Genomic DNA, 121,896 nt, shown 5'->3' with positions numbered 1-121,896 from the left:
CTTGGAGAGACCCAGATTTAACATCAAGTCATTAACTGGGGCCTGACCTTTTCCCTGGCACACTGCAAAGGTTAAGAAATGCCTGTCAAGGAATTTTTCTCCTTTTAATTTAAATTTGCCATATTGGCTGGGTTACATCCATCAAGTCACACCCCTTCATCCTGCATCCCGTGGGGAACATGGATTTGAGGGTAATCTGATTTTTGCAGCCAACAATGCCTTTGTTTTGCTAACAGAGATGCAGGAGTTCCTTGCAGCAGCTTCCCCTCAGCTCCAGCACCCCCAGGGTCCTGTGTGGCTGGAGCTGCCTGGGATGGGCAAAGCTGTCTCCTGGGAAAGCCAGGAGTTCAATCCCAGGCAGGGATCCCAGATGGGATTGAACTCTTAGGGCAGTCCTGCCCTCAGGAATTAGAGAGGCCAAAGAGGAGGGGCCACCCAAGCCAGAAGGACACAGCCAAGGTTGGGGGGCTCCTCCTCAGCTGCTGGGGCTGCAGAGCCCCCCTGCTTCACCATGGTCACCCATTCCCATTCCTGGGCACAGCCTGCCAGGAGGGGGAGGGTGAGAAATGGGAATCACAGAAGAGCCCAGGCTGGAAGGGATCCTGATCATCTGCTCCAACCTCTCATGGAAAGGGAGCCTGGGTGAGGGTTTCCATCATTGTCCTGTCCCACCTGGAAACCCTCCAGCCTTGGGGACTCCACCACATCCCTGGGGAAGTTGTTTCCATCATTCATGAAAATAATTTTTGTGTTTTTCCAGGACTGTAAAGATTTCTTGTGTCAAGAGAAAAACTTTTTCTGGGCAACTTGTAGCCATTCCTTGTTGTCTTCTCCATGGCTCTGTGGGAGGAAACAGGAGGAGAGAGGCTCCATCCTCTTTGTGGCACCTTTCAGCCCTGGGCTGCTGTGATGAGGGGTCCCCTGAGCCTTCTCATCCCCAGGCAGCAGGGACCCAACTCCTCTGGTTTTCCCTCACAGGGCAGGTGCTTCCAGGTGGGAAGGAGTCTGCAGGAGAGCAGAAAGCCAAGGAGATGTGCTGAAAGGGGTGGCTAATGGCTTGGAAAACCCACCCTTCTCCCAAAAAAACCCAAAAGGCAGATGCTGCAGTGACTAACAAGGATTCCATTTCCATTTTCTGGAAAGGTCCCACCCTTTTGGGGCAGCCTGTCCCCCTGTCCCTGTGCCCCTGGCTGCCCTGTCCCCTCGCCCCCGCTCGCTGGGCACGGGCAGGGAGCGGAACTGGCACAGGGAATGTGCCTTGTCACACACCTGCCAGCTTGGCACCACTTCTGTTCCTTCCTTTTTTTCCTCCCCCTCCTGGAGAGTCAACATTTGTCCACAGTTCTCCTGGTGAACTTCAGCCAAAGCTCAATTTAAAATGATGTTGCTCGAAAAAAAACAAAAGGTGAGCAGCGAAGCTTTTGGAGGAAAAAATGGTTTAGCACACTAGGGGAGGAGTAAGGACATAATTTAGAACTCAGCTGTTTGAGAAACACTGATTTCCCTCTTTTATTTTCTTGCTCTGATCACATATTTCTGCATTTTCATGGAAGGAAAAATAATCAGTGACTAGAATTATCCTCAGTGACTAGAATTATCATGAATACTTATCCTGTGGTAGGTGTGGAGCCACCAATTCCTTTGTCAAAGGAAACTCAAGAATAACTGGGCAATGAAGAAATCGCTTGTGAAGTACCAAAAGAGATTTGTTTTACCTGAAGAAGGCGTTATCCACGGACCTGTGGAGCACAATCAGGCATCCAAAGCTGTGGCGATGCTCCATGAGATAATAATGTCATTTCAATTTCCCCTAGGGCGCCTTTAAAGGGCAGCGCTGCCCGGCTGCACCATCTCGTGGTGTGACCGAGCCCTGCACGGCCAGAGCCTTTCAAACCCTGCTTTCCTCCAAGACTTCCATCACTGACACATCAGAGCCAAAAAGTGCCACTGCCAGACCATGGCACAGCTTGGAGCACCACAATCCCGAGCCACAAAAGCCCTCCAGACCTCCCTCCCTCATGCTCCTCTTTGGGATGCAACAATCCAATTGTTTTCCAAGCATCATCATCCCTGAGTATTTGCCTGATCCTTCTGGTTGTTATTCCAAGATCCAGCAGGTCAGGGCTCAGACCTGTGGGTGGTTACTCATCTGAACCTGCTCAGGGTGACCAAGATCTGGCACAGAGGATTCCAGTGAGACCAAGGCTCCAGTATTGAGAGGAAAAATCAGAAGGAAAGTTGAGTCACAGAGCTCCAGCCCTGTGATGCAGAGCCAAGGGCAGGACCTGTACGTGCTCAGCCTCAGCCCTACTCCCACACAGCACCTGGTCCCTCTCAGCTGTGACTCTTTCCCAACCAAAATGATTCTGTAATTCTGTCATTACATGGGTTCTTTAGGTTCTTCTGACAAAAATCTTCCCCTCTTCCTCTAGATGCATTTGCTTGTGAAGGAAAAAGATGCACTAAAACCCCCACAGATAAATTTTACACAGATCTCTGGTTCCCAGTCCCTGAGGATACACCAGGTATTAACCAGGGCATCAGGCAGAGATTAGAAAGAAACCTAACAGCATTTATAAAATAATTTTCCTATTAAAACCACACATGAAAATGCCAGACTTTCACCTTTCTGTGGGTTTGTCTTGTAGCAAATGCTTCACTTGCAAACACCTTCTTCAGCCTGATCCTTCCATGCAGACCTAACTTGAGACATGTCAGAACCCAGGACATTCCTCTGGCTGCCCTGGAGGACTCCAGACCCTGGCAGGGGGCTCAGAGACCTTGGCACAGAGTCAAAGACCCCTGAGCCTTGGATTTTAGCCCATGGAAATAATTCCCAACTTTGTAGGAGGAGTTACAAGCCTCGAGGGTTTGAGTAGAATGACAGTGAATTTGTCACAGGGTGAAAAAGTAGAATTTTGGGGATTTAGAATGGGGGTTCAAGAGGCAAGATGGAGGAATCTGGGCATGTACTGTCCTTTTTCTTCTTCTTCTGCTTCTTGTCCTCCATCTTCTGCTGAAATGGTGGCACTTCTGGATTGGTTTAGAGCAGAGACAGACTGTCTAACATAGGTGATAGGGATTGGGAAATTATTGTAAATAAAGCACAGGTAGTTCTTAGTATAAAAAGCCAACACCACCCCAAGGACAGGGACTGAGCCACAACCCGACCTGCTGGACAGAGCTCAGCAGGGCAGAGAAGGAATGGAATGGATAAGAGAAAATAAACAGCCTTGAAAAGCAGAACTGAGGAATCTCCACTTCTTCTTTGGTCGTGGGGCTGGGAAAAAAGACTCTTTAATACCTGGGGAGCCATTTCAGCAGCACAAAACCCGAGAGAGGCATGTGCCAGCTGAGACACACGTGGTGCTCACCTGGGCACCTTGACCCCATCCAGCTCCAGCAGCTCCCCCAGCTTCTCCTTTCCCTCAGGGAATGAATGTTTGCTGCAGACTGGGTGACCCAAGACCTGTGCCAGGTCAGCTGCCCAACATCAGCACCACAGCAGGTACTGTCACAGAGAAGTGACACCATAGCCTGGGAGAAAGGCAATGATCCTGATCTACTCTCAGCCCCATTTATCCCCAAAAACCCAGGACAGGCAGGTGAGGAACCAGACTGCTTCAGAGATGCTGAGATTGTCATGACACAAGGGGTGCTGCCAGCAGGGAATGGAAGGGGTTTGTACAGAACCCCCAGCAGCCACCAGCAGGTTTCCTCCTGCCCCCTCACCCTCTCCCACAATCCAGGATCTTGCTCCTCTTCTCAGCTCCATCTTACAGGCTCCAGTGCCTTTGGAAAGCAGCCAGATGGATTTATCCAAACCTCAGCAGGTTAACCAAAAGGAACAGGAGCTGAAGCTTTCTGCCAAATCTGCTGGCAGAGGAAGAAGGCCTTGGTGCTCAGCAGTCAAGGCTTTCATCTTTTCTAAAGCCCAGCAGCTCCCAAGAGTTGAGAAGAATGGAATGAGAACTTTCTGGCCTGATTCTCTGAAGTCTTTGCTTCCCCCTCCCAATGCTTTCCCCACAGAGAATGGCATGTGGACAGAGAAAGGGGAATTTCTGGGAACAGACCTAAGCTATTTGCATTATCAGACATGAAGAGAATGAAAAAATAACACAGATAGTTTATTGTCAAACCGAATCAAAGCATGAAAAAAAAAATATTACAAGGTTACACTGTAAAGAAATTTGGTTTTCATCACAAAAGCTCATTAAAATCAAGGAAAACAACCCATTGTCAAGCCAGCAACTCCCCAACAACCCCCCCGAGCTTCTGAGTGCAACATTTATTGCAAGGCTGCGAATTCAGAGGCGGTGACATCACACTTTAGGGACAAAAGGATCACCCCTCATTATCTGGAGGGACAGAGGTTCTCCAAGGGGATGACACGTGTCTGGCTGAGCAGTGACTCCTCTGTTCCCTCTGAGCAGCAGCAGCCTTGTCCTTGCTGGGGTGCAGCCCGAGGTGAGGAGGGTGATGGGTGCCAGCTGTGCTTGTGTCCAGCTTTTCCTGCCTTTTCCATCCCCACCAGGTGTGTCCATGTCATGAAATCAAAATGCGGGTGCAAAACTGAGCGATGCTGGTTTGGGGAGAGAGGTGGGAGGCACCACAGGGGGGACACAGCCACAGCCACCACCTCCCAAACTCACTGTGAGCCCCTTTCAGCCATGGCCAAAGCTCCCCTCTTGCCATTGGGGTGCACTGCAGAGGGAGCCCTGCCCTGGGGAGCCCCACTGAGCCCTGAGTGTCCCATCCTCAGAAACGCCCTGAACAGGGCTTCAACCACAGACAGCCCCTCCCAGCACAGCTCCTGCCCCACTGAACTCCTGCAGCTTCCCAAGGCTGCCAAGCTGTCCAAACCAGTGGGTTACCCACTGCTCACTGCTCCTCCAGCAGAACCAGAGCAGTCCAGAATGTTCCTGGGCTCCTGCCAGCGTGGCTGGGCTGCTGGGAAGTCTGGATGGCAAATGTTGCTTGCTAGGAAAACTGCTGGAGGCGGCATCCCACCTGGAGCAGCCCTATCCCATCCTGCAGGGAATTGCAGAGCAGTTGGATTTCCTTCTGAGTCAAAAGACAACAAAAAGGGGGAAAACCCCACTGGAAAGCCTATAGGTGTACAGACTGTTGTGTAGTCAGTGGTGCAGACACTTGGTTTCTGCCAGCACAGAACAACAGGAGCTTTCTCAGCACTATAAATGAGCTGTTTTATGAATTTTGAAACACTTGTTTTACCAAGTGAAACAAAAAAAAAAAAAAAAAAAAAAAAGGCATCTTTATCCTAAGTAGCAGCTAAGGAGATTGGTAAAATTAAAAACAAAACCAAACCAAAACCAAACCAAACCTAAATAATCAAAAACCTGACTTACCAGTACAAAGCAAAGGCAGGTCAGGTCATTCCAACCAATCACAGGACTAACTAAAAAATATTTTTAATTGCAACTAACGTGCTATCTTGAGCCAGCTGCTAATTCCAACAGGCCTGAGGTTTTCTGCTCATAAAGCATCAATAATATGTGCCTTTCCTAGAAAGGAAGGCTCTGCCTAAGTCTTACTGTGTCAGATAAAAAGTCCCCAAATAGATTTTTCCAACCAAATAAAGTGTTTTATTCAGATATTCATGTGGATATGGCAGTGATGTTAAGAACAGCTATTCAAGTAGCTGAAGTAAGCCCTTCAAAAGAAGTCACACAGCTTTGAGACTTGAACAAATTATTGTATGATCTCATCCAAGAGATCTAAATAGCTGGAACATCTGCAAGAGTCGCCATCAATTTATTTAGCAGAGTTCATCAGTAGTTCATCAGTTCTGTTTGCACAAGCAGGTGCCAGGGCAGCCACTGAGGAGTCCTGCACGTGACTGAGAGAGGAGAGGAGGAGGAGGGTGGGACAGGGATGGGTGATTTTACCCTCTAACAGGGATGTGCATTAGCAGGAGTGAAATCCCTGCTGAATCAGTGCCTGTTACTGAAGGAGAAGTGCAGAAATGCTTTTTCCCAGAGAAGTATTACATGCACAAGTAACTATATTGTTAAAATTTTTTATTTGTGACAGTAAAGAAACCATTCAATACCTGATTGACAACACTTCTCTCTCCTGCAAACACTCATATGGTATCTGTAGTGTTTCTCAAGTATTGCTGGATTGTTCATTGCATCAAAGTGTAAACAGCTCCATCATAAGGAAAAAAAAAGGAAAAAAGAAAGAAAGAAAGAAAGAAACATTTCCATTGCTTACTCCTCTGTTGAGGAGCTCCCAATAGATCTTTAACAAGAAATAAAGAGAGAGTCAGCTGGGATTTTACAACATCATGTGAAACAGAAAACTGACAGCTGGTTTTGCATAGTTAGCCCAGAGATTTTGAAGCAATTGCCCCACGCCAGTCTCACCTGCCCCTCCTCGCCCCACAAAGGCAAAAAACATCACAGCACCTTGGAATCAGAGGCACAAACTTGTTTTTGTTTTACAAATAGGGCTGTGCTGAACTGTGGTTTATTAGGTTAAAAACAATCTGTCCAACAGAGGGTCACGCCTTCGGAAGTCACACAGCTACAGATTCTTTTTCTTGGTTTTTTCTTTTTTTAACATTGAAATTTCAAAAGCTGCAACATCAGCACACACCAGTGTCATTTAGATACTTTATTGTCCCCAACCAGTCTAATCAAAATCATGCTGTAAGAAAAGTGATTGCATACACTGACAACCAAAAACGCCTCCAGGTGTTGAGTTTCTTCCACGTGTAACTTTTGCTGTTTTAATAAAGACCAAAAGGGCGAAACAAAGAGACAAAATTATTCTTCCAAAGCTACCTAAATGAACACAGCAATATTGTACATTTGCCACCATCTCCCCATGCCCAGCCTGCCACGCCTCATGGTGTGACCAAGGATTCTGTGCACAGCCCTAAGGTTACAAATGGAAATTCCTTTAACACTTCTGTTGGGTTTCATGGGTCTAAGGCATTCTGCCTTACAGCTTCATTTAAAAATACCCATACAGGCAAAAAACCGTTTTTTAACCCAACATAAAAAGGACAACAGAACTTCAGGCCAGGCAGCATGTCTTTAAATGACCAACTGGGAAAAGACTTTTTTAATATTTCTATAATATTCAGAACTAGAACTGAAACCCAGGGTTTAGAACAGCCCTGGTGACCTGCATGCAGTAACTGCACTTCAAAATATGCAAGAGATTTAGGAAACAAGGGTTGTTTGTTTTTTCTTTTTCCTATTTGATTTTTTTTTAAATCTTGTATTTAAAATACAATCAAATACCCGTATTGCAAATTTTACAAACATTCCACTCGTTCTCTGACTTTATGGACAGAACTCTATTGCTTTTTTTAGAATCTAGAAACTCTAAATATATAGCGTATGTATATCCACGCAAACGCAACACTTGAAATTTCAAGTATGATGATAGTGTCAAAATAAACAACTGTGACAGTTGTTGGCCAAATTTGAATACCCAGGGGAGTCCAAACCTGATTGCAGAGCACTCTAAGTTTTATTCCCATACGAGTTGGGTGGGTTAAAAAAAAATAGAACTGATCAGAACTTCTAGAAAATACTCTCAACACTAACAGAGATCAAAGCTGTGCTACGTTTTTTTGTCTTTGTATTGTCACCAAGTGTCATTTTAATGCTGTAGTAAGTTACAGTAAGTTGGGTTTTCTAAAATTTGGGGGGTTTTAAGAGCCAAAAGGATACAGTACAAGTATGGTTGTACAGAACATCATCAGAACCCTTCCTCCAGAGGCTGGTGCAGAAGTTCAGTTGCCCGTTCTATGTGGATTTGAAAACAATACAAGACACTTTAATAATATAATCAACATTCATTCACAGACTTAAGGCAACTGGTTCATGAAATCGCTGCTTGCAGAGATGCAAACGGGTGACATGGTTTGTCTCACGTCCAACAGGTCACAACTGTCACACGGCCCTGTCTCGTGGGTTATTTACTCTTTGTCTGATTGTTTGGTCTAATGCTAACAAGAAAAAGTCTTTGAATTTCTTCAGCCATTCCTCTCATACCTGCACGACTAACTACAACCTGAATACTTCCCTGCAAACTGCACTGGGGCCCAGGAGCCACAGGCACAGTTGAAAATACTGCTCAGAGAACAACTTTTTTTTTTGGCAGCTTACAGTTTCATTACTCTGGAGGTCAAATACAAAATTAAACCATCTTAAACTGAAAGTAAACGTTAATGGACTAACCAGAATCCATACGTCCTTTTTCTTGTTTCATTTTTTTGTGTTATATTTAAAACAAAGTAGGCTTTTTTTTTTTTTTTTTAAAGATTTTTCATTTTTAAACTCGACACTTTGTCTCTTTGTTGTGGCACAGATTTATACAGTACTAAGGTGATGCCAGCTGGTTAAGAAACAAAAGGGTGATGCCCTAGAGACTCATGGGTGTGACGGGACTGCCTCCAGCACCCCTGGGCCCAGCCACAGCTGGAGCACAGCTGGAGCACAGCTGCACTGCAAGGGGGGCTCAGTTTGATACTGCACCCACCAGCACCCACTCACTGCCTGTGCAGACTGGCCTGCCCCTCTCAGATGGATTTGTTAAGCTGCTTCACCAATGTTTTTGAGACAAGGATCACAAGCCCCAGGTCCATCACAAAGGAATTAGTTTTTTTCTCAAGTCATCGGGACTTTTAGAGGAAAAGAGAAAAGGCAAAGGGGGTCTACAATTCAGAATTTAGCACGAGGCTAATTAGAAGCACCAAATAATCCATTTAGTCTTCTCTGATGACAGCCAAACACAGCTGCACTTTTTATGTTTGCAGATTTCTGCTGTGGACAATAACTGAAAGGTGACACTGGAAAGGGGGAGGGAAGAAAAAGGTGTGCCTTGTTCTTCAAAGGCATAAATATTTAAAAATCATTCATCTGAAATACCTATGGCACTGCAGAAGATGTTAAGCAGGCTCTCAGATTCAGAGATGAATCTAACTCAACTCCAAAGCCAGAGGACCAATTTTAGTCTAGGCTAGTAACTTCTACCCTTCCAGCAAGACTTGATACAGCTCATAATCTGCACCTTACACCTTGGGGAAAAAGAAATACAAATCAAAGGTGTGGGCAGCAAACTTCCTGGATTTTCATGTATCAAAGAAAGGAGAGGGCTTCATCTTAATTGAAAAAATTGAAAAAAAAAAGATCCTTTACAGGTCACCTTTAACTGGTATATCAGATACCAATGGATTCATCCATGGGGGTGGGTTATGAAGCCTGCATTTTATTTATTGCCCAAGTTTGCAGCTTACAGAAAATGTCTCATAGCACAGGCACAGTGGCAAAAACAGTATAACAGCCGATGGTCAACTCCATTTGGTGAGTATACAGTAGCAGCAATGAAAAGAAAAAAGTACTCCAAAACAGCTCAATGTAGATCCAGCTTCCCCAGATGGGTTGTTTTGAGAAAAGAATCTTAAGCTAATAAATAGATCTCCTTGCTGTTCTCCCAAGATAATGGTTTTCCAAAAAAGAAGAGGCATGGCAGTTGTGCGTGAGCAGAGACAGCAGAACTTCATCTGTCTGGAATTAAAGGTGCTTTAGGTCTATCAGCCACCTCATTTCCTCAACTCCATCACTCCCTAAATACTCAAACAACTGCAGATATGTTTTAAAACTGTGCCCAAAGTCCTCATCAGTGAAATAACCGTGGTAATGACCCCAGTTCACCCCTCCCACGACCGCCTGAACCTTCTGAGCATGACAAAGTGTAACACAACTCACTGTCATCGTGGAGACAGGAACCCAGCATCTTGGTTTCAACTTTTTCCTTTGTTATATATTACAGTGCTCTATAAATTTTTTTTTTCCTTTTTCCTTTTAAAGCATTTAGACAATACAAGACTAAAAGATGTCTGGAAATACGTCTTATACAAAAATGAATTTTTATCTTAAAATAACATTCAAAAAGGCACTTCATTCTGTAAGAAAAAATTCAGAGTCAGGTCAACTGCTCTAAGCAGGGGGGTAAAATTGTCTGCATAGTGGGAGGGGAAGAAAGGGAGAGAAATTCAACTGCTGAAATACAAGCTTCTTTTTTTTGGCATGTTTTAAGAAAAGCTGATCCAGTAAAAGATGTCCATTTATGAAATTAATTAAAAGAGTCCCATTTAAAATAGCTTTTTTTTTTTTCCTTTAAAAAAGTAGTCTGAACACATGACCTTAGGAGTCAGGCTTCTGAAGGCTTAATAGCATCACTCATGATTGTCCTTCGTGTCCAATGTAACAGGAAGATCAAGAGTAGCACTTCTGACTGGGGTGACCTCCCCAAGCTTACATTTGAAAGAGCTGAAAGAGATGGAGACAGCCTCTAGCAACTGCAATCTAGGAGCAGGAGTCAGTCAGAGTTAAGGGCTACCTGTTGCAGAGTTTATGAAGCATACTGTAAACTTCTTCCTCTTTGCTTAGTCCTTCAAAGAAAGGAATAAGATCTAGCAGCTCTGTGTCTGTCATGTCATCAAACCAGGACTGCACAGGCACCTGAAACAAAGCAACCAACAAACACTGAGAGGGTTTCATGATGTAAAAGACACGTGAGTTTTGTCTGTGTAGGTGTTCTGTAACCATCATCACCATGCTATAATAATCATGGCAATTAGCTACTCATTAGCATGCAGGTGGAGCAGCAGGGTCAACCCCAAGCCCAACCAGGACAGCTGAGCTTCACCTGCATGTCCAGGTGACCCACATGACCCCACACTGGGCAGCTCTCCTTGCTTTGCCTCCTTGGTATCCAGAACAGACTGGAAGGCAGACACAGGTTATGAAGCTGCACTGACACTTTATTTACAGGCAATTTTTTTTTTCTCCCTCTAAGAATTATCAGAGTGAGTCACCAGGCACAGGCAGGCAGCAACAACCTCTTCCAGCATGGGGTTTGGAGGAAATGTTTAACTGCAAGGGCAGAACATTGTTCAGGTAAAAATGTTAAATCTCGTGAGTGGGTTCAGAGAACAACAGAGATAATAACCCTTCTTAAATATGCAGGCTGGATTTGGGGAAGGTGTTCTGTGTATCTTCAGCACACTGAGGTCTTTCCAAGACTATCTTGGATCTTGTTACAAGCTCTGGTTTCTGCAGAGACTCCAGTATCAGTCAGCCACAGCAGCACTTTTGTATACATGATTAAACCACTCTGACAAGGCCCTCAATTTCATCTCCCAAATTTCTACAGCTCATTATGTCCTTGGCACTGCTTTCCGAGATACCAAATGATGATCTTGGATCAGGTTTTTAATTTTAACCACGAAGATAAATTAGAGCTACAGGTCCTGGTTATTATAAATGGCAGCTTTAAACCATGTGTGGCACCAACCAGAAAAATATTTTCACCCCATCACTTAGGGCATCACAATATTAGGATCTGAACTTGAAAGCTGACTGCTGGAAGATAAATAGTTCATGCTACTAAAAGAAAGAAAGAAAAAAAAAAGCTATTCTGGAGAGGCAGGACTGTGCAAAGCAGTGTTCTTAATAAAAGATTTCCTACACTGATTTTTAACAGTTCACAAAGAAGGCAGCCTAAAAACATCAAAGCAAACAGTGCACAGCCTGGTTGTCTAAAAGTCAGCAGATCTAAGAGTTCCAGCTTCTCCCCTGGCAGCTAAAGCAGACGTGAGCAGCTGTACTGGCTGCAGCCTTGGATGGAGCACCCCAGACCTCTCCATCAGAGCTCCAGGAGCCAATGCAAACACACAGTGAAAATGCACACTGCTCCTCATTGTTCTGCCCTACAGAACTGCTGCCTGCCCTTTATCCTTATTCCTAAACCTTGATTAACTTGTTGACTAACAGTTCTAATTATGGAGTTATGACAAAAACAACTGAGAGAGGAGCGTAGCAACACAACAGGATCTTGCTTGGTTTTTTTTTTCCTTTCCCTTACCCACAAATGCAGATCTCAGTAGTAACCAGTAAATCATTAATTATCTTGCCTAATAAAATATTATTCACACAACAAAAAAAGATGGGAGTACTTAAAAAGAAATTCCAGCATGTGGCATTCACATTCTCTGAAAAAAATCCCTTCGCCCAGGATTTTTCTCCTAGGAAGCTGAGAAGCCTCAGAGAAAAGGAAAACAATTCTTATCTCATTTGCTTCTCCTGTGCTGTGCTCATGTGGAATGTGTTTGGAGATTGTTCACCCACAGGTGATTGTTCCATTGCATTCTGCTGGGAGTTGTTTTCACTCTTTGGCCAATCAGGGCCAAGCTGTGTGGGGACTCTTTCCAGAGTCAAAAGTTTTTATTATTATCTTTTTACCATTCTGTAAGTATCCTTTCTGTATAGTAGAGTATAGTATAGTATAGTATAGTATAGTATAGTATAGTATAGTATAGTATAGTATAGTATAGTATAGTATAGTATAGTATAGTATAGTATAGTATAGTATACTTTAATATAATATAGAAGAATAATAAAGTAATAAATTAGCCTTCTGATAAGATGGAGTCAGATTCATCATTCCTACCTCCGTCAGGGGTGCCTGAAAATATAAGCAAACCATTCTTTCTGCAATCACTACTCCAAAGAACAAAATCTGTGCTGCAGGGCAGCTTTGTTTCTTAGAGCTAGGTTGGTTTTTCAGGTTCCACACCACTTGGTATTTCTCAAATACCTGGACCTCAAGGCAGCAGCCCCAGCTCAGAGCACAGGAGCAGTCATGGCTGTGACACTCTGTCAAGATCACTTTGCCCATGTCCTTCACCACTTGGCAGTGAACCCCAGAACCCACTGCAGCCTAAGAAAACACAAAATCTGACACAAGCCAGTGCTCTGGAAAGTCTATTTTCTGAATCACAAAACCTGGGCAAGGGCCAGAGAGATGAAATTAGGCTGGAGTACTCTGAATACTTACTGCATTTTCAGGATGGAAGATGTAAGATGCAGGAGAATTATCTACTATAATAACTTTACTCAGCTCACGGCCCAGTCGACTCAGATCCTTCACATAATTGCCTCGGTGGAAAACACAGGATTCTCTAAAGAGCCTTGCCCTGAACACACCCCAGCGATCCAGTAAGTCAGCTACTGGGTCTGCATACTTAAAAATACAAGTCAGAAACATCAAGTTAGCAACAGGCTTAAAAAAGGCAGATTCACAGAGAAGGGACACAAAATAATTTCAGATAAAATGCCCTTTTTTTTTCCATTTTCTTCCCTGCTCCTTGTTAATTAACTCAATTGCCTGCAAACCTGAAGTGATTAATAAAGAGATAAAGCAAAAGTAGGACAATTATCTTTCTAGAGAAGGCTAAATTGCACTCTAAATGGTTTCTGTGATTTATTAATTAGGTTTTATTCTCAGGGCCAACTTAAGAGTTAACTTCAGAGTTTTCTAGAGGTTGATGAACTCAGAGATCTCGCCTGCCATTACCATAAAACCAGCCAATGCTAATAGAAAATCAAAATTAAGCTTTTCCCCAGCTGATCTGTTTCCATGTGCCCCTGAAGATAAACTGCAGTCAACAAATCTGAGCCTGATGTGGCTCTGCCAAATGATGACCTTGGAGCAACTGGGTCAGCAAGACTCTTAAGATTACCAAATTGCATAATTAGGCCAAAAAAGATCAGCCAAAGATGTTATTAATAAAAATACTCATGCACAATACCAGGAAAATTCACATTTTATACATAAGATGATATTTTAAGTGAGGCACAGCTTAGAATCCAACAACTTATATAAAGTGATCAAGAACAAGTATCCAAATAAACTCAAACATGAATAACCACACAGTTGGAAATGGCAGTTACATCTTATTATTGCACAACAGGAGTTACCATTTTCCTATATTTTAAACCAAGGAAAAAACCTGATGTTGAAATCAATCATCTTTTGATTATGAAATAAGGCACATAATTTCAGTATGAAATTGGGGCAGTATTTAGGATTTTTTCAACATGACTGAACAGCATGTGGTAAAGGGAATGCAGGGAAAAAGGCTTTATAGAAGATCAGGGTCCTGTCCCCTGCCACCATCTCTACACTAGGCTGGAGCAAAAGCTTGCCATGCTAGAGCACTACTTAGAAATAACCAATATCATTTTACAAACAAGACACCACAAATACAATACACTGAAGGAAGTGAAGAACTCCAGATCACTCTACTACTGTAACATCTACCACAAAATCTACCTACGAGCCACTACTGCTACTGCAGGACCAGAGGGCACAAAATATTCCTGGGGATGTCTCAAGCTTTGCGAAAAAGACCTCATTTTCTAACTCCAGGATGAAATTGCACCTCAAGAGAGCAAGAAGCTTGGTTCCCAATTTCCAGTGAGTTTCTGACTCACTGGTTGATGGTGTAGACAGGGTTTAATTTGGTGTTTTATTTCATGCCCAGCTTTCATGTGCTGCTTCACTGGCACTCTATTTGTTCTAATTTCTCACTATAACCATGGTAACTTGGGAGCCTTTCATATTGGCATCATGAGCAATGCATGGAGGCTACATTATGAGACAAGCCCATATGTGATGGTGTTACCATGGAAACACTTACCCACACACTAGCAGACAAAGTACACACTGTCAGACAAAGAAGCAGAAAAGAAGGGGAAAAATTAAGATAGTACCAACTGTGGAAATAATTATCCATAGAAAACCCAACCAAAAGTCCACTGACCAGCACCATAAGGGTTAAAGAGATGAAAGGAGGAACAAACCTTGGCTAGACTGGCTGTGAAGAGTACACATTCAAAGAGCTCTCCCATCCTCTGAAGAAACTCATCCACATGTGGTCGTTTCAATACATAAACCTGGAATGATAACAGCATTTAGGTCAGATGGTGCTCAAGGAAAGGAAAAAAAAAAAACTGAAAAACAAAACCACTCCTGCAATGCCAGCACTTGAAACAAAAGTTAACAGGGAAGCAGTTCAAATGAAATGCTGGGGAAAAAGAAAAGTATGCAAGATAAAAGTAGAGCTCCAATAATGAGAGATTGGCACACACAGGCTGCCAAGCCCCTGCTGGTTATGGAGCTGCAAACACTGAGCATCATCAGGAGGGTGCTCCTCAAAAAATCTCATTAAAGGCAAAGGGAGACAGGAGGGCTTCTCAAGAAGTGAGGATCTGGATCTCTCCACCAAACCCTTTCTCGTGCTGGAAAGCTGAGGAGCTCCACAAAAGGAATAAATCTGATTAAACCTCTCTGACAGCAGGAATTGCTCAATGGGGACCTGTTTTCCTTCTGTGGCTGATTCTCTCATTTCTGAAATTCCAGGTGCTAAGTACCATAGCTCACTATGGAGAGTGATCAAGCCCTCCAGCTCTACAGGGGACTTTTTTCACCAAAAATCTTCACTAGCACCATGCAGAAAGCCTGAAAGTGCTGGGTTTGAAATGTGACAAACTCTACAGCATCTTCTAAAGAGGACCTTGCCAAAAGATGGCAAATTCCCAGGATTTCTGTCCTCTTCAGCATCCTGCCTTCAGCAGTGCTCTGCTGCGTTTTAGCACTGCCTTGGCTGCCTGCTGTCAACAACCTGATTAGCAGATTACTAAAACCTCCCTGCTTCTCCTTGCAGAGCACACAAGCTGATTTTGTGCTCACAGAAGATACCAAAACAAGGAAAGTGCTGCTCAGAAAGCTTGGAAACAGCTCACAATATACAGGGAAGCTGAAGAGGGGAGTCTGCTTGAAAAATATTTATCTGTCTTGTTTGCAGTTAGATTAAAAGTTTGAGAGAAAATATTGACAACATTTTATCTTCTTTTGTTTGGCAAATAATCCCTAATGCTGGAAATTTCAAGTGGAGAAGTCTGGCATAGAGCTGAATTCAGGAAGAATTGCAAGACTGATGCTATTTCAGGAATTTCATTCTTTGAAATGTAAAACTAGATTAATTGTATGTATTTTACTACATTCCTATTAATAAGAGGTAAAAAAAAATAAAATCAAGGTACTCAGAGAAAAAGCCTGAAGGAGAAAAATATGGAAACAGCAGCTTGAACTCAAGTGTAACAATTAAAGCCTTCAGCAAAAGAAGAAAAAAAGAAACTGTGTAATTGAAATTGAAAACCTAAAATTGAAAGTAAAGTTTTTTTAAAAACATGCATGATGGATCTGTACCTTAATGTCTAAAGCAGAAATGTTAATTTTCCCCTTTATGCAGCATGCAGATCATACCATGAAGTCTTTATCTCTTGTAAGTTATTTCTATGAAATTTATCTAAACTATTTCTGACCCCATAAACATTACATTCAAACTTTGATCCAGATAACAATTTATAACCCAGATTTTTTTTAAACAACCACAGCAGCACCTAACACATCAAATAATGGTGACATTTTATGGATTAAAGACAGTTAACAGATGTATTTCACCACCACTCTCTTTCCAGATAATTACAGCAATGTTTCCTGTATTTCACCAGGCATAAACCAAGTAATTTCCTCTCCTATAACAAGCAATTAATTTTTCATTTAATTCTTTCCCCACAAAGTTGTGCTGTAGTATTTCCTCTCCAGATTCTACCTTTCAATTTTTTTTTTTTTAAAGACAGAAAGACAGCTGCAGTCCCTCTGCTTTTGGGTACGCAGAGAGCTTCCAACTTCCCAGATGTGAGAGGAAAGACAGCAGGATCCAAGTTCATAATTAAGTTCTTGATTCTTTAGCCTTAATTTCATTCCTACACTTATTTTTGAGGGGCACCCCAGAGTCTTAATATCATTCTTGCAGAGTAAGTGCTGGAATTTAATATTAATTTCCCTTTTAAAGCCCAGTGCTTCCAGCCTCAGTAGAAGTCTCCTCTTTGCTCTCCATCCCTATCTCTGCCCCTGTCAGTGAAGTATTTCCACTTGGAATGTAATTACAAACTCCCTGCCAAGGATCTGAACTTTGCTGCTTGCAACACAAGCCACCTCCTCCATCAGGAGCACTCAGTAAATCAACCCCAGAGCCCTGAGCTGCACTGGCCAGCCCTGGCAATAAACACTCCTCTGGCTGTTTTTAGGGTTCCTAATTCTGCCCCTAATTCAGGATTAGCTGTGAATACACAGCATTTTTAGCTGGATGGTCTCCCTTCTGCAGTTTAGGGCTCCTGATCCACCACAGAGCACTCACAGCCTCCTCTACTTGAGTTTCTCCTGCTGCTTTGCCTTAAATCTTTCCCTTCTGGGATCTGGCCAACAGATTTGCTTCTCATGTTAAATGCCTAATTAATAATAAATGTCATCTCTTAAGATGAAGTCTCACCAAATTTTTCCCTTAATTATTTCCCTCTGTACAAAGCCCTGATTCCTTCATTTTTTTAGTTTTTTTTTTTTTTTTTCTTTTTTGGCAGAACAACCTATCTTAATACTCTGGATAGTTAGTTATTCTCCAGAGTTGAAGTTTTCTTTGAGAAGTCCTACTTAGAGCCTGGAAGCAACTCCAAAATGTACTGGTATCCTGGGCTACAAAATCTCTTTGGTTTACTCCACACAGAAAGCTTTCTTCAGCTGACACTGCAGCTCTTTTCTCCTCTTCCTTCTCATTTGGAGTTTTTTCCCCTTTACTTTGTTAGTGGCTGGACTTCAATCTCAATGCTGCATGGTTATTTGTGGCTTGGCTTTTTCCTCCATTGCCTGATGTCTTCAGTTGAAATCTCTAGACTAACTGGCTCCTGGCATTTTTTCTGAGATTTATATACTGTCTTCAAGACATTAAAAAAAAAATAATCCTTTTTTTTTTTTTTTTTGCATGCTCACTAATTTTTTCCTTATCACAGCAAGATTTCAGAGGAATATAGTATATTTTTTTAATGATTTAAAATGAACCCTACTCAACATTTTAAGCACAAATCAGGCACTAGGCATGTTTCCACAGGATTCTTATAGCTGCTAATGGCAGAACACAAGCAATTATCTTGAATTGTTTTCAAGCATTTCATACTGCCACATGAATTTTCTATACCTCAAAGCAGCTTCAGCCTACAGAGACTCAGTGAAACCCAAAGACAAACCCAGCTCATTTTCAACCAATTTAACAGGACACACAGAACTGCCCTTCAAAACCAGCTTTACAATGAGGAAATCTGCAAGTAATGACCAAAAAATCTGCCCATGACAACTCCAACTCCTGTAATCTCCTGTTTCATGCCTCTTCTGAGCAGTGAGCAGAAAATCCCATGTGTCCCTCGTGGTCCTGGGTCACACAGCTGTGGCTGTGTCCCAGTGCAAGTAACCAAGAATAGGCCAGTTAGAATGGATACAGCCTATCCTGGATTACTTGAACCAGGCCACAGCCTCCTGCAAGAAAATCCATGAATTCTCTGCTTTACAGGAAGGAAATTTATTATTCAGACAGCTTTTCCCCCACATAGTTAAAAAAAAAAAAGTTGCATATTATGTTCAAAGTATACCTACCAAATTCCCTCAGCTTTCAACAATAAAAATAAGCAATTAATTGAATTAACTCTCCCCTCACTCCAAACAAATACTTAAAAGTTAGTTTTACTCAATAAACAAATTGTATTTAAAAATAAAATTCAAAAATTCAAAATAACACCGAATCAAACTCTTCCTGGCTGCCCTCTTTACTCTTGGACACCAAAAACAAGGCACAAAGGCACTGGAGTTCAATTTGGATGAAAGATGAAGGACAAGCATTCCCTAAAAACCTTCATCATTTGGGGATTAAAGCTGTATTGGATGCAGTTCTGGTCTGGGGGCTGTGGTCACTCTGCTCTTGGTCAGTGGGTCCAAAGGAGAGGAGGTGTTCCTGCAGAGTTAAATCAAGGGAACCAAACAGGTGGAACATCTCCAGCCACCACTTCCACCCCCAACGAGCCCCCTCTCAGCTCCTACACATTCCACTGGTCTTCTCATTTGGGAGAAGGTCCAGCTCTGATCTCCAGAGTGGAATGAGAGGAGTGGCCAGAAGGGTCAGCTGGCACCAGAACCCCCCTGGTACCTGGGCCACCACTCCCAGCACAAAGCAGAGTGCCCTGGTGGCCATGAAGGCCAATGGCTCCTGGCCTGGCTCAGCAATGGAGTGGCCAGCAGGAGCAGGGAGGTCACTCTGCCCTGCCCTGGGCACTGCTGGGGTCACACCTGGAGTGCTGTGCCCAGCTCTGGGCCCTCAGCTTGGGAAGGACCTTGGGACACTGAGCACATCCAGAGGGGACAGCGAGGCTGGAGAGGGGCTGGGAACACAAACCCTGAGAGGAGCCCTGAGGGAGCTGGGGGTGCTCAGCCTGGAGAAAAGGAGACTCAGGGGTGCCCCCATCCCTCTGACAGCTCCTGAAAGGTGCCTGTGCTCAGCTGGGGCTGGGCTCTGTCTGCAGCAGCACTGACACACCCAGAGCTCACAGCCTCCAGCTGTGCCAAGGGAAATACAGGGTTGGTCTGGAAACCCAGGGCACTGGGAATATTTCTCTGTCTGCTCTGGGGTGCTCTGACCCCCAGGGCAGCACTGACTTTGACCCTCATTCATGGAGAAAGTTTCCCAGACTTCAAGATAGACTGGAATCCACAAAAGTGTGAAATAGATTATAGAGAGTAGTGTAGGTATATTTAGATTTTGGGATTTGGTGAGAAATTGAGGTTTTGAGATATTTAGGTTGTTGTGGATGGAAGCAAGATGGAGGGCACAGGGTGTCATCCTGGGCTTCTTCTTCCTCCTTCTCCAGGGGTTTGGGTGGCATTTTGTAATTGGGCAGACAAGTCTGCACTGGGGGCTCTGTGGGATCAGTTATTGGGTTAAAAGGGAAATAGTCCAGGTGTCAGCTCTGAATTGGATAGTTCAGTCTTAAAAGCCCTTGGAACAAGAGATTGTGGTCATTTTGTGCCTTCTAATGAAAAGCTGCTGAACTCCCAGCAGTGAGACTGTTTTAGTGATAAGGAATAATAAACACCTGAGTGTGAACATGAACTACTGTCTCAAGTGTCTTCAATCCAGACCCAGAGAAACCCAAAACTGGAACCACCACAGGTTGGATACCAGGAAAAAGTGTTTCCCAGAAAGAGTGATAAAGTTCTGGAATGGCTGCCCGGGGAGGTGGTGGAGTCCCCATCCCTGGGTGTGTTTGACAAAGCCTGGATGTGGCACTGGGTGCCAGGGGTGAGTTGAGCTGGGGCTGGGCTGGACTGGATGATCTTAAAGGCATCTGCCAACCTGGTCATTCTGTGAAAATGTGGAATTCTCCCCTGGAACTTCAGCTGCCCCAGGATGGGCAGCTCAAAGTTCCTTCATACTTGATTTATTTCCTTCTAAAATAAAATGACAAATCCTTTCAAAAGATGAGGTAATTTAGGCTGGAGAAAGAAAGATGGGAAAGGGAGAAGGGATGTTAAGAAAAGCTGGTTTTTAATCCAGGGAAGCTCATTTACCCAAGCACCCTTTAAGATGATGAATTGTCCTCCCTATAAAAAAAACCCCAAGAGTATTTCTGACCTTTGGATTATAAATTATATAAGGGAAAGCAAATTCCCCAAACTAAAGACATTATTTTTTTTTTAAGACCTCTGTTGGACTGCAAAAAAAAAAAAAAAAAAAACAAAAAAAAACAAAAAAACAAACCAAAAAAAACCCAAAAGCCAAACCCAACCAGCATTTACCATGAAAAAACTATCTAGATAAGTCAATCTCAAAACTCTTTCATGAGTACAGCAATTCCATTTGCCACGACTTGTGTTTTTTGGTATATGAGAGCTGAACAATCTCATATAATTCCAAGTTTCTATATGAATGGGCATCTCTGAAATGGTGTTTCTCAGCAAGGAAACTTTCACTGGGGTTCTGCCTAAAGCAGAGGTCAAGGACAATAAAAACCTGTCAACCTCCTCCCTGACAAGGTACCAAGCTCACTGGTAAAACAGGGATATGCACTATGGACACTGTGGTTCCACAATATTTCCCATCTCCTGGGATATTTTGCACAGGTGGAAATATTTCTCCATGGCAGTGATTAATCCTGGAGTTTATAAACTGCTTAAGAAAATGGACACGCATTACACAGATGACAAATCCTGATAAATGACAGAAATTGCTCAGATCAGTTCATTTATCCTCTAAGTGACTACAGAATTACAGGTTTGAAGTGGGAACAGGTTGTCAGAGCTCTACAGGCTGTGTTAATGCACATCATACTCAGCCAGAATATCCATTTTTGCCCTTTATCACAGTGCAAAACAGAAAAGATTCCTGAATGTCAGCAATATCACAAGAGGTATTACACACCCAGGCTTTGCCCATCCTGTGTGCCACACAAATTACCTTTTTTTCAAGAATCACAAATTCCTTACAATTACCTTCATTTTTACCATCCAAATGTGCCTGACGTATTTACGTCTTTTAGAGGTTAAGAACTTGAAATTCCAAGAGTGAAGCAATTTCCTTGAAAATCATGCAGGGACTTTCCAGCAAAGCACAGAGACCAATTTCACCTGACCACCTCTGTCAGAGGAGAAGGAGATGCACAAATCCACTCCCTTTGGACCCAGCTGGGGGGCTTTGTTTGTTTGGAGGTTTTTTTATTGCTATTTTCTCTTTTCTCCACATGGAGCCATCTTCAAGTACCAAACTGCATCATTTTTGGTGAAGAATTTCAGAGTTTGCAGCAGGGAATAGAAGAGCATCAGGCTTTTGAAATGTTTGACTGTAAAGCCCAAGACTTTTATTGGGATTTTTTTCCAAATGTAAATATGTCATCCTGACAAGCTAAGTGATCACAACTCTAAGCCACTCAAACACTCACTTTCAAAAGCATTCTGTAAAGTTTTAGGAGACAGAATTTGTCTGTTCCACAGCACCAAACACAGCTAAAGCCCACATCAAATCAGGATTAAAAATCACCAATCTCCAAAACATCACTTAAATGTTGTAAGCATCAGCTCTGGTGAACATTACAGGTGGAAGTACCCCAGATATTGATTTTTTTCCTACATAAAACAGGCACAGTATAAAAACTGTCAAAACAACTATTACTTGAAAGCACATTTCAGTCCACTGACTGATATTCAGTAATCATTTGAAGAGTGACAAATACATGGAGAGCTTCCATGGAAAATCCTGGAAATCAGACAAAATTATGAACTATCTTTATGACCCACCAATTAGTACAAGAAATATTATACAAATAAAATATAAAACCTCTGAAAATACACAAACCTCTTTGTCCAAGTAGAAATAATCCATGAGGATAATATGTTAACAACATTTCAGAATTTAAAGTACTTAACATTTCTGGTAAATCATATGGAGGGAAGGTTTGCTAACTGTAACACCCAAGAAAAGATGTTTCAAACAAGTTACAGAGTTCATGTATCAGAAAGGCTCAACTTGACATTAAACTGTTTAATTCATCTCCAGCAAGAACTTCAGTGTCTGCCTGAAGAGGGAAAGTAACAGCACTGTGATTTATTTGATTCAACCCTTCAGAAATGATCACTGATTAAAGACACCAATCCAAGATACATGGAGGGGACAGATTTTCAAATAATGGGTGTTTTGCATGTACTCAAAACCATTTCTTAGAGCCCTAAGTGAAGTTCTTAAAGAGTAAGACACAGAAATCAGTCTCCTCATGGCTTTGTCCAGACCTTTCAAATATGCTGAAGTATATAATAACTCCTATCAGTGGAACTTGAATTACTTACAGGAATAAAAGGGGACAGAAATTGAATATAGATTGCCACAAAAACTGAATAAATGTCTATTCTTCCTTTATACTTTATAAAATACATATGACCTTTAGCATATGAGCTACCAACATATATTAAAGCCAACCTATGTCCTATTTATGTTGGAAGGAATGAAAAATGCAGTGTTCAAACAGCTTTTTCTGGGCCCAGCAATGTTTGAAACCCCATCCTTACATAATTTCCTGTTGGAAAATGTTTTAAAATTGACAAAGAGTTGAGTATTGAAGTCCTGAGAGAGAGACTCCACCTGAGCACACAGGGATGCCTGTCTGCATTCCAGAATACACAGCTTCCATGCTTTGCAAGAGAAATTATTGGATATAAAGCAGCAAATGGAGGAAGAGAACATTCTGGGACTCAGGACACAATGCTGAAGGAGAAACCAGCACTTACCTGATGTATGGTTCCATCAATTTCAACAGGAACGATGAAATCAGCATTGCTAATTGGCTAGAAAGAATGACAAGGAAATAATCAGCATTAAAAATAAAATGGTTTGAGGGATAATTTCAGGGGATAAAAGGGAAGAGTGACAACTTCTGAGGAACAAGTTAATAATCATTATTGACCACACATATCCACTCTGTCTGTGCTCTTACACAAGTCAAAAGCTCACAGTTGCAATTTCAGATGCTGCATTTATTTCCCTTTTCTCTCCTATTTTTAAGCTTCATAAAATCTAGCATGCTTCACTGCTTGAATAACCCCCACTACCACTGAGTGTGCTCATTAGGAAAACATCTCTTTGGATAAACTCTTCCACCCAGTCTTTATGGATAAATGACCATCAAGAAAATCAACTGTGTACTGCACACATTCTACTTGAGGGTATCAACTGGCACTAAATTTAAAATTTAGTGGTGAAAGTAATACCTACTGGTCATATTTGAATCAGCAGCTGCAGCAAGACTTAAGTTGTACAGCTAAAGGATTCTAAACAGGCCAATTCAATCAACCTAATCATGTAAAATTGCATTTTAATTCCAAAAGGAAGAGCAAGCACACTCTACCCAAGTCCCTGGATCTGTTTTTCCAGCCTGTTGAACACAACTTAATTCTCAAGTTACTGTGAGAAACTGCTGGTCAAGTAAAACTGCCTTGGAGAGCAGCAAAGTGGCCTTGTAGACAGCTCAGGAGTTCCTAATCTAATCTTGGCTAGAGAGCAGGGGCAGTTGGGCACAGGCTGCTGCCAATGTTTACAGGCTCAAATGGACACCACACTTAGGTACAGCTCATGCACTGTGCCCATGCTAAAAACCAGGCATGTAAACATGCCTGGAGCTCATTCCATCCCCTGCAGCCTGGAAATGAGCTGCCAAAGAGAGTTTTAACATGACTGATTAACAGCCAGCATCTTGCAGGGACACTGCCCAGGCTGGAACTGGCATGAGCAAGCCAAGGCTGGAGAACATCTTCACTCAGCTCTGGGAGAGTTGTACAGATGGTCCCACCTGCTCTTCTGGATCAGACAGCAGGCTGATCTCAGGAACCACCATAAAGATACCCCTGGAGTATCTGTGGGACTGGAAACAGACTTTAAACTCTTTCAGGGGGGGCAACGGTGTGCCAAGAAAGCAGAGAAGCAGCTGAGGTAAAGTGACTTAAGAAGCAGATCACAAACTGGGGAGTCTAAACAGGTGCTCTGTGAAAAAATGGTGGGAAAAGAGGATCCTGAAGTATTAACCTGCCAGCAGCACTTTGATCCCACTCCCTGGATAAACCAGATTCTAATTCCCCTGTCAGACAGCCTCCCTGCCAGGAGAGCAAAGTGACCACAAAGAATTTCTGTGGAGGGAAACACCCTTTCTCAGGAGAAAAGAAATAGAGAAGATGGTTTGATCTGACACCTGCAAGAGCTGGGTCTGTGGGCACAGGAGAGGCTACATGGAATCCTTTCATCCTGACCAGCCAGGATTGGCAACAGACCTCATGCTGACCCCTGTGCTGATGTGATCTGAATAATTCCTCCAATACACACAGATCAATCTCTATTTTTCTTATCTAACACTGAGCAACTTCCCCTTTCTGCTGTGGAAAAAGACAGAGGGGAGGCTCCCATCTGTTCCCTGCATGAAGTCCCTCAGATAGAGAAGATACTGTGCAGCTCTAACAGCCACAGAACAGCTACACAAAGGTTCTGATGCTTCACCTTAAAAAAAATCCAAAAAAAAAACCCCTCAAATGGATTGTCAAGAAGCCTCAGCCACCAGTTTTCCAGTGGGTGCCAGCTCCCTGCAGACTTTGAAGAGGCTTGCACACACTTGAAGGATTTATATATGCATGACTCCCTTCAGCAAGAGAAACTCTGCAGCAGCAGCAGCAGAAAAAGAATAGGGCACTGCAAGCTGCTGAGGTTTTGAAATCCACTGATAAAATTACAGCTTTTACAGAATTGAATCCTAACAAGAGCAACATCAACCAAATGCCAGAGAAAACCACATTCAGTGGGAGCAACTTTGGTTTTTTCTAACAAATAAAACTCAGCCTCTGTCACCAAAGTACTCCCAGTTTGCTTCTCCCACTTATACTTCAGGTACTGTGTTGCTTTCTGTTGGCACTGGTGATAAGAAAAGGAGCACAGCCTGGAGTTCTGGGCTCCTCAGGGAGGGAAAAGAGGAGAAAAGGCTGCAGCAATTTGCTGGGCAAAGGTTTTTGGGCACGTGAAGCACATCCCTGCCTCCAGTGGGAAGCACAGAGCCTGGAAGAAGGCAATGCATTTCCACTGAAAATCTTCAGCTCAGTTAGAAGTTTTATATTAAAAAAACCCCAAACTTTCAGCATTTTAAATGTTTAAAGGTGTTTCACTGCCAGTTTTGAATAGTACTACATTCTAGGCTTGCATGTGGTTTCATACATTTTACACAAAACCGTGTTTACATCTCCTTGATTTAATAATTTATTATTTTTTGCTTCTATTATTGTTTTCTGATGGGAATGATAACTACCCTGTCTATCTATTCCTTTTTTACTCTTGCCAAAGAACCCCAAACTTTATTCCTTTCATATGCACCTAACATGAAAGACCAGTACCTCCTTAAAGCTTCACAAATATGCAGGGGCATAAAAAGATGAGAATTACCCTCCCTCAGATGTTGCTGCTTTCATAAAAAGCACTTTAAATATTCTGCCTCTCTGCTTGTGTCAAAAAAACATGTAATCTGCATTTGAAATATGAAGCCTATTTCATAACAGAATTACAAATTCTAAAGTATCAGGTGCTTTAAATAAAGCCTTTTGTACTAAAACTCCTAAATTTATGTATGCTTTCCCACCTTTTAAGTGGGGACCTACCTGGTTAGAGCAGATATGTTTTAATGGAAGAAAAACCCCCAAAATACCCCCAAACTCCTACAAAAGTAACTTGCCTATCCAGGCAGAGCAGGGTGCACCCAGGTGTTCAGACCCCTGCTCTGCTGGAATGTATCATTGTTTTTGATGATAATTAATGGTCTTAATTCAGGTGAAGAACTTCCCTTCATGAAACCAAACCCAGACAACACCACTGGACAGTGACAGCCACTGAACAACTAAATGAATTTCCTCCAGCACTTGGTTTTCTCTTACACACCCCCAATCACAGGGTTGCATACTGAAATAACACCATTTTCACCCTAACACTCCAATTCTGCAAAACTCCAACATCTGCCCAACTCTACTGACCTCACACAAAAAAGGACCAGTTTTCTTTCCCTCACACAAAACATTATTCAGTGCTCATCATCAAGCAGAAAAATCTTTTGGTTTTTTCTTAAATATCTACTCAACATCATTTAAATATCCATTAAATATCATTTGAATGTGGGAGGATTAAAAGGAGCCCTCTAAGAAACACTCTGCAAATCTCAGTCCTACAAGAGAGATTTGCAACTGTGTCAACCATTAAACATGCATTTCTTTAAAATGGTTTAAAAAATAACTAATAACCAGCTAAACTGAATCTCATTTTGTTTCAAAGCCAGAAAAAAATAAAATCACAGTACAAAATTACCCACAGCACTCAGAAAGCAAAATTGTATTTTTACCTTTCAGGTAACAATAAGCCTCACACTTCAATTTTATTATACACAATTAGACTTTTAAATTCAGCTTTCTCTTCTTGTTTTTGACTCTTGTTTAAGTAAGAAGGCATGGCTGCTCCCTGCCCAATCCAGCTGTGGATTTTATCTCCCTGAAAAGTTCTCCAGAGCAAGCTCAGTCTGGCTACAGAAGACAAATATGGCACTGAGGCTTGGAGGTTCCTGTACCCTACCAGAAATTATTCTGTACCGTCAGGCACAAAAAAGACAGAGAACAAAATTCTTTATTTCAGTCTGAGGCACAGGAATATTTGTTCTAATATTTCCATATAAGGTTTTCTTTAAGTCAATAAAAAGAGGCTGCTGCCAAATTCTAACCACAAGATGAATTACAAGTTTAAATTTTAAATACTGGCAATGAACAAGAGAAGGATTAAAAAGTGGAGCTGATGCTTCCAGTGAAAAATGGAGTGCAAGCAGCTAGAAGACTGTAAGGGTGGTTAATCTGGTTTGGGAGTAGTAAAATACCATTATTAATTTTTATAAATTCTCCAACCAATGTATAAAACCAGCAGATGCTTTATCAGTATTAGCTGTACTAATCAGAAATGCTATCAGTACCCTAAGCCAAATTAGACTCTGTATTTCTGAAATCTCCTAATTTCAGCACTACTTAACAGAAAAAACACCAGGACCTTCAGCAGGACCTTCAGCACATGCTGAACTCTGAAGGGTCACAGAAGCTGCTCCTTGAAGATGACTGACACACCACCACCAACTAAATGGTATTTGCGTCCTGCTCTGAAAACTAAACACCTAAAAACAACTGCTGTGATCAGAAAAACAACATCCCCCAGCAAGAGAGAAGAGCCCAAAATGTTTGGTGCCCAAAATCTCCTGGTTAAAGGTACAGCTAACCCAGCACACAGCTGTGCTGATTCTCCATTCTCCTGCACTATGGCATCATCTAAACTGCAAAAACAAACCCCTATTTTCAAAGGAACAAATTTTGCACCTGTCCAAAGCACAGGTCTTTGGTGGAATACTTAAAGCCATGAAGTCAATACCTGTTCCAGGCTTTGTTGCAGTCAGTGTGATTTTTTTAAAAAAATAAAATAAAATTTAAAAAGCAATCTCTGCTGTTACTCCCCTGAGAGCTAAATTAGGATGAATAATCACAGGAGAGGCAATGAGGACTCCCAGGCAGAGGATGTAAGAGGAGTTCAAGTGTTAAGAGGCTTAACAGTTCCTGCAGCATTCACTGACAGATTCAAGCTGCAAGAGATCCCTTTTGAATTTACTTACCTTAAATGAACTGTGCACTAAAGTTTCATCTAAATCAATGACCACACACTTCTTCCCATAGTCTGATGCTGTCAGTTCTGGCAGGAGGTATTTAGCTGGTGGCTATAAATAAAAATAAAAGAGGAAGACAACAAAAAAAAAGTAAAACCTCTATGGAAGGGGCACCCTTCTGTCAACATTACTATTCTAGTAATTACTGGCAGCTGGAATACATGACTTGAAATCAAATGATTTTCTGGGCTCATCCCAAGTTTATGTATGGATATTAATGGCTCATGCAATTGCAATACCCATACAGACTTTTCTTTTTTAAATTAGAGACTTGTTTGGAATGACCTCCAAAGCACTGGAAATGAAAATGGTAAAACACCACCAATATCTTAAAAAAAATCATCATAAACCCAGGATATTTGATACAACATCTTTTTCCATTGGCTCTTTTCCAATGCCTGGTTTGGTTGCTGTTGTTATCCTATTTCCAGTCAGTGCCATTTGCAGCCATATCAGGCTGATGGACATTTACACAAATCATTCTTTCTGTTTGCCATGAAAAATACTGAAACTGAGGAATCCACCCTGATGGAAGATAGCATTACTAATTTTATCTTCCAGGACATGTCTTCACTCTTGTTTTTACCACTTAGGAGGGTGGTGATCAACTTCCATGTGAATTATGCTCCCAGTCAAGATATTCAAACTGCAGTGAAGAACCTGAACTGGGCTCCTCTGCAGCACATTGTCCTTACTAAAAATGGCACCAATCCCATGAATTGACAATTTTCCTGAAAGCAATGCAGAGTCTCATATTCTTTGGATCATTTCCCACTTCAACACCCCAGTTTGCAATAGAAATATGTTGCTTTAGATTGTGGTACTGGATACTTTCTGAAATCACAGAAATGGGAGAGAAAGCTTCCATTTGGAGCTGAAACACTGCTGCCACTCGGGGTTTTTTTTTTGATGAAAGAAAAGGATTAGCATTATAGAAAAGCATCAGTAGGGAGAAGCTTAAGACAGAGAGGAAATTAAATTAATTTAGGCTTGGATACACAACTCTAACTCCATTCTTTTCCTATTTTTTTATCTGTTCACTGTTGCTCTGGTAAGGATATATCATTTATCATTTATATTTATTTATGGGTTTGCTCTTTGCAGTGGCCCTTTGCAGAGGTGCTGGCAGAGATCTGAGGCCACCCCTGTGCAGGCAGGGGTGACAAAGGGAGGCAGGGACACCCTCCAGCAGCCAGGACAGATCATCAAAGTGTCACCTTGATAGATACTGGCTAAGGATGCCTAATAAACTCTTAAATGAAGCACCTAACAAATCAGATTCTGGACTTAAATTAAGTGTTAGTAGCTAAAGCAGGAGTTTCTTGGGGGATTTTTAGGAGCATTCACTGAAATTAATTATGTTCCTTACAATTAACATTGTAAGGACAACAGCTCCCTCAGCCACCAAACTGGAAGCTGTCCTGCCTAAAACCACTTGTCTCAGTGTATTTCCTCTCAGCACATACCTGACAAGGACATTGCAATTAAAACAGCTTCTGCCTAATTCCTGCAAAAGCTCCACAGCCACCCAACCAGGCTGAATTTATACAACACCCTGGCTAGGTTATGGCCAGCCCCACAGCTGCTTCACTCCCACCTCTGCTTGTTGGCAGCTAGGACCAGACCTAAAGAACTTTGGTTTTTTCCTGCTATTCAAAGCCTAAAAGGTATTTAGCACCCCGCCTCAGTTTTTCATATGAAGAAGGATCCAAACTTGCAACTTAAATAAAGTAAAAGCTTATTGAAATAAAAATCCAACCCATTTAAAAACAGTAATCTACAGAACCCATGTTCCAATACTTTCTTGTCTTTAAGGATGAAAAAAAGGTATGAAAATCCCAAGAAACCTAAAACATACTTCTTAAAAAAAAATAATAGCTCTGTTTATGTTGTACTCAAAACTCTTATCTCCTTTGAATTTTTGACTACATTAATCTGCACAGGCAGTTCAAAGCCAGAAATTCCTTCTGCTATGTGAATTCCTTATCAAACTGAAAATATCTGTATCTATGGAAAATCTATGGAACTGTATATTCTTCCATAGAAAAATGCATGGATGAAAAATACGAGCACTTTCTTATCACAGATATCTTTATTTTTTTAGCTGCAAACTGTTGCATTTGTCATCAAGAAAAGGATGGACACACACCAAGAACTACAAAATGCAAGAACTTTCATCTCTGAGAGCCCAAATTCTCTGAATGCACAGCGAGGTGACCTGCACCTGTTTTTTTCACCCACCTGCACCTCTGCTTTCCCAAAAGCAGTGGCTGGGAGAGGCACAATTCACCTGTGGTACCCACACAGAGATTCTGGTTATTCTGGAGCACCTCTCCCTCTTCAGCACTGCCTTAGGAGATCATGTGCAGTTACTGACCTAACTTCATCTAACCAGGGCACAACCAACTCTCCCACAAGCTTTGGCATCTTGAGTTCAATCCGATCTCGTTTCCTTAAATTCACACTTGAAAATCAGAATAAATGAATTTTCCATTTCACAAATTGCAATTCTGTTGCCCTCAACTGTGAAAACATTCACCCTCTGCTAATAGGGAGAAGGAAATTATTCTGAAGCTGAAACCACTACAAGTTGTGAGGCTGCTAAATAGCTGGTGAAGGACTAGGGAGCAAGGGTGGCATTTTTGAGGCTTTTAGGAACTTGAAAGGATTTGTATGCAAAGTATCAGCCCATTTGTTTTGCTGTTCAAGCTTTCTGATCTAAAGCAATTTCCACCTGTCAAGGGCAGCAAAGCTTTTAGTCAGAAACAAGCATTACTCAACCCTGTGTTTTAATTTTCTCACTAATGGAGACATACCCAAGAAGAGTTCTAAATACCAGATTTCCATCACAGTTAACAGTGAATAGTTATGGAAGTTTGACAATGTCTTTTATTTTTTTACACACATCACTTAAAGACATCTGAGATGATTAAGAATTTTTCACTGTGGCTAACAGCAACTCATATTTACTGTGCAACACTCCCCCAAAGGCTGCAGCCTTCCACAGAGCTCAGCAGAAAAATGACACGTGGTTATCTCACTGCTTTGCTCTTCAATTCCAACAAGACACAAACTGTACACAAGTTAAACTAGTCACTGTTTGGGATTTATGCATTCCAGCCAGGTCTCAGGGCTGATCAGCTCAACAGACCTTGTAGTGGAACGACTGCTGCACTGCTTCAGTCCCGTGGAAATAGTAAATTCCCTAAGAAAAAAACAAAAAAAAAAAGGGGATGGTGGTGGCAAGAGAACAGGACTTTTGCTTGAAGCATCAACAGCTGGTCAACACAAATCTTGCAGAAATTCACTGTACAGAACAACCATCAGCTTTCCTCCCTGCAGGCCTGTATTTCCCACAGGTATCAGAATTAATAAGCCCTTATTTTTTCTCTCTCTGTCCTGGCAGTGTTGTTAAGCTCAAGTGCAGCATATTAATTTACTGTTTGTGTCCTCCTCTGCTCACACTTTGGGCTGCACTTGCAGGGCTAACAGCTTCTCCCAGCAGCTATGTGCAGAAATACTCTTAACAGAAGATAAATTATTCCTAATTAAAACACAGCTGCCAGAAGATGCCAACTCCTCTTGTGGAGCAGGCAGCTCCCAAAATTTCTTCTAGAAAAAGTTATAAGGATTTAGCTAATGTAGGTGAGGACAAGTGGAAAAAACCCAAATATCCCTGTGCTAAGATTTAACTCCTGCAGGGATTCTGAGGATAATTTTGATAGCACTCCTTAAGAGTGGAATTTTAAGCTGGACAGAAGTGGACACTCCAACTCATTTAAGAGCTGAAGTTTGACAACATCTCATATAAGATGTTGCAGAAGCATGACTCTGTATTTCCATCTACATTCAAAAGAACATAAAATAGTGAAGCTGTTATGGGTCTGCTTTGATTTGGGGGTTGGAAGGAGATAATCTATTAAAGTTCCTTCCACCCAAACCATTGTATGATTTTATGATTTCTCTACCATATCCTTTCCAAACAAAGCTGAATAAAAGCCATGAAAACACAGGCATCCTGAGCTATATTTGCATTTTTATTCAGGTCTATCAAAATGTGTCAATTGGGGATGTTTTGGGTTTGCCTTCTTAAAAATGTTGTGGTTATTTCAGTCCTAAAAGTAGTTAATTTTGCAGTATTAGGAAAATGATCAATTATGCTGCTGTTTAACCTATGCCTTATCTGGGAAAAGTTTCAAAATATAAGTTACAAACACAATAAAGTCTGTATTTTAAAAAACCTCCAAAGTAATGCTGTTTCTATTTTCTGAAGCATCTAACTTGAAACTGGAATATTTTTGTTTAGCAGTAATCTTCATCAATAACCAAGCAAAAATTCACATTAAGTCAAACTTTTCAATTCAGATCAATTAATACAGGACAAATCTGATTGAGCAGAAGATCCATTTCACTGAACTGCACACAGAAATACAAATAAAAGCAATGCAAAATGCACATAAAGCAATGGAAGCTTTCAAACAGGTGACCTCAGCACACTGCCAGTTTAATACACAATAAAAAGCACAATAAAGCTCCAGAAATCCTCATATTTTGACTGGAGGCTTCAATTTGAAAGTGGGGAGTGGGCAGAGCTCTTTTTAGAGCCACTCAGGAAATGTCTGAACACTTGAACTGATGACATTTGCAACCAGCCCTGGAAAATGTAAATGTCCACTGAATTGTGACCAAGCTCTGGGTCTGGATAGAAGATTTTTCTCCTGGTTTGTACAAGACACTGCAGCTCACACAGCCCCACTTCTCATCCCTAGGTAGCAGAAAAATCAAGAATTTCTGCCTTAATGGGTCTGAAACACAAAACTAGAGCTGTCTTGGATCAACAGCCCTCCTAAGACCAGCAGAGCAACACTTGAATTTTAGGTGTTTTTCCTAACACAACCCTGCATTTTCCTTGCTTGCACTCCCTGCATGTGCAGCTCCCTTGTGCCTTTATTTAGCTGATGACACAGTGCTGCTGGCTGGTTCCTGAGAGCCAGCAGCTCCTTGATCCTGGGAGTAAATGTCACACCAGTGCCCAAGGGCCATGGTTGCCTGACAACCCTCCCCTGTCCTGCTGCAAGAAGAAGCATCAGATGGCACTGGAGAAGGGGAAGGAGTGTTTAAAGTCACCTGCTTGCTCAGAACTCTACATCATGACTGCAGGGATAAGTTAATTTTACTGCCTTGCTAGTGCTGGGAATATGTCTGCAAAATTACAGCTGAGCTTAAAAAAAACCAAAAAAAAGGAGGAAAAAAAAAAAAAGTCCCTTCTTGAATCATTCATTTTCCTACCACTGCCCAAATCTAACAGAGCACTGCTTCAACATTGCAAAGACAGTGTTCAAACAAAGCACCTGACTTAATTTCTGTACCTGTCAAAGCTCTACTCATTTATCCTTCCAAAATTTGGTTCTGTTTGAATTCTTATTCTGTTAGTACCTAGAGTCACTCCTGGGAAAGGTTTTATTCCAGGTCAGAGCACAGCCAGAACATGTTTCATGTTCCAATAATTCCTAGTGGAGCAACTACAGACACCTAACAGAATTTGGCAGGTATGTAAAAAAGAAAAGTAGTTTGGAAATCAGTATTTTCTGATTTACATTTGAGGTTTTTCTATTCCTAGACTTGCAGAAATACAAATCACATGCATGTCCATGCCTGCCTGCATACACACCATGCATGAGCCACAGCAGAAATAACAGGTAAGCAATAAAGAGGAATTTCCAACAGTTCTCAAAGCCAAGAAAAGCTGTTGGAAGAGGGAAGATGTGCCCAGTCCCAGGGATCTCCTGGCACTGTTGCACTGCAGCACAGACAGGGAGATTGTGACAGGAGGATTTGGAATGCTGGGCTACGTGAGAAGGAAGGGAAAGAAGAAAAAGAATGGCATCTTGGGGAGTATCCAGGTCTTTAAAAGCTACCAAATATCTCAAACAAGAGGGCTGGGTCATTATCTCCACACATCAGCACTGCTGTTTGCTGGGAAACTCTGCAATGATGAAGTATTGTAAACAGCAAAGGAGCTCAAAAAAACAACCAAAAAAAAAGCCATTTTCAGCTTTACAAAGCCTAAGCCTTCATCCTTGTAAAAAAAAAAAAAAAAAAAAAAAAAGAGCAGCTTTTTGACCAAAAAAGGTTAAAACTAATTAAATTAAAAGCTTCAGTTTGAATGACTTGGTTTTTTTCTTCCTTTTATTTAGCTTTGAAAAATAATTCAGATGCCAAGCAGCATTCCAAGTTTAATCCAGGGAAGATAAACAGAAATACTGAGGCTCATAAAGCAGCAGCTGATACCAAGAGCATCATCTCAAACAAGTGCAGGGATGAGCAACAGTCAGTGTGCTCTGTTTTCTTAATGTGACTTATTTCAAATAAATTATGCTGTTTCCAACTCTTCTTTTCAACTGGAATATAGAGGAAAATGAGAGGAAAAGGTTTTTGTAATTGTGTCTCACATAATGATGATGAATCACCTTTTGCCTCTATTAAAAGAACTAATTTTCAGACTACCTCATATGTTTTCAAAATGCTAAAAATTCAGAAGAAACCCAGATAAAACCCAAACTTTTCTTTCAGTCCCTGTAGAAGACATGCAGTTCAATTCACCTCTGGGGATACAACATTACAGACAGAACATAAAATCCTTTTGTTAACATGCAACACAAAACAGACCTGTTAGACTGCAACATAAAATGAATCAAAGCAAAAGTCATGAAAATTATTAAAAGAAAAAGGGATAAAAATACATACACTTGGTATAGGCATGACCTGCATCTGGTCACCCTGGGGAAAAAGAAAAAAAAAATCACTGTAAGGGTAATGGCTTTTAAAGGGTAGAACAAAGGTCTGGAGCAGTAAATGTAGCACTCAAACATTTTAAACCAAAAGTTCCAAGTATTCGAGAAACCAGGGTAAAAAAAAAAAAAAATAAAAACAGGATTTTGCATTTTAGTTGCTGAAATGATCTGTTAGTATACTGGCATTTGTGATTTTTAGGAGACTGGACTGATAAAACCCATGCTATGATTAATAAGAGATGACAATCAGAAAGTACCTGTATTTACTGGAACTTTTTCAGCTTTAAGATCTGCTAATGGGTATATTTGTCAATTTGCACTGCAGCAGCAAGAGGCTGAGCCAGAACCCCACTCCTTGAACCCAACTCCATTTGAGACAGCTGACTTGAAAAAACAGCATTTTCTCTCAGGCAACAGCAGAATGTCTGAGAAGGCCATGAAGATGTTAAAGCAATCCAAGGAATTCCACTTGCTCCATCCAGCAGGGCCAGTGCTGCTCCCATGGTCTCACTTTTGCACTACACCTGGGAGAAGGCAGGAAATTCTTGGCCAGCCTGGTCCTTCCTTCTCATCCTTGGACATCCAGAAACAAGGACAGCTCCAAAATGGCCAAAGCCTGGCTACACTGGGCAACTCTCACTCAAACTCTCACTCAAATTTGTAAGAGATTTTTGAAGCTAGAATTCTATTTTCTGATCTAATCTTTCAAAGCCAACTTCATTTTCTGGTGAGCACATCACATTAAAAAAAAAGAAGCTGATCCTTCTAGCATAGATGTTGCTTGGGTAAATGATTTTATTCTTTAATATTTGGGCAACAAAGGCTCTGATCTCCAGCAGAGAAACTATTGAAAGGGTTGTATTCAACTCTAGAACAGCCTCTTCCAGCTGAAGAAGCCTCCTGCTTATTTGTTTTCAAGTCTACCAGTGTTGACACATCACTGACAAACAGAAAAAATTCTGTGTTATTTTTAAAGTGCTCTTTTTAGTGCTGCTCAGCAGAAATTTTTACTGAAGTTTGCCCAAAATCCTGAGAAGCTGAAGCAGCAACTACAGAGCAGCAACTACCCATGAACTATCAAAAACTCGGCACTAGTAAAAAGTACCTGATTTCTAGAAAAACACACACACAAATGTTGGTAAGAATACAAGTTTTCCTCAGGGTAACAGCAATAAGAATAAAAAAAAAAATATATATAATTCAGTACATTAATGTCCTGTTAGTGGAACTGACTTTCATGGGAACCCAAAACCAAAGTTGCTGAAGGACTTGCATTTCTGTTTGCCTAATTTCTATCAAAGAATTTCTTAAATAAATTTAAAAAAAAAGGGGAAACAAGCAAATTTCTTAAGAGGAACCCTGGAAATATCTATGCAAAAATCAAAACAGTAGTAAGAGAGATGAGAACAGGAAAAACAAGCAGAAAGGAGTGCAAGAGTCTGCTGGGAAAGCAAAAGTGTTCATAAACAGGCAAATGCTTCTTAAAAACAAGCCTGCTCTGGGAAACTTCTTACAAGGTCCTGCCTCATTTCCTAATGCCTTGGAACAGGAAGGGAAATGGGTCACAACAGCAGAGCTTGAAAGAGATGACAGATGACTGCATTACTTGAAGGCTTTCCACGAGCTCCTGATGTTGGTAACAGAACAAAGCTGTTCCTAGAATGCCAAAATTTCCCTATTGTATCCCTAAGACAACCCAGGAACTGATTTGTCCCCAGCCATTGAAAGCAGGGCTTTTTTTAATGAGTTTTATTTTTTCCATGCTATATACAGATGGAATGATAAATCCTATCTTTTCCTTTAGCTGCATAATTTTTAGTTTGAAACAACAATTTCCAGCACTGTGTTCCTCACTAACACTGCCTGTGGTCATGTGTGGCCTCAATGAGCACCAAGTGACAGGCCACAATATTTTGCTTTTTTCCAGAGCAGTCTGTATTGAAATATAAGGAGCTATTTCACTTTAGAGAAGAAGCTGACCAAAATAACAGATTTATCCTATGAGTTTCTTTAGCACAAGGCTTGCTCTAGACCATGACAGGTTCTTCAAAAACAGTACAGTAATTATTTGACACTTACATGATTTGACAAACTCTCAAGCTGTCTGTTAATAAAGAAGACTTTTGGGGAGCAAAGAAGGTCAGAATGAGTGAGCAAAGAGAGGAACTTCATCACTCTGACAGCTCCTGAAAGGTGCCTGTGCTCAGCTGGGGCTGGGCTCTGTCTGCAGCAGCACTGACACACCCAGAGCTCACAGCCTCCAGCTGCACCCAGGGAAATACAGGCTGGAGAGCAGGGAAAAGTTTTTCCCAGAAAGAGTGATAAAGTTCTGGAATGGCTGCCCAGGGAGGTGGTGGAGTCCCCATCCCTGGGTGTGTTTGACAAAGCCTGGATGTGGCACTGGGTGCCAGGGGTGAGTTGAGGTATCAGGGCATGGGTTGATCTTGAAGGTCTCTTCCAACCTGGTCATTCTGTGACTCTGTGAATAGGTATGGAGAGGAGATCTTGTTTTCTAAACACACCTTCCACACCACATCTCCATGGTGACCAAGAGAACCAAACACATGGAATTTTCCTGCTCTGATCAGTCAAGGTGAAGCAGGAGACAAAGCACAATGATTTACATCAATCTCAACTATGGAGAGGGATTTCCACCTCTGCTCTGCAAGCCTGTCATTAATGATGTCTTCATCACAGAGCCCACGCTCCTGCTGCTCCTCGTGGTCTCCAGCACGAAGCAGATGCTACTTTGACCTCAAGAACGTGCTCCCTCCAAGCTGTTTTCTCATTTTGCTGGGCCACATTCATGTGGGACAGAGAGAAGATCCTTCTCCCTGTGCTGTGCTATAAATAGAGATTCCTGAAGCAGAGGAGAGTGTTGGAGACAAGACCACAGGGCATCTACACAGCTTCCCAAGATCACCTGGGAGAGGCTGGCATCATGCAGTGAGGAAAAGGAGCCACAGCTTTTGGAGTGAGGTGGAAATTCAGTGACAGGAAAAGCAGAGGGAGCAGCTGCAGCCCCCAGTAAAATCCTCCTCCTAATTCTGTCTTCGTCCCTGTTGCGTGTGGATCAAGAGCTTCTCCTCTAACCCAGCAAGTATAAAAATCCCTCTCCTCATTCAGGCTTCACCTCTTTAACTGGAGCCATCTGCCTGATCTGGACCTTGCTGTGAGACAAAAGCAAGGATGACTCCAGTGGAAGTGGGCTGGGAGTGAAATGGCGAAGTGCCCACAGACTTGTCAGGGCTCCCTCACCCACCACGACTGAAAGCAAAGAGAAAAAAGAGTTTGTAGATTGCTTTTTCCACCTTTCTCTATCTGGACTCCCTTTTCAAGTCTGAATGAATGAAATCTGTATCGACAAACACCTCAAAAGTCAGGTAACAAACTAATCCAGAAGAAAAAATTCACATGCAGAAAACACAAAAATTGAGTCACGCTGCTAACAGAAGAATGGAAATTGAGATTTGAATTTATCCCAAAGAAAACAAAACACAATTCTCTCTCCCAACACTCTAAAGGAAAAAAAAAAAGTGTCTGGAAGGTGTTGGGGAGCTGCTTGCTGCAGAGGAGGCAGGAAAAAATTATAAAGGAGTTCATGAGGCTGAATATTTTGTGCTCCCAGTGACACATCTGGCTCAGCATCTGAGCTGCAGGCAGGCTGATATACCCACAAAGATCACATCTTACAGTGCATCTTCTGCTGGGCTCAATAGCTGCTGCATTTGAAGGAAAACAAATATGCCACAGTTTCAGTAAATACAAGTTATTATTGAAAAAAAAGATGTTGTATTGAAACTTTAGAGACAGAATGGACCATTCATTACCAGTATTAGAGTCACACTTGGACAAGCAGCTGCTCTGTGAGTAGAAGGTTTAAAAGAGAACTCAATACTTTAAAGAAGTTTTTGGGCTTTTTTTTCCCCCCACTTACAGAACAGAATTCAGCACTGAAAGTAACTGTTTAATCAAAACCATGCTCAGTTTGGTGTTTCTTCCAACCCCATGAAGAAGTGACAGAACACCTGACATGTCAAGCACCATCAAGTCACATCATGAAGCACTGATTAATCTGAAGCACTGATTTCATTTTTTCTACTAGAACCAAATAATAACAACAACAAGAATTGTCTCACACATCACAATTATTCTGAACAAAATTTCAGTGCTGTGTTTTCAACTGCTTCATAAAAATACCCTTCCCCCACTTTCCCTCCTTTTGAACAGGGCAGCATTTACAAAAAATCAAGATTCCTAATTAGAAGGAAGTTGGCTTATCACATCAGCTTCAGAATGTGCCAGAAGCAACACAGAACACTGAATTCCAGTGAAACCAGCAGAAGCTTCCCCCATTCCTTCCCTTCCTCTGAAGGCTTTATCATCAGTTTTCATGTACCAACTCCACTGAACAGCAAAGACACAAGGGAAGCACCTCCAAGCCATTTTACACTCATTTCTAGTGGTAACTGCTTGACATTATTGTACAATTTTCCTTGTCCATTTTTTAAGGAAAGGGTCACAACACATGAACTCACTGGGCCCAGCCAGAAGTGAACTGTGATGTGATAAATAATTAATAAAACACAGAAGAGAGAGCAGATTTAACCAAGTGACCATCTGAGCAGCAGCTTAACAGAATTTAAACAATTCCTACCTGTCTGTGAAACTAATGCAAAAAAAGAGCTCTAATGAAGCAGCAGAGGAATTTAAGCAGTGGGTTGTCAGGTTTCATTTTCTTTCCTGAGAGGCAATTTTGTCATTCCTGGACATTTCATTTCACCAATTTAGAATCCAAGGCCCACTGGTGCTTCCCCCACCTTACTTATCTCTGAATCTAGACAAGATTCTCAGTGTAACTCCACCAAATTCAAGCAGCCTGCACAGCTCTGACACAGCTCTCCTGGTAAAAATCACCAGTCCAACAGTGTAACAATATTCCAACATATTCAAAAGTCTTCAATGCTCTTTTGAGGTCCTTAGAAGACTTTCCTTCTTACACTCTGTTAGCACTCAAAATAAAATAGAAACAGTATAAACACATATAGAGCTTATGAATCTTTAACACAGCATTTAAAATAGCAATGTCACAGACTTATTTTACTCAAGAACCACCTGAAAGTTCAGCTATATTGATTTCTTCTAAGAAGATATTAATATCTGAGTGCCTTTCATTCAGCTGAAGAAAACACTCTTTTAATTAAATTATCTTTAATATATTCTTTGATTTTTTTTTAATCTTGTACATTTTGATCTGGTCATTTAAGGAATGCTGTGATTTGTGTCCTGGTCTTGTGTACAAGTATTGCACAGCTCCAGAACTGCTCAGTGAGGCAGCACAGAGTGAGGATGAAAACTTGTGTGGACACCCATGCAACCTCTCAAGGCACAAGACATATTTTGAAAATAATTGCAAAATGCAATCTGGACACTACTGACTCCAGACCACTTAGACTCATGTTTTTCTACAGAAAAAACAAACTTGGTTTTATGTTTAGTTTCTACTGAAGTCCCCTTTTCTCTCACCTGTAGCCTCACTTCTTTTTGCTTTCCATTCCCCAGCTTAGTGGAAAGGAAATTTTAGTAGCTTCCCATCCCTTTTTTTCCTCAGATGAATGTGTGCACACATGTTACACACTACTCAGCTTTCCCTTCAGCACATCCAGGCTAGATTTCCCTCCTTTCACTCAAAATGTACCTTGGCTAGCAGAAGAAGTCTAAAAATACATGTACAAGTCCTCCTCTTGGCAGGATTTTCAGGGCATTTTACCTCTGTGAGAGCAGTTTCAGCAGGAACTATTACATTTCAGACTTCACCTCCACACCGAAATCTCCATCACTTTCATCTGCTCTCCATCCCTCTCTCCCCCCAAACAGCTCCTTGCTCTTTCTCCTGAGCTTTTCAGAATTCAAAACACAACCAGCAGAATTCAAACCAGAATAAAATGGACTGGACAAGGGAAGGAAGGAATCAGCTGCATCAGACATGAAAAATTGTGTGAAAAAACTCAGAGACATCTCCATTTCTGCCATTATTCTCCACCATGGAATCACGTGGATTTGCAATCTCAGAGTCCTGGAAACTGTATGGAAAACTTGGCATGATTTGCCATAGTGAACTGAAATTCTTCAGATCATAACACAAATGCTTTCAGTGTTATGAGATTTATAAAGAAGAAATTTGTGTTGCACTGTTTGTATTCTATCTGTATTTGCATCTAAAATCTCCATCCATTCACTTGACTCATTAAACACAACTTAATAACTTGGAAAAATAATGGCCAAAAGCTGCCATACCTGCACTCAGCATGTATTGAATGCAAGTGGACTGCTTAGGAAAAAAAGGTCTAAATAATAATGGTTCTTTTGTTTTGTTTCTATGTCACTGAAAACCCTTGAAAATGATGTTCAGAAGGTTCCACTATGCTCCAGTGGAGCACATTTTAACCTTGCTGTAATCAGGAAAAGGAACCAAAGCTGGGGACAACTCAGCAGCTGAAATTTCATGTGAAGTCCCCATTTATTTTAATGTCTTAGGTTTTAAATGTTGGTTACTTATAGAATGGAAAGTGCCAACACCCACAAGAGAAATATTAAGTTTATAGTACAGATGTATAGACAGTATTAGCAATCCACCATCAAACCAGCAATTTTCTTCTTGTACCTCACAGCTGTTCCCCACTAGGGAAACCTGTTAGGACAAACCTTTGGAAGCAGAATTAATCCTTGCTTAGAAAACACCCACATGACAGCAAAATAAGACAAAATCCTGACCTTCTGAAGTCCTCCATTCTCCTCCACCAAAGGAGGCAGAGCACTGGTGCTGTTGGTGGATGGTGGCTCGACATTGTAGTCACGAAAGCAGCAGAATAAGGTGCTAAAGATACTTCGACTCCTCTGCTTCTTCAAGCTGATATTACATTGGGACACTGGGGGGAAAAAAACACACAGCAGAAAAATAAATTCATGTGGTACAGACCTGGTTTTCCAGATTACAACAACTGAATTGAAGATGTAGGGTTTCTACACCTAGAAATTTTTATCAAGTCTTAAGATTACTGAGATTTTCCAGCAGATTGAGACTGCTCTTCTTCTTTTTTAACACATTTTTTCCCCTTGCCAGACTCGCACAGTGACATCCTGGAACTCTGCATAATCACACTGAGACAACACAGAGAGTTTTCCCAGTTACATCCAAGGTGGATACTGTAATTACACAAAATAACTCACAGCTAAAATTCATCTCTGGACCGAGGAAGCAGAGAGATCTAAAAACCAGAGATGCACTAAATGCCTTCTGTAGTGTTTCTACACAACTACACAACCATGTGTGGAACATTTACAAGTCCTGCAAGGGTCAGGAAAATCTCTGAGATGTTTCTGAGTTTCCTCTGTTACTGTTTGGCAGCATTGCTGGAGGACAGAAGACACAACACAGAGGCCACAACAACAAGGGTGGTACTGAAGAAACAGGAGCCCTGGCCTTGACTTTCAACTTGTTTACTGGTCTACCAGGATAAAAATAACCTTAAAGTGGTAAAAAATTACATACAGCTGAATGAAAGCAAGTGTAGCATTTTTAAAGAATAAAAACTGTAGTTGAAAGCAATAGCTGAAAGAAAAGAAATGCACCTAAGACATCTAGGGATTCCCCTAAGGAAAAAACTCCTGAACACACATTAAAATAATAAAAAAAATAAATAGAAGACTTGGAGAAAAGTTTTAGAATGTTTTAAGTAATACTTGATTTGTTCACCAAATATTTTAATGATCTATTATCATGCCTGTAGATAATGTTTATTTAGAAGTATTTCTTTCCTGCTTTGGGTAGGAAATCAAACCACCCCCCATCCCAAAGTTACAGGTTAAGTAAAATTCTTAGTAAGTCCCATCATTTCCATATTTGCCAAAGTACTTTTCCACTTTAAGGCAGTGAGCACTGCCAGGTTCAGTTATTAATTGCTATTAAGAGCAAAGTGTACAATTAACAAAAACTAAATGGGTTTTATAGACTTTCACCATTTTAGAAAGTGCTCTGATAACAGGATGAAGTCAGAACTGTGCAGAGGTTTGTGTGCTTAAGGAAGTGTTTCATTACTTTAAAAAACATCTGAAAACTGAAAGCAACCCAGCATCACTTATCAATATTCCAACTAAACAGAAAACACATGAAGAACTCTGGCCAACAGTGCTACAAGTTACACTCAAAGACTAATTCTCAAAATCTCATATTCTGTTTGCAACAACAACACAGTTTTAGAAATCCCCAAGGGATACCTGGGCAGTTGGGAAGGACATTTTCAAAGCACTCAGAAAAAAATGGGATTGCAGCACAAGCAAGGTAGTTGCAATATAATCCTGGCAAGGAGAACTCCTTTCCGACATTAAAAATTGAAATATGCTGAAATTAGAACAGGAGGAACAATGCTGTGTGTCCTGCTGCCTGCAACTACTGCCACAGAAACCTTGCTAATAATTTCTGGTTTGTTTTCAGCCTCTGCTTAAAAATATGAGGGCAAATTATCTCCTTTGAGTGCAGGTATCAGAGCAGGGTGCCTAAATTCCTAACTCACAGCATCAGCTGCACAACACATCAATGGGAACACCAAAACCACTCCTGAACTAATACTTGTATCATCCCTACTTACTACAGAAAGAGACAATAAATTGTCTAAATAGACATTCAAAAATCTCTAGACAAAAAATAATGATTGGTCCAAACCTTCTAAGAATACTTGGATAGAACCATGCATTTGAAGTCTGACCACTCCCTTCACTTACTGAAACATTTTACCAGGAAAAAAATCCTTCATGTTGGTTTTTGGTCTTGACAATTCTTCCATTCATAACACAGTGCTGTTTCAAACAGGTCTTTGCACTAATTTAAATGTTATTTTAACAGGATTTTCTTTAATAAGCTATTATAGAGGTTTTACAGTGACTTAATAAATGATAATTTTGGATGCAGTAAGGAACAGAAGTTTTCAGTGGCTTTTATGTGCTGTGTTACATTAAAATACAAGTACTGCACACAGAGAAAATGTTTGCACCCATATCTCATTTTTAGTAACTCTGACAGTGCTGTGCATCATGGAAAATAGTTCCTCCCTCCTTAGTTACCCTGAGCCACCTGCAATCTGTGTGCTGCTTACTGGGTTTCTTCTCCTTGAAGCAGTGACAGCACAAATATAACAACTACAAAGGTGCAAAGAAGCATTGATGTTGAACTACCAACATAAATTTAAGCATTCTGGGTGGCAGCAAATTTTAAGGAGAAAAAAATGCTGAGGACAAAACCTTAAAAAGGTTTGGCTTTCCTTAAAACTTCATAGGTGAGAGCAGGTACTAACAACAATGGAAGGGTAAACTGAGTTATCCAAACTGCAGGGCTGAGCAGCATCCAGCATAAGGAGTTGAAAAAAACATCATGAATATTTTCTTTTCTGCTCCCTCCATCTGTTAGAAGTTACAAGCTCAGTTTCTGGAGCTGGTTTCCTCCCCAGACTCTGTGAACCATCATTACCCCAGCACACTGAACACCGAGGACACTTCAGTGACGTTCTCCATCTCCAACCCTGCACATGGAACACGTCAACAACACAGCCCAAAAAAGCCCAGGCACAGCAACCCCACAGCATGAAAATATGTTATCTGTGAAAGCAGAGAAGACTGAGAGCAGCAGGTGCCTGCAGGAGGTTTGAAGAAAGGATCAGGGTGAGGTTGGAAGCTGCTCTCTCCTCCCACCACCCCAGGTTCACTCCAAGTGCAGTTTAAGGACCTCCTCACCTGAACATTCCAAAAGTGTCTGTGCAATAATCCTCAACAAGTTCCTCTTTCATGGCCTTGCCCCATCACTTCTGGAACCTACATCAGCTTTTAGAGCCCCAAGTACCACATGGCAGGGAAGTCTACAGCTCAGCCAAGAGTTCAGCTGCTTCAGAACTCCGAGCATCTTTGTTTCTTACCTTCCTGCAAGCCCCAATTGGTATTTTTGAAGCAGGAATAGAGGGACTGGAAGCACACACAATATCCAGGATGAAAGGAAGAAATTCCACCTTGAATTTATACACCCACACAATGCTTTGTTCTCTTGCTTTTCTAATAATTCCTAATATCTTACTTGAGGTTTACAACAAGTGAGCATTGGGCTAAATGTGATTTTTCAGATCTGATTATAACACCAAGATCTCTTCAAAAAAAGGGATTTCAGGCATCACTGCAAATATAAATCAAGAATTCTTATATCTTTCCATGCAGAAAATGTCACATGTATCTACATTTAATTCCATCTGCTATTTTAAAGGCCAGTCATTCAAAGTCATGCTGCCTTCCTACAACATTTCATTTTCAATAGTTAAATTTTAAATCTATATACAGATGCCCATATAAACTCACACATCTATTTACATGCACCAACAAACACATAACCTTTTCCCTCACTGACTCTGAGCACTTTATTTCCTTTTCCATGTGGCTTAAGGTCACACTGAAGAGCAGAGTGCACAGATCCACCACTCCTTCACTCCTTCACTCTGCACAAGCCTTCAGTGAAGCACTTGGCCAAATTACCTGAATTTGTAAAATATTCTTTGCAGCCAGGGTCAGAAATACACTAGAAGGGAAGTAACTCTGGTGCAAACTGCCCCCAATTTAGGGTCTCATCTGTAATTTCCTGATGCCATTTCTAAGGACAAGCCCCACTGCCCAGGACCCCTGTGCCACCCATGGTTTGAGGGCACGTTAATCCCTGAATTGTCTGCACTCCAAAGACAGTCCCAGAACTGTGCTTCTGGAAGTCTTCTGGCAAGTCTTAACAAATCCACAGCACTGCTAAGGCTGGGGAAGAGCCCAAGGAAAGATAAAGGCAATTTTTAAAATAAATTACTGCAATCACATAAGCTTAAATGGGAGGTATGGAGCCATACTGGGTGGTTTCCAAGAGAACAGGGAGAAAAAGGCCATAACAAACCCCAGGTATTAACACACACAGGTATAATAACTCAAATGTTAAAACAGAAATTAACACAAGAGGTGCTAACAGAAGTAATCTACAGCATCTTCTCCAAGCTCCTTTCACACACAGGAAAGAAGAGACAGAAAGGTTGTGCTGCTCTCCCACCAGGACACTTCCAGCAGCAGCACAGGTTACACAGCCAAGAAAAAGATTTTCCTCTCATGCACTGTACTCTAAGAAAGTTTAGTTGAGGGCTTCCCCCATCAGATTTTGCTGTAGTGCTGTGAAATTACAAAAGCAGATTTTTGTGCAGCCACAACACCACAAAGCTCTTGCTGCTCAGGAAGCCACCTTGGGATGACTGGAAGGCTCTGAGCCCACCCCTCTGCAGCCAGGAGTCAGCTAATTACTGCTGAATTTGTCCTAATTAAATGAATGCAATATCTAGTTCTTCCAAATAATATCAAGTGGGTAATGAGGAGACTTCCCTGCCTACAGATGAACTCGCTAAATGCAATCAAATGAACAGCTGGGTAGGGTGAGCTCTCAGTTTGTTTATAACAGGATGGAGAGGCAAGTCAGAATTAAGTGATATTAAACAAAGCCTTTCTTGAAAGGAAGCAGTTTTAAAATCTGTACATGATTAGAAATGCCTAATTTCTCCAGCTTCTCAAGAAGCTGTATCTGATCTTCTCAGAAAAAAGAAATTTTATATCCCACATGCTTCAAGACAGAAACAGTTAAGTAGAAAATCATGAACTTGCTGACACAGCTCCTCTTTTTGTGATGTGACCAGGACAGAAATTGTTTTACAACACCTGGTGCCAAATCTGCATGTGATGCTCTCATAACTTTGGTTTTAAAATGCCATTTGCAGTTTATCATTGAAAGGTTTCATCTCCTGTGTAAACTTTGCAGCAAAAACAGCAATAAAAGCACTGATACAAACCTGAAACAACCACCCACAACTGGTTTAACCTTCAAGTATGTAAAGCCCAAGCAAATTGCTCTGCTGAAATTCAGCATGTGATACCCCAGAATTAATTTCAACTGAAACTGGCAATCTTTCTCCTCCCAGCAGCACAATTAATTAAAAGTAAGGTTTTGGGTTTTCCACTGAAATTATTACTATGAAGGGAGAGATCCCAGACCAGTTTAGTGAAACAAAAAATCTTTCCAAAACATTTGAGACTCTCTCTCCACCAACCTGTTTCCCAGGCATTCCATTAGTAGTTTGCTCTGGATGGAGTTGATGGGCAAGGAAAAAAGCTTGAATACATAAGGCAGGTGGGGACATGAGGGAAAAAGAACCAAGTAACTTATTTTTATTTTTGAGAGAATTTCTTTAGGTCAGTGCCCTTGGATCTGAACAAAAAACAAGTCAACATAATTTAGGAGCTTTTAGGGAATTTTAGGAAAAACTGAACATTTCTCTTAGTCAATGATTCCATGATGCCTTGGAAAACAAGCTTACAAGTTGCACCTGTATGCCAGGATGAAACAGCTACACAAGAACTGCTTTTCCTGTAACTTATCCTTCTATCTACTTACTCTAACAGAAGCTATCCAGTGGATATCAGAAAACTATAGTTTCGCTTCCATACCTCCCAAAGTCCTCTAAAATACAATTTCACATAATACCTAGGACACAAATCATCAGGATGGATGTTGATTCATCCATCAATTCAGCTAAAGCTGTATGAAGAAAAAAGAACTCTACCTAACCAAACAAAGCTTTGGAAATGTTTCTGTTGTAGCAGCTTAGAGCTAAAAAACCCCCCTTATCTCACCCTACATAAATTATTTATTACAGCCCTCAAATCTGGGTAGATTAAATATCTGCTGTTGGTCACTGGATGCTCATATTTTAAGGATCAAAGGTAGTGAAATTCTAAAGTCCCTTTTAGAAGACACGACTGAGAACTCAGCACTGCTGTCTCTGTAAGGGCTGTGATGCTTCAGGAATTGTAGCCAGCAAATGTTAAAAACACCAACTGCACACAGAAGCCTCTTAAATGACAAGGAGGGATAAGACACCATGAAAAGGCTCAAAACAGCACAAGAACCTGATGGATCTCAAGGCAAATCCCAAAACCTTTTAAAGCTGTTGCTGTACTTCAGCCTTCACGTTGTGGTTTGGCTGGACACACATATATGATGGTATAACCTTCATATATGTGTCAGCTTCTCATATAAGCCATGATTTAAACATCTTTTGCAGTATTCCACAAGTGAGGAGAGCTGCTACAAGGCAAGATCATGTAAAAATAAATTCATCTGTCAGAGCCCAACTCTGGCATTTGTTCAGCCCTAAGACTGAAGGCAGATCCACAGCTTCAGGGCTATCCACACTTCAGAGCGAAGCTCAAAAGTTAAATACTGCTTTAAGAACCCAATTAACCTGCTGAACCATGTCCTGAGCAAAATACCTTCAAATTCAAATCAAACTGGGCAGATTTTGGCCGCCTCCTCCCCTGCTCCAGTGCCTGACAAGCTGACAGGGCTACACTGAGACCACTTCCAATTCTGAGAAGCAGCACATGTAGATCTGTATCTCCAAAGGACTGAAAAGTAGGGCTCCTGTAATCCAGGAAGGAACTAATTAACGAGCAGCACTTTCATTCTTCTGCCTGTATTGCTTGCCACTGAAACAGCCACTGGGATCAGAAGATGGATGAGGATACAAAGGAGAAGTTAGGAGATGCTCAGCTCCAGTAACTCCCCCAACAAGAGGAGCCAGGGAGCTGCTGTACCTTTGCCTTTGGCATAAACACCTGGACAGCTCTTAAAGAGGAGCTGAATGTGCCCACCCAGCCTTGCCTGTGCTCTCCTTGGAGCAGCCAGGAGGGATGTGCCCCATCCTTCAAGGATTAACTGTGCACACTTCCTTTTCACACAGGGCTGAAAAACTACTGAACACACTAAGAAAGGTGCTACAAGGATATACAACAATTTTTAATGCACACATACACAGTTCACAGTAAAATATTTTCCTAGTATTTGCTTTTTTTTGAGAAGAGTGATATCACTTCATAGCTTCCAGAGCAGCCTGTGAACACACACGCTCAAAATACACATATGCTTAAAGAAAATCAGAAAATTATTAAATAAAATAAGTAAATAAGTAGCCACACCTCACAATCACCCTTCCATCAGCTGACAGTCTGAAACATGCACAAAAGACCAGAACCACTTAAGCAAAAAAAAAAAAAAAAAAAAAAAGGATGAAAATTAAAAGAAATAATTCACTCATCTGACACTACACTCATTTCACACTACACTCAAGGCCAGGTCTGCAGCACTGGAGTTCAGTGCTAGCTGGCAGAAGTGATTCAACTCCAAGCTTTTTGCCTTGAAATCTTTCACTCCTGGAACAAAATTCACATAGTATAAAAGTGATGCCTTAAACCACTTTAAGGGCCAAGTAAAACACAGCAAATAATGAGAAAGTAGCTGCAGTGCCACAAGATTGCCATGGTTTGTAACTGGGTGGTAAACCAAGCTATGCTATGTATGCAAGCAATGCTATGGAGATGTATTATGATACAAAATAAACAGAACTTTCTGCAGTGGCATTATGGAGCCATTTCCCTGTCCCTGCACCACTTCAAGTGTTTTGTCTCAGCCCAATAATTTATAAATATTACAGAGCAACAGCCACACACTGATAGACTTACAGCACTGGCACACCATGACTGTTCCCTTTAAAAATGGTATTTTTTCTGAAAAACAAAGCATTTGGGCCTCTGTGGTGCTCCTCTGCAGTTTGAGCAAGGTTGGAGCTGCTGGATCTGGATATTTTCCCAGCGCTGAGCTCTGGAGCGGCAGTTGAACAGGAAATACTGCGCAGTCTGTGCATGCATTGCATTCCTGTCCCGCCCCGAGCAGCCGCCAACAAACAAACCTTTCTTCTAGTAAAAGAGAGAGAGAGAGAAAAATACACTGCACAAAGTTCACCAGCAGATGTGGCCTGTGAATCCAACCCAGCCTTTTCTGCTGATAAAAAGAATTCGATGTATTTGCAATGTTGCTGTAACATCACGGTTTGGTGGAGCTGGATCAGCAAAGACCTGGCAGTTTAAAGCTGCAAAATCTGCACTGCTGAGGTTCCCTGAGCTGTTGCACCCACGGCAGAGGCTCTCTCTTGAGGAGGGTTTGCCAAATATTAGTAGCAGCTTACAATAAAAAGGATTGTTTTATTTCCATTTTGCTCTGCACTTAAGTTTGTTTTCCACCGTCAACCACACACAGCAACCAGATCAGATGTTTGCGTATCTCAACTCGATTCCTAATCGCTCCAAGGTTGGGCTGTTTGAAAAAAAATTCTGGAAAATATTTCATACTGATTTGTTAAATACTTGGGAAGGAAGACAAAGGAGAAACAAACAAATGGGAACAGGAGCAGCACATGGGGTCAAAATAGCCGGATCTCGGCGTTTGTCAGTCAGGGCTGAGCCCCTCTGGCATGGGGAGAGGATCCAAGTGGGAACGCAGGGAAGTGAATGTAAACAAGAACGTGTTTATAGAGCAGAAATATGTCCAGCATCCACTCTGCTCCAGCCTCTGCTGACGTGGGACACGCTGGGAAAGGCAGGGAAGAACAATCTGCTCCAAAGCCAGCAGCTCAAACCCAGGGGAAAAGCAGGAACAGGCGAGAAACAGGCAGCACCTGGAGCCGTCACACAGCCCAGGCAGTAACTGCTACCCCACACATTAATTTAACTCACAGCTGGCATCATCACAATATTAAAAAAAGTCTTGGAACCAATGCTGATTGAACAAGAAAGAGGGATAAATAAGTTTTTCTTTAGCTTGTTTGGGAGAGTATTTTCTTATTGCACTGGGTTTGAACAGACAGAAGGATGGACACACACGGCCTCTGCAGCCCCAGGCCACATTTTCCTGAAGAAGTTATGCCATGAAATTAGTGTGAAGTTACTGAAGGGCTGCAAAAACCTCTTCTTGTGTGCTCCCCACCTAGCCACAGAGCTTTTACATAATCATTGATTTTTCAAGACAGGGAGATCCAAACCTGAAGAATATTGCTGGACACGGGACCTATAATCGGCTCATTTCCTGATCAGATCAGTTCAGTTTAATAAACTGGTCTTTATAAGGGTTTTAATGGGGTTTTCTTTCCCCCCAGTGACCAAAATGCAGAGCCTGGGGTTGTGAAATTAAGCAGAGCTTCTTCCTGCCTCCTGCCACACGCAGGTTGACTCAAATTAAAGTGACAGTTTTAGTTCTTTTATTTGACTTGAAAAGTGTAAGACAAGTGGTTCACCAAACCCAAAGGTCAAAGAAATTCCTCTACTCTCTCCCCCCAAAAAATACCATTACACCTCCAACCAAAGCCTTATCGAAACCTTGCTCATCTGAGGAGAATAAGCTTAATTTAATTTTCCTAAATATAGCCCAAAGATGTTCCCATAGAGACAGCAACATTCTATATGGTACTTTTTGCAGCAAATACTTCAGCAAGACATCAAATCCAGAGCATTAGTCTATTTTTGCAAGCTTTCTCCTCTCTTTCCTAGGAACAGCTCTTCTCTAACAAATTCATCTTGCAAAAGTATGTTAAAGGGTCTCGGCAAAGAAAAGTTTTGTTTCTCCATTTTGCCTTATGAATTTTTCATTCTCTCCTGGGGATATTTTTGGGCCAGGCTACAAGTCTAATTCCTGCCAGGGTAATTCACTCATCCAAAGTTTGCTCCCCAAAAGACACATCCCTAATAGCAAAAAATCAAACTGGGACATCTTTTCTGCAGTTCCTTTGACTTCTCTTTCTAAGCCCCATTTATTTCTCCCAACCCACTGGTATTTTGTGGATATTGAGTGCAGGTCTCATAAAACATTCACTCTGTGAGAAAATATACATCTAAAATGATGCTGCTGCCTCTGGTGACATGTTCTACAGAACCAAAGCCATTTACATCATGTAAGTTCTGGAAAGGATTCTTAATGGAGCAGGGAACGATGTGTGACCATGTATGAAATATTTACCTTGCTTCTTTGGAAGAAAAACAGAGGTGGCTTAGCTTCAAAAAGACACTGACTCAAACAGAGATGTAGATTTATTTGGTGTCATTACTGTTTTTCCCCATTCCTCCAGGCCCCTCCTCAAATTTTTCTGTATTATGAAACCCAGATACAAAGAAATAAAGAGGAATCCCACTCACTTGGAAGAGGAAACTTTCTCTGAATCACTGTATTATCTGTGCTTCAGTCATTAATAGAATCTGAAAGTAACAGCTGCTTCTAACAACTAAAAATGCTCTTAAAATCAATTTACAGGCATCATCCAGCAAGTATAACTTAGCAGGTTACTTGAATCCAGCCCTTCTGGGAGCAAAATAAAAACATCAGGTTTTGATTATAAACATATTTGTTGCAGGGATTTCTCAATAAGAGGTCTGGGTTACACTGGAGTGTATCTGCTGGAACAGAATCTCACTTGGAGAAATTGTTGCCAAGGAAATTTCTTCTCCAGCCTTAGGTTTCATGAAGCAGATTTTACCCTATCTTGGATTACTCTCCATAAATTCTTTTTTCAAGATAATTACAATATTTATAGACATGTAATACAAATGCCTATTACAGAGAGAAAAATATAACTTTATTTGCTGCCTTCTTCTTCAAGCTGTTGAATCCACCCTCACCAGTTAAGCTGGAAAGGATTTTGATCAATTTACGTTTTCAGTAAAACCTACACATCTTCTGTAACTATTTTAGATCTAAAGTAATTACAATATCAAGCACTGTGGGTTTTCAGTTCAATTCAAGTGTCACCTGCAGAACAGCAGCTCTGCCAGGTATCTCTGACAAAAAAATGAAGCTGTAACAGAGCATCTATTGTTACACACTAAGTAAAGAAGTAAGGAAAAATCCCCCACAGAAGCACATTCCAAAGTCTCATTAATAATTTGCTAAAATATCTCACATTGCCCTGGTGCTGCATCTCTCCTTCACTCTTCAAGCTCCTTTTTTTAAATTTATTTTATATTAACTGTGCTTTCAACTGATTCCAAGAAATAGGCTGGAAAATATTCAACCCTAGCTCTTCTGACCTTGTACTTTGGAGTCATGAGTATTTTATCCATTCAGCATTCCCAGACCATTAAAAGCAGCACATTCCCACCTGGAAATATGATATTTAGAAAGCTAAAACTAGATTAAGAATGAAACAAAAGATACAGGAAACTGCAAGCTTTGTATGATAAAGTGACTACAGTTTTGACAAAAAATAAAAGCAGTGAAACTTGATGAACTTCCAGCAATTCCTTTCTAGAACAAAGTCACAGTTTACTGCCTGTTGAGAAATTCAGCTGATAAGAAAAATTATTTTTTAAAAAAAGCTTTAAGAGGAGGGGATTTTTTAAAAAGCATTTTGGTGTCTTAAACAAGCACTCAGATGCCTCCCCCACGCTGACAATTCAGCTGCAGGTTGGAACAGCTGCAGACACGTTTAACTGCCTCTCCTCTGACCTATTTGAAATATCCTAAACTTTGTACTAAAGGAATGCACAAGATTTAATGCCCATGCTTGAACTCCTGACAATCCTGTAGCACTGAGAGCAGCCCACTTGCTGTTTCACAGAGGAGGCATGAGAAATTATGAATAACTGAGTGCTATGGAACTGAGGATATTAAATAACCAGTGTCTTCAGGATTACAAGTTTAGAAACTTTAAAAATAAACTGTTTCTTTAATTATATTAGAGGGAAAAAAACCCAACAAAACCAGTACAGTGATTTTTTGCTGCTTACTGGACCAAAAATGATGATAATTTTAACTATGTTGATTCATTCTACAAAGCCCACTCCTGTTATCCCCAAACAAAGGCCACATATTGACCTTACCTAAAGTAGATTAAAATGAGGTAAAAAACTGCACCTGACCCCATTAACAAGGCTGAAACTCTTCTCTTGCTTACTTCTTCAGCATGTGCCTTTGTGCTAATTTTAAGAGAGAATCCAGGCATGAGGCAAGAGAAATTATTCTAATTCTGCATCTTGTCCAAGCAGCCTCTCAGCCTACATTCCTGCCCAAGCTGTTTATGCAGAACACTACAGATCAGCTGGTCTCTGCCCAAGCTGGCAAAAAAACCCTGCTGCTTTCCTCCAGCACTGATGCAGAGGCAAGGGTGAGCTGTGTGTTTAGTACATAATGATGCAATACTATCCCCACTGCTTTGCATCCTTCTTTCTTGGCATGGAACAGCCAGACTTTCACCGTTTACATCAAACATGTCATAGCAGCATAGAATGGTTTGGGTTGGAAGGGGCTTTAAAGATCCCTTGGGGGCTGGTTCCACCCCCTGCCATGGGCAGGGACACCTTCCACTATCCCAGGCTGCTCCAAGCGCTGTCCAAACTGGCCTTGGACACTTCCAGGGATGGGGTGAGAGATCTTCCAGCCCTGTTGTTCTCAGAGGTGAAGGAAACCCATTTCATCTCCTAGGGAGGCAGGAGCCTTGCTTTACCACCAGCACTTTCAGTAGCAGAGGTCCCACTTTGGCTCAGGACAGAGAAGCAGATGAGGGCTTCTCGATGAGCTCAGGCAGGAGCCCCAAGCAGATGACAGATCCAGCACATTTCCTGCACTTAGCTCAGATGGGAAACCCCAGGCATGAGGATCCATAAATGCTGGATCCCATGAAGTCTATACTTACAGAAATACCCCAGCACTCAGAGAGCCACGGGAGTTCTTGCTGCTCCTCCTGTCCCAGCAGGTTACAAGCTCCAAGCCAAGGGAGCCCAGCCAGCTCTGCCACCAGCATTACTCCTCTTCAGCTACTTCCAGCTCCCTGTGCTGCTCTCAGCACCCCAGCCTGTGCCCCTCTGCAGGTCAGGTGGCTGCACTGACCCCACACACACAGGTGTTCACACAACAACCCCCTGCCACGTGGGCTGTAACTCAGACAGAGGGAAACAGGGGTACAAACCCAACAATTTCTAACTGAAAACCCTCCGGGTGCCTCCAGGACCCCTCCCCAGCTGTGTGCAGCAAAGCTGCACTGAGAAAAGCAGTGCCTGAGACAGTCACACCTGCACAGCTGGGTGTGTTGTTTATCCTGATAGCTTTAAAAATCCCTTTTGGCACCAACAGTAAGTATTATGTTCTGTACCATACCACGGCACAAGCAATTTGAAAGGCTTTTTTCTGGCTACTGGCTGAGCTCTATCAGTTAGGGCAGAGCCCACTTGGCTCCTTCTGCCCAGCCCCAGCACATTCAATGAACTACTCAAATCTAAACAGATTCTGCATTTCAATTGCTCTCCTAAAGCTCTACAGAACTGCAGCAGGAAAGCTCTGTATGCTCTGGCATGCCTGCTGCAAAGCAAAATAAATATCTGGCACCTCTCCCGCTCCTACATAACCAGAACGAGGACAAATAACTGCATTATTGGCTTCATTAGGGCCTGTCTTAGATCTTATTTCTCCTGGTGACACAGAAAAACATGACAAGGGAGGCACTGGAAAAGGTTGCCCAAGGAAGCAGTGAATGCCCCATCCCTGGAAGTGCCCAAGACCCTGGAAGTGTTGGATGGGGCCTGGAGCAACCTGGTCTAGGGGAAGGTGTCCCTGCACGGCATGGGAGGTGGAACTGGATGATCTTTAATGTCCCTTCCAACCCAAACCATTCTGGGATTCTGTGAAATCTATGAGCCAACAGGATTTTCCCAGATCAAAAATCCAACAACCATCCAGATTTGTACTCTTGATATAACTCTTGCAGTGCTGAAGGGACATTCTCCTTTTTGCTGAAGGAACAGGCAGGACACAGGAACAGAATTCAAGGCCTGAGTCCCCTCCCACACTCCCCCCACACACAAGAAATTCCAGCCCTACAAAAAAAACCAAAGCAAGGTCCAGTGTGTTTGAGACACTCACTGCCAAAAACTTCCTGCCAAGACCCAGCCAGCTGGTGGGGGAAGTCTCTGGGTAGTAATGGGTCTTGACACTGAAGAAAAATTGGTTTATTTTCTTGTTTTAACTACATCCTTAGAGCTCCCAAGTAGTTTCTGTGAATTTTCTCTTCACCCTCCAGGCAGCTCAGTCACCAGCCCAGCTGACCACAGCAGAGCTCACAAAGCCAAGCTGATAAGCACTTGTAAGGCACAATGCATCTCATTTATCTACACCAGAACCCACCCTAAAAATGCCAATATTGTTTTTCTTCTCTCTCCTGAGAACCCCTGATGAACAGCTCAGCTGTTTATATTGCAAACATTTACAGTTAAGGGAAAGATCACCATCCCCCACATCACTGCTTCAGTCCTTCCTGTAAGTCACTGGAGTTGGCCAAAACCAGGAACAGTCCAGCCAAACTTGCTTATCCTAAAAATGCTGCAAAACAACCCCTTCATTTAATCCTCCTGCTTCTGTGCCCAGTGCTACTATTTCCTGACCACCCCACACTACTGATCTGCACATCCAAAATTGAAAATGCTGTTCATAAGGAAAACAAAACACAGGACTAGGGATTAACATGAGATTCCTCAGTAAGGCTGACCTGGGAGCTCTGGACTCTCACAACATTTTCCTGCACCTCTCAGGTGCTGCTTCCAGGATTCCTGAGGAACCCTGGGAGTTCTCCATGAAGTGCTGCGAAACAAAAATGCCACCATACAGAAAATTCTGATGGCAGAACATTTAGTGGAAGATTGTTTGCTCCAAGTTATTTTTTGTACCAGCTGAAAGACCACAACACAATTCCCAAGGGACAGAGCTTACACAAACAGGGCAAAGCTTCTGGATGGGCTTTCACAAAGCAGATTTTTTTTAAACTCTCTTCCTTCCTCCTTTCGCCCAGAGGTGAAAGTGGAAAGTTTTCTCAGGCAGAGGATGCCTTGGCCATGGAGCACTTGGGCAAACACATTATCCACAAACTTAGGGGTTTTTTTCCTCTCTCATTTTAGGAAATTCAATTGTTCCAAGGCCTTATTTAATCAGCTGGTGCACACCTACAGCTGAGCCCAAGCACTAAGGAAGCTGTTTCAGCCCAGCCTTTAATGAAGGATGAGCACAATTTCCAAACACCTGTGACAAGCCACATGTCAAAACATGCTTCCAGCACTACTTGATAACACTATCAGGTGATTACAACACTCCTGGGATGTTTGTACCTGGTGTCTGGGCACAAGTTTAAAGTTTCCCATCACCACCTTGCATCTCCTCTTCAATCTCCAAGATTATTGTATTCAGGGTTAACATTAAAAAATGGCAATTTCTATAAATCTAATAAGACATTCCTCCTGTTCTTTTGCTTATGGTACTCCTGTATCAGTTTGTAATTTACATCACTGAAACTTTAACAGCAAATATTGAAGGAATGTGGCTTCAAGTGTGTATCAAACAGGTACTTTCTCTTGCAACCCCAAGTTTTGGACATTCCCATCAAAAGGAAAGACAATTCAAAAGTTCCAAGTAATGCCAGAAGGTATTAACTGTACCAAATGATAGCTGGGCACGTGGAATTGAGGCTTCCTAAACTCTGGATCAAGTGGCAAAAAAGACAACACTGCACTGTACTTCTTAATAGGATGTATGCCCTGCAAAGCACAGGGAATAAGGTCAACCCCACCCAAGAAAACCAGTTCAAGTCCAAAGAGAACCTTGATCCACTTTTCTGCTCCACTACAAATTCCCATTTTTTGGACAAGCTTCCAAGTCTTTGTGCAGCAGTTCCTTGTGCATAATTTTTCAAACCCAGTGTAAAAACCAACTGCAGAACATTTTCTGCTTCAGTTTTATTCTTAGGTAAGACACACACAGAGTGTTTGAGTAGGACCTTGGGGCAGAATATATATTAAAAATTGAGAGGTGCTCATAAAATTTAATAGTAGGTTCTAGAGGAGCATTTAGCTTGTAACATCCTAACTTTATTCCCTTATCACACAGAGCAAATATTCCTGCTTTATCCAGTGTCTAGAAATGACATTAACCACATCTAGGAAATCCTGCTAGATGAGTCTTAGCATTTAAGTAACATTTCAAGTTAGGCCTTCAATAAGATACAATTGTGGTGTTTGGATATTACTAATTACTGATATTTTGTTTATTCATAAACTAATTGTTGTGTAAGATTCTAGCAAGGCAATTGAAAAAAATATCTCTAGAGCTGCTTAAACATGCAACTTTTGTTGTTGTTTTTTTTTTTTTTTTTTTCCCTGGAGTCATCTCAGGCAACTAAACTAAGCATGATCTAGGAATGAGAAAGCACAAAGGAAAAAAAAAACACCCAAAATTATGTCACTTGGCTTATACTTCTTGTTCATAGTTATACCACAGCAGGAAATGTAATTACAAACATCAGTCTGCACCGGGTATAAAATATTCCATATTGAAAAGATGCAATGTATTACACAATACTGTATAGTTTCTCCAAATTCCAAAGCTCACACATATTCTTCCTGCCTTAACAACCCAAAAGTACACAGAGATCTGCAGGAATACATGGTGTGCACATACACATATGTGCAAAAGCCAGCTTGAAAGTGGCACAAGTAACAGCCCTGTACCCAAACCAGAGGCAGTAATTCTTAGACATGGAGTTTAAAGCAACTTCAATAAACAATCACTCAGTCATTCTGAAAAGCACATTCTAACTGGAATTACCCTGACTTATTTTAGGAATTGAATTCCAGTAACGTTGAATGAATTATTCAATGATTGTATCAGCTTATTTTCAACCAAATTCTGTTTCCCTGAGGAAATTCCAGCATTGGAAATTGCATGCACCACACCAATACTAGCAAGAGCTAGAATCCTTTACATTTTTTCTTTTTTCTATATAGATAATGTATTCTTCAAGCTCATTTTCACTGAGGGGAAGAAAAAAAGCTTTCAGCTTGGCTCTCCTCATGAATAATACATTAAAAATTTAATATTAGAGCACAAATCTTTTTAAGCCTCCAGAAACAGTCCTATATTTGCCCTATTACTTTGAAAAGATTCATGTACATATTTAAATAAGGGTAAACCATAAGCTCCTGTTCTCCATAATTAAGCTGCAACAAAATATTTCACCATTTATCAGCCCAATTCTGAAACAATTCTGGAAAGCTTTGTAACTGTCATTAAAAAAGAGAATTCCTTACCATATCCACAATAAGGAGTGTAAGACATTTTGTTCCATAACTCAGTGTTACAATCTGAAGTGGAACAGATTTTTTCCAGCCATTCACAAAACCTGTTTTTTTTTTTTTTACACGGAGGAGAATCCTGATTTCAAGGAGGCATCTACAGTCCATGAGTGTAAATAAAGCCCAAACCCACAAGAAAAAACAGCTGCAAAAATGATGTAAGGGAGGAGAGGGAGGGAAACAAGTGCCTGGTGAAAGGATGAAAACTTCTAGGAAAAGGAGAGTCCTTCTAAGAACAGCAACCACATCGATCCCGTGCCACTTGTTCGAGCCCTGACTCCGCAGCAGGCTGAGGGCTCTGCCACAGCCTCAGGCTCCCAGCCCTTCTCAGGCTCGTACAAAAATAAACAAAAATAAACAGACTGTGGAGCACGAACCCAGATGTTACAGGGATCAGCAAGCAGGAGTCCAATCGTGCTGCTACAGGAGAAGTATTTTTAAGCGTTCGCGTCTGGCGCGTCGGGAGGAGGCACCGCCGGGGCTCAGCTCCCTGGAGGCTTCAAGCATCTTCTCCAGGAAGCCAGCAGCAAGTTCATGACATTCTGAGGAACTGGACAAGGTGTCCTCTGAGAAAGAGCACACACTCTGCAATCTGCAGCACAAAGGACAAATTTAACCAGCAGAAACTTTGCTTTCACTGTTTAGGGCTGGGCCGCCAGGGCAGCCTCAGCACAGAGCAGGACTAATGGCTGGATTCAATGGTTTTAAAGGTTTGTTCCAGAATAAATGATTCTAGGATTTCCAAGCATTGCCTGGTGGAAGGATGAGTCAAATGAGAGAGAAGAAATGGCAAAAGAGTTATTTTTATTAAGGTGACTGGAAGAAATATTACAAACTTGAGTGTGTGGCTGCAACTACAGATTTCAGCCAACCAACATCACCTCTCAACACAGTTTCAAAATAACTTCTAATTTCTCTTTAAGGCCTTGTGTTCTACATGAGTTGGGATACTCTGCTCATTACTACAGCAAAACAGTAGGAAAGAAAAGTTTTCTTCTTCACCTAACTGATCACAATTTTTAAAATTATCATTAGTGATCAAAGATTTCACTCTGGGTTGGACTTCTCTTCACATTCCCCCATAAAAGCAGATTTAAGGTGCAAGACATGGGAATCAGAGACTCTCTCATGCTTCTTCTGCAGAGAATTATCTACCAGCACAGTTTGTTGATCTGTTCCCAGATCACAGATTGTGGAAGTGAGCTGTAAACCCTGTCACAAACACATTTCTAACCCAGCTTTCAAAGGGAAGTGAATTCCAAGCAAGGTTTTGAATCTGCACTGTGAAGTTGCTTGGTTTTGCAGCGTCAACGAAAAAGCTCCTACAAACCTGTGTCTCTTCCACTAAAGACATGTGAATTTCCTCTGTTACTTTTTTCCCCACAAACTTCTGTTTCCCTTCTTCTCTGCCATAATCTTAAATCCATAAGGAGCTCTTGTACCTCTCAGAAATTAACTCCTATTGCCTTCTGAGCTGTTAAACCCATGAGGAGCTCCCTCAGCCAGCTCCTGTGCTCAGCTTTGCAGTGACAGTGACTGTCCCCAGGGTCCCTGGTGTCCCAGAGCAGGAAGTCCCCCCAGGAGCAGCTGGCAATCAGTACCCTGATGCACACAGCCCATGTTTGTCCATTACCCTTTTCCTTTTGGCTGCTCTCTCAGCTTCGTGAGCTCCTCTCCCCTTACACAGGAAGCTGGGGCCTCAAACTTAATCCTGCACATTCAGTTCTCTGCTCTTCCAGCTACCACTACAAATGTACTCTCCCAGAAAAAAAAAAACAAAAAAAAAAAAAAAAAAAAAAAAAAGGCACAGAAAGCTCTCGCAATCCAATATTTGCTAAAATTCTCCATGGTGAGATTATTTCTCTTTTTTTCTTTTTTTTTTTTTTTCTGGGAGAAAACTGAAGGAAAGATTAACAAATTCCTGCAGCTGAACAAACACACTCAACATTATTCATCAAGACAGAAAGCAGATAATCCAAATCAAAAAGGTACAAACAAACTTTGCAACACCACTATGGCCAGAAAATCTGGAACATCCCAAGGTCTTTATTCACAGGTTTCAGTGTTACTCAGCAGGCACTTTCACTCCTGTGGGGTTGGGGAAGCAGCAGCACTTGTGGGAGATGGGGAAGAAGATGGAGAAGATGTGGTGTGAAAGAAGATTGAGCTTGGCCACAGCAGTCTGGAAACCCAAAACATCAGATCAAGGAAGTAAAATGAGGAAGGAGTCATCTCCAGCTCTAATTCATCTCCTTTTTCTCTGAAAGCTGCTGAGTTTCTCTGCCTGCTTGCTCCATGCCAGCCTCTGGACTGCACTATCAGCCCCCCAGAAGAGTTTCCTTCTCAGCCTAAAAGGTGAACCTTCTTCTGCTGTCTCTTGGCCATTACAACATTGCCAGGCTCACCCCAGTATGTTCCAGGGGGAAAACACCAACCAAGCATCATATATTGAAACAGTGTTTTGTACTGCTATTTGTGTGTGTGTGTCCCCTCCCAGCAGCTTCCTCAATTCCTTCTTCCTGAACCTCATAGCCTAAAATAGAGTAAAAAAGCCTTCCTGTCATCCTTTCCAATTATTCTGGTGCTTCCTCAATTACTGCCTGTGGGTAAAACTCCTACACCACACATAAAGACATCTGCAATTTGCTTAAATGCATCCATGGCACTTTGGAAGGGCAGGATTGCCTGGATCCCAGACTCACCCTTCCTTGAACTGGGATCAGCACAACCCCACAACTTTTACAGGCTTTACATTAAATAATTTTACACCATTTAAGATGTACAAATTGCTGTTTACTGTTGTAGCAAGAGCCTCAGCCAAAAGAGCTGATGCCTCTTCGATGGCTGTGGTTGGCTGAGGAACAGCAGCTACTCATGGAAACACCAGGGGATGTGCAGAGGGCACCACAAATCAAGGGTGCTTTAAAGCACCCTCCTTAAAATGGAGGTATTCTGCAAAAAGCATTTAACATGATGAGTAAGAGAAAAGGCACTTTCTGAAAAGGGAGGGAGGAACAGGCAGTGCTTAAAGCACCAGCTGAAGTGATTTATTCCAGGTTGTCTGAAGTGCTGATTCAAGATGCCTCCCATGGTATGAATGAACTTGATGCTTTTAAACCCTCACTCTTTATTTTGTGTTCAACTACACAGGTAATAGTTAATAATGGAATAGCAACAAGAAGTGGGAAGAAAGCAAAAGTGACTAGACCCGGATTAACTATCTGCAGAGTTAATCACACCAACACACCTTCTCTGCATGAAAACCTGTGTGCCAGCATCACCCTACTGTGATTTCTACTGCCAAACTCACTGTGGTCACATCAATCACAGAAACCATGGGCAGATATGTAAATAAATAAATAAAAATCAGGACACCTCTTCACAAGACAAAAAGAAGAAATTCTCAGTTTGTTCAGCCTTTTATTGCAGGTCAGATTTTCTATTCTGCTTTCTCCCAGCTCCTTGGAAAGCTCTCAGCTCTAAATCCAGAGGACAAAGCTTTACACAGCAGCTCAGAGAAGTCCTTCCAAAACAGGGTACAGCAGGACAACTTCACCATTCCTACAAATCAGCTGTCACACTGGAATGTGTAAACAGACATATATCTCTTTTTTTTTCTTATTGCTACATGTCAGCTCTGACTACTACAAATACCTCAGGATTGTCTAAGGTCTACCAATGCTACCAGTTGTCTTCTTGTTCTCAGTGTTTGCAGTGATTTCTTCCACAAAAACTTGAAATAACCTGATTGAGTAACATGAAAAACACATGATTTATGTTTTGCTCATCCAGTCCCTTTCTATTTTTAGTGGAAACACCCAGTATGGCTCAGATTTCAGTACCTGCAGATCCAGAGTCTGCTCCACTGCACCAGCCAGGACATCAATGAGTGACCAGACCTGGACACTCCCACCTGCCACATCCCTCTAAAGGCTGTGGGCTGTTGATACATCAGCAAACATTTCTGCACCCATTTTAGAGCAGCTTATATGCAGACCAACATTTTTCTAGTTTATTCTTAAAAAGCTTCTTTTCAGCTCGTGGCAATCTACTCCTTTTTGCTCCCCATGTTACCACGTTACAGAATTAAGTTCAGTCTCTGCAGCATGGTTTATTTTTGGAAAGAAAAATCTGCTGGGTATTATTGGCTTCCTTGGTTTCTTGCAATATTTCTCAAGTTTCTGTGTTCATTTGTGAAAAGTGAAATTGGAAATTATGAATAAGGCAGCCTAAGCACTATTTTAGTTCTTACAGGGTTTTTTTAGAAGCTTATTTACTCTTCCCAAGGTGTCAAAGGTAACAGCTCACAGTTCTGAAGTTGTACAGTTTCACACCAGCCACTAGGCACCCAGTGATTTAATTTACCATCTGCTCCCAATTAAAGTCATAGCCAAAGACTGATACAAGCTTCCCTCCCCCAATTTAATACAATATTTTAGTGTCAGAAGTTGGTGACTTCCCTTTCCTGCTGAGCACCAAACCAAATCCTTTGTCTTCCTTTCATTACTACAATACTTTGCCAATCCTTTGCCTTCTCACAGCCACTGCCAGGTGCATGCTCTGGCAAACACAAGACAGAGAACATTAAAAAGTTATTAAGGAAAAATTAAAAACAACATCCAAAAATATCAGGGAAGCAAAAATATTCTTGCTCGAACCATCCCTATTGGAAAGTAGGGCAGACTTTTTGCAGGCTTCCTTCCTTCCTCTTGCACTGGAAAAACTTATCAAGTCAGTGAACTACAATATTTCCTATGCTTCATTTGAACTGGCACAGCCTGTGCCCGTCTCCACAAGAAAAAAAACTGTTAAACTGCTACATCATCACCATCTTAAATCCTATTTTCCTTTCAGGTTTGCATCTGAAGGAACTGAGTCATGTCTCCAGCTTCTCAAGAGCTTACTGAAGTCTGCCACCCTGCAGCTCACTGATTTTCATGTTTTTGCTCTTTCTCCCTCTGAACCTCTGGTAAATGTCACCATTACCACCCTTTCTAAACCACCTCCCACTCTTGTGCTGTGGTGCCTCCTCACCTGTGATGCCTTTAGAGATCTCTCTCAGCTGCCCTTCCTGCATCAAAGCCTGCTGGAATATGAGAGGGATGTGCTGGACATCATGCCCTGCTGTACTCCTTCCCCAAATTTCTATTACCAAAAAAATCCCTTTGCCAGCACCCTCTGTGGCTGGAATCTCTGCAGCACTCACCTCTTGGAATGCAAGTCCCTAAGGGCACAGGGATTGAACTGCAACCCTTGGAGAAGCCGAGATATATGAAGCCACCAAGTGAAACAGAAATACAGATTTAGAATATAGATTTTAGCTTTTAGTAGAAACTTAACTAAGTGCCTGGAGTATCTAAAAAGCTGTAGCAGAGAGCAGAGGCCTTTTTGCCCTTTGGCACAATTCTACCATAGCAGTGGTATTTCTGTAAGGTTGCCCTGCCCCCACAAAATTTAAAACTCTCACCCACCACAGGGCACCCACTAAGGGCAACTACTTGAGGGAAGGCCCAGTGGAGGTTTGTAAGGTTTTCCAAGGAAAACTCTCCACTGCAATGGGCTGTAGTGACATCAGCAGTGCTCATTTTACAGCCTGTTCTGCTGGGACACATGAACTTTAATGAAACTCACCCACTGCTGCAGCTTTCTGGTGCTACCATTTATTTGTCAGCTTTATTATTTCTAACATTTCATCTCAATCTTCCTTTCTTGAGAACCCCATAAATGAAACTCAAATATTAATTACTGTGTCACAGAGACCCTTCACAGGGCTGCTGGGTGCCCCAGCACTCAACAAGAGCACGATCCTGAAGGTGAGCAAGGACAGAATGAGGGTACACTGCTAATGTCCCACAGCACAGGACAGAATGAGGGTACACTGCTAATGTCCCACAGCACAGGACAGAATGAGAGTACACTGCTAATGTCCCACAGCACAGGACAGAATGAGGGTACACTGCTAATGTCCCACAGCACAGGGCAGCAGCCTTCAAGCAAGAAATGCAGATGTGCCCTGGATCCTCAGCACTGCTCCTCTCCACACCAAGCACATCTTAGTGCCCTTCAGCACCTGCATGAGTCTGGACACAGACCATGGACAGACTCCTCCAGCATCTCCAAAGTGCTCTTGTGGCTCAAACAACAGCCACAGCATAAGAAGGGCAAGGACCTGCTGGAATGAGTCCAGAAGAGGCAGAAAGATGCTCCAAGGGATGGAGCCAGGCTGGGAGAGCTGGGAGTGCTCAGCTGGAGAAGAGAAGGCTCCAGGGAGAGCTCAGAGCCCCTTGCAGGGCCTGAAGGAGCTCCAGGAGAGCTGGAGAGTGACTGGAAACAAGGGACTGGAAGGACAGGACACAGGGAATGGCTTTACACTGCCAGAGGGCAAGGATAGATGGGATATTAGGAAGAAATTCTTCCTAGGGAGGGTGGGCAGGCCCTGGACAGGGTGCCCAGAGCAGCTGTGGCTGCCCCTGCATCCCTGGAAGTGCCCAAGGCCAGGCTGGACAGGGCTTGGAGCAGCCTGGGATGGTGGAAGGTGTCCCTGCCCACACAGGGGGTGGCACTGATGGGTTTCAAGGTCCTTTCCAACCCAAAGCATTCTGTGATCCTGTGACTGAAGAGGTGTCCCTGTCACAGGGGAAGGACTGTCCCCACCAAATTCCCCTCCTGTGACAGACCCTGCATTTTTCTGATCCCTTCCTTTCACAAGCACACTTTTACCAACCACATCATGTGGCTCACACTGACCCTTTCTCACCAATGCACAACTCAGATATTTAAAAACTGAAGTGCTGTAACACATCTTCATGTCCAGATGAAATGTGGAAGTCATATTTTGAGAGGGGCATATTAATTCTTAGGGGATGAATCTTACTTTCCTACCAAGACAATTTTAGGTTGTATTTTTCTGAGTTCAAGATTTGCCAGAGAGGCAGAGTAGCACACAGAAGTGATCTGGAATTCAGCTCAGGTCCCCACCAAAGCACCTCCTGATTTACATTTCCCTTCTGATCCAACATGGACCAGCTCTGCCCAGCTGCTTTTAAGGAAGCTGTCACTGGGACCAAGGCTCCCCTTCACCACACCAAATCCAACTATTTAACTATTTTTTTTGGTTCATGTTTTATCAATGCTTTTTTTTTTTTTTTTGCTTGTTTAAGCATTTTTAAAAATTAATTCTTAACTTAAATCCCTTTGAGAGAGGATTAAAATAACACAAAACCAACCTTTGTGCAGTTTTGTAGTGTTTTTAAATGAATTTTTGAGGACAGTGTGGTGCATTGGTAAAACACACAGGTCTGTACAACACCTATGCATTTCCTAACAGGTAGGATTTAAACTGGCTATCAACACTTTATTCAGTAATAAACACCCTTAGAAGAAAAGATAAAAATTATTTTGTGGTTGTCCCAAGCTGATTTTTTTTAACACACTATTTCTGAACATCCCTTTGTATGCTCAACTGTTTATAACATTAAAAAATGAAGACCTGTAGAGTTCAAGGAGTGCAAAAGAAAGAAGAAACAGAATGTTCCAGGCCAATGATGACAACTCAGAGGGACATCAATGGGTTCCCATCATGTGTCAAGCAATAACCACTGTAACCCCACTGCACAGCTGACAAAGGAGGTCCCCAAACTTAAGAGAGCTCTTGTAACTACAAATGTTTCTACCACCACACTCAATCTACACTATCACTTGACACAGGAATGCTCAAATCTGTTCTGCATATATACGTATGCCAAGCAGATGAAGAGAATCACATTTGTAGTGATGAATGAAATGACTGCAGGCACATTGTCGTGTTCTGTGTCGCTGGTGACATGTTCATCTATCAGGTTTCCAACAGAAGCAACCACCTTTCCATCAGGAGATGTCTTATTATAGACCCCAGCTAAAGCAACCACAACAATTAACAGCCTGTTTGGCACATTTGTCTCTGCAAGTGGGTCATGAAGTCAAAGAGTGGGGAGAAAAGGATGACTCCTAAGGAAAAGTAGTGGCACTTGTGAAGGTGATGGTAAGAGGTCAGACTTGAGAAACCTTCAGCCTGATGATCGCTTTTTAAAAAAACTGTAAAAGTAAATATTAATCTCACTTCAAACACACCATTTGCTTTAGGAAATGAGAAGTCACCAACTATCAGTGGTAGACAGGGAGGGACAGACACCAGGACTGCACCACCTGGCTCCATGCTGAGAAAAGAACCCCACGTGTTTCAAGAACTTCTGCAGCAGCTTTTCAGAGCACAGGACTGCCAAAAGCTTTTACTCACTGAACTTAAAGTGGAGCACTGCTAGTAGATAGCCCAGTGTCCTATATTTTTTGGTACTAGTCAAGAAAGGAGCTGAAGAGAAAAGCCAGAAGAGGAACAACCATCATCTGTTCCACGTGGAATCATGCTTTAAAGGCAAAGTCCTATGAAGCATAAAGAATAAAAGAAAGACAAACTTCAACCACACAACCTTTCTTCTGTCTAATACAACTCCTGATTAAACTTAGGTTTTAAGGGGAGCCAAACTCATGAAGGAACAGAGGAGGCTGCAGGAGGTTGTCACATCACTGAAGGACAGATTCATTTACTTTGGAAAAGACCTCCAAGATCAACAAGTCCAACCATTAACCCAGCACTGCCAAGCCCACCACTAAACCCTGTCCCCAAGGGCCACATCTACACCTCTTTTAAATCCCTCCAGGGCTGGTGGCTCCACCACTGCCCTGGGCAGCCTATTCCAATGCCTGATAACCCCTTCAGTGAAGAATGTTTTCCTAATATCCAATTTCAACCCTCCCTGGTGCAGCTTGAGGTCATTTGTTTTGATTCTGTCACCTGATCCCTGGGACAAGTGGTTGATCCCCACCTTGTTACACCCTCCTTTCAGGCAGTCATAGAGGAGAAGGTCCCCCCCGAACCTCCTCTTCTCCAGGCTGAGTGTCCCCAGCTGCTCCAGACCCATTCCCTTTTCTGGACACACTCAAAGTCTTTCTTGTATCAAGGGACCCAAAACTGAACACAGGATGTGAGGTGCAGCATCCCACTAAAAAGAGGTTTTCTGTACATGCAAGCCTCTGTTCCATTTAGGTGAAGTGCTTAACTCCTGGATCCAACACATGGGATCAGCTGGGGGTTTTTGCTCCATGAGGCTCCACTGGCAGCAGTTTTGCTGAAATAAACCCCACAACAAATGCTGGAAATAGCAGCAGAGAATGATTTTCAGTCACATGTCAAAATACACTGTCAAAGATTAACTTCTTGCCTCCAAAAGCACAGACTCCTTTAACTGGTAATCTCCCAAACTGCAGTTATTAGAAGAAACTCAATTAATCCATACCAGAGACACAGAGCACAAACTATTACAAAATATACTAAATAGTGCTGATAAATCAGAGAATGCTTTCCCCCAGACTGTGCAAAACCTGGCTGCATGGATTCATTTGGTACTAGAAATCCATGTTTTGAAACATTTGGCAAAAATGGACAAATAACCACCTCCACAAACATGAATTTTACTGTAGATGTTTCTAGTTTGGGCCTTGCTATCCCATAACACAGAGCCCCTTATCCACTTTCAGAGATTTTTTTGGTTGTTTGTTGTTTGTTTTTTCCCACTTCTCTTGACTAAACTGCAAGACTATGCCCTGCCTTCCTTTGCCATTTCACTGCACGAGAATAAAGACTCTGTCTTATTATGCAGCTTAATGATATGTTAATCTTAAAGCAAAACACTGAAGGGAAACACTAATACTCTCCCCAAACAAACAAACAATCAGAAAATGTTCTGTTGAGTGTAACTGAGCTGTTTGCCCAAATAATGTGAGAAACCCAAGCAGTAATTAACACAAATTGTTTTATTTGAGAGAATTAAAAGAATATAAGCAACCTGCCATCATGATGCAGTTTGGACTTGGCTTCTCATGGACTAGCTGGTGTTACAGCAATAAAACAAAGGGCACTGCAAAATGTAAAGCTGAAGCTAAAAAAAAGGAGATGTCAGAGTTTTATTGAGAGATCCAAAGGGAATTTTACATATTTTTTTTCTTTGAAGACAGGATTCACAGGGATTTGTAAAATGAGGTACAGATTTTCTACAGGGATATCTAACCCCTGATTTTTCTGAATCTTCTGCATTGAAAAATAACATTCATTGTATTCTGAGTAAATTACAATAATAATAATAATAATAATAATAATAATAATAATTAAAATTCTTCTTGAGGCTGCAAGAACAGCATGCTGTAAGAAGCATTAAGTTATTTTACTTCTGCAGGTCCTGTAGTAACATAAGACAACAGAGTCTTATAGGTGAAAAGCAGTAGCTAGAACATTCTTGTCCTACATGTCCTAGGAAAGTCAAGCAGCAGGAAAATTATCCCACCCACAAAAACTAAAAAAAAAACCAAAAACAAAAAAAAAAAAAAAAAAAAAAAAACAAAACAAAAAAAACAAAGAGCTCCCAGCACAAAAACTCCTTAGTCTCAACAGTTATTTTCTGTAACCTCAGAAGGAAGATGTGACTGGCAGCTTCAGCAAACAAGAAGAGACAGAAGGGAAGAAGGGTTGAAAACGCCCCCAAACCCAAAGCACCAAGGCCTTCTATGCTGCCATTCCCTCAAAACCCATCCTTCTCTACACCAAGCCCCTACAGACATCACCTTAGCGCATAACCTCAAATTCTATTTTAAATTGTCATACATTTAGGGAAAAAACCCACAACCATCATTAAAAAAGGGGAAAGAGTTGTCAGATATAAATTTATTTAAAAGTAACCCTTCATTTAAGCCTCTTCACTGAGCTGTTTATGGATCATCATCTCATTTCTGGAGGAGGCCATAATCACCTTGTGCCACTGAAGTCCTCACTCCATTCTTCTGTAGAGCAGGAACACTTCTGCCCAAAGCCTCCTCACTGAACACTATGCAAGAGCCATTCTCATACTCACTGAAATTACAAACACCCAGATCCTGTGTGCTTTACAGAAAATCTATCAAAGTGCCACACAAAACTGCTGCAGGATACGAACTGCTGAATTGTAAAGCAGAGTGTGTAGAATTTCAGAGGTAAAGAATGTCATCTAAATTTTGAATGCAAACTTCAGCTGAATTCAAGAATGAGGAGGAATATACACTGATCATTTTTCTGGATATATCACTGGGCAAATTAAAAAAGTTGATAGTTGAACAGTTTGTATTTTTCTGAAACACTCAGTAATTTGGGTAGAGCATCTCAAGAACCAGCACCTTAAATCTTTAGCAAAAGAGGGCTGGAACAGAGAAATACTCCTTTCAAAACAAGTGCCTTAACAATTCTGAGGGGGTTTTGACACATAGCATGACTTAGTTGAAAGTGGGATTTTTATTTACTCTAGAAAACCTGAAAAGCTGTGCATGCACAACAGGCCAGCTACTCCCGACAGATAATTATACTGTACCAAAAAATGGCTTAGATGAGAGCATGACAAAGTTGTTATTATTTTTTAAGGAGGAATCCATAGCCACAGTATCTTCAGGAAATAAATACAGCCAAGGCAGGTGTGAGGATAGAATGAAGCACTGGCTTTAAACTGAAAATCACCACAAACACTGTGGAAGAGAAGGGTCTTTGCAGATAAATTTTATTTAAGTAAACACAGAACTGCCTGAGTAAGAGGGAAACACTGAACAAAGAAGCATTTTATTAGTCCTTTGAACACCTAGGTTTAACATTTTAGGCAGATACAGATTCTGAGGAGGTTATGGAGAACATGGACTGAGATTTGTGGAGCTACAGATACAGGAGCAGTACAAGAGGCAACAGATCCTACTTGCAGCAGGATAAATTTCCCCTAAATATCAATAATTATTGTGGTCAAACACTCAGATAAGGTTCCAGGAAGGCTGTGAAATCTCCATCCTTGGGGATGCTCCAAATTTGACAGAAGAATGCGCAGAGCATCCTCAGCCCTGCTTTGAACAAGGACCTCCAGAAGTCCCTTCCAACCTGAATTCCTGGGCAGTGCCATGAGCCTGGAAGCTCCTCTCACACTCCTCTCACACTCCTCTCACAGTAACTAACCCCAAGGCAGGCAGCAGGTATTTACCTGCAGTTGTTCCATGTGATTGCAGGAGCACAAACTAACCCTCAGCTACTCAAAGAATTATTTACAATGGCTGAAATGACATTAACGGCTTAAAAACCCCACTGCTTTTTTTTAAAAAAAAAAACCTCTCTAACATTAGTCTGCCAGTCTTGTATGAACAATAAGCCTTTTCTTTTAAATTCTTTTCTGCAGCAGAAAATTAAAGCTTAGTATTTTTATCTTGAAAACCTATACTGCCAGGGAAGAAAACCTTAAAAGGGCTTGGGTGACACCTGAAAGGTGACTTTTTTTCTTTTAAACTGACATTTACATTACATTGAATACCTTAAAAGGTTTCCTCCATCTTTCCTCCATTTTTCTCTTAGTTACCATGCTCTCCTTTCTCTCAGTTTTCAATTTACTGTAGAAATACTGCCCTATCTTCTTTTGCTAGATCCTAACTTTTCAGGCATCCTCATTCCCTTAAATTACTTCCTGGGACATTAACAGTAGAGGTAGAGCAAGCAATCTCACAGTCTGCCAGTGGAAATAAAATACCACCTTGCTGATCAGTGATCACAGGAAAAGGGTGAACAGTGTTAGAGTTTCACTGTCTGCTAAATGTCCCATAAATATTTCCTAAATTGCAAACTTTGATCATGAATCTCACCCTGCCAAGCTCCAGCAGTGAGCTGAATTTTATCCTTAGTGCCACACACCAGCCCCACTAAAATCACACCACTGAGCTCACAGCTGAGTCTGCAGAATGATTTAATCTGGTCCTAAGGGAGAATTTCAGGGCAGGAGTTTAAAATTGGCAGTAAATTCAAGCCCCTCCCAAGCCAAAACACAAATACCTGTGTTAATGCCTCCCCTTGAACCAGAGCTAAGCTCACACAAAGTCCTGTACAGGGGCCAAGGCACAAATACCTGCAGGATGAGACAAGATTCCAAAATATCCCAGCTCTAAGTTCACAAGAGGAGAAAGGTGGGTATGAGGGAGACAGAAGCCATGGGAACAGCTCTGCCAAGGATTCCCCACTGCTGCATCTTTCTCTCCACTGACAAGAGCACCTTGAAGACCAAAATCACTGAAAATCCAATGAAATTCATTAAAAACAATAGGAATTCTTAGTTCTAAACAGCTATGAAAATTTCCTTTTACCGTGGGTGCAGCAAATTTATGCTTCCTGAATACATTAAAAGAGAAATACAGCACAGAAGAAGACAGTATGGGATTCTTCTAGTGGGATGCAGGCTTTAGACTTTTTTTTTTTTCTATTAGCAGCTCCCTGGACTATCAAAATTTATAGAAGATAAATCCAGTCAGAATCCAGTGTTCATGAGATCTCTTCCCTCACTTCTCAACAGCATCTCATTTCCCTCTCCAGCCAGGGTTAAGTCATTATCTCAGATGAATCCCCCTCCCTTTTCTGACCTGAGTATTGCTTTCCCTTAGATGCATGGGGAAAAGAGCAGGAAATGCTCTTCCTTCCAAAAAGCAGGAAATGAAAAATTTCTTATAAAGGCTTTTCCTGAATAATCATGCAAAGCATCCCGATCTTGCAAAAATAATTTAATTCAGAAACAGGCAATTAAGACAAGATTTCATGGCAATGCTGAAGGAAAAAAAAAAAAAGTTGGTGGTACTCACTCAGGAAGGCAGCTGACAAAATCCATCAGAGAAAGAATTAGGAGAGGTGATATTTTATCTAATTCACCTGCAGCTTTTTGCAATGGGCGATTTGCTACCATCCTATAGAAACAGTGACATCCATCCAAAAGGCCCCTGGGTAATGCAGCCTTTCCATAAGCCTCTATATTGTTCTCCTGGCTGTGTAACAGACACAAGAAGTTTCTCTACAGTGGCAAAACAACAAGCCCCTGCTGATGCTGGGTTCAGGTTTGCTTTATGGAGCAGAGTGACAGGACTTGGCTGTGACATGAAACTTCCACAAATCCCTATTTAAATACTCTGCCTTGAGCTCATCCGTGACAAAACCACACAATTGTTGCCTGCAACAGGGAGAGCTTTAAAATCTCTTCCATTTTTACTGAATTCCTGTAAATTCACCCAGGTGTTGGGGGTTTGGCAGCACTGATGAGCTTCCAGCATGCTGAAGCACCACATTACCTAACACTGCTCCCAACACTGGGTTTCAAAATCTGAAAGTTCATTTTAACAACCACCCCCAAGGCTGCTAAACTTAGAGAAGCAGAACACCACCACCAACCACTGAATTTCTTCTGCCAAGTTTTCCCCTCTTCTGCTCCTTTCTCCTGTGAAGAGGAGCTAACCAGTGGCACTCTGCAGGTCTGTATCCCCAGTTCCACTGCGATGGAGCCAAAGCCCAGTGCTGACACACAGGGTGACAAAGCTGGTGACAAAGCTGTCAAATTAGGATTTTGAACTCCATTTAACTTATCTCTGCACAGAAGTCAGTGAAAATCTGTACAGGCTTCTTCACTGTTAACGGAGTCCCCAAGATTCATGTCATGCTACAGCAGACAACTGGGATCAGCTGCATCCTACAGCACCTGTGATTCCTCCACCAACTTTCAAGAAAAACCCTCTTTATTTACATTATGGAAGATGCCCTCACCTCAAACTTTATCAACAACAACAAAAAAATTCTCCTGTTCCTCAGCACCTGGTAAGGACCAGGCACAGCAGTATTTCCTTTTTCAGATATAGAAATAGTTCCAGCAACAGTTTGAATGTTTGACTGAAAAAGTCCTGGACTGCTTGACTGAAGAAGTCCCAGATTTTTAAGTACTGCATTATTTAGGACCCCTCCAAGCAAGCCAGATGACTGAACTGAAAACACCAATGATGGCAGAAAGCCCTGTCTGGAAGACAATTATTGCCAAATTAGGATGATCAGAGATGAGCAGGACACTGCCTCTTTCAGTCACACATCCACAGCTGAGAGACAACAGAACATCTGGCTCAGCTTCTGCTGAAAAAGGCTGAAATGGATGGTGAAAACACAGTGGTGTTTGTGAATAAACACAGGACAAAAAACCAAACCAAACCAACAAAAAAACCCCAGGCAGCAGAGAGGGGAGTTAGTGATGGGCAGGGAGTGCCCTGGGACATCTCCTGGCACCTCCTGGCTCCACACAGGGCAGGAATAATAAGATGTGGTCACTCCGGTAATCAAGAAAAGTGGCATATTTGGTCACTTGGACCAAAAGGCAGCTCATGATGTAGAGGCACATTGCTATTATTTCCTGTGAGTGTTCCAAGGGCTGCATTTATCCTCTGGGAAGTGCTATAAATAGATGGGATGTTTTCCAGAGGGAAGGGCGTTAGTGGTCACTTTTACCCAAACACTGCCAAAGAAGTATCTTTAGGTCCAGCATCCAAGCCCTCCCTTTAGCTGACAGGTTTGTTTCTAGAATTAAAAATCCTAGAATTAAAATTTTAATTCTAGAATTAAGTAAAAAATTCCAGAATTAAAAATTCTAGCAAATACTTGATGGTCCCTTTCACTAGAACACAAATCAAGAATTTCACGTTTGTATTGATTTCTCTTGTTCATTTCTTGTTATTTTTTGTTACTATTTATCATGGAACAAAACTGATTACAGAGAAGTTAATCCATGCAGACTCTGCAAAGAAAATAACAATTTACAGGTGTTTTAGTTCCTTAGTAAACTTGGATTTTGGTGGGTTTTTTAAACGTGTTTTTGTTACTTTATCACCTGAGGAAAATATTCTGTATCTATTTTGTTCCAACACAAGACCATCAAAACTCAATCGTTTGCTTTGAATGAATAAATAGAAACCAAAGCCAAAAGTTTTCAAAGACATCTGCCCACTGGACTTGGTAGTGATTTCCACAACTGCAACATTTTATCAGCTATTTGAAAATAGAGGATGCAGCTTCCCAGATAATCACAGTTGCTGTACACACATGGTCCTAATTAAAGCAAGAAAAGGAGTTTATTCCTGTACAACACTTCCTAGCAGCAGCAGCTGCCAATCACCTGATAACTCTGAATGTGTTTGCCACTCAGGATTCTTATGCCTTTGAAACTTGTTATTATTATCCAAAAGAGAAACCTTTACTGACCTTATTAGCAGAAGAGAAGATAAAGCCATTTATTACTTGAAGGCTTTCATACAGGGACCACCTACAGTGGGACTTCAGAAATCATCTTCGTAACAAAAATTGCAGTATTTTTTTTTTTAAAGAGCAGCGTGTATTGGGCTGACAATTACTGGAAAACAGTTTAAAAACAGCACCACAAAGTTTTGTTTTCCCATCTAACTCCACCTGGTATTTTAAGTGCCCAGTGGAAAAGTTTTACTTCAGCCTTTCACCATCAGCAATAGAAAAAAAAAAAAATCAAGGTTTTTTTTTTTTTTGTTAATTACTATGTGCATTGTTCGCTGAAAAAATAATGAACTTTTACCTACGAATTTCTAAAATTATTCCAAGTGAATTCCAACACCCCCTATCCACAGCACAAGGATAAACAAAGCCTCAACTAAACAGATATTAACCTTAAGAGGAACTCAGGATTATCTCAGTACATTCTGCAATGAGTCAGCCCAAACTTATTTTACTCTTATCTGTCTTTTAGTGCCCATTGAAGGCATTTCCAAAATAAAACCAGAGTTACTTCTGTGTTTTAGTATAAACAATACTCAGACAAAGGCACACCCTTGTACACCAGCATCCCCCTTTCTCAAGGGGCAGCAGAGTGGTTTGTTCAGGCTGAGTGCCAGGTCACCTTGCTAAAAATTGTACTGCTGTGTCCTCCTGGTCACCACCACAAGGTCACCTTCCACATTTCCAGGAGGAGTTTCACATTCACAGCTTATATCCTTGCTAATATTACTGGGAACTCTTTCTGTGCTTTATTCTGGTCTGCTTGGTTTTATTCTTGGGTGAGGCTTGTGCTGGGTTTTTGTTTTCTTGGATTTGGGAGCACAGGTAATTATTTTTTATGTTGCAAAGCCAAAATCAATATTTTCAGATTTACAATTTAAGAAGATTGCAGGTGTTATTTCAGGAGAGTTTGGTGTAACAAATAATTCTGGATGACAAGGGAAAGAACCAGAAGCATCTGGGACATCAGAAATTCACCCCTGTGGAAACTGCATTTGAACAGAGCCACAACTGCACATGATCAACAAAAAGTTCTGTACTTCAGGGCTTAATCCAGCATATCACAAAAAATGAAACGGCAGAGTTTCATTCTATTTAGGACTTTTCCTGAAAGGACACTTTGAAAAATTATAAAGCAAAGCCTCCTTCTGATCTCCTGTTTTTAGTTACTGAATGCTACTCTGCATCCTGGGGAAATGGCACCTGGCTGAGGGAGCCAGGGACACCTGGTCCTCAGGAATCTGCTGAGGTTGTTCCCTGCATCTGGGCCAGGTTTGCTCTGAAAGCTCATTTTTCTCCTTTGAATATTATTACAGTTTTGTATCATGAGCTAGTAACAGTATTTAGCTCTTATGTTTAGGATAAACAACTGATTGATTTAAAGGTACTGAAAAGAATCCATCACTGCTACAAGTGACATTTTTAAAAACATTCTGCTCTCAGAGCTCCCCTGCCTGCCAGAACGATGCTAAACAGGTAATTTATAATGATGTGCAGCAGCAGCACAAGTAAATACAGGCATAAGACCTGAACAGATTCCTATTTCAAAACTGTCAAGTTTGATTTCCAGTTTTGTTCAAATTTTTGTCTTTTTTTTCATCATGACATGTTTACCAAAGGGAAAGTAGAGGTAACTCTAGGGTTACATGTTGAACACCAACAAATACGAAAGATTTATAGGGAAAAAAATCCCAAACTATCCTAAGAGTAACACTGAATGCTCTTTGTAGTAATACTAGTTAGCATGTAATTAGTGTGTACAATTAGTCATTAGCAACCTTCCCTGTAGAGACAGGAAGAATTTGCTGGAGTGTTTAAGATTTCTTAGAGGGCAGAGAAAAAAGGCATTTGAATTTCAGGGCCAAGTTTGCATTAAGCTGTCAGTTTTATCATGGTAATCTGGAGCCAGAAACATTCATGTATTCAATCCACTCTAAAATTCAGAAGGACACTTCCTGGTTTTTCTTAGGTTTCACTTTCAATCTCCATTAAATTTCACCATATATCCTTCTTTGACATATTTAATCTCAACACAAGAGGGAATCTTCCAGAAAGACAGGAGATCCTGCAATGTGAGGAAAAAGGAAGCCCATAACTATGCACTCATGATAAACCCGATTAAACAAATCCAGTTAAAATCTCATTCCTTTGTGGATAAGCACAGACCTCTACACAGATGCAAATTGTTTTCCAGTTATGCTGTAAACCCCCTCCTTCTGGGACTTTCCAATTTATGTCAATGTGTAATTAGCAAATGAATTGCTCTGCAGATTGCATTCAGTATTCTTTTCCTTTTCTTTTCTTAATTCCCCAACTAACATAACCTTCCCCTCTTTCTCCACTTGCAAAACCCTCAAAATCGCTTTCAACTTGTGGATTCTCAACAAAATCAGCTTCACATCATAAAAAGTAATGAGAACTGGCAGCTGGCCAACAAATGACTTGGCAAAGGTAATCATCTTCCAGCACCCAGCACAGGAAAAGTGTCAGTGAGTTCAGGATAAATGGAAGCACAAACACTTGATGCGTTCAGTTGTAATGAAATTTTACCCTTCCTTCCTCTACTGCCCCATCCCTGGAAATGCTCAAGGCCAGGCTGGATGGGGCTTGGAGCAATCTGATCTAGTGGAAGGTGTCCCTGCCATGGCAGGGGTGGGAAGTGGATGATGTTTAATGTCCTTTACAACCTAAACCATTCTATGACTGATGACACACAATTCATATGCTGAAACCCAATCAGTACCTTTATAATACTGGTTCATGGTACCTTTAAAAGGTTGCATCAGTTATAACAAATGCAAATTGTTGCCAGTTAATCCTGTTTAGGCACTCCCAGATAAACAGTTTTGGAAACCATTTCTTCACGGGTTATGCAGGTCACCTGTACAAGGCATGAGTAAATATTTCCTTTAACCCAAATGAACAATCTGCCTTTCACTCTGAAGCCATGCTGTAGCCTGGGAGGAACCCTGGAGTACTCACTCTGTTATTCTGGTTATTTTTCATGCATCTCCTCCCTTTAAATACAGCACAAGATCCACTGAAGGTGCTAAAAGACCTTTATTTTCCTAAATTTCACACACAGAACATCTCTCCTTATAAGACAGCTCCTACATCACCAACTTCCCAAGAGACAATCTGTCCCTACAGTATTGTCCAGGGTTCCTCCTCCCTGCACCACCTCAGCCCCAAACATCCACCACAACTTCTCACCGAACCACAAAGCTTGAAAAAGACCTCTGAGGTTGAGTCCAGCCTTTAACCCAGCACTGACACCAGAATTATCCCTGGACACAGCCACCAAACACCTCAGCCCCTGGAGCTTCAACAGCATCAGAGCACAGAGACAGCTGCTGCAGCCCAGATCTTCTGATGAGAAGATAAAAAGGCAAGAAAGCAAAACAAGGCAAGGGAGAGAATTTTAAAAAACCCCAAAAGGTCAAAGATTAATCCAAAAATCCCTGTGAAATACATACTTGAAGTGTTTTCCCTGAAATGCTTCACTTTACACAGCATTCATCAAATTGTTAATGTGTATTTTTAACCAACTTTAGTTGAAAGAAGTCCCATAAGCCCATCTGTAAAAATTTTTAAGGGTTTTGTGAAGGCGTAATGAGATACTTTACAATTGTACCCTTCTCTCCAGGTGGTGAATGTCAGACCTTTCTTTGTGCTTGGCTGAAGCAAGTATACAAGTGATTAAATATTTTCTAGGAATGTGTCACTGTTGACCTCTCCTCTGCAGAATGTCTCTGACAATCACTAGGGAAAAACTGGCAAACCTCACACTGCAAACCAACTTCAAAACCTGCACCCACCATTCTGAGCTTCACTGAGGTGGAACTGCTGCAAGCACACCAGGAGGCCACAAAAAAAGCTCTGAGAGCTGGAGAACCTCTGCCATGGAGACAAACAGAGGGTTGGGGGTGTTAGCCTGGAGTAGAGAAAGCTCTGGAAGACCTCAGAGCCCCTTTCAGTGCTTGAAGGGGCTCCAAGAGAGCTGGAGAGGGACTTGGGACAAGGGATGGAATGACAGGATAAAGGAGAATGGCTTAGAACTGACAGAGGGCAGGGTTAGGTGGGATATCAGGAAGAAATTCTTCCCTGCGAGGGTGGGCAGGCCCTGGCACAGGGTACCCAGAGAAGCTGTGGCTGCTCTTGGATCCTTGGAAGTGTCCAAGGCCAGGCTGGATGGAACATGGAGCAACCTGGGACAGTGGCAGGTGTCCTTGCCCATGGCAGGGGGTGGCACTGGATGGGTTTTAAGGTTCCTTCCAACCCAAAGCATTCTGTGATCCTGTGAAAGCTTTCCTGGAATCAGATTCCTGGTAACCACATGGACATGCACTCATGGGGAACGAATGCAAGTATGTAAATATTCAGGCATGAAAATACAAGACAGCTTTTGTGGACAGAAATAAAGCAGCACTGTCTGCCAATTGTTAAAAGCATGCTCAGAATGACTTTGTCTAAAATTTCTATCTTTTAAAAAAACTCTTTACTAACATTGCTTCAAAAAAAAAAAAACCACCTGAATTTTTCTACACGTGTCCACTGTAACAGCACCTTTGTGGCACAATTTCTTTATGGTGATTATGAGGACGGAAACTGATTTATCTACTCCAAAGTGTTCCCAAAGGCAGGAATTCATCCTCAAGAGCTGGAAGCACATCCCTCCCTCTGGCTCCCAGAGACCAGGGGAGGAGTCCCACACACCAAGGGAACAGCCAAGCTTTGCAAATCATCAAATAAACAAGAAAGTTTCAAATTTTACTGCTGATTACAGCAGGCCAGGAAACAGCAAGATTCGTTTTACTGCCAATTCCGCTGGGAATCCTGGAGGACAAGTCAGGAAGCAGAGAGCTGTGGGGGTGGGGAAAGCATGGCAGCGAATAAAAATCAATACTTCCCTTGCTACCAGGAAAATAAGGTTTGCAACAGTGGCAGCAAACAACTGGCCAGTCACTCAGCAGAGAGGACTTGGCTTTAAACAATATCATCAATATGCAAACTGTAACTGCAGGCTGAGGTTCAGGAAATATTTGCCTCCAACAAACCTGTTCTGATATTTTGGAAACATTTTCAAAGTTACACATGCATTAGATTTTGACAGATCAGGCATCCATTATCTGGGGCTGCTCCTCTGTACAAAATAAGTCCTGCAGAGTCTTATTTTCCCATCTGTCAGGCTTTAAATATATTAATAAACATTCAGAAGAGACTAATAGCTTCTTGAAAACATAAATAAAGAAAAAAACTCTCATTTCAACCCCCAATACCCTTAGAATCCAAGTCTATCATATATTCATTCAGCTTTAACTTGCCATAAATTTTCTAGATAATAGAATTCTCATTTCTAGTGCAGCCAATCACTTCTAATAATTGGGTTCTTCTTTTTACAAATCATACTTTATTATCTTGTACAAAGAAAACAATAAGTGGCACTTTGCAAGTGATCATTTTGATAACAGGCTGAATAAAGCCTACAAGCTTTAGAACAGGACTTTGCTCATTTGGTTGAAGCTGATATTTTTACTGCTTGTATCTGTGGTACACAGTAGCAGCTGGCACTGAAAAGACTGAACTGTATAAGACTCTTAGACTTTTTTTTTTCTTGTCTTACAGCAAACATTCCAGAAATACAAAAAAAGAAAAAAAAAAAAAAAGGCCAAAATTATACCACAGCAGAGCACGTGAAACATATTTTCACTCAGATCTACTTATGCTTTCCATTCATCCCATCCATGTCCGTTTCATGCCTCAACCTCTCCAAGTAAAAATAAAGCAAACTCCAGCAAAAGCAGAATTTATAGAAGATTAACATTTCCAGCATGAAACTCTTGGAAGTGTCTGTGATGACATTAAAGCACACAAGGCTTCTTTGCTCTGTGCCTGCAGCTCTGGGAGTTCAGCAAATCATTTAAACCCAGCGAGATGTTAGAGCTGAGCACTGGAAATACAGCTCAGATCAGGAACATCCACCAGGACTCATGGAGACCTAGGAGATGTTTCTAAATGTTTCTGGGAGATTTTTCCAGCCAGGTTTCCACTGCTGAGAGGCATGGGATGGTTTACAATCCTCACCAGCAATCCAGATGTGATCTTTTATAAACATCTAAACAGCCTTGGCCCCTTGTAGTTGTATCAGCCCTTCTCCTGTTTCAGCTTAGAAGATTCCATCCCTTTCTGGAAATAATTCTGAGCTGGGATAAGGGGACACAAAAAAACCACCCAAACGGGTGGGCAGAGACCCTCAGACTTCATCAGGGAGCACCCACTGCCCAGCAGTGGTCAAGGCAGGCTGGGACTCCATCCCAAACACCAAAACTATTCCCTATCCCACCACCAGCCTCTGCCTGGGCTCCACAGGCAGGATTTCACCCCCTGCTCCATCCCCCAAACAGGCTGGAGCACTCTGGCACCTCTCAGCTCCTTCCTGGTCCTACATACATTCACATTCCTCTGCCCTCCCAGCAAGATATATCCCCCAGGCAGGGAGGAGAAAGAGAGATGAGCCCCATTTTCCCTTACTGATTCACACAGTGGGCAAAACTTAAGCAAGAACGTAGATAATTAGACCTGTCTTTGCTTTTCCTATTCCTTTTGTTTTGTTTGTTTTAAAGAAAATGTTGGCTCTTGTTGATAGAAAAATTCAAATTGTCTAATTCTCTGTTGGCTGGGTATGATGGACGGACAAATCCAACCCCTAAAAGTTATCATTTCCATAGCCAGGATTGCCCAAAACTGGATTTTTAATTGAAAATGTAATACTGAGCCCCAACCATGGTGGTTATTGCCAACAACTCAAAATTCAAAAGGTATCAAAAGTGCACTTCCTTACTCAGTTTTTACTAAGCTAAGATTTGACATATACATTAAAATTGTAGGATACATCTAATTTGCAACTATTTTCACGCTGGAATGGTGACTTTTACAGGACAGTTAATCTCATAAATGAAGCATTCCATGATGGGAAAATAAGCTTCCCACAGTCAATACTATCTATGAGGACAACAGCAAAGTCCTTCACAACAATGCCCAAGTCAGGGAGTTTCATTTCTCTTGGCCTTTTGCCCTCTCAGCATTTCAGTTTTATCCCTTTGAAGAAACACAAATGGGGCCGTTATCCAGAGGCTTATTTGGAATGTTCAGCTTCAACTCTGAAAGCTGAAGCGTGGCATCGATCACACTGCATTTTACTGATTATGTCAGAAAATGCTATTTGCATTTCTGAATACTGAATTAACAAAATGTAGGTCAAATTTGCTGTTTTTTCTTTTTTTTAAGGCAAGTTAAACTTCTGAACACTTTAGTTAAATCACCACATTGAAACCACTATGAATTTCAGGTGACAAGTACTGTGAAGAAATGCTCATACTGCAGGTTAGAGACTGACTGAATATTTGATATTCAGGCAAATAACCATTCCCATCTGCCAGTGCACTTCTGCCTGTTAACTGTGACCCTAAATCAAATCTTGGGTTACTACAGGTTACTACAGACTCCCTGGAACATAAAACCTACTGTATGGCTACTCTGGTTTCATATAACAACTATGACATTAGTTAATGATTTAAAATTTTACCCTCTGTGAGCAATTCACATTCCAGTGGATTGCTAGAGTGGTTTCCACTTTTTTTTTCCTCCCCTTTAAATGCTACTTTAATGTTAAAATTCTGTAGTCAATATTATAAAAATCTGTTGAGACAATGTCTCAAGATCATTAACATATGTTCAAGTGTTTGAGTACTCTGAATCCTGGTGATGTAATGTCAAAAAAGTACATTCAAAATATTTTCAGCTATATTCAAAATGGTTTTTTTATTGAAGACATAATTAAAGACATTTATTTTGGCTTTTAACTTGAGATCTTCAGAACTCCGTATTTAAAATTATAATGAATATTGCTCTCATTGCTGGTTTTTTCCAACTCTATTTAGAACAAAAGAAGGTAAAAAAGTTTGTGAAAACATCCCCAGAGACTCACTCACACTCTGATTTTAAAAAAAACTCCAATGGTTCAGGTTCCACTGTGAACCTTTTTCATACAATTTATTGCAGAAGACAATTCCCATCTGTAGGGACACTAAAACATTCTGTTACTCTAAATAACTGAAAATAGACACTGAGCTGACAGGAAAATTTTAGAGAAGTCAGGAAAGATGTAGCTGAAGACAGAAAACAAATCACCACAGCCTGAAGGAGGTACCTGAAGGACTGGACTGTTTTTTTACTACTATTGAGCTTGGCACTTGGAAACAGCCAAGAATTTGCATCATTTATGAGGATCAAATTAATGCAGGCAGGTAAAAAAAAGGAAATTCATTTCTTTGGACTGAATGCCTGTTGCCCATCCATGACCATACTCTCAACATGACGCTCAGAGCAGCTCTGTCAGCTCTGCTCAGTTTTCTATACATTCAGCCATACAGATTTTACATTAGAAGTCTATGAGTAATATGAATTAATACCAATTTAAAAATAAAATAATCAGTCGATTTTATCTGTACTGATTTATAGAGATCCAGACTTTCACTTTTTCTTCATACTTTTTATTTATATTTTTCTTAGCTGTTCACATTTACCCGGATAAAAAACCCCTCCTTTTCACATAGGTCTCCATTTTAGCTTCAAGTTTGTTAATGCTCCCAATTACCAGAAATGCCAGATGACCACAACATAACATATTTCTGCAAAGAACTACTATTTCTGTTACTCAAAAAACTAACAGAGAATTGAATTCTCTGTGAATTTAGTGTCCAAAGTATTTCAATGCACCGACGAATCACCTCCAGTTGAGAGAACCTAAGTTTCTATTTCCCAGAACTAATTTAACAACACAAATAGGGACCAAAATCCTCCAGCAGCACCAACACCATAGGCATTTGAGAACATTACAATAATGATAATAATAACAAAATATGGTTGTAGCAAACCTTCCACGCTCAGCTTTCATCTTGACAGACAACTAAATCCAGTGCACCACCATGTGGCAACATATTAGGGAATGGTTCACGTACCAAGACCTGGTTTTTTCCACCTTCAAAATTTTTTGCCGTTTCTTAAAAAATAAATGTTAACAAATCCTTCTTAGTGTTTAAAAGATCCCCTTAACAAGTTGCCACAGCTTCACTCATCTCAAAGGCTATTTTTTAATACACCTGGACTAGCAAGAAAAACTTGAGCATTTGTAAAACACAGTATTTACCTAAAAACAGAACTGCCCCAGGACCAGAAAACCAGCTCTATTTCTTGCCAACCTCACTCCCTGACACAGGAGAAATCTGGCAAAAGCCTATACTGAACATTGAATTCCTTTTAAAACATAAATACATTTAAAATAAATAAATCAAGCTAAATGCTGGTCTCACATCTGATTAAAAGCTTAAAAAAAATCTTGGGAAAAAATCAAAACCTTGAAGGTATACACATGCATTATTTAGCTGCTCAGTTACTCTGGAACCGCCTCTCTCCAGCTGAACAACAAGAAAACAAATTCTTTTTCTTCCACAAGAAACACCAACACAAAGTCTCAACAACCCTACAAAAACCCTGATTCCCAAAGCCAACACATGCCACTTAGTACCCTGGAATTTCCTTCTGTAGCCAAATGCTAAACTCAGAGGAAAAAAACCAGCTTTTCATTAAACTGAACAGCCTTGCCTCACACAGCACAGGGCTGCTGTATTTCACCTTATCACAAAATTCCAGCATTCAGCCTCAACTGATTCTGGATTTCATGAAACAGAGAGTTAATTCATTATGCCTTAACACATTTGCGAGCCATTTTGTACCAATACCCTGAACCAGCAGCAAAGACTCAGCACAGCCTCATGCTCAGAGCTTTATCTGGACTCCCTATCTGCGCTCCGGTCTCTTTCTCTGGAAGCTCACCGGACCTAAAGGCTCTGAAATCTGACAGAAATTTGGGTGAGGATGTGCAGCCACGCCAGGGAGCCAGGCAGAGCCACAGGTTCCCACGAGCTCCCTACCTCTAGCACTGGGAAAACCTGTAGTGGAAGAGGCTGGAGCAAGCAGTGCTCTCCTTCCAGAGACCAGGACAGACAGACCCGCAGTTCTCCTGCTGCAAAAGTTGCTCTGGAGTGATGTGAAAGTCTTACCACACAGCTCATCGTCAATCCAGACACGTTATAAAAAAAAAAAAAAAAAAACACACACCCCAAAAGCTGAAAAAAATGGTAATTCACCTCCTGCTTGAAGATGACGCTGGAGTTTCATCTCCAGCTCCAGGTCCCCTCCTTCCCCTCTCCCCCAGCCCAGCCCTGCAAACACCAAGCCTGAAAAGCTCTTTCTCTGCTAAGAAGACCATCACGATTTTCTGCCAAAGACAAACCAATAGCAAGAACACAATGCACATTATGCAAGTTACTGCAGAGTTATGCAAGTTAGATGCATATTTTCACTCACTCTGCCGAGGACTCCGAAGCCACTTGTTTGATGTGGATGCCTACTCTTATTCCCAGCTGTCAAATCTTCCTCTGCTTGTCTCAACTGGCTTTTTTTACACTAAAATTGCAAGCAGTTGCTACAGATATTAACAAAGCCCTTCCAACACATACAATAATCTAGGCCATTAAAACCACAACATCTGAGCACAGTATCACCCATGTCTACCCCAAAGCAGGTCTTTGGAGACATGGTAGGCAGAGCACAGCACCTTATTTACTGCAGATACCCCAGGCTCCACATTGCCAAAACAGAGGAAAGCATCAAAAATCTCTTGAGCCAAACCAGGCCTTGTGGTGGAAGTACCATCTCACAAGCAAAAGGAATTAGAGAGTTACATAAACACTCCTATGCCTAAAAGAAATAATTTTTTGTTCAATGTTTTGTTCAAGCACCCCCCCAAACCTGATTTTTTGGATCTACCTCCAGACTTCTGCAGTCAGCACTATGGAAGCAAGAAGACATAGATTTCACATATGGCCCTACAGTCAACAGTAACTGGGAGCAACTTCTCCAACAATATAGGAGCCTTCAGTATTTCCAAGATTAGCCACACAAAAATGCAAGCTTTTTGGGCACTAAATCCATCAATTTCAGGGAGAGAGCGACCAGTCTACCATTTCAGACGACTGCTCAGAGATCTGACTGTACCTACCAAGGAACACAGAGACATAACTCTTCACTTCTGATTTCTGCCCTTTCTCCCCTATTTACCAGCACTGCCTATAACAAAGCATAGAAGCGACATCCAAGTAACTTCCCAAAGCCGTGAACAAGCCCCCAAAACCTGAACCCTCCTGCTCACTCACCAGACACAAGAACACAACCACTTACAGCCCCAAGACTGCTCCAAGCTTCTGAAAGCAAACAAGGTTAAAGGCACTCGTCAACATCCAGATTTTGAGGGAAGCAGCTCCTTCGGCCAGGCTGGATTCCTCTCATTTGGGAGTAAAACCCAATCCAAGTGTGATGCCTTACGCAAGCAACAACTATTTATCTAAGGAGTTAAACAGAGCCTGCTTTAACAAGTAGCCCGTGTCTCTTTCTGACAGACACAAGTAACCTCCAACAAACCTGAAAGCTGCACAGATTCTGAAATGGGAGGCAGGGAGGAATATATGAAAGAAATCTGGTTTAAAAAAAAAAGGGGGGGGGGAGAATTTAAAATCTTTCCAGCAGATATTTGGATATTTCAAAACCTTCCAACACACCCAGCACAGGTATCCCTTCCTGAAGCAGGACACTAACTGCACAGTGACCACCTTATAAAGTTACCTCCCCAAACATCAGGGAACAAGAGTATTTTTTTTAAATGACTGATGAAATTCGGTATTTAAACACTTTTAACAAGTTCTCAGCTGTATCCAACAAGCAGTTGGATACAGTTGGATTCAGACACCCTTCACGCAAATACCTTCATCCCACGAAAAGAAACCAAAAAACAACAACCAGCCCAAACCCGACAAGCCCTCCTCTATTCCCAGCAGCCTAGAGAGGATTATACGGCCACTGAAGAATGCGAGTTGTTACTACGTGCATTTTTAAACAGAGGAGGAAAAAAAAAAAAAATCATGGAGAAAGATAGAAAGCAGCTCACCTTTATCCTGAGTGCAGGACAGGATCTCCTCCTCTTTGGGGTTAGTCACCTGGGTGATAATGGACGGGTTGTCCATGGAAACAGAGTGAGATTCCACCTGGCTATTTCCCTCTCAGAGGCAGGCTTGTGTGCGGGGGGGAATTATTGGGGGGGGGGGAGCGGGTTTGTTTGATTGTTAAAAAAAAATCAAAACGCAGGTTTGTATTTGGAGAAAAAAAAAAAAAAAAAAAAAAACTATTGGGGGGAAAAAAATCAAAACAACCAAAACCTCAACAAGCAACTCCTCCAGGAGCGAAACCGAGGGGAAGGGGGTGGGAAGGACGCCAAACGCGATGCCACAGCGGCCTCTTGCCGGCGCCAATTCTGCACGGCGAAGGGGGGGGGAACGGAACGCAAACCCCCCCCCTTAAAAAAAAGCGAATTAATCCAATTCCCCCTTCCGGGAAGCCCGCCGAGCGCTTCCCCCCGAGCCCCCGCCGCCTCCCGAGGCGGGGGAAGAGCCCCCGTCCCTCCGCTCCGCGCCTCCCCCCGCGGCCTCACGCCGCCCCCCGCATCCACCTGAGCCGCCCCTACATACCCCCCCCCGCCGCCCGCCCCCGCGCTTATCTCATCCCCGCGCCCCCCTTCCTCCCGCGGGCAGCGCTCGGCGGAGCGACGCCGGGCCGCCCCCTCCACCTCCTCCTCCTCCTCCTCCTCCTCCTCCCCCCGTTCCCGGGTCGCGGGTGAGGAGGGAAGCGCGGCGCGAGGGGAGGAAGGGAGGGGAAAGGGGCCGAGCCGCTCCCCGCGCTGCGCCACAACCCGCCCGCCGCCGCTGCCGCCGCCGCCGCCGCCGCCGCCGCGCCCCGAGCCCGTGAGCGCGCCCGGCCCGCCCCGCGCCGGGTCCGGAGCGAGGGGCGGGAGCGGCAGCGCCCGGCGGTACGCGGTAAACAACGGGGCGGGGCCGGGCCGGGCCGAGCCGGGCGGGGCGGGGCGGGGCGGGCAGCGCGCACAACACCGCGGGGGTGGGGCCGGGGCGGGCCGGGGCCGGGCTTACAGCGGGGGTGGGGCCGGGGAACCGTGAGGGCGCGGGGCGGGCCCGGCCCGGCCGCCATTTCCCGCCTCAAGCTGCGCGGGAAAAAATAAATCGCAGTGTCGGAATTGTTTGGGGGGGAAAGGACTGTGGGATCGGCGCTGCTCTGTCAGCCACTGAGTGCTACGTGCGGGCTTTGCTCAAACACTTCCCGGGACGGCGATTCCACCACCTCACTGGCATTTCCTATGTCTAAAATCAACTTTTCTGTGAAGGAATTCCTCCTAATGTCCAACATAAACCTCCCCTGGCACAATGCGAGGCTGGTCCCTCTCATCCTGTCCCTGTTCCCTGGGAGCAGTGCCTGACACCCCTGGCTGTCCCCTCCTGTCAGGAGTTGTGCAGGGCCACGAGGTCCCTCCTGATCCCCCTTTTCTCCAGGCTGAGCCCTTTTCCCAGCTCCCTCAACCACTCCTGATGCTCCAGACCCTTTCTCAGCTCTGTTCCCTTCTCTGGACATGAATGTTAATGGATTCATGAACAGGTATAAGCCATCTATGAGAAGAGGTGTGAAGTATTTTTACATGTGACTGTAAGGTGTCTTTTTCAGAAGCAAGCGTGGAGCTCAAATCACAGAATCACTCCGTTTGGAAGTGACCACGGTGGGTCACCTGTTCCCATGTCCCTGCTCCAGCAGAGAGGACCCCAGCAGGGCCATCCCAGAGCACACGGCACAGGATTCTGTCTGGATGGCTCTGGAATATCCCCAGGGAGGGAGACTCCACACCCTCTCTGGACAGTCTGTCCAGGGCTCGGTCACTGCACGAGGAGAAGTATTGCCTCATGTCCAGGGGGAACTTCCTGGGATCATTCCTGCCCATTCCTCTGGTGCCATTGCTGGGCCCCACAGAGCAGGGCCTGGTCTCTGCTCCGAGCCCTCCCTGCAGATGTTGACGGACATTGGTGAGGTCCCCTCAGCGCCTCCTCTCAAGGCTTTCCCTCAGCTTTTCCTCATAAGAGAGTCCATTAATCTTCCCTGTAGCCTCTGTTGGACCCACCCCAGGAGCTCCATGTCCCTCTTGTACTGCAGAGCTACCGATGGCAGGCTTGGCTGCTTCTCTCACAGCAAATACCCTCTGTCTTTTTCCTAAAAGGCATATCTGGCTCTCCAGGAATTCCCAGAGCTGCTGTTTGCTGGTGCATGAGGATATAAATTATGGTGCACTGTCCTGCTCCCACCCTCCTCGGTACCTGCCATTACCCAGGGCCTCGGGCCCAATACTGGGGAAAGTACATGGGGAAACCCACCCCAAATAATGTCTCTTTTGTGGGGCTGCCAGAGTGTAAAACCAAGAGAAAACCTTTTAAAAAAAGCATGGCGGTTTATTTAACATAAATAAAGAATTGTAACCTCCTTTGCCTCCTAGAAAAAAAACAAACTAATGTATATTCAAGCCTCTATTGTAACCTTGCTGCACTAAAGATAGGTATAATTTTATAATTAATTAAATAAATGGGGAAAATCCTTCTGTAGCCGGCACAGACCCAGGCAACATGAATTTTAGTAATGTTGGTTACAATTATCTTCTTTTTGCACTAAAGGGGAAACCAGTGACATTTACACTATATTTTTACATTAACAAAATATTTATAAATTTATCTATGAACAGTTTTCCCTAAGAGTAACAAACCCATGGCATTGACTCCCCATCCCTGGAAGTGTCCAAGGCCAGGTTGGACAGGGCTTGGAGTAACCTGGGACAGTTGAAGGTATCCCTGCCCCTGGCAAGGGTTTGGAACTGGGTGATCTTTAAGGTCCCTTCCCACCCCAGCCATTCTGGGATTCCTTTCAGCTGCCAAGCTGGGTTGCAGAAATGACCATTTTGTTTAATTCCAGCAATTTAAGCAGCTGTTTTTGTTGCAGCTCTTCCTCGCTGTAAAAGAAGGCTATGGGCCCAGCCTTGAAGAATTTCTGCTCTGCAGCAGTGCCACATCCAGTTTCTGGAGAAAATTACTTAACAGCTCGGGGACCTTATTTCATTCCTGCAGTCAAAAGGTTTTAACATTTTGCTGCGAGCCTTCAAATCACTGCGTTTATTTCAATGTAGAAAAAGTCATTCCAAATGTACCTGTTCTTTCTGTCTCCAAAACTAACACTCCCTACAGAGCAGTACAGGCAGAGATACCTGTATTGCAGGTTTCTGGGACTCGTATTTTAGGTTTTCCTGTCCTACTCCTATGACAAACACTCACACGGGGAGTGAGCGCGATGCCACTGCTTGCATTGCATCCAGCTGTGCAAGTTCCAACCTGCTCCTTGGCTTTGGCTTCTCCAGACAAGAGTCTTGCAGTTAGAAACAGTCCCTCACAGGCTGGATTGGGCACAGAGGAACAGGAGTTGGTACATGTTGGCTGGTGGAATTAGCCCTGCTGCCTGTGAAGGCTGGGAGCTGCTGCTCCTGAGCTATTATGCAGCTTTATCACAGCTCTGGTTATGTTGTAACCCTGCAAGTGCTTGATCTTTTACCCGCCCAGGCACTGCAGGCATTTTTAATTATCTGAGGGTGAATTTGCATAGGAGCTTTTGCTGAAACAATAAATTCATACCTCTGTTATTATCTGGTATGAGTTTCTGTATCAATATTTATATTTGGGTAAAAACCAAAGAAGCTTCCTGCTACCATTAAGACAAAAGAATTGCTTCAGAGTAAGTTCAGGAGTCAGCCAGCACTAAGAACACCTTCCACTTCTGTGCAGGGAAAGGGAAATTGTAATGTGTGGTGGGAGAACAAGCATTCCAATGCCTCTTTTCTATGCAGGGATGAGGAGACAGAAACATCTTGTCTGATGAAAAGCACGTTTTGCAAGGCTTGGCAAATACAATGTTCACCTCGAGCCAATGTGGTCTGTGTGATTTTAATGCCGGTAAGATTGTTTCTGCAACTCATGTGGCAAAACTCCGGTCCAACAGCTCACTGTGTGTTCACCTTCGTCAGGAATTTGGTATTTGCTTCAGTTTAGAGGGGGAACTGCTGTTTGCGGTGATATAAAAGAGGGAAGTAGGGTGAGAGGGTGTGTCAGGAGGGGCTGTCTCTCACCTTGCTTGTCCCTTTGCTGCTGCCATGAAGCTCCCTCAGCACTCCAGCCTAAGGTGGAAAGCAAAAAAGCAAGATACTGGCAGCACACAAGGAGCTGTAGAAAGTCCATACTCCTGCAGGGCAGCAAGAAGCAGAATGGAAGCAGAGGAAAGGCAGCTGTTCTTGTCCCAGCTGTAACCTCGGAAACAGGTCCCTTCCCCTGGCCGTGGGATCAGCCTCTCCCACCCCCACCACTCCCAGTCCTGTGCCAGTTATGAGATAGATGTTACAGAATCAAGAGTAATCCATGTTGTATCCTTTCTGGTTTTACTGAACACTCTGAAGTGTGTACAGTATCTTCTATCTATTTTTCTTTGTGTGCTACATGAGCTAAATCCTAAATAGTCCAATGGAACAAGGGAATGGTTTCATCTCCCTGTCACAGATCAGAGGTGGAGGTACAGACAAAGCAATACTTAGCAGGGAATTGCAGCACCAGCTAATAGGAGATCCAGGTTTTCATCATGACTTTTGACATTTGTCCTTGCTACTAAAATGTGTCCCTCTCTCAATGCCACAGGATGTTTTATAATGGGGGGAGGGGGATGTTTTTAGAAGAACTGTTCTACATTAAAAGGAAGCATTTATTTTCATTGGTATCAGTTCTGTGAAGTCTTGACCCTGGGCCCACAATGGGAGTTTTATCCTTGACTTTAATGGGAGAACAATCAAGGTCTCGTGATATTACATCCTAAAGAAAGGAAAATATTGCAGTTTGTATCAATAAGATAAATGTCTCATACTTAGTGTAAGCGGCTATATTCTTGCAATAAATGGTTTATTAGATTGATTAAATGTCTTAACTTCACCTCAGCTATTAATCACTTTTGGCAGCTGTTTACTGCTTTGTATACTTTGAAGTAATGGACATTATTCCTTAATTATCTCATTGCAGCTCAGTTATTGTTTCCTAAATAGTGCTATTAGAATGGTAAATTGCAACAGTAAAACAGTGTCAATAGGAAGTTATGAACTTCCCATTTTATGATACATTCATAAAGTTAACTCAATCTACTCAAAATGTGGCTGTGATTTCCACACAGTGACCTATTTGCTATGACAGAAGAGATTCTGATGAGAAAACAGTTGAGCTTTAAGTGTGCTGGGACTCTGCTTTTACCCAAGTAAAACACAGCATATTCCCTGTTGGAATATATGTGCATATCAGAATTTATTAAACTAGTGCTTGTTTGATCACTTTTGGTTTCACTGAGTGCTGTGAATTCTGAGTATTTCATGCCTTTGAATACAATGCATTTATTCCTGTGGAAAAAAAATGAGAAAACTCCAAGCAGTGCTGTCATTTAGATGTTACTATTGTCATTCCACAGAAGGATAAGAGAGAACAAAATCAATCAGAAGAAATGGCTGCTTTTAGTTTTATCTCCAGATCTGGCAGCAAGTCATAACGTAGCAGTTGTACAACAATTTCCATTCTCAGTCCCTTTTTCAGTCAACTGTAACTGTCCTGAACTTTAACATTATGAGTTGTCTGCTTCAGGCTGAGTTGTTTGGGTGGAATCAGTATTACTGTCAATCTGAGAAAGAGTCATGAAACTGGCTTTCAAGTACTGTAAGAGAAATTGTCTCTCTTCTTTCTCCCTAATAAAGGTTTTTAGGGAAAAAAATAACATTGGAAATTATTTTTTACTATCCTGGGATTTTTACTGTGCACATGATAGAAAGTGTAGTTCCTTACCTTGGCTTAAATTAGTGCTGAAGACAAGGTGAATGGGTTTTTTACTAACATTAACAATTTATGTTTAATCCCAAATTTCTGTAGACTCCTAATCCAGAAGCTTTGATTAAGGAATCTAAGTAAGATGAAGCCTGACTGTGCCAGATGTCAGACACCCCCAGGAGAAACAATGCCTGAAAAGTGTTTGACCCAGAGGGAAGCAAACATGTAATTAAAATGCCTGGCTGTAATTTTGGTTCTGGGTTGAATTCATCTGGTGACCCAGAGCTGGAAGGCTCTGAGGGCTCATCACCAGGTGACCTACAAGTGACATATCCAGTTCTACCTAACTGCAAATGCTACACCTTTGAAAGGCAGCCTGCTTGCTTTTTGGTGTTTTTTTTTTTTCTTTGTCTTTTGACAAGCTACCAAATCATCTTCCAGCCTTGTAAAAGGCTGGTGAAGAGTCCCATTCATGTGCTCATTGCATCTTCTAGTTCATCTGGTCAAGCTTAAGCTGTCTCCTGCTGCCCTAAGGTGCTCCTCAGCCTTTTAGAGCTGGAGGGGAGCTGCAGCCAGGATACAGCTAGCAGAAAAACATTAGTAACAAAGCTCTCCCTCAGTCAAACCCAGGTGACTGAAGGCAGCAGGTTGAGTTCTTTAGCCCAAATAATTTGTCCTAGACTAGATCAGAGATCTGAAAGATCTGAAAGATCTGAATCTTTCAAACTCTAGAAGCAATAGCACAGGGCCAAAACCCAACCATTTGGGAGGCAACAGCAACTTCAAGCAGTGTTAACTACTTATCTGCAGCCTTAGACCATATTCATGCTACAGAGAGGTGGTGGATGCCCCATCCCTGGAAACATTCAAGGTCAGGTTGGATGGAGCTCTGAGCAACCTGATCTGGTTGAAGATGTCCCTGCCCATGGCAGGGGGGTTGGACTAGGTGACTTTTAAAGGTCTTTTCCAGCCCAAACCATTCCATGATTCTACAACTGTTTGATGTTGGTGAGAGATGAGAGGTGGAAGATGTCAACAGTAGCAGGGCTTCACTTTTGATTGTTCTGCTGTTTCACTTGAGCACACGAGTGAGGCAGGATAAAAGGTGGCTTTGCCCTTATCTGGTTACCCATTGTGAGCACTCTGTTCTCCAGTATCCTGCTGCAGCATTGCTGCCAATACTGCTGGAGAGTCTTGGTTTCCATTTCAGTTTCACTGGTTGTCAGAGAGTTTATCTGTGAAACAGATATAACAACAGCTAATCTCATGTTATTCTTCCGTGGCTGTTTATACCTCCTATTAATAGCAACTGTGGAAAGCCTGAGAGTGGATTTTATAAGGCACTGGGGTAACCAGTTACTGCACATTCCCCTGAGGCTACGTAGCATCAAGTGTAACAGCTTGTCCTTTCCAGACTAGGTCATGATCATCTTCACTCTGGCATTCCCTGTCTTTTGGGGATTTGACTTTGTGCATGCTCTTGGTAATTCTTTCTGAGACATGATTCAGAAACAATTGATTTTGCTCTATGATTTATGCTTACAAAATTCCAGCTGATTTAAAGGAGGCTCCGTAATTAGGATCTACCTTGTGCACCAGCTCCAGTGAGGATTTCATAGCACTTAAAAGGGATTGACTGAACTTTCACTGGAGGGATATAGCATGGGTCCATGATGCTTTGGTAAGTCTTAGAGGTTAATATTTTTAAATGCTTCTAAATGTTCAGCATTCTCATTGCAGCTGCTGGTGTCCATTTTTAAAAGTGTGTGTTTTATCCCCCAAATGTGGGAAATGTTCATGTAATACCTGATTCAGTGAGGCATTGACCATTGTCACATACAAAACAGGACAACAATCACCTTCTTACTGATAGGTCCATAATGGGGTTGCTGAGTTCATGACAGCAATGGTTGATACATGCCACGTTAGTGACACACAGTTGTGGTTTCCCATGAGGCACAGCAAACATGGGAAGGTATTTGTCTTCTGATTCTGGGAGAACCACCTGATGAGCTGTGAGAAACTCCTGGCTTTGTGGAGGATGAAACGGGATAAGAAAGTCATGACAAAGGCCTGAAACAGCCCTCAGCAAGGACTTCAGGTCATCTTGGCACATGGGAACAGTAATTTATTCCAGGAGTCACTGCTGAAATCATTAGTGTGAGCCATGGAATAAAGCAATAGTATGAATAAAGGCAGTAGAATCTGGCCTAATTGAGAAACAGAAAAGGAGGAGTGAGGAACACAAAAGGTCTTGTAAGTGCAATGTCCTGTCATCTGAGTCAACTGATAGTCATGGTAAGTAGCCATCTAATTTATTCTTTAAAGGACTCCTCACAGGAAAAACCTGCTGACTGTTGGAAAAAGAAAGTCAAAACGATTAAGAATTGCAATGAGAAATTCTAGTCACTGCCTTATTCTGTGCCTTTCATTTCAAATTGCATAAATGGTAACTTAGCTTTTGGCCTCATGCCTAGAGAAACACCTGACAACACATCATTGCATCATCATCGAGAGTCCATTGGCCTTTTAAAATTATGGGCTGGCTGTGGACAGTGAAGTGGCTTGGTTTGTTAAGGCTGATACTAGACCCTACTGGCAGTGAGTGACTACCACAAAAAATGCTGGCATGGAAACCACAGGCACTCTTTGAAGCCTTTGGAGCTATAACGCTTCCACTTGCACCATTTGTCTAATAGAGATTTCATTCACGTGGCTGCTAGTGGAACCTGAGAGTGTCAGGAATGTGAAAGAGCATTTTTCATGATGTGGTGTGGTCTGTGTGGCTGGAAGTAGAGAAATCAGAGTGAAAGTGGGGAGGTTTGAGTGAAGGAAAGAGGACAGATTTATGAAAGGCGTCTGTGAATTCTGTACACAAGCTATGAGGGGAAAGTGTAGCTGGACGAAATGGTAAGGCAGAGGAAAGGAAAATGGCCTACAGAAAGAGGAGAAAATAGGAAATCCTTGAATAAAAACTCCTAAGGAATCTTGACATTTCAATCCTAGTGTCTTTACCCTCAGAATTTCGAAAGTAGGGTGGTCTTCAGCACCTGGTTGCTGGAGAGCTGCAAAGAAACCCGGTGACCTTTGCTGGGAAAAGGTGTTTTATTTATTGGAAAAGCAGAGATGATTTAAAGGAGTTCTGTGGCTGTCCTTGGAAATAGTATTTTTGTCTTCTCCAATTGTCTCTTTTGCTGCCTGTGTAATAAAAAGGAATCCAGTTCTGAATGCACCAAGGGCTCCATATAACTTTGCTTTCCTGAATATGTAAAGCAACACGGGTGCTGCTGCTTGACTGGTTTCTGGTGATTCCCTAAGCCAGAGGCACTGGCCGCCCACCTATAGTTTGGAGCAATATCCTCCACTTTTTACTGTAAAATTTGTGTTCCAGTAAAAAGGCCATGAAAAATGTTCCCTGATAAATATCTACAAATAACAGAAGTGTCTAAGCCTCAGGAAGAAGCACTTATGTAGGACGACCAGGATGAAATTGAGCTTAATAAAAATATTTGGTTGTGAGATCAAGATAGTTCAGTAATCCTGTCAAAACTAGTCTCATTGTGCTGGGTTCTGCACAAAAAGTAGTAGGAAGTGACCCACAGCATAAAGATCTACAGTTTTAAGTGTCAAAGGAAATATAATTTCCTGTGGAAAACTGAAGCACAGAAAGAGTAATTGGACTGCAATTACACAGGGAATTTCTGGCAGGATTGGGACTACCCAGGCTGCTCCCTCTCCTGTCTGAGGCTCAAGCTACCCTTGAAGAGCTTGAAAACCAACCTGGTAATGGCAGGTAGGGCACAGGTAGGGTGGTGTGATAAGGTGTGTACTGTAGCCACATTTTTCTTCACAGAGAAAAGCCAGGCACAGTTCTTCCCAAGAATATTTCTGGGTTTCACATTCTCTGAACCTCAGAGAAAGAAAAAGCAATTCTCATCTTATTTGCTGTGCCTGTGTTTGTGCCAAAGTAGAATGCAATATGGAGATTGTTTACCCAGAGTGATGGTGTTTTGTTCCTTGGCCTATCAGGGCCAAGCGTGTGTGTGTGTGTGGGGACTGTTAGGTGACCGTCACGAGATTCTGTGCTGTTGTGTGCAGAGTGGAGTGCTTTGCAGATTCAGTTCAGGTATAATGTAATATAGTGTAATATAGTATAGGATAATATAGTGTAATACAGTAGTTAATTAGCCTTCTGATAAGATGGATGTCACTAGAGGACACGAAACAACACACCGCTGGTCTCAAGGGGAAAAAAGGGAAGTTTATTTTCTGACTCCAACATTTATAGATTTCCAAAAGTGAGAGTGGATTGGAGGGTGACAGTGCCACCTCTCCAATGACACTGGACAAACCAACAGTCCATCAAATTTCTCCTTCTCCATAAAAGAATGCAAAACAACAGGTTATTTACAGAAAGTGTGTGAGAAAGTTCATTACAAGAATGTAAACATCAGAAGGCTTAGAAAATCTTAAAAAATCAGGGTGACAGATGGAGTCCTCCTCATCATTCCTCCCTGCCACGGGGATCATCCTATTTCCCTAGTGTACCCCTCCTGGAAGACAGGAGTGTCCATAATTCCTGGTGCTGTTGCCCATCCATGAAGAAGAGCAGCCCCTGTGGGTCAGTGGGATGTGGGAGCTCGGCGCTGTGAGCAGACACAAAGGGCTCACGGAGCGTGCACGATGGCCTCACGCAGCCCCAGAGCAATAATCATTTGTTAGGAAGGTGCCAAGTGTGAAAACGTAACCCATGCTGGGTCAGTGGGTCAGTAGGAAGCCTCCACTTGTTTATTTTTGGATTTGCCATGCCAGCAGGATCCCGCTGGACTGGGATTCTCACAGAAGCCATTCTCAACCTAAAGCCTGTCCCAAGCCACCAACTTAATAAGTGCCAGGGCTGTCATGCACAGCAAAGATGTGGCTGGAGTGGAAGCAAAGAAGTGCAGCACTCTCTGATGAAGATGTGTGGGCAGCAGGCCTGTCACAGCAACAGAGTGTTGAGTGCTCCAGAGACTGATATGCCCTGTTAATTCAATTAATTGCTTCTTCAGCTTGGTTGAGAGATCAGCCTGTGAAGTACAAATATCTCAAGCCAAACAATTTTTTCCTTGTCTGCTATGGGTAAAGTGTTCTACACATGGCTGTCTGTCAAGTGTTCAGCTGCAGCACCTGCATTTTGATGTTCCCAGGTGATTTTCTCCAGGCTTCACAGGACAGCTATCCTACATTTCACTTCCCCTTGGGTCAGTACGTGAAATATTTTTCCTTGCATACTTGTGTTATGTTCAGTTTGGGATATATTTGGGGGCAAGTCAAACTGGTAATTAGAGACTGTGATAAAGCTGGAACAGAGCATTGGCAGTGTGTTGGTCCAAGCATCCCTTGCAAGGCTTTGCCCCTGGCCAGTCATCCCACAACTCCATGCAGCAGGAACATTCTCCAACCCATTTGCATGCAGGGGAGGCTTTGAACAGCCTGAATATTCCCCTTGGCTGAAGGCCCTGTGCAAGACCCACACACTGTTTAGATTCTTTATGCATTAGCTTTTACCAGAATAGTTAAATAATTAAAACAGTCCACTGGCCAATATACTGATAAATGAATTACTTGGCCTTCTATTGGCTGCTATTTATGTGACCATGTGGTTTGTTGTTTGCAAGTATTTAAACAGTTCCAGCTACAAGTGGGACTGGTAGAGTCATGGAGGGATGGTACTTTTTGGGGGTTGGGTTTTGACCTGGTGGGGACCCCGAGCTTTCTCCCTGAGGAGGGATTTGTGGCTTAGGGGTTGGGTTTTATTTGCAGAGTGCCTGGGCCTGAGACAAAACCAACAAACAGCTCTTAGGACACCTGCTTGACCTGTACTGCTTTGATTTAAGGAAATTAAACTCTACCCCATAGAGAAAGAGCTGAAATCCTGCTGCTTTTGGGAATGTTATTTCAATGTACTTGTTCAGTGAGTTGGCCTGGTAGTTTACAATTCAGAAACCCTGGAGCACTTGTGAATTGTGAGGGAAGTACACTATTCATTATCTGCTGTCAGGCATTCATCATGCCAGTGTAAGCTTCAATCCTCTCATCAGGATGCAGAACATTACTTATGACCAGTCACAGGCCATGAATAATGGCTTAACGAAATGAACAGTTCTCCAGCAATTCAGACCCAGATTTGTTAATCAAAACTATTCAGAGCCAGATTCTGGCACCCCCTCAAACACTCTAAATATGCACCCTCTTTGGTTTTAATTGTATTTATAGTTTAGCAAACTTTTTTTTTTTTTTTAACATGGCTGACCTCACCATACAAGCTCACAGAAAAAGCTGAAGTTTACCAAAGTAAGTAGTTCTTGTCTCATTTTGCATTAGCCCTTGCTGTAGAATGCCACTTTGGCAGTGATGATGAATCTGCACGTCTTTTCCAGATGGAGTTTCCATGCTGGTCAGCAGCTAAGCACTGCCTAAAGCTAAGCACTGACTTAAACCTATCTTTTATTCTTTATGTGGGGAAAGTAAGTCGAGTGTCATATTCTTTATGGGACCTCATGCACAGCAGTAAAATGGCATGGCCATATTCACCCATGTGTAGGATTAGGCCCTGTTCTGGTTGGTGTTTCACATCAACAGCAGTTCTCTCTTGTATATTGCCAAACACACTTCAGGCTGCTGGAAAGTGGAATATAGCAGTGTATTTGCAATCTAGTCCCCAAGTATTCCTCTACAAATGTTCAAAGCAGCTGGTAGCTCAAACTCTGTTCCCCAGTCGTAGGAGGCATCTTAATTTTTTTGGTATTCTGAGCTGTGCCAAGGAAGCTGGTACTTCATTTCCAGAACCAGGGATTGGTTAAGCTGGAACTTTTTTTACATGGGCAGATAGTGATGGGGCAAGGGAAATTGATTTTAAACTCAAAGAGAACAGGTTTAGATTAAATATTAGGAAGAAATTCTTCCTGTGAGGATGGTGAGGCCCTGGCACAGGTTGCCCAGAGAAGTTGTGGATTCCCCATCACCGAAAGCATTTGAGGCTAGGATGGACTGGTATTGTGGAAGGTGTCCCTACTCATGGCAGGAGGTTGGAATGAGATGGTCTTTAAGATCCCTTCCCACCCAAACCATTCTAGGATTCCATAACTCTATGATTTCATTAATGGACAGCTTTCTGGGCAGTTGATGTAAGGCAAAGCCATGGAAATATTCAACTGAGTCTTGCATCTCTGATAATCTCTTAGCATTGCAAATCACAGCCTTGGCAGTCATTACACTTATCAGGTCAAGGCCCCCAGGAGTGGTTCCCCAGTGCAATTTTGGGGTGTGGGACTACCAGCAAATGATGTGTCCAGGATCCTCAATGCATTCCTACTCTTCTAATATTCATGGGATAAAACTCCCAATGAGACCTTCAGGGATATAGTTACCAACTTCCACTGTGGTCAGACTCCTCTATGTGTTTGAACAAAGCTCTTTATTTAATTTTACATATTCATTTTTGAAATGGTTTTCAGGGCATAATCTTCCATAACCAGTTCTTCTTTCTGAGGATCATATTTTGGGGAACAGCCCCAGCAGTTTCACCCCTGGAATGAATTTCCCCATATGATTAAATGTTGGTCCCTTTGTGTGGGTTCAAAATGAGGAAGAAAAAACCCTCTGGATCCATGTCAGAGGATCTCTCTATCAGCAATGTCTGGTGCAGGGGAGGCAGAGCTTGCTCTGGGTTTTTTTTCCACCAGATTACATTTTGATGCACTAGCTGCAAGGAGTGGGAAGAGAAGGAGCAGGGAAAAGAGGGAGAAAAAAGAAAAGGCTCTCATCCAGAGAAAAACCAGGAGTGCTTATCTCTCCCTCTCCCTCCTCTGCCTTGCATTCACTGCCATCAGCTCTTCATCATCTCTTTCTGCCCTCAGGGGTATAAATGTAGGCATCTGTGGAGGAATAACCCAATACAGGTTTTTGTCTCCTCTTGGAAGTTTTTCAGCAAATTTTCATTTTGGCCATTTCTTTTCTTCAGGCATTGTATGTTCTTTATTTGAGAAAACAGAGGAAAAATGCAACCCAAACAACATTTCAGTTTCTCCAGCAAAGTTTCTATTTTGATTTATTGAAAACTTGTCCAACCAGTTATTTATATTTTATCTGTGAAAGACTCAAAAAATTTCATCCGAAACATATTTCCATGGAAACGTCCATCTTTGATGAGATGTCGTTCCTCAGATGTTTCAGCTGAAGAATTTTGTCAGTTCTGGCAGAAAAAAAAAAAAGAGTGGGGGACAGAACAAAGACCAAGCTCCCAGGAAAACATGCAATGCTTCAAGTTAATGGGCTAAAATGTCAGCTGGTAAACTGCCATAAAGCCAGAGAAGTCAACCAGTCGACCCGAGTCAATGGAGCTATGCTAATTTACACAGAGGATCTGGCCTTAGATTTTAATAGAACCAGCCAAGCAAGCTGTTTCTCCACTTACCCATCCTCCTCCCTTTTTAATAAGCTCTCAGTCATACTCGGCCTAGCCTTTAATAATTCACCCTTCTCTCTTCATGATCCCTCTTCCCTCTCTGGAGATAATGGGATGGGATTTTCTGCGTGCAGCCCTCACAGAAATATCATAGACAGGTTAAACTCTGCACAGCTGGCTACTGGCTTCTAACATATCCCTCGTGCCTCTTCCAGGCCTCTGATATCCATCTTCTCTTTGGTCTCTGCTTAGCCAGTGCCAGCTGACTCCAGTGCAATTTGCCATATATTATGACACAGTGCATCGTGCTGTAATCTATGGATCCCGGGATGTTGAAGTATGAAGCTCACAGAGCAATCAATTACTTTAATGGGACTTGTGTGCGTCTGGCCACCACTCTGGAAAACAGATCTGTGAGATAGCTCCAGGACACAATCCAGCCTCTGGACCAAGAGGCTCCTCTGCTGTAGAAGTTTTTCTAGCCCGGGGCCAAACACAATTGGCAAGATGCACATTATGGGATTTTTTTTGTTGTTCTGTGTAACTACAGCATGAATGACCGTGTGAAAATGCTCTGTCCTATGTAACATGTAGCTGTATGAAATAAATGCTCCATCATCCCCAGCTGCAGAGTTGCAAATTTCTTACCCTGTTCCATTAAATTTTTTAAGACCCACCAGACTACTTTTCTTAATCTAGTTCCAGTTTCTTGGTGACCGTGTTCTTCCCTCTTTGCTGCTTTGATTAAATACAACAGAGAAGTATTGGTGCAGAAAGACTCCCTTGCAGACCTTAAAAGCCTCAAGCACATTGGAAGATCCTCATTGAAAAAGAAGTGACACCTGCTTGTCTACCATGGAAGTAAACAGTTCTGAGTCCCCAGAGGATGTGAGCCCTTATTTTCAGTGAAATATTTCAAATATTTCAGTTATTTGTACCCTCTCTTGTTCACGTGGAGGAGTGAAGATACCATGCCGAGTCTGAGATGTGTCCTGTATTGATTTCTCACACACCCAGAGCATGGAGCAGACCTTTTGCACATCTTTTCCCAGAGCAGCTGAGATGATGTTTGAATGTTCCAGGTACAGAGCTGTAACTGCATCTTCCAAAGAAATAAAAAGTAATGTGTGAGAATGGTTCCCTTACTGAAGCCCTGTGGACTTTGCATTGATTAAATCAGCGTTTTGGAACGACAGAAGTGTGATTGATGTCATTTGAATTTCAGCTCAGCATCTTGATTGGCATTTTTGTGTAATGACTTTTCCTTATTTGTTGAATTTAATTGATGGTTGTTGCATTTATTTCCAAAGAACGTTGCTTTAATTAAGAAAAAAATCTCTGCTCTACAGAAATTAATATTCCCCATCTATATGGCACAAAAGGGTGTGTGGTGAACATGGAGAATAATTAGTAGCTGTAGGAGGAGAACTTATGAGAAGATGATTATGAATATGTAATAGAGGAAATAGACTACAAGGAAATTAAACCAATAAATTTATGAGTGAATAATTGACCTCTGAGTAAATATGAGCGTTCTCTCCACAGCCACTTGACGTGTTGTTAACCACTCAGTATGTCAGAACATTAACCACCCTTTTAACCAACCACTTCTTTGCTGTTGGCAGCAACTCACTCTCCAGAATTGCCTTCCTGTCTTGCAGGGTGATGTGTGCACCATGCCATAAACACAAGTGGTGCCAGAGCTTTGGGGTGGGTGGGAGAAAGGTCATGATCTGTTACACACATGTAAATCTATCCTTAGCCAAAGGAAATGTTTGCAGGGAATAATTAAATCTGCTGCAAAATTATGCTGTTCAAAATGAGAGAAAAATTTTATCAACTGCCACCAAATGAAGTCAGGTCTTTCCACTGTTAGGGCATCAGCCCAAAGCTGAGGTTTTCAGAGTTGATGGTGAAGTTTCTAAAATTGATTTTCAAAATTTTCAAGATTTCCATTTTCACTTAGATGTGGTGACAAATTAGTAATCCTGACTTCAAAGAGTGCAGGCTAGAGATGTTATCTTGTTCCCAAGAAAGTCCCAAATCCTCCAAATGAGAGGCCTGACAAATGTGAACAGATGCATTAGCCAGAAGAATGGGCCTGATGATGTTTGTATTTGAGAGAAAGTTTGGATACTCACAGAGTAAGGGCTAGGCCTTAAACCTGAGTTGTGAGATGTTGTAAGTGGTGTCACAACTCCCTGAGGAAAGACTAGCTTTTTTATAATGATAAAAGATAAGATGGTGACATTTGTTTGCTGAAAAACTTGCATTAGAATGGTCCCTTGGGAATGAGGTATAATGGATGTATATTGAGGAGAAAGACTCTTTTTCATTCCAGACAGATAAGCTATTCCATCTGGTTAGGGACCCAATAAATTGTGAAATTACTGTCAGTTTTACACCAAATAAATTGATAACAAAGATGTGATATCAGTGGAGCTTTGCATTTCCTCCTCCTTCCCATTAGCTGGTTAGTGCACCAAATGTTTCTCACGTCCTAGAATAGAGGGCAAGTAGTTATCTAAAAAATTTAATGATCAACTACAATATGTGACTGATTGAATCAGGAGGGTAGTGTGAAAGATGAGGTTCACTTGCTGGCCTTGGCCTCTTTGTTTGGCAAAGAGAGATAAGAAGACAAAGCTCAGTTCTATCAGAAGTTAACAAATGACTAAGTAGACAAGAATCTCAAATCCGCTCTTTATTTTCTGTGATCCAAGTAATTAATGGACTGTGTTTGGATGTGGTAAAAGATCAAATGTAATAAACTGGTTATCAGCCCATTCATCTTTGCTGGAACGTGGAGTGGTGTTGGGAGGTGCTGTCTGTATCAGGGAAGAACCTTTGGGTTGGGAGGGAGGTGGGCTCTTTCTCCTGCTTGGAAAGCCCTCAACTCCAAAGGTGTAGTCTGTGTGAGCCCACACTCACAGTCCCAAGTCTCACCCCTGTCTGTCTTGCTGAAAGTCAGCAAGTTTGGGGAGTTGAGCTGTAAGAATGAAATCAGAAGCTTATCCCAAAGGAAAGAGGTGGATGTGCTCCTCTTCAGCACAGCCTTCATCAGCAGTAAATACTTCTCTTTATTTCTTGGGAAAGGAGAACAGCTCTTAAGATAAAAGTAAGTAATCCAGGAAAAAAAAAAAAAAGAGATCCAGTATGGTTTTCCATTAAATACTGATGGGAAGATTTTAAAGTATACATCTACAATAGTGGAATAGTTTTGAGCCCCTAGAATTTGCTTTCTATTGTTAAAATTACCCCTGGCACAACTTTTGGCTCAGACCACCTAGACCTGTCCCAAACAGTCTCCAGCTGGTGTTTGGAAGTTCACATGGTTGAGGGAGTCTGGATGGAGCCACCCTTTTCTGGAGGCTGGAGGGCTCTGACACAGCTGGACTGTGGCAGCTGGCTTCTGGACCATAAATGGTCCCCTGGTCAAATTAAATCTGCTCCAAGAAGCCAAAAGAGACTTTCAGGGGAGATCTGTCCTCAGCTTCCTCTCCAGGTAAGGGCAGCTGGGATAAGATGTAAGAGGAGAGGGAAGGTGAGAGGTTTCTTACACAAATCATCCACATTAAAATGACAAGACTGTTTGGAAGATCTGACACCACTTGATTGGAAATTTAGTACTTTCTGGACCATTCTGCTTTTCTTAGAGTGTTTGTGGAAAATACAAGGCATGATGGAGAGTTGGGATGCAGGAATTGAGGGTGCATTTTGAGCCTCTCTGGTTGTGCCCTGTTTCAAAGCAAACAAACAGCAGCAAAGGCTTAAAGGTCAAGTTCAAGCTGGGGTCTAAGACTGAGAGGAAAAAGGAGGGAGCAGCAGTGCAGACTCCAAGAAAACATGCACCTCTTCTAACAGCTAAACACATATTGGTCTGGCTAGATGAATGAGCTTTGTAGAGATGAAGACAGGGTTGTGCAGAACTAGAAATCTGATGCTGGATGAGTTTGATTCTGAAGGTCCTAAGAAGGGACTTCTGCCAAGGAAAGTCTGGCTGTATGGGCAGAGGAAGTTAGAAACTAAGTGGGCACAGAAATCAAAAGATGCCAAGAGATTATCCATAGGAAGAGACTGGAAGAAGTACAGGTTAGCCTTGTTGAACCAAGATTAACAATTTCTAAGTTAGATACTGTCTCAAATGTTCTGCATCCTAAAACAGTGTTAAACATAGTGGGCCCATTTCATTTTTACTGACACAAATGAGAAATAAACCTCTCCACTCACTTGAGCTTCTCCTGCATGCAAGATCAAAATCAGAGCCAGAGGCATTTGGAGGCTGAAAGAAATGTTTTTGTTTTTGATGTCTATTTTTGCTGCCTCTATTTAGAGCAAACATAGCCAGGGCTGCAAGTGAATACAGTGTCTCTAAAGAGGTGAGTTATTCCCAGCCAATCTGTAGTGGCAGAATGTGGTACCTTATGGGTTTGAAATAGACCATCCTCATTAACTACATGTTGGGCCAAACTCTGTTAATTTTTACAGCCCCTCAGGGCTGAATTTAGCCCATTAGAACAAAGTGATAATATCATTGGAAGCTATTTTTGTGCCCTGTGCTGCAAGTTGGATACTATGATACAGCATAAACTAGCTAAAGCCAAGATGTTTTAGGCTTTGGGGCATTAAGTAGTTTCTTAGTATTTATCCATGTTTTCTCAAGGGCTCCAACCAGTACTAATTAGTGTACATAAATGATGGCTGAAATTCAGGGAGAATTTCAGCAGCAGGTGTGTTGGGGGTACTTGTGGTGAGTAGAGCCAGGTCCTGAAGGGCTTTAAATTGAGCTGTGTTATGTGGTGGGATGTGGGGCAGTGGCCTGTGGGACTTTATGAGTTGTGATTGTGGGAGGCCAGTGAGAAGGAGTGAAGCAAAACTAGGCAGGAGTCCAGGCAGGATTCCTACTGAAGTCACTCTCATGGACCACCTAGGGCTGTCACATTGTGTGTTGGCCCATACCTGTTTTAAACTGGAACAGGAGAGATTTAAGTAAGATGTTAGGAAGAAAATCTTCACTGTGAGGGTGGTGAGGTACTGGCACAGAGAAGCTGTGAATTCCCCATCCCAGGAAGTGTTTTAGGCCAGGCTGGACAGGGCTTTGAGCAATCTGGTTTAATGGAAGCTGTCCCTGCCCATGGCAGGGATGTTGGAATTAGATGGTCTTTAAGATCCCTTCTAGCCCAAATCATTCTGTGGTTCTAAAACAGATGGCCAGACCCCTCCCCACAAGGGGAAACAGTTGACAAACCTGGTCTGTGTGCTACTTCTCAAGCCCTACCCTCAATCTGTCATTCCACTGGTCACTTATCTTGTGCCTTTTGACCATCTTAAATTTCTGCTACATGTCCCATGAGCTCAGGACGGCCAGTCACTGCTGGGCTTCAGCAACACAAATAGGACTCACCAAACTTGTCCCAAAGATCCCCAGCGTTCCCAGCTCACTGTCCCTTCCTCCTGCTGAGGTGGGGCAGGTGAAGGTGACATGTGACAGTTTGTTGTTCCCTGATGCTCTTCTCCCCATGGCAAGGTTTGCCAGCCCATGGTGCCTGAGGCACGCTGTGCTGCCTTACACCTGCTGCGGAATTGCGCTTCAAGATCGGGCATGTGAGCTCCAGCCAGGCTGGGAACAGCTCCACTGGAGCAAAAAATCCGGTGAAAGGGAGAAGCAGAGCGGGCTGTGAGCTGCTGAGTCATTCCCCAGCCCTCCTCGGGTAGCCTGACACCGAGGCAGAGGATCAAAGGTGAGGTGACCTTGTGCATCCGAGGTGAGGCAAAGTCCTCTGCAGGGGCTGGAATGTGCATTAGCTCTGGAATGCAGACAGGCAAACACTGCCTCTGTTAGCAGCTTTAGGCAGGGATCTAAGATCATCTGTCTGAGGAGAAAAAACTCCACATGTGTCCAAACCCAGGGAAGTCAGTGAAAATACTCCCATCAACTGTGACTCAGGTACTCAGAGAGAATATTCTTGGATCTGTTTTTCTGACCAAATCTGTGGTTAGTCTGGGTGATGCTTAGTTTTGGTCCAGTCTGTTTTGAAGCTGGGTGAAACTCTTGGAAAGCCTCAAAACCTCTCTTTAATTTGCTAAATAGGAAACTTTCATCTCCTCCTGTAATTCCACAGTTCTCATTATGATCTCCAAAGAAACATTAAAATAGGTTGTGTTTCAAAGATTATTGCTTCTCATCCCATCTCCAGCACACTCTGTTTATTTCAGTGGACTAAATATCAAGGTTGTTATTTCTGGGTGTGAAATCCTGGTTCTGCCCTTGCTGATTTCTATATTCCCTTCTGGCCTTGGTAATTAAACCAAGAAAGTTTTTGGCTCCTTTTAGAGGATATTCTGGTAAGGCCTGTTTCACTGCCTTTTCACCTGGATCCAAAGCAACAAAGAGCCCAATGCTGTTTGCCACCTCTTCTCCATTTCTCTGAAAGGTGTAGGACAGAGAACACAGAGGTGTTGGCCAAGATGAAAGAAGGACTCTTGTTTTTTGGTTAGATCCCTTGTTTGGTTTTGGGCTCATAGGTGCTCCTACATGGTAAGATTCTTCTCTCCTAACTCCAGACATCTGCAATGTGGACATTGACTTCTAAATAGTCATCCTGGACTCCCTTTACAGTCCAGCAATGTACCTCATCCTAAAGTAGACATTTTCAAAACTTGCCCTATTGGGTTATGCTCTAAAAACCCCTGGTTGTCTTCCTGGACTCTAGTGGGGTGTGGAAACCCAGGGCACTGGGAATATTTCTGTGTCTGCTCTGGGGTGCCCTGACCCCCAGGGCAGCTCTGACTCTGACCCTCATTCATGGAGAAAGTTTCCCAGATTTCAAGATAGACTGGAACCCACAAAAGTGTGCAATAGATTGTAGAGAGCAGTGCAGGTGTGTCACTTGGTGAGAAATTGAGGGTTTGGGGTTTTTAGGATGTTGTGGATGGAAGCAAGATGGAGGGCACAGGGTGTCATCCTGGGTTTCTTCTTCATGCTTCTTCTTCCTTCTTCTCCATGGGCTTGGGTGGCATTTTGTAATTGGGCAGAAAAGTCTGCACTGGGGGCTCTGGGATCAGTTATTGGGTTAAAAGGGAAAATAATCCAGGTGTCAGCTCTTAATTGGATAGTTTAGTCTTAAAAGACCTTGGAACAAGAGATTGTGGCCATTTTGTGCCTTCTAATGAAAAGCTGCTGAACTCATGGTTGTGAGACTGTTTTACTGATAAGAAATAATAAACACTTGAGTCCCAACATGAGTCTCAAGTGCCTTCAGTCCAGACCCAGAGAAACCAACAACTGGAACCACCACAATGGGGTCTATCAAATAAACTCAGGGACAGACATCTACAGCTGAGATATTAACATTTGGTTGGAGAGCCTCAGGTTCAGAGCCTAGATTTTACTGGATCTCAGATTTTAAAACAAACCTCTGTTCAGTCTATTTTCCCTTCAGTAAGTCCCCTTTGGAGATGGATTTGCCCTCTTTTGAAGATATGATGTGAACTCAGTCCCTAAAATCTACACTTTGCAGAAGTCATGCTTTCACAGGTTTCTTGCACTGAGGCATACCTGTCTTTCCAACCATCCTCTAGGATGTATTTTTAACAGAGGAATATAAATGGCATGGTTGTGCTTCTTTCCATCATTGCTTGGGACACCACCACTGACCAGTACTCCATGAACAAAGAGCCCACCAGGGCAGAAAGCCCAAACCTTCCACAGTCCCTGAAGGTACCCTGTAAGAGGGACTTTTGACCAGGGCATGTAGTGTTAGGACAAGAGGGGCTAAGCCTAAATGGGCAGAGGTCAAGTTTAGATGAGTTATCAGGAAGAAATTCTTCCCTGGGAGGGTGGTGAGGCCCTGGCACAGGCTGCCCAGACAAGCTGTGGGTGCCCCATCCCTGCAAGTGTCCAAAGCCTGGTTGGATGGGTCTCTGAGCGACCTGAGATCGTGAAAGTGTCCCTACATAAGGCAGGAGAATGGAATGAGATCATCTTTAAAGTCCTTTCCAAGTCAAACCATTTCATGATTCTGGGATGTCCTCATGAATGAATGTACTTGCAGAAGAGGAGGGCAGCATCTGGACCATGCCCCATAACACACTGAGGGATCCTTGGGATGAAAGAAGCTGCACAAACATAAACTATCTCCATTGATTAAAAATGACAGGGAAAGGGAAATGCATGATTTAAAGCAGTGCCAGCTCTGGTTTAGCAGCAGATAAGCAGCACTGGGGCTGTTGGTCAAACAGTGCTGCTCACTCTTCAGTGCTCATGTTCAGATGAAATGCAGGGGAAGGATATTTTTTCTATCAATGCCACAGAGTTCTGAGTGTTCCTGTATGTCTTTGCTACAGAGATAAAGACATGGACACTGCTGACATGTTACATTCCCCTTATCTGGGGTGATTGTGCAATCCCACTGGTGTAAATCTCCTGCTTCCTAGCTGAGGCAAACAAACTCTGCCTCTGCAAAGACTGGGGGCAGTTTGGCATGGCCCTACCCCCACAAAGCAAGAGGTGTGACTTGTCAGCAGGAAAATCATGGAAGCCATTCTGCAGGAGGTGACAAAAGGTTGGAAGTGAATGCAGGACTTCCCAAGAAAGCCCCCCCAGAGCAGTCTCCACAGCAATTCCTCCTCTGGCTGTGTGTCTTATGTAAAGTAACAAGAGACTGACTTGCTCAGCTGGGCAGCCTCCCGAAATTCTGGGCTGCAGGCTGCTGCTACATGATCCATCTTTGGAAATAGAGGCCCATCAGGAGAGCTTCCAAATGGGGTATTTCCAGGTCCTGCTGACCTGGGCACTTTGGGAATGATTTTCACCTCATGCAGCTTCAGGGGAATTAAATCAGTGACCAAGTGCTGCTGTGGATGCCCCGTGTTAGCCAGGACATGAGGCTGTGTCACCTGTGTGACACCTGTGTCCTTCTAGAAGCAAGCAGATGCCAGGTGAGATACACCAGGGCATCCCAAAGGGCTTGAAATGGCTTTATTTAGGCACCTGTCTTCCTTCTTGCTCATCTACACCCTGTGTCTCCATCAGAGCTGGGCTGTTTTTGCAGCAGTGACATAAGTTCTTTCAAGGTGGGGTTTAGCCAAACTGTTTTAGACACCTACTTCAGAGAGTTCTTCCCTAAACACCACAGGCTGTCATAACTAGGCTTGTGTGACTGTGAAGGGAGCTCAAATTTAGACATTTACATGCAATCAGCCAAACTCCATCCCAGATCTGGTCTGCCTCACGCTGACATTAACCTAATACCAAGAAAACAGCAATCCACGGGCCTGATTTTGCTTGTAATTACAGCAGTGTTGATGAGATTAGGTACAGAATCACCACTTGGCAGTTGTCCCCCAAAGTAAGCTCTGACAGATCTTCATTACGGTAATGTTTTCATGGCTCCTTTTGTAAAAACAAGAGTTTCAGTTAAGAGTTATTTGTTTGGATTCAAGCCAATTGCAGCAGCTTCAGATTTTACAGGGTGTCCCACGATGCTTTCAATTACAACGAGGTGAGTAAGAGATGTTTTGGTTTGTTGGCGATGCTGAAAGATAATTGCACATGTCTGTATTGTTCCTGATCTAATAAAAAAAATTCACTCCATCCCAGAGAAAACGTTTCAGTTCACTCTTTAAGGATTTTTCACGTTAAGAAGAAAAACAGAGTGAAAGGAAATCTCTGAACAAAGACACATTTCATAGTGAAATCCATCTCAAGCAACTTATGGTTTTTAACTCTAAATGAATTCACTTGGCAAAACTGACAGAAATTCACAGTTTTGCTGCTTTCTTTCACCAGAAAAAGCATTTATCCCACCCAAAACACACCCACACTGTTGCAGCTGCAGTGCTCTGCAGCTTTGGACCCAGCAGGGCTGGGGGCCTGGGGTGATCCCTGCAGGTTTTTGACAGCAGGCTGACAAAGGGCCCTTGGATGCCTTCCCTCCATGATACTTCCACAAGGTAAATGTTCCTGGTATTATTTGCAGCACAGTCATATGTCACAGCAAATGCCAGGTACAATAAGACCCAGACAGCAAAACAGTATAAATAGATGAGGGAATTCCTGGCATTAGTTCTGGAGCAGTTTGGGACTGGAACAAGTGAAAAAATACAATTTTTCATAAAGGGAAGTTTCCTGTAAGTAAAAGAAAATCTCCCCCATTCCTGCCCTCCCTTCTTTTTCTCCAGATTGCACTTTTCCACCAGGGAGAATCCGACTGCTCCAAGTGAGTTGAACCAGAATTTCATTTTGCTGAAGTGGCCTGATTTGGGATGCAAACCACCTCTGAAAGGCTGAAATTTCCCATGGGAGTGGAAATTTTCTGAATTTTGCTCATCTCTGGTTACTGCTTGCACAGAAACTTGGCCTAAAGCAAACAAACAGCCCTCTCCTGGAGCAGCCAGCAGAGCAGCCTGGTAAGTAGGTTAATTTGGATGGGGTTCCCGGGTGGCAGCTCCTCGTCCTCTCTCCTGCCTGGGGAAACCTGTGCAGTGATCAGCTCTGCAGACAGGGCAGTGACAAGCCTCCCTTCAAGGCAAAAATAAACTTCCACATTTATGAGCTCAGAGATCCTTCCCTGCAGGAGTCATTCCCACCCCAGGGCAGGCTGGCCTGACACAGCTCTGCTGGCCTCACCAGAGCATCCCAGAAAAGGGATCATCTCATTCTAGATATGAAAATATTCCATTTTAGAACAAAGCCAAGTCCTCAAAGGATTTTTTGGTAGGGTCTACAAAGCAGCTGATAGCCCAGATGGGAATTCATAGCTGTGGTTGGTTGCTGAGAGCCTGCCAGCTGGTGATGCATCCCCGTTGGTGAGGTATCAGCATGTCATTGGTGAGGATCAGCTAACATGCCAAGGCTGGGAGCCTGGGGGGATGAGAGATGGACATGTGTGAGAGGCTCTGGATGGAGACAGCTGGCTCCTTCTCACTGCCTCTGCCTCCTTAAAATGACTGCAAGGAGACATCAGCCTCTAGAGCTGCTGAGAGGCTGGGCCAGGGCAGCTGTGGGGAGAGCTGGACCACAGATGCAGTGCTGGAAGGTTTCTATCCAGGTGTGCAGGGCATGGGAGGTAGGGTCAAGCAGTTGCCCCTCCTTGCAGCAAACACAGATGTGCCCTCTGAGCACTGCACTGTGGTCCTGAAGTGTTCCTGGCCTGCCATGCCAACCTTCAGCCTTCCTGCAGCCTTCACTTCTCATCTGGGGAGAGAAAAGTGCCCTGCAAACAATTAACACCCAAAATCCCCCAGTGAACTAGGGAAGAATTATTTCCTCATTTTTACCTGTCTGGAAAATGACACAGAAATTAATTGACTTCTTCAAGGTCACTCAAAGAGTCAGTGGGAGGTTTGAAAGTGGGACCCAGAAGTCCTGACTGCTGGTCTTTCCTAACCACTAGATACCTAACTTCAATTGCTAGAGAGCCTGCTCTTAGGCTTTACAATTTTGATTAAATATTCAAAAAAATACTGAAGCTTTAAAGGAAAAATAATTCACTGCAACTTTATCAAGTGATGTGTGACTGGGCACAGCCCCTCTGGGAACACAGACTCTGTTTAGGAAGAGCTGCTCTGCTCGATGCTCTGCATACACATGAGGTCCCAGGCTGGATGCCAACAGACACTGGCACAGGTCTGGCTCCTGCCACCACAGGCTGCTCAGGTGGCTGCCAGGGCTCTGCTTGTCCATGTCCAGAAGATGAAGTCCTGAACTGAAGCAGCAGCAAGCTGTGTGTCTGCACCTCACGCTGGGCTTTGGTTGTGTTATGTGTTCAAGAGTGATCTAGATGCTAAAGATGAGCAACCAGGGCTTTGAGAGTAAAACATGGAGTTCAGTGGGTGCAGAAGCAGAACAGGGAGTTGGCTCCTGGCTTAAAATCATCCTGTGAGGGCAGAAAGCACCTTCCACCAGGCTCCTCATTCCCTTCTCTGGGCTCCCACCCATGGCCCTGCGCTCCCTCAATTCTCAGTGACCCATTTCTGATGTCACCTCATTTCTTCTCCCACCAGTGCACAGTGACCCCCTCCCAGCACCCCACAGCTCTGTCCTTGGGGCAGCCCAGCCCCACAGGTGCCCCTTAGCAAGGACAATGAGGGCAGTACGACCAGCCCCTCCTTTTGCTCTTGCCTGCTCTGACCTCCCTGGAATCACCACCTCCAAGCCCTCCACCACCACCAACACGACCCATTGGAGCAGCTGGCCCAGCAGCCTGACTCTCTGTTACCCTCTAGTGCTGGGCCAGCTGGGAGACAGGCATCTCCCTGGAGAACTCAGTGCTCCAGGCAGCACTGGGCTGTCCTCTTCACTCCCAGACACCCAAAATTCAAGTCCTAGCCCCAGTGACTCATCACAGGCTGCTGACTTTCAGCCCCTGCATGGTTGGCTGAGCCACTTTCTCTGCTCTTACATGCCAGACAGGCAGATTTGTCACACAGCTGTTGGTGGCTTGGACAAGCCCTTTGGTTCTCTTGATTATGTGCCTGCTGTAGGTTTTGTTCTTCCTTCCTTTTTATTTAAGGATCTCCCTGTCATCCTGAGTTGTGTTCTCCAGACCTCGTTTGCTGTGGTTTTGGTGGAGGGACCAGTAGCAGGTTTGCCCACAGAGAGGCTGACAGTGAAACGCCTGCCAGGAACAATTAGGGAAAACTTGTTCTGTTGGAAACTCCTATTTTTATAGGGAAAGCACTGCTGGTGAGAGGGACCAGAGTTTGCTCCCAGTCTGTACCAGTAAGAGCTCAGACTCAGGAAGAAGATGAAAACATTAAAGCCCTCTGGATTTTTCCCTGCAGTCTCTGAGAATATTGAGATTGGTTTTCAAGGAACCAGGACTTTCCCTCTTTGTTGGGAAAGGAGGGGTTGAACACCTTTAGAGGCAGCCTTTGTAGACAGCCCATGGGGTTGGGAACAGAATGCTGGGATCTGGCCAGGGTGGAGTGAGGAGCTTGAAAGGGGGATGGCTTTCCTGGGGAGAGTGGAGAAAAATAATCCCTTGCAGAAACAGCAAAGCCCTAACACTCCTTCCTCTCTCCTTCCAGGGGAAGAGGGTTAGCATTTTTCCCTAGCAGGATTTGTCAGAGTTGGGCACCCAAATTAGAAGCCTTCTTGCCCTAACCAGGCCACAGCCCTGAATGCCAATGATTCACCACTGGAAATACTGGTAAAGCTACTTTCCTTTTCACGGTTTTCCGTTCCTTTTCTTTCCTAATGAGTGCCGCCAATTCCTTATTTCACACATGCCAACATGGATTATAACTTGCTCCTCTGAAAAGAGGCCAACAGCCACGTTGGCCACAGGCTCAGTGCTGTGTAATCAAAACTTTCTCTGGCTCCTGACACATTTGGACCTGTTTTTCTGATAAGCTGAGCTTGTTTATGGCCATGCATGAAACGTAGCTTGTGGTTTTCTGTCCTAGTGCATCTTGTTTGACTGTATTTTAACTTCCCTGAATGTTCCTGATGATAGAATAAACATTGGTATTCGTATAAATAGTTTACCCTTTGAGATCCTGTGATAAAACACAGGAAAAGTGTCTTGCCTGCACTAATGAACTGAGCAAAGCAAATATCCTGGGCGATAGGTAAGGATCATTTGGAAATTTTATGGCCAGAAACAAGGTCTTTGAGTCTGAGCATTTGTGTACACACACCACAGAAACTCACCCCTGTATTTGTGCAATGTATCCAGCAATGCATTCTTGAGTAATGTGTGTGTTCCTGGAAAACATACAGGGCACTGTTCACTTGTCTAAATGGAGGTTTTGGGATGCTGTGAGAATCTGAGGCATCCACACAAATCTGGCAGGAAATGATGCAGGCTTACAATCTTCCTCCCTCTCAGAGCAGCTGCTGAAAGCTGGGCAAGATAGCCCCAAAACCCTCCAGGGGTGTGAGATAGTGATGTGCTGTCAGCAGGGCTGAGCTCCCTGCATGGTGTGAAGGGTGGAGCTCAGAGATGGAGACTCAGCTGAATTACAGTGTCTGCAGGATGGTGTCCAATGAGCAATGGCTGTCTGTCCATCCTGTCCACAGACCCCAGGGAGTGATTCCTTTGGCCAGAAGAACAGTGTTGTTGGCTGTATCAGGAGGGACTCAGCTTTCTGAGCACTGGCATCTTTTAATTTGTGAGATGCCCCAGCCTGTCCCAGCCAGCATGTACCATGGATTCCTCTGGCATCTGCAGCGGCAGCCATGGCAAAGGACTTAAAGGAGGCACAGTCTGGATGACATCAGATCCCAGAGAGATGAAGGTGTCCATGGGTCCTTTATCATGTCAGCCAGCAGGGATGTATGCAGACACCCAACACATCCAAAGAACACTGGGCAGTTTGGAAATGGAGATGAGCACCAAAATTGGAGTTCATCTCCCCCAACTAGACATTTATAATACAGTTATATCTAACGTGGCCAATCCCAGCTCCTTTACCATAGGTGGTAGGAAATGTGCACTCCAAGGGCAGAATTCATCTACCTAGTGAGAAGTGTCCTCTAGAGAGATCAGAGCAACCCCTTGGCTCTCCTGAGCACATTGACTAGAACTCTCCAGGGTCTAAATGTGCACATCAAGACAGAGTTAGTGTTGGCTTTTCCCTGTGGATACTGGTATTAATCAGGAGAATTGCACCTTCAGGACATAGACAGTCCACCAATTCCTTTGATAGATATTCTCTGTGACTGGTAATTGTCTCATCTGAATTTGCCCAGCTCAGTTTATGTCCTGCTTCTCTTCTGCAGATTGAAGGATCCTTCAGCACTGCACCGAGTCACATATTCTGATCTTCCCATTGATAAAATGAAAAGCTGGAGCTGCTCAAGGCTTTGACAGAGTGCTTAAAATCCTTGAGAACTGAGATAAGATATTGTTGAGCACATTGTTTCCGTCAATGAGGACAAATGGAGCAAATTATTAAGTAATTCCATGTTATGAGATAACTGTCCCAATAGCATCATCATGGTACAGCCATCTATGACAAATCAGAGCAAAGCTTCATGCAAGCAACTCATGGATGGGAGAGTATAAGAAGGTGTGTGTGTGTCCAAAGAGAGGCAGAAGGGCCAGAAAAATGGAGGGAGAATATCCAATGGATGTAGTCACAGGAATGCTGTTAGGATTTGCTAAGAGAAAAGTGGAGCAATAATTCCTTTTACTTTCACATCTTAAGGTATCTGGAAAATGGATTGGAGCTGTGAATTCAGAAACAACCTTCAGTTATTTTTCATCATTTCTAGAGGAAGAAAAAGAACAGGATTGCCCTGCAGAGGTCTTGATCCTACTGTAAATTCTCCTGATGGAACACAGAGTTGCTGTGCCTCAGTTTCTCCATCTGCACAGTGGAGCTGTAGGATGCTACCGAGCATCTCCTCAGCTGTGGGGGGTCTGTCTGGTCTAACTCAGACCTCTGATGGTGTAAATTAATTCCTGTGGTACTTACTGACAGGGATTCTGACCTGCAGCTTGCAAAGCAGCCAGACATTCCCGTGCAATGTGAATCCCACCCCTGGGGCAAAGCCCACTGCCAAATCTGTGAGCAGGAGAGGGACTTCCTTGATGGAAACATCACAGTGTCACCCTGGATGGTGGAAAAGAAAAGAAGACAACATACTGCCCTGCTTCTGGGCAGAGTTTAGTTGAATTTTAAACAGCCTCATTCTAACCTCCCCCGGTGACAGCAAATGTCACTTGCAAAGTGTGTAATTTGTGCCTGCAGCCTCGTGTCACTCAGGTCACATGCAGACGTGTGCTCCCTGCTGCTCCTGTCTCTGCTCCTGGCAGCTCCTGACATCCCACCCACAGATCCAGGGCCTCTCCATGGCAAGGGTGGGGTGATGGCTTTGGAGAGGTCTGAATGTCCCCACTGCACCCGTGGTGAACCCAAATGTCCCCACAGCACCCACAGTGGCCTCTGTGCATGCACAGCTCAGGGCACTGCTGGCAGCAGGTGTCTGCATTGTCCACCTCACCAGCTGCTGGGGCCTGTGAGCCTGCAGGGTCTGCTGGGGGAGAGAGTTCCTGCTTTTCCTGGGCAGATATCCCTTCCTTTGGCCTTGGGCTGATGTTCTCCCTGGCTGGCAGACCGTTCCTCCCTCCCTCGGCGTCGCTGCGTTGGCAGCACAGACGGTGCTTGCTGCACCCTCTTTCCCAGCCTGACCTTGCAGCCATCCCTTCTCCAACCAGAAAGATGACACTGCCGGTTGCTCTGCCTCCTGCAAACCCCACCTGTGCTGGGAGGGAGCTGCCAGACCCGTGGGAAGCCCTTGGCACCTCATGTTGTGGCCTTTTACAACAGGAGACCCTTTGCAGGTCTTCAAGGTGGTGCTGGCCACACGATGACAGTGTTGGGTGGGCAGCTGTGGTGCTCACTGTGCTGCACACCCCTGGGCATGTCCTGGTCCATCTCAGCCTTAGGCAAGTGCTTCTTCTGCTGAGTTTATTTAAATATCAAAGAAAAGCCCTGGTCCTCAACTGTTTGGTCTTTTCTCACAGCGAAACCTCGGCAGAGTTGAGTAACTCCATGGCTACATCCAACTAGAAAAGTGTTTAGTGTTTCATCATTTTGGGGAGTGAAACTTGAGCTTCTGCTGTGAACCAGCCCAGCAGATGCCTTCTGAAGCCTGTTTGTAACCTAAGGAGGCACATGGCTCTGCTGGAGGTCAGGGAGACGTCTGTGAGTGTGCCCTGATGAATGAGAGTCAGGAGCCACCAGTGGGTGATCCTGTGAGGCAACTCAGTTGCTGACTGAATTTCAAAGACAACATGAATAACATGAATGAAAGGCTCTGTGGCAGTCTCTGGAAACTCCTGCCTGGGCTAAGGTCCTATTTACCAACCAAGAATAATGAAATTGTACACCTTTTAGAAGGCACTTCAAGATCTACCTATGCTGAGTATCTTAGAATAGCAGTATTATTATTTATTCCAATGTCAGAAATGTGTCCATACCTCATAGGCAATGGATGCCATCACAGAGACCTGACAATTCCATCAGCCAAATGATGTCCATGGAGTAAAAAGGAGTGTCCATGCCTCCCTAGCTGTGCAGTGTGCATCTGAGTGAGGCTGAGTGACTCACTTGTGGCTACCCAGCAATATGTGGATGAGGCAGGACTGATTTCAGTGCCACAACCCTTGAGGCTGTGCCTGCACTAAAAATCAGGTTAGCAGAGCAAAGCAACCCTTGCAGAGAAGGTCCTGGCCCTGTCTTGTCCCCATGCCCCCATGCAGAGCTGTGGTGATGCTAGCAGCGAGCCTGTGGCCAGTGAGCTTCCTTCTGTAGCCCTTATAACAAAATTTTATTCTTTTTTCATCCCACTCTAAGCTTCTGCATCCCTGCTGCAACCCAGCCCATGCATGTAAATACCTGTGACAGACAAAAAAAAAATTTCCTCTACAATATTTTCAGGATCTAAAGTATTTTTTATAGGTTCTTCTACACCCTCTTCTTTTAGGTGAAAAGTACCCTTTGAACTTCCATTGGGAAAGGAACAAAACATTTCCGTTTGAAAGCCTGAAACCGGGTGAGGGACACAGGGCTTGCCCAGCCCCGTAGGAGTGTGTGAACAGGGAAAGAGCCGGGTCCTCATCAGATCTAACGCCTGTCCTTAATTAGACACGCTTTAATCTGTGGTGATTAAGTAAATGAGAGCTCAGTGGGAAGAGGGAAGGTGCTCGGCTCGTGGTGAGTCATGTCCTTGGTGCCAGCCCGAGGGCGGGAGGAGCGGATGCTCCTGCGTGCAGTCCTCAGGCAGCACCGGGCTGAGCTGGCAGAGCAGCTGGAAAAGCTTGTCCTGTTGGGGGTTTGGTCAGACACCAAGAGAGGGCTTCAATTTCCATGCATGGCAGCCTCATGCTTTCCATGAAGGGCAATGAAAAGGAGTTTCATGTCCCAGGGCTGTCTCTGATGGCCCATCACTGAAATCAGGTTCACCAAACCTTGTGAATCCCCTGATGGATCTGCTCCTGCTCCCACTGAAAACATTTGACACCAGAACAGCTGAGATCAGATCTAGACCTGTAGAGAGAAACCAAGGTGGGTTTTTTTTGTTTGAGGAAGTATTTTCCCTAAAGATAGTTTTTTCAGGCACTTTGAGTTTTGTTATTGCATTGCTGAACCCCCTTCTTTAAAAACCAATGAGTTAAGCAGGGACCCTGTTTGCAAGGCTTTTTTTTTTTCTATTCCACTCCGTGCCATAGATCTGCTCTTCAGTGGGTGCCACTCATAAATAACTCCTCCCTTTGTCCTCTCCTCCTTTAAGCCAACCCAAGGGAACTAGACAGCACTTTAGCAAGCCATTATTAAAGAGATGGCAAATCCAAACCCTTGATGGAGAGCCGTGGTGTAGGAACAGATTGCCCAATTTTCTTAGAGCTATAGAGATGTACATGTCATTAATAAAACATCTTGTTGTATGGTTTTTAATTATTTTTCCCCTCTCAGTGGGGATCTTTACCTCTGCTCACATGAAAGAGCAGATAACTTGATGAAGGTTCTTGTAATAAGCATTGTTGGAGCCATCATCTGCCAGAGCATCTTGGTAATTAATGGTTTCTTTAAATTCCAGCGCGTAATTGTCTTTGCGTTCTTGACTGTGGCTGTTGCTTGGATCCTAATGGGACATCTGTAGGGAAAATAGAGGGCACTGGGGGTTTAATTAATCACAAATGCTCATCAGCCAGGTGAGCTTCAGTGGTGTCACATCCCAGAGGTGCCACTCGGAGAACGGCTGCTGTCGCTCAAGGAAACCAAATCTCTTTGCTGGGCTTTTACAGTGCCAGGGATTTAGGAAAAGGACTAAACACCTTCTGAGCTAAGATCAGTGTTTTTGGTTTGTTTGTTTTTTTTTTCTGGTGGCTTCTCCAAACACTAAACACCACCCTGTGTGACAGCACAGGACCAGGAGATCTGATTCTACTAAATATTTTCTGGGACAGCTGGTATCTTGCTCTTTCAGCCCTCAGTCCAGCTAGGACTGGGCTCCAAACCCCTGCCATCACTGGGATCTTTCTTCTCTACAGAACAGCATGAAAAGACCTCTGTCTCTTGTCCTTGCTGCAGCCCTGCAAATGATTTGCACCTTCTTTCACCTGGTTTTATTTTGAGACCTGAAATACCCGGTGCTGTGTTCCCCACTCCCAGCTCTGATGCTTGGTGAAGTAATTAAGTGTAGACATAAAAAAGGGCTTCTGAGCCTTGCAAATATGGAAGAGATTTTGAAAACATGATCCATGAAATTCTTACAATGTTAAAAAAAGTATCCCGCTGAAACAAAAAATACAAAATGATAGTGACATATATATCAGGAAAGGCAAATCCTGAGGAGAAGAGAGGAAAGGGACCAAGGGGTCTGCTCACAGTGCTTTGAGGCCAAAGGGTCATGCCATTAGCTGTGTCAGGACTGTCACTTTGCAGCCAGTAAAGCATTTAGTGCAATTGCAGCTTGACAGATCCTGAAGTGCAAAGCTAATTTCAGTAAATGACAATTGCTAGATGGGTGCACATCCTCACTGAAGAGGTTAACACTGTTAACTGAGCAATCAAAGCATCACTGGAAACCTCACCCTCTCTCCTGCCTGGAGAGTAAACAGTGAGAAATTCCTCCTTGGAAGGTGTCTGTGCCACAGCAGGCAATGGCTAGAGCTGGGATCTCAAACAGTAAATAGAGGTTTTTACACCCCAAAGACTTAATGACCCCTAAGAGCTTTCATGGTTCTCTGCTGTCACCAGTTCTCATGCTTTAGGACAGACAGAATCCTGGTGCCAGGAAGGGATCTCTCCTCCACTGCCACAGGTCCCCACAGGTGACCAAGGAGAAGGTACCTCATGTAAAACTCCTCTCTGAAACACCCACTCACCAATGCCTGCTGGGTATTTCATTTTTCAGCCAAAATATTGAGTAGCTGCTAATTCCAAGATGACAAGTGAGCGGCTCAGAATCATGTTGTTGATTATTTTTGGGAAGCCCCCTGTTACTGTGGTGACAGCCTAGAAGGAGTGAGTTTGCTATCTTAAATGCCTTTGGGCACTCGTGTGTGTGAAAATGTGCTGTGTTCCCAGCTCCCCTGGCATCCAGCTGTGGCCCTGAGCCAGTGGAGCAGCACAGAATGATTCCAAGTGTTGACTGGGAAGAGGGTGAGCATCACCAGTGGTGTCTGTGGGTGAGCATCTCACCTGTCAGGATAGAAGTGTACAAAACATCCAGCTTGTCATGTTCTTCAATGTGTTCCCAGGGAAATCTGAGCTCTGGACACGTTGGGATGGTGGGAACTTAGAGAGGTTCTCTCCTCCCAAGGTCTTGTCCTGTGAGAACAAGCATCAAGCAAGAATCCCTTTGTGAGTTACCATGGGGGAGTCAGCTTGCAGAACGAGGCCTAAATTTAGCTGCTTTTGAGTCACAGAATCCTAGAACAGCTTAGGTTTGAAGGAACCTTAAAGATCATGGCATTCCAACCCCCCTGCCATGGGCAGG

The 121,896-nt window shown here is 42.8% G+C and overlaps 1 protein-coding gene across 4 annotated transcripts; it reads right to left on the bottom strand.

Annotated features, from left to right (window-relative positions):
• Positions 1 to 6,024: 6,024 nt before the first annotated feature.
• CTDSPL (CTD small phosphatase like) lies at positions 6,025 to 87,994 on the bottom strand. Of its 4 annotated transcripts, XM_009085771.4 has the most exons (9): positions 87,163 to 87,991; positions 41,594 to 41,748; positions 34,773 to 34,805; positions 31,177 to 31,230; positions 27,975 to 28,076; positions 23,047 to 23,103; positions 14,691 to 14,783; positions 12,883 to 13,068; positions 6,025 to 10,505 (listed from the first exon to the last, which is right to left on the bottom strand). In XM_009085771.4, the coding sequence occupies exons 1-9, from the start codon at positions 87,236 to 87,238 to the stop codon at positions 10,380 to 10,382; spliced, it is 882 nt and encodes a 293-aa protein (XP_009084019.1). In that variant the 5' UTR covers positions 87,239 to 87,991; the 3' UTR covers positions 6,025 to 10,379. The 4 variants fall into 4 exon arrangements, with proteins under 4 accessions (XP_009084019.1, XP_009084020.1, XP_009084021.1 ...); XM_009085772.4 differs by lacking the exon at positions 31,177 to 31,230 and having other exon boundaries at positions 87,163 to 87,990; XM_009085773.4 differs by lacking the exons at positions 31,177 to 31,230; positions 34,773 to 34,805 and having other exon boundaries at positions 87,163 to 87,990.
• Between the last annotated feature and the right edge of the window lie 33,902 nt (positions 87,995 to 121,896).

The sequence above is a fragment of the Serinus canaria genome, chromosome 2 (assembly GCF_022539315.1).
Source record: "Serinus canaria isolate serCan28SL12 chromosome 2, serCan2020, whole genome shotgun sequence".
Lineage (NCBI taxonomy): Eukaryota > Metazoa > Chordata > Aves > Passeriformes > Fringillidae > Serinus > Serinus canaria.
Note: the sequence above shows the minus strand (reverse complement) of the source record. Positions and strands in the feature narration are given on the sequence as shown.

What these genes read in the sequence shown, in the direction of transcription:
- CTDSPL (XM_009085771.4), bottom strand. Translation starts at nt 87,238, where the DNA reads ATGGACAACCCGTCCATTATCACCCAGGTGACTAACCCCAAAGAGGAG. An exon ending in GTCCTGCACTCAGGATAAAG is followed by an intron (nt 41,749 to 87,162) that starts GTGAGCTGCTTT and finishes TTTTCCCCCCAG; the next exon opens with TGTCCCAATGTAATATCAGC. An exon ending in AGAATGGAGGACTTCAGAAG is followed by an intron (nt 34,806 to 41,593) that starts GTCAGGATTTTG and finishes CTTTTTCCCCAG; the next exon opens with GGTGACCAGATGCAGGTCAT.